A 144,179-nucleotide genomic window follows, 5' to 3' on the forward strand; every position below is an offset into this window, starting at 1 on the left:
GAAAATGGCAAGCCATTCCAGAATCTATGCCAAGAAAACCCCAAATGAGGTCACAAAGAATCAGACACAACTGAAAAAGACTGAACAACAACAAAAATGAAGTCTAATACATCCATTCTTCAAGAATTTGAACTCCTCAGGGTGCATCCTGACACCAAGAATTAGAAGCCATTATTCTCCATTAGTTAACACAGCCCATCTCTGGACCTTAAATTTTTCTAGCTTAAGTAGAGCTTGCCATATTTGAGTTCAGTCTTTAAAGACCTTGAATTTCCTTCTTGACACAATAATGCAGCAAAGTAGGACATTACTGGAGGCTCAAGTGTAAAATTTAATCTAATACAGCCTATATTTTCTTCCAAACACAGTAGAATCACTTTTAGTATTAAATCATTCCTAGTAACGAATCACAACTATATGAGCATTGTTTCTGATAGTAACTTCCCTATTTCGATTGAGGATGCTACTCTCCAGTCACCCAAGTTCACAATCTTACAATCATCCTGACCCTTCAGTCTCCTTCATACCACAGTCAGTTGCCAAATCTGGTCGTTTCAGCCTCCACACTATCTCTTGACTCCGTCCCCTTTTGGTCCCTTGACTCTATTTCAACCCTCTCCAATCATTCAGCCTCCACACACTTTTCAATGGTGATTTTTCTAAACTTCAAGGCTGACCCTGTCACTCTCCTACCCAATAAGCTTAAGTCTTCTCAATTTTCCCAGGATCACTATAAGCTCTCCTGTTTATCTCTGAAAGATCTTCACTACCTGACTCCAACCCACCTTTCCCAACCAATCACTCCCTTCCCATATTCTATGGCCCACTTAAATTGTTCTTGTTCTTAGTCAATACTCCATTCTCCATCTCTGCCCCTTTTCTCTATGGCATGCCTTGCCTTCAGTGCACTCCCAGATCACCCTGGCTTCTTGGGACCCTGTTTGCTTCAGAGCTTTTCTCAAAGCAATACCTTCTATAACAAAATTTCCGATCCCCTTCCCCCACCTGCTAGTACCCTTCCCTCAAAAACTTTATCCTAAGATTCCTTTTCCATTTCTATGCATGTATTTTTTTTTTAGGTTTTTGCAAGGCAAATGGGGTTAAGTGGCTTGCCCAAGACCACACAGCTAGGTCATTATTAAGTGTCTGAGACCGGATTTGAACCCAGGTACTCCTGACTCCAGGTCAGTGCTTTATCCACTGTGCCACCTAGCCAGCCCTATGTATGTATTTTTATATACTAATGCACGTAAATGTTGTCTCCCTTGATAGAACATAAACTCTTTGAGGGCAAGGATTATGTTATTTGTGCTCGAGTCTAGTCCAGTACTTGACACAATTGGTGTAGACTAAATGTTTATGGATTGTCAAACTATTAAAGACTTGCAAAATGCTTTATATCCATTATCTCATTTGATCTTCACAACCACCTTATGGAGCAGGTTGCTGCAAGTGTGGTCTCCATTTTACCAATGAGAAAACTGAGCCTCAAAGAAATGAATTTTCTCAGGATCATACAAATATCACAGGCAGAATCTAAATCCAGTCTAAATCCTTCCCAGGGTACTTTTCTATCATTTCTTAATAAGTGTAAACAGATATAAAGAGGTTTGTTCAACAAAACCTACAACTCACCATACCAGTCCGTCTAGTTTATGAAAGACTTATTTGAACATTTTGTTAAGGAGACACTGTATTAGGTTGGGTAGGGATGGGGGTGGAGGATGTCCTGGGAGAATAGTGGGGGGGGGGGGAGACTAGAAATAAATTTAAAGAACTGTACCTGTACTCAAAGAGCTTACAATCTAAAGAGAGATTAGGAGAACCAATGATCGTGTTAGCATATGGCAACCACACCTGGTAAGCATGATCATCTTGGCAACCCACAAATTGATTACTTGTAAAAGTGACAAATTAAATGAACTTCACTCCAACCTAGAACATGTTCTAACTATTGGCATCCTTGTCAGAGCAACTGTCCAACCCCATAGAAGCAGGTCCTCTTACATAGTCATCTCGTAGTAAGTGCATATGAGGAAATATGAACTAAACAGGTCAAGTCACAAGGGCTAGGGAGAATATAATTCTTTAGTCACATAAAATAGACACCACAAAACTACATATTAGAACCATGTCAAACCCTAAACAACAGAAAGAGGTCTGATAGTCTCTGATATATTGGGGGAAAGTTTTGGGCTGGTCAAGGTCCTCAGTTCTGGATAGGTACTTGTACCACTGAGTAGTCATGGGATTGCTTAGAAAAATCACTTTAGCTCTGGAGGTGGAAGGGGCAAAAACAAAACAGAGTTGGCTTAAATGATTTTGAAAGTCTTCTAACTGTAAATTTCCAGAGTATTCCCCTCTTGGAAGGGAACATCCGAGGGTATTTTAATTCCCCAAAGTCAAGACTACAAGAAGTTGAAAGGATTTGGTGATTGGAGACAAGAACCATCAGTTACGTGTCCTGTTTATATAGCATGACCTGAACACTGTGTAAACCATGGCAAGTGACCATTAGATAATGGTTTCTCCAAAGTCTCATCAGTTTGTGGAATAAAACCTTTCTGAGCATGGAAAACAATGGTGTAAAGTGATAAAAAGAGAGAAGAAAAATATGACAAATTATTTATTGACATAACTAAATTTTTCTACACATGGTCCAATGGTGTCAAATTCTGTGGGTATTGTGTAGATGAAAAACCAGTGTAGATGTCATTAAAATATGAATTATACAAGAGTTTGGTTATAGAGATGGGCTCAGTATATCAAATTTTTAAAAATATTTTTTATTAATGTCTTGTTTTTGTCCTTTACATGTCCCGATGTAACTTTTTCTCACCTAGAATACCATTCCTTATAATGAAGAGTAAGAAATTATTTAGCAAAACTACCAACATATTGAAAATGTCAACATTATATTGTGTCAGGGTGGCTAGGTGGCACAGTGGATAAAGCACTGGCCCTGGAGTCAGGAGTACCTGGGTTCAAATCCTATCTCAGACACTTAATAATTACCTAGCTGTGTGGCCTTGGGCAAGCCACAACTCCATTTGCCTTGCAAAAACCTAAAAAAAAAACAATGCATTACATTGTGTCCATGCACATGGTCCCACCCCCTACACACCCACAATCTTCCCACCTTATTTCACCTAATCAGACCTTTGAAAAGAAGCTGGGGGGGCGGGGATGGACTTTCTCAGATATCTCCTTTGGGAGACACTTGATCATTATAATTTCAAAGGATTAAGATGCCCTTATTATGTTGCTGTTCTTTCCTCTTAGTTTTTTTTTTCTGCTATCCATTATAGCAGATAGGTAGCACAGTGGAGTTTAAATTGGAATTTAAATCCAGCTAAAGATTCTTTCTTTGTTGTTATTCAGTCTTTTTTAGTGAGATCTAATTCTTTGTGACCACATTTGGGGTTTTCTTGGCAAAGATACCAGAGTGGTTTGTCATTTTCTTTTAGGCAGGGGTTAAAGTCATCTTGCCCAAAGTCACCCTGCTAGTAAGTCTCTGAGGTTAGATTTGAACTTGGATCTTTCTGAAACCAAACCCAGTGATCTATCTCCTCTGCCACTTAGCTGCCTAACCCTGGACAAGCTATTTAACTGCTCTGTGCCTCAGTCTCCTCATTTGTTAAAGGGGGTGTGAGAATAAAATGAGATATTCCTGAATGTTCTGTAAACCTTTAAACTCTAGATAAATGTTAATTATTATTACAGCTTAAATTCTCATCAGTTTACATAAGTCTTCACATACTTCCCTATATTCATCAGTCCAAAATTTCTGAAAGTTCAGTAATATTCCATTACATAATAGGCTTAGCCATTCCACATCTACTTTATTTCCAGTTCTTTGTACTTATGATGACCTCTTTTTTTGTCATTGACCTCTTTGGGGTACATACTCAATGTCTGGGTCAAAGAGTAAGGACATCCAACAAATTTAAAGATGAGGAAATGGGAATTTCCTGATAATATCTCCCTAAAGAAGCTCCCTGACATTTGAAGGTCTGCCTTAAATTCTTTGCATCTACCCTTCATTTTCCCACTATTTAGTGCCTGCCATTCATTAATTATGATATGAGCCAAAATTCTGGATGCATTTTATCTGCAATCTAAATTAAAGCTACAACCTCAAGGCTCTTCCCAGTCCAATCATCCTCTCCTAGGTTACCAAAATGCTAAAGCCTAACTCCACCAATGCCCTTTCCAGCAAACTCCACAAATTCTTTACTTCCTGGATCAAATATAAAATCCTCTGGCATTCAAAGCCCTTCACAACCTGACCCCTTCCCACTTTTTGCAGTAGTCTTATATTTTATCCCCTATGCCAACCCCCCAAACCATTTATTCTGGAAGCAGCTAGAGGCATTGTGTAGACAGAATGCTGGGCTAGGAGTTAGAAAGACCTGGGATCAAATCCTTCCTAAGACAGTCCTAGCTGGGTGAACCCAGGCAAGTCACTTCACTTCTGCCTCAATTTCCTCATCTGTAAAATGGTGATTAAAAATCTCATGTGAGGATCAAATAAGATAATATCTTCACATCATTTCTAGCATGTAGTAGGCGATATATAAATCCTCATTGCCTCCCTTTCCCTTTCTCCCTACTTCTTGATCCAGTGGCATTGACTTCTTTGTTGTTCCTTACAAAAGATACTTTTATCATCAACTCTGTGTCTTGTTACTGGCCATCCCCATGCCGCTAAAGCTCTCCTTCCCCATCTCTTCTTCCTAAAAATATACCATCTTCTACAAGAAGTCTTTACCCATGGCCCCTCAAGCTAGCTCTCTCCCTCTGAGACTATCCCCAAATTACCCTTTAAATTTCTAGATCACATATAATTGACTGTATGTTGTGCCCTCCCCCAATAGAATGTGATCTTTCTGAGAGCAGGGACATGTTTATAGCTTTCTTTATATTCTCAGCACTTAGCAAAATGAAAGTATGTTATAAATTTTTTTTTTGTCAACTAATACTCTGCAAATGAGGCAACATGGTCATTCTAGCTTCAATTCTGCTATTAACGAGTTTTCTCACTTTGACAAATCATACCCTTTCTGGGTCTCAGTTCCTTCCTCTTTAAAATGAGATTGACAGTCACATCCATTCCCAAAGGAAAAAAAATCTGTGTTTCTGTGTAAGTGGACTCTAAATGGCTATGGAGTATTATTGTTTGTGGAATCAGACCAAACCATTATCTATTTTGGTATGAACTTTAGTCCCTGAAGTAATGATTAGATCATACTTTAAACAAAAAGGATTCATATCTCTTTTTAAGGTTTCAAAACATTATAAAAATTTGAAAATTTTATGAAATTTTGTACATAGTAATGTAAAAATAAATGAACGTTATTGGGTAATTTAATTAGAAGTATTATTTTAAAATGTGAACTCATCTGCCTGAGTGTATAAATATGGTATAACTTAATCAAGCAAGAATGATAAACAGGGGCGGCTAGGTGGCGTAATGGATAAAGCACTGGCCTTGGAGTCAGGAGTACCTGGGTTCAAATCCGGTCTCAGACACTTAATAATTACCTAGCTGTGTGGCCTTGGGCAAGCCACTTAACCCCATTTGCCTTGCCAAAAACCTAAAAAAAAAAAAAGAATGATAAACAAAGCAATATAGGGTAGTAGAATAGACTGCTGATCTGAGAACCAGGAAGATATGGGTTCAAATCTTACTTCTGACATATACTAGCCTTATGCCTCATTTCTCTAGGCAAAACTCTAAGCTTAAAAGTCATTTATTAAGTTCAAGGCACTGTGTTAAAGTGTTTTACTATTTTAGATTATTTTGGTTTCACAAAAACTCTATAAGATAGGTATCATTTTTATCCTTATTTTATAGTTGAGAAAATTGTGGCACACAAGTTTTTGGGGTTTTTTGTTTTTGTGTTTTTTAGCAACTTGTCTATAGTCTTAGACTGGTTTTGAATTCAACCTTTCTTAACTCTAGACCCAACTCTATTCTCTAGGTCCCTCGTTTCTCCAACTGCCTACATATATACAAAGGAAATCACAGGCCTATTCCTTACACATCAGAATGACAAAAGATGTTTAAGTAAAAAATGAAACAATTACCCTTTTTATTAGAACTTGAAAAATTGAGGAGGGGCAGCTAGGTGGTACAGTGGATAGAGCATGGGCCCTTGAGTCAGGAGGACCTGAGTTCAAATCCGACCCCAGACACTTAATAATGACCTAGCTGTGTAGCCTTGGGCAAGCCACTTAACCCCATTTGCCTTGCAAAAACTAAAACTAATAATAATAATTATTATTATTATTATTAACTCAGTATTACTATAATAACACTAATTGCCATATGACTTTGGACAATGAATACATGAACTAATGAGCAATTATTAAATTCTTATTGTTTGCCAATGCAGATGTGAAAGTAAGATGCTCCCTGCCCTGGAGGAGTTTACAGTCTAATTGAGGAGATAGCTCCTAGTGGTCAGGAAAGGGTGTTTCAGTTTTGGGAAGTCACAGAGACAAGGAATACTAAATAGAATAGTTCAATGGACATCCCTCTGGAAAAGGTGTGGATAGCAATGGTGATTTAATTAGACTTCTGTGATAGCAACTGAAGGAGTGAGAAATGCACCTGCTGAAGCATGAGAAGAGGGACCTCAGGGCTAAGTAATTTAAGGGCTTGCAGTGGAAAGTGTTGAATCCTTTGAGCTGCCAGTTCATAGATCATCACCAAATGAGCAAGATGAAATGGAAGGTGTTTCTATTCTCTGTTACCTGATATGAACGCAATTTCAACAACATTTATTTAGCACAGATTATGGACAAGACCTCTATTAGATTCTGGAACTATAAAGACAAATAACAAAATAATCCCAGCTCTCAGGAAATTAGCCTTAGGATATGGTATTTACATATGTAGGTGAATACAAAGAATATTCAATATTTCCAAAATCTCAACAATTTAAATTCCATTTCAAGCAAAAGTGATTCAGATCACAACTTATGCTTAAATTCCTGTCCATATTCTTTAATTCAGGGATGGGATGGGGTGGTGGAGGGTGGTGCAAGTCCACTAAATGCTTTGGAAGCCTCTTAATTTCTTTGGATATCTGGGGATATCACCTAAATTCTCCAAATCTCTCTCTTGCTTGCTCCATGGCTAATCCATTTTCTTTTCCTATCATACATTTCTCTGATGATATCATTTATTCTTGCTTTTCCTCAAAATTCTTATTTGTTGCAGCCAGTTCACAACCACAATTGACTTTTATGTGATAGTCATTTTCAGTTCTTTGATATTTTTCCTATCTTGTAATGATAAGACAACTGTGGAATATTGACTTTAAAAGAAGAGCACTTTAGGGGGCAGCTAGGTGGTGCAGTGGATAGAGCACCAGCCCTGGAGTCAGGAGTCCCTGTGTTCAAATCTGACCTGACACTTAATAATTACCTAGCTGTGTGGCCTTGGGCAAGCCACTCAACCCCATTGCCTTGCAAAAACCTTAAAAAAAGAGAGAGGACTTTGTTTTGGGAAAAAAAATTGGGGGTCATTTAAAGGTAATCTAGTTTGTTCTCTTTAATTCTGGACCCAATTTATGCATTTGAACTACCCTATCCTAGGGATATATGATTACAGACACATTCTGTAGGTTTTCTGCCCAGTTGTTTGTCATTTTCTGAACAGATATGAGATAATTCTTCATCCACTTGATAATTCCTATGTGTATGGTCAAGCCAAAGAATCTCAAGTAGTTCCTTATCTATTCTAGTACATACTGTAGTAGGCCAGGGCCAAGTACAACCACCAGAATCTGTGAACAAGACCCAATCATTTACAGGGAATCTCCTTAACCTGAACTTTGTGCTGGACCTTCTCCATGGCAATGGTGAACATCTTTGACCAGCATCCATGTACCTGTTTTATGATTCCCTTGATATTTCTGATTCTCCAAATGAGTAGAGTTATTCCTATTAGTATGTCTTTCAAGAAATCTTGAATAATTTTATTTTAAGAATGGGAGATACCTGAGTACAGAGGAATTTCAAGGAGAGGTTAATTCCTGAGGGAATCAGGAAAACCCTTGAGGAGAGGATCACCCCTGATGTATTCTTTGAAGAAGAACAAATTATTTGACAAGCTGAGGTAATAAAGGAATTCATTCTATGTACCATAGAATGTAGCATTCTATGTAATTCAATCTATGTACCACTGGTACATAGGCAGAGAGGAGTGAGATGGAAGAGCATATAAAGAAGATAGCTAGCTATTTTCTTATTAACTGATTTAAAGTACAAATGTAATAGATTTTGGGACTGATAATCCATATATCATAAAAGACAAGTGAATGAATCTAGCTACTCAAAGATGCTTCTCCTCTATGATACAAGTTAGTTTGGTATGAGCAATATTTATTATTGTTCATCCTTGACCAATGACTTTTGATATTGGGGTCAAAGTACATGTGTCCAAATGTGAACAATCAATCCAATAGGAACTCAGAAGGTTCTAGCAATGACCATTTGAACATTTGATGGAGATGTCTCTGGATTTTCACAGGTCATGTATTCTTTGTGCTACTGCAATTTTGCTTTGCTCATAGAATACTGTGCCTTCTTTGATGTGGTACGTCATGGGGATGGTCCTGTGCCAAAATCTCCCATGTCTCAATCAATACTAAAATTCTTCAAAGAGACCTTGAGAGTGTCCTTGTACCATTTCCTCTGAGAGCTTGACTTGCTTTGTTCTAGTTTGTAAAATAGTTTTTTTTTAGGCAAACATGAGTTGGAATTTAAACAATGTGACCAGCCCATCAGATTTTACTCTCTGCAGTAGAGTCTGAATGCTTGGCAATTTAGTTTAGAGAAAGGACCTTAATGTCCTGTACCTTATCTTCCCAAGACAATTCAGATGGAAGCAGTTCAGCTTTCTGGTATGACTGGTAGTTATATAAATGAAAGAGAAAAGCAAGCCAGCCAGATAAAAAATGGTGCAGACTCCAAATTTGCATTTTGTTTAGAATGTCTCAGAGGTTTTTGTTTTTTTAAATCCATTTATCTCTTCTTTTGCTTATACAAATGTTGTAGTTATCTTTTCCTTTCTATATACATATGGTCAGGTTAAGCTCAAATATAACTGTTCTCATTATCAATAGAAAGAGAGTCAATTAAAAGCAGAAATTTGGCATCCCTAAGAAAAAATAGGGGCAGCTAGGTGGCACAGTGGATAGAGCACTAAAACTGGAGTTAGGAAGGTGGCCTGAGCACAAATCTAGCCTCAGATACTTACTGTTTGAACTTGGGCAAGTCACTTAATCTTTTTTGTCTCAGGTTCCTTATCTCCTGGAACTGGAGAAGGAAATGGGTGACCACTCTAATATTTCTGCTAAGAAAATCTCAAATGGGGTCATGAAGAGTCAGGCACAACAGGAAAGCGAGAAGAAAAAGGAGGAGAAGAAGGAAGAAGAGGAGGAAACTAAGGATGAGGAGGAAGGAGAGAATGATACTGGAGTGGTTTGTCATTTCCTTCTCAAACTCCAGGAAATGAGGAAATTGAGGCAGACAGGATGATGAGGAAGAAGAAAGAAGAGGGAGAACAATAACGAGATGGACAGCTACAACAATGATGACAATGACAGAAAAGTGGAATGAGTCTAGGATGGGCAACCAGAAAACTTGACAAAAACCTGCTTCAGCTTTGTGTCCTCCATTTCCTTTGACAAATATCAAGAATCCCAAGAGCATTGCAGTTGTGAGACTCGTACAAGAGAATAGAAGTCAAAGCCTTTGAGAAATCTAGAATGTTATATAAATGCAAGATATTGGTATCTAATCAATTATAAACTTAAGAGAGGCCTGGTCGTCTTTTTTGTAAACATTTGAAGTTCTGTCTCTGTAGCCAATCAAAAGGGGAGCAGATCAGAAACAATGACTGCACGTATTCTGAAATCCATGTTTGAGGGCTTCACCAGGCAGAGTCTGTTGAGCATATTCATTATTTAACCTACAGATTTGGCAAAAAATGAGAGACCTTTCATGGGTGACTTCCTCCTGATACAACGTACTGAGGCTGCTTGGAGTATGATCATGCTTGCAGAATGAATATATAAGAAGGTCTATAAGATGTACTGTTGTTAGATCAATAGACATGGCTAGAGCTGGCTATATATAGACCTTTGAGGTGATCTAGTAGAGACAAATGGGTTTTGAAATCAAATTTTCTGGCTAGATTTATCTCTTTTACCCCCCCCTGCAAATTTTTCTCTGGGTAAAAGAGAAACTGTCTTCAGGAAGCTCAAATATTTTATGATGGTGACAAAGAAAAGGGGATACACTGAGAGATGATTTGGAAAGAGATATCAGAGGCTTGCATTATATTTATGATTCTCTTTCCTTTTAAGTTTCAAGTTTGGGAGAATAAGTAGCCCTTAGGTCCTGTAACCAGTAAGTTCCATAGCTCTAATTTACTTCTCTTATATCTTTAGAGGGAGGTAGATTTAGGGACAATTCTGAACCTGAAAGTCACAAAAATGCAGAAGAAAAGACAAAGATAGCTAAAGGGTATAGTAGCAAGAGATTGCCTCTTGGTCTTCTCTATTTTCACTACATCTAACCTCACATGATTTAAACAGGTGCTGCAACCACTGCAAAACCTCCTATCAGATCTTTCCATTTTACCCTCTTAATCTATCCTCCATAGCACTGTCAGACTTGTCTTCCTTTTGCAAAGATCTAGTCATGTGCTTTTTTGTCTACTGAGTAATTTTTAGATCCCTGTGCCGGATATCCTAGGCCTGCACAGTCTAGTGCAACCCTCCCTACCTTTCTAGACTTATTTTTTTCCCTAGACTGATCTACTTTATGTCTTACTGACTTTTGCTTCCTAAGGTCAAATTATCAAGATCATCTATGTCCTGTTTTGTTCATCTTGCTGTTTGATATTTTTGCAGATTTTAATTCAGTTCATTTAAGTTTTCAATTTCCATTCAAGTTAAACAATATAATTTTGCCTTCAATGACCCCAGGCAATTCTCTATGATTATAACCTGCAGAGCAGGTGCTGATGTGTATTTATACAAGGAGTCTCGGGAATTCCCAAAGCTGATGAAATCATGGGTCCAATCCCCAGAAAATCCCCTTGCCCCAAGAACCATGTAAATATCTTTGTTCTCCAGTATGGATAAGAATCTTGGCCTTTACCAAGTACTTGTTTTGCATCTCTTTAATGAATTAACTTTATATTATTGCACATTATCTGTGAATGCACTTTCTCCTCTTATCTTCCTTCACTAAAGCCCCATGAGGGTGAAGATTTTATTTTATTTATTTGAGTGATAGCTTACCTGCTTAGGGATTTATTCTTACACGCAAATAGAAGCACTAAACATAAAAAGATCATAAAACATTGGCAGAATAAAGAGTATGAATTGGATTCAGTAACTTAATTAATTATGGTTAGTGTTGTCCAATAGACTAATTTTTTTTTAAGGTTTTTGCAAGGCAAATGGGGTTAAAGTGGCTTGCCCAGGATCACACAGCTAGGTCATTATTAAGTGTCTGAGATCGGATTTGAACTCAGGTACTCCTGACTCCAGGGCCGGTGCTCTATCCACTGCACCACTTAGCTGCCCCGGTATGTATTTTTTATTTCACCTCAGCTTAGCATTTTCTGGTCAAGGCTCAAGCTATCCTTCATGATGGCCACCCTCTCTGAGGTCTGCTGTTCCTTTGCCTCTTTCTCCAGCACCTTCCCCAACCAACTGTTCCTTTCATTTAATGCCAGCATCTTCAGACCATTTGAACTCATAATTCAACTATCTCAAGGTTAGCTGAGGTTAGTGAGGAAAAGGAATATTTGGGAACCTCAATCCAAGTTTGGGCTTCCTAGGCTCCTGGTCATATGGAATCTGGTTGGGAAAGTCTGGGTGGGACAACTGCTCTTTCCCCCATCACCTTTTGAGATCCTGTTGTAAACAATCCACCACCACAGTGGGTAGAACACCAAGCCCGGAGTCAGGAAGACCTGAGTCCAAATCTAACCTCAGACACTTTCCAGTTATGTGATCCTGGGCAAAGTCACTAAATCCTTGACTACCTCAGTCTCCTCAACTGTAAAATGGAGATAATAATAACACCTATCTCCCAGGATTACTTTGAAGTTCAATTGAGATAAATTGTAGTAGGTTCTTAATAAAGGTTTATTTCCCATCATGGTCCTCCTAGCCCTTGGGGCTGAGTAATCTATTGGAGAACTGTTTGCCTTCATCCATTGTAATCTCCTCAGATGAGTCATATTTGACTAAAATACCTCCCATTCCCACCTTCATCCCCACCCCCAAGCTTGTGTAGGAGATGGCACCAAGAAGGAAGACTGAGCATGCTCCTTGGGGGAGGGCAGGAAGGGAGGACCTTGCTACAATGGCATGATTAATGATGGTGGGAACAGAGATTTGGGAAGAGGTTTTGATCCCTTTGGAGAAATGGGAGGAACAGCTGTGTTTAGTATGGGCTGAGAGATGGGAGGAAAAGCACATACTGATCTCATATGGAAATCCCACATGTAAGAAAAATGTACTAATATCCTACCCCTGGACAAGTGCAAATGCCTAAGAAACAACAGAATCTATAGGCAGAAAGATGATTAATATATATATTCCCCTCAAGTAGGTGTTCTTAACACGGCATTACTGTATAGCTTTCAAGGAATCCATGATTATATTTTTCTTTACTCATTCATACAAGTTAATGTTTTCTTCAGTTATAACTATAGACAACAAAGCATTATTCTGAGCAGAGACTCATAGACTTCACCAGACTACCAAAGAGGTCCAGGACACCAGTAAAGATTAGGAAACTTTGCCCTAAACCTCACTGAGGTAAGCCCTTGAGGCAAGCATATGCTAGACTTGGGTAAAGCTAACCTCAGAGTGGGTGATGGCCTTCTAGGGAACTGGGGCTACCTTTCACACATCTTGTAGGTAGGGAACCCTGTGCTTGACTATGCATGGTCAGACTTGGTTTAGGACATCTTCCATTTGAAATAGTTACACTTAAAACTGGGGTGGCCAGGTGGCACAGTGGATAGAGCTAGCTCTGGAGTCAGGAGGACCTGAGTTCAAATCCAGCCTCAGGCACTTAATAATGACCTAGCTGTGTGGCCTTGGGCAAGTCACTTAACTCCATTTGCCTTGCAAAAACCTAAAAAAAAAACCCAAACAGAATGTAAGAATTAAAGTAAACAGATAGTTTTCCATTGCTGATTTCACAGGACTTCCTCCTGCCACACCCCAATTCCACACCCACTATGAATATTTTCCTGTTAGGAAAGACTTTCCAGAGGTGGTTGTTGTTCTTCTTCTTCTTCTCTTCTCTTTCACCTTCTCCTACTCTTTTCTTTTTCTTCTTCATCTTCATCATTTTCTTCTTCTTTGTCTTTTTTCCTCCTTTCTTCTCCTTGGCTGCTCCCCTTCTGTTTCTTCTTTCTCTCCCTCCTCTCCCATCACTCTTCTCCCCACCCCCTTCTGTCCTCAAAGAGCTTACAACATAATGAAGGGACAACATGGAAAGGAATTTCTATGCAGCAGGCTAAATAGGAATAAATAGCATAAATAAATAGGATAAATGGAAAATAACTGACAAGGAGAAGTTCTAGAATTAGGAGGAATTGGGCATGGCTGATGTGGAAATCTGTTCTGCATGACTTTCCATGTATAATTGATATTGTGTTGCTTGCCTTCTCAATGGGTTGGGGAGGGACTAGAGGAAGAGAGAGAATTTGTAACTCAAAAACTTTCTTAAATGAATGTTAAACATGATTGTACATGTAAAACTTTTACCAGATTGTTCACCACCTTGGGGATGGTAGTATTAAAATGTGGAACTCATAAACTTGCAAATGGATGGAATATTAAAAGCTACCTTTGCAAATAATTGAAAAAAAAAGTCATAAAATTTAAAGTTTAAAAAAATGAATATTTAAAATAGATTTTTTTTTTAAAAAAGAAGGACTAAAGAAAAACCTTGTGGAAGGTGGAATTTTAATTTTTAAAATTTGGGGCTTAAAGGAAGTGAGGGAGGTCAGTGGTTGGAGAGGGAGCAGAGTATGTTACAGGCTTGGAAAATGGAGCAGAGAAAATGCTTGGAGTTGAGAAATGGGGTGCCTTGCTCATGAAAAAGCCAGGAAATGAGTGTCACTGGATTGTAGAGAGTGTGTTGAACAGTAAGGTGTAAGAAGATCAGAAAAATAGGATGTGGTTACAGTATGAAGGGCCTTTGATGCCCAATGTGGTATTTTGTATTTGATTCTAGAAGTGACAGGAAGTTTATGAATGGGATGGGGGATGTAGTGGTGATGTGATCAGATCTGTGCTTTGGAAAAATCTTTTTGCAAGATAATGGACTGAAGTGAGGAGAGCTTGAGGCAGGTGGACCACCCAGCAGATATGAAGGGATGAAAACCTGTACTAGATTTTTGCTTTTTTTTGTTTGTTTTTTGTTTTTGCTCCATAGGGCAGCTAGGTGGCAGAGTGGACAAAACTCTAGACTTGGAGTCAGGAGGACCTGAGTTCTAATGTAATTTCAGATACTGGCTATGTGAACCTGGGGTAAGTTATTAAATCACTCTGCCTCAGTTTTCTCATTTGTAAAATGAAAATAATAACAATGGCAACTACTTCTTCCCAGGGTTGTTATGAGAATCAAATGAAATCATTGTGAAGTGCTTAGGAAGTGCCTAGATTATAATAGATTCTCTATAAGCGTTAGCTATTGTTAGCTATTATATCTTTTTTGTTAAATTTTTATTTATTTAAGGCAATGGGGTTAAGTGACTTGCCCAAGGTCACATGGCTAGGTAATTATCAAATGTCTGAAACCAGATTTGGACTCAGGTACTCCTGAGGAGTCCGGGATCAGTGCTCTATCCACTGTGTCACCTAACTGCCCCCTGTTATATTTTTCAAAGATAAATTCAACAGAAAATATCCACAGTTTCACTCTACATATTTATTATAAAGTTTCATTTCCAAGAATAGAGACATGCATGCATACCATATATGCTTCTTTGATGAAGGTTGCATTACGGAAGTGTGATTATGACATTGATAATAAAAACTGCTATTCATAGTTAAAGAACTTTATACATATAATTGTATTTCAGAAACTAATAAAGCTGATATTTCGGTTATGTGATAGCTTTAGGTCAAAGGTATGATCAGTTTAAGGACTTTTTCTCTCATAGTTCCAAATTGTTTGGACCAATTTATAGTTCGCTCAACCAGTCTTCTCACAGTCCATCCATGAATCACTTATTTTAAAGATGGGGAAACTGAGGACCAGGAAGTAAAGTAACTTGCCCCAAGATCCCATAGGTAGTAAGTAGCAGAGCCAGGATTTGAATCTAGTTCACTTGATTCCAGCTGATACCATTTCCATAATATCTGTTTCCTGTCTTGTATATGATAGTTCCAGTCCTGGTCAAAGTCTCTGTATAAGCACATTATAGGGAATTTCCATAATGATGATCATTCTCTCTCTCTCTCTCTCTCTCTCTCTCTCTCTCTCTCTCTCTCTCTCTCTCTTTCTCACTCTTTCTTTCTCTCTTGCTCTCTCTGCTTCCCCCCTCTCCTCCATCTCTCTCTGCCTCTCTGTTTTTCCTCTCTCTTGATTTAAAATGAATAAAAAGCTTTTATTTGTTTGCTTTTTATGCACCAACAGTGGCACCTGCTGGATTTATCATGTGCATATGAGGATATTAATAGCCTTGGTCAATAGCAATAACAACAGCAAAAATGTAGTTGGAAGTGACCTTGACTGGCTACTCAGGTCCCTAAGGAAACCTTCCTAGCCTTAACTGAGCCTCCACTCAAAACATTCCTGAAATACTTATTCCTTTAAGATCCCACATCCTTTTCCCTCAGAGCAAACACAGGGGCTCTTTGATTCTCATCAGAAAATTCTTCCTCATTTCTATCCTAAATGGACCCTTTGAAATTAAAGATCCTACCATGTTGTCCTTTACTCAGTAGAAACAGACACCAGCTGCCCAGCATCACTCACAGTTTATTCCTCTGCATATTTTAAAACATTTGCTATAGCCAAAGGGTCAAAGGTATATTGTCTCCACTTATTCCTAGAAGAGCAGTAGATTCCAGAATGGACAGGGTTTGGTTTTTTTTTTTTTCTACTTTTCTCTCTTTTTCTTTCATGGGGTCAGAAGGATGATTAGTCTTTATGGAAAGAGATAGAGGAAAAACCCATCTAATGTCTATTCTTAGTCCTGACATCTCTCAGATCACCTCTTCCTTTTTTGGAACATGTGTTTTTAGGAAAAATGAGGAGATTGTGATTTCATAGTTAGTCACCTTCAAGACCTGCTTTCAGTATGAAACGTGAATAGGAAATCCTTAGACCAAAGTTTTTTTTTTAAATGAAGTTAATTGTATTTAATATTTATGTATATTATATAAATAATAAATATAAATATGCTATATTTATATTACCTTGGAGCTAGGAGGAGTACTGAAATAGGATGAATGACACAATAGGATTACAGAAAATAATCAACAGAAAAAGAATAAATTTCTTAAAGATCCATTCTATTTAGTCCCTCAGATTTCTGCTATTACAATTTTGAAAGGAAATCTTTCCTGTTACATTTTTTAGCTAATTCTAACTCCTTCTAGTTCTGACCTTCTTGAAATTGTCATTAACATCCCCTTGCTTTGCCCCATTTCAATTACCAAGTTTCCACTGTGTCTTTGATAGCTATCTCTTTGTCTCTATCCCTGTGTCCATCATGCTGGTCCATGGGCCATCACTTCATATACTTCTTTGTATGCATGTTATTCCCCCACTTCACCCATACTCCGGAGTATTTTAAGCTTCTTGAGGGCAGAAAATTGTTCATTTTTCAATTTCATATCTTAAGCTCTTGTATTCCCTCTCAGAGAGAAGGCTCTTAATAACCATGTATTGAGATGAGAAATAATTCATGTATGTGCAGTACTTTAAAATAGCACTATTGACTGTGATCAGTCATTTGCCTTATCTATTCTGGACCCAGTCATGAGTTTTAGGTCAGCTTCAATCCTGGGGAATTTAGACCCTGTCACAGTGGGGCTAACCTCCCATTGCCTTGGGGATGAATTATTTTAAAATTTAGGTTTTGGAGTTTTTATCTATATCTCTCTAAAGGGAGGAGTAAAAGAGGAATCAATGAACAATATGGGACAGCTATTTTTCAGATACAAAAGAAATGTAAACAGACACAAATGACTCACAGAGCTCATTGGCAGAGAAACTTTAAACAGGATTCAGTAATTTGTTCATAACTACTGAGACTCCCAATTTTCTGGGAGGCTGATGAATAATTGATGATATTTTTGTCCTTTGTTCTCAAAGATGATCATGACATCAGGGAGGTGTTTGCCATGACATGCATGTGAATTGGATTTGAGGGGATGCTGTGCTAAGTCACCAGTCTCATTTTCTCCTCCAAAGCCATCTGGGTCTAGTAGTCAGATATGAATCAGGATGATTGGAGATGGCTCTGGCAGGGTCAAATGACTTGCCCAAGGTCATATGTTCTAAGACCAAATTTTAACTGAGATCCTCCTGACTCCAGGGCTGGTGTTCTATCCAGTGTACCACCTAACTGCCCCTAGGAGGTTGATCTCTCTTCTAACATAAAACATTTTGTGGGACTTCTGGTTAAACATTTGGCATTTCTTCTGGACTCTATATTGACTTTCTAGAAGCCCATGTCTTCAGATAAAATGAGTTAGATTGCACCACTCTTGTCACTGTCACTGGTCCTCTGGAGTTCAGCTCTGGCCCAGTAGGACCCAGGACCTGTAGAACTAGGAACCTGCAAGGAAACCTCCCAGCCTAGACAGATTCATCTCAAGATAGGTGCCTGTTCATCTGAGATCCGGAAATCCCCACCCCCACCAAGGTAGCCCAACCCCAAGTTCAGGCTTGCTTATTTGCATGGTAATCATTCTGGGAAATAAGATAACTCCACCCCTGCCACTCAGTCACCCTGCCTCTCAGAAAGCAACTCAATGCTGTCTCAACACAATTCATTGTAGGAAGAGAAGAGAATCTGAGTTTTTGTTTTAAATATCTACTGAGTCATCAGTTCTTTTTGTTCCAGGCCAATAAGAGGACTTGGGAGTCACCAGACTTAGTCCATCAGTGCTGAGTCACCCATCAGGCTCCAAAGCTCCCATGTGGTTGACTAGAATCACAAAGAGCAATATGAAGGTGTGTCAAGAGATGGCCCTCCTTACCTATACCTCATCTCACTTAAAATTATAATCTGTGAGATAGGTGCCACTTGTAATCAGATGAGGAAATTGAGGCCCGGGGGTGTTAAGTGACTAGTCTATGATGATTCAAGGTTCAAATCCAGGTCTTCCTGACTCCAAATACTACATATTACACCACATATTTCTATGTTAGGTTTTTGTTTCTCTGATAGATCAGGGCACCTTCTTTCTTTTTTCTTTAATTATTCAGTCTTTGCCTTCTACAAAAGAGGAACCACTTTGCTATTTTGGGAACTTAAGCAGAGCTAAGGTTCAATGGCAGTATCTATAACAACATTCATTTGTTTGAGGACACTAATTCCCTCTGTTTAGTCTTCATGGCCCTGGACATATTTGCCTACTGCTTTCTATCCAATTTATTTCTTAAAATTTGTATTGCTGACTTTAAAATACACACACACACACACACACACACACACACACACAATCTCATTTTTCAACTTTCAGTTCTTCATACTCCAGACTTTGTGCTTTATCTGCAGCAACTTTCTCACCATGGAGATGCTGCCACTTTGCATCCCTCATTTCTTGATTGGTTAGTCCACCATTTCATGGTGGTACCCAGATCTTTCTCATTTTATTCCCACTTCCACTCATTGTTCTTGGGACTTTCCACCTCCTCCTCTTCAGAAGAACTGCCCCTCTCCACTGCCCAACTCTCTAGTTTACTTTATACACTCTCTTCCTCAATTGGAATGCAAACTCTGTGAGATTATGCAATTTTTTTTTTAGGTTTTTGCAAGGCAAATGGAGTTAAGTGGCTTGCTCAAGGCCACACAGCTAAGCAATTATTAAGTGTCTGAGGCCACATTTGAACTCAAGTACTCCTGACTCCAGGGTGGTGCTTTATCCACTGTGCCACCTAGCTACCCCTATGCAATATTTTTTTTGTTTGAATTTTTATTTCTATCAGTTATCTTAGGCTGTCACATAACATGTGACAAAAGTTTTGCATCTTTTTATCTCTCCTTTCCATCTAGATAGATCTAGCTATAGACTTCTGTCTTATAACAAAGAAAAAACTTATAAGTAAAAAAGTAAAACCATCAACATAATTATTGTTTGACTGTATATATGATATTTTTTATCCCTAATTTTTTATCCCTATTTTTTTATCCACTACTAGGTCTATACCTCACAGAGATCAAAGAAAGAAGAAAAAGCTTGTATATACACAAAACTTCATAGCAGCTCTTTTTGTGGAGGTGAAGAATTGGAAACTGAGGGAATGCCCATCAATTGGGGAATGACTGAACAAGTTATGGTATATGAATGTGATGGAATATTATTGTACTACAAGAAATGATGAAGGGAAGGGATGATATGAAAAAAATCTTGGAAGATACATGAATCGAAGGGATATATATGATCACTCACTTCTCAGCCTCTTATAACTGGGTTTCCAATTTTAACATTTGACCAGAATTCCTCCCTTATTTCTTCCATTTTTTATAAAAAATTTTTTTGCAAGGCAATAGGGTTAAGTGACTTGCCTAAGGTCACACCGTTAGGTAATTATTAAGCATCTGATGCTGGATTTGAACTCAGGTTCTCCTGACTCCAGAGCTAGTACTCTATCTACTGTGCCACCTGGCTGCCCCCTCCCTTGCTATTTAACAATCTATTTTTAAAAAATTTAATGTTCTTTTATTTCAATTTGAAATTCTTACCCTTCCTCTCTCCTTCCACTTTTTGAGAGGGTAAGAAAAACAAAACCTATTGGGAATACTTATAGTAATATAAAACAAATGTCTTCATTAGCCAAGTCCAAAAAAAGAAAGAGAAGAAAAGATATGTCATTTTACAATGTGAATCCTTCATCTTTCTACCTAAAGGTTTCTTCATGAGTCCTTTGGAATTGTGTTTGGTCATTGTTTTGATCAGTTACTAAATCTTTGAAAATCAATTATCTTTTCAATAGTTATGTTATTTTATACATTATTCTCCTGGTTCTACTCACTTCTCTTTGTATTAGTTCCTACAAATCTCCCCAGGTTTTTCTGAAATTATCCCCTTCATCATTCCTTACAACATAAGATTATTCCATTATGTAACCAAAATTTGTTCAGTAATTTTCTAATTGATAGACATTCCCTCAGTTTGTAGTTCTTTTTCACTACAAAAAAATCAGCAATAAATATTTTTGTATCTATGGAACCATTTCCTCTTTCTTTGGTTTCTTTGGAGTATAGACCTAATAGAACAATTGATGGGTCAAGAGATATGTAGAATTTTATAGACCTTTGGACACAGAATTTTGTTCCCCAAAATTGTTAGACCAGTTCAAAGCTCCATCAACAATGCTTTAGTATACCTGTTCTCCCAAAGCCATTCTAGTAAGTTGTCATTAATTTTTCATCATTTTAGTCAATCTGATGAGCAGGAATAATATCTCACAGTTGTTTTAATTTCTCTAATTATTAGTAATTTAGGAAATTTTTTATATGACTAGTGATAGGATTTTTCCCTCTGAAAGCTGCCCTTTCATATTTTATGACCATTTTTCAAGTAGAGAATGATTCTTTTTTCCTGTAAAGTTGATTCAATATCTTATATATCTTTGAAATGAGACCTTACCAGAGAAAGTATAAAAATTTCCCCCCACCCCCACCCTCCCCAGTTTCTTTTCTTCTCATTTTAACTTCAAGGATTTTGATGTTGCAAAATCTTTTAATTTTATGTAATAAAAATTATCCATTTTACCTATTATGAACCTTTTTCTCATTTGTCATGTGCTCTTCTTCTTCCTTGTTCCTTGTTCCACTAATTTGCTTGTGATGTCCCCTTTTACATCCAAATCATGGGGGCAGCTAAGTTGGTATAGTGGATAGAGCACTAACCCAGGAGTGAGGAGGACCTGAGTTTGAATTCAGACTCAGACACTTAATAATTGCCTAGCTGTGTGACCTTAGGCAAGTCACTTAACCCCATTGCCTTAAATAAACAAAATTAATAAAAAATTTACAATACATCTAAATCCTCCTCCTCCTCCTCCTCCTCCTCCTCACTCCTGGGTTGGTGCTCTATCCATTGAACCACCTCCTTGCACCAGTCCTTACCCTTCTTGACTTATTTTCAATGTTTTCTATTGATAGCCACCCATTTCTCCTACATCTTATTCTTCTCTCTTAGATTTTCATGATGCTCTTCTCTCATGGTTCAATTTAACTGTCAGACTATGACTGCTATGACCTGCCTCCACATTATAGAAGCTTTTGCCTAATTTGTATTTATTCTGAACATATTTCATTTATACCTATATATGTTTATCTTTCTATATCTATCTATCTATCTATCTATCTATCTATCTATCTATCTATCTATCTATAGATAGTCTTTTACAATAGAATGCAAACTCACTGAGCATGGAGCTGTTTTTATATTTATATTTTGTCTTTGTTTCTTCAGTTACTAAACACCTGGTAGGTGTTTAATAAGTGCACATTGGATGGGGTGGCTAGGTGGTGCAGTGGATAAAGCACTGGCCCTGGAGTCAAATCCGGTCTCAGACACTTCATAATTACCTAGCTGTGTGGCCTTGGGCAAGCCACTTAACCCCATTGCTTTGCAAAAACCTAAAAAAAAAAAAAAGTGCACATTGGTCAACAATCATTTTTTAAGTGCTAACTTGGTTCCAGGCAGTGTGTCAAGTAAGCATTGAGGAAACAAAGAAAGACAAAGATAGGGTCCCTGCCAAAAAATTTTCTTATTTTATTGGAGAAAACACTCAAATTGCCTTGTATATACAAGATATACAGAGTAAATGGGAAGTAATTTCAGAGGGAAAAAGGGGAAATAGGGAAATGTCTCTTGCAGAGGGTGGGATTTGAGCTGAAGAAGATTTTGAGTTTTGAAGAAAGCTAGAGAAACCAAGAACTAGAGACAGGAGTGAGAGGATTCTAGACATGGGGCATGACCAGTGACATTGAATGGAGTCGAGTAACGGAATTTCTTCTATGGGAGATAGCAAAGAGACAGGGACTGAATTGCAGAGTGTGGGGAGGGGTATCAAGTCCTCCATATAAGAATATGGGACATTTAGGAAAGGTTCAGGTTGTGAAGGGGTTTTAAAAAGTCAAACTGAAGATTTTATATTTGATCCTGAAGGTAATAGGGAACCAGTGGAGTTTATTGAGTAGAATTTCAGAAAAATTGCTTTGGCAGCTAATGTAGAAGATGGATTGGTGTGGGGAGAGATTTGAGACAGGTAAACCAACTAGCAGACTAATACTGTAGTCAGGGTGTGATGGAAGAGGGCCTGAACCAGGGGATGGATGTGTAAGTGGAGAGATGAGAATGCATATGAGAGAAGCTGGAAGGTAGATTGGACAAGACTTGGCAAGAGATACTTGATTGATTGAATGAAGTATGAATTTCTACTTGTAAAAGTAAAGATAAGGGACGGAACTAGTCATTACTATTGTTACTTCTTCTTTTTAGGTTTTTTGCAAGGCAAATGGAGTTAAGTGGCTTGCCCAAGGCCACACAGCTAAGTAATTATTAAGTGTGTGAGGTGTGAGGCTGGATTTGAAGAACCCAGACACTCCTGACTCCAGGGCCGGTGCTTTATCCACTACGCCACCTAGCCATCCCAAGTTTTTTGTTTTTGTTTTTTTTTTTTTAGGTTTTTGTCCTTCCTTCTCAAAGAAGACAGAAGATATCCTGAAACTGAAAGTACATTTAGGAGCCTTTCTCTATAAAACAGAAACCTTAGTATTATGCTTTACTGCATTGTAATCCTTTTTACTTATATGTTGAATTAATGTTTTCTTATAAGCTGCTTATAACTTCACTGTTTGCATACAATTTTTTTTATCTTAACTTTTGCAAAACTTTTCACCTTCTAACTCTAAAATAATTATAGCTTTTGCCAAGGTCATTCTCAGGATAATTATTAGTATTTGAAATAGGCACACTGCCCACCCTGAAATAGCTACCTCCTAAGGTCATCAACTGTGTGCAATCTTTAGAATAACTCTAAGCACTTGCTCATTATAGGTTTTCTTTTAAATACCATCCACTTGCATTTAAGGTCACTGAGGGTTTTGAATATGTGCCAAGGATAACTCATCATGAATTTGGGGGAGAGGGAAACTTCACTAGCTAGGTCATGTGGGCCTTGGCAATTTGGTGCCTCTAAATCTTGAAGGCCAATAAAAAAAGCTGGACCTTGATGATAAGCAACATCAGAAGGGAGCTCTTCCTCTTTATTAGCAAAAAAATCCAGTTTCAAAACGCATTTCCACCTATATAAAGATGTTGATATTTTTACTGGCATGTCATGGCCTAGAAACCAGTCAGAAATCCTATAGTTTGACAGGAGCATATCCTTCATCTAGAAAGATTTGCTGAGATCCTGAAGGCTTTTTTTGCTCCTTGTATAAATTTTCCAAAATCTGAACAACTATTATGCATCCTACCCTAAACCCTGTTGGTTATGGATTGTGCTTTAGGATTTTCCTTCACCCTTCAGTGGAACAGGAGTGATGTTTACCACTTTGTCATCTATATAGCAGATCTTTGCTTTTAAATGTTGGGAAATAATAGAGAAAGCTTGATAACCTCTCCAACCCTTAGAGTTAATCCTATAAACCTGTGATATGTCCCTCAGTATGTTTTGCTATATCATCATTCACATCTTATCTAATTTTGCTTATAATCTACTGCTCTGTTCTGGTACCTCTCTAGTTTCATTTTTGGGGATTTCATCAGCTCCCTCTATGACTCTCAAATTTATATATGCAGCCCTCATTACTCTTCTGACCTCCAATCCATCATCATCATCATCATCATGACTAGCATTAATATAGATCTATTAGGTTTATAAAGCACTACTATCTCATTTGAATCTCACAGTTATAAAGTAGGTATTTACAAATAAGGAAATGGAGTCCAAGAAAGGTTAAATAATTTGCAATAGTCACATAGCTAATAAGTATCTGAGGCAAATTTTAAACTTGAGAATTTCCAACTCCAGGTGCAAAGGTCTATCCAGGCTGTCATTTATTGTTACCAAATTAATCTGGCTATTTTGTATAACCTGCTGGTTTGTTTTATTGCATGAATGTAAGTCATTCAACCAGGCTTTTTACTGATACCTTGAAAGGGTGACCTAAGATGCTAAAAACCCTGGAAGTTGAGAAAAGAGCTTGGCAGAAAAAGGTATCAGTCTCGGTATTGAAACTGGAGAACAGAGTTCCCCCACCCCCACCCCTTACAACAGGAGTTTAAATCTTCTAGAGAGATAATAATGATAATTATCATATTCAATTATATGATATTAAAATTATAAATAATATATAGACTCATAAACTAGAGATTGTTGCAGATAGTAAATATTAAAAGTTGGAGGGAGAGCATAAGAGTAGTGCTCTTCTGATGATCCAATTCACTTAAAACTAATTATTTTTGTTAATTGAGAGCACTTCTTCATTGAATTATACTAATCCAGTGTGAACAGGGTCTGTACACTTCTTCAAATCAATTAAAGCCATTTTATGAGACTTGATCACACCTTTAAGATTTTGTATAAATAGAGGGCACTGGGGCCACTAGGTGGCGCAGTGGATAGAGCACCGGCCCTGGAGTCAGGAGGACCTGAGTTCAAATCCGATCCCAGACGCTTAATGATTACCTAGCTGTGTGGCCTTGGGCACTTAAACCCCATTTGCCTTGCAAAATTCTAGTAAATAAATAAAGGGCACTAACTTTCTCTTGAGGGTCTGGGAGCAGAGAAGATGGTGCTAGAATACATCCCAACACACCTCAGAGCAATAAAAGTAGTAACAAGAGTTGTGGCAATGAAGGGATTTGCCAGAGAGGATCACTGGCTCTGCAGGCCTTTCAGAGTTGAAGACCTGGACTGAGGGAAGACCCCAGAAATGGTCAACTTTTTCCTAAACTTCCCTTCCCAGTTCCAGCCTATCAATAAATAATCTAATATAATTTGCTATTTCATTACTGAGATGTTTCCAGGAAATGGAATCTTGTCTCAACCACAAAATGAACTCAACTCCAATGAAATATCAGGAATTTTCTTAATTGGGGGTTTGGAGTGATTGTGACTAAATTTATAATTTTTTGACTAAACATAAATTTAGTCTACAATTAACTACCTACAGCTGAAGAGGAGGGATCATATTACCCCTTAGGCTTAAAATAAGATAATTATTATAATAGGTTGTTATATCACCTGCTAGATATCTCAAAATCACATGTTCAAAACAAAACTCATCTTCCCCCAGCCACCTTGCTTCCTTTCTAACTTCCTCATTTTGGAGTAAGGTAAGGGTCCTTTTGGTCAAATCTACCTGCTGCCTGTTTTTTGGGTTTTTTTTTTTTTAGATTTTTCAAGGCAATGGGGTTAAGTGGCTTGCCCAAGGTCACACAGCTAGGTAATCATTAAGCGTCTGAGACCGGATTTGAACCCAGGTATTCCTGACTCCAAGGCCGGTGCTCTATCTACTGCGCCACCTAGCCGCCCCCTGTTTTTATGCATTTTAAAATAAAATAATGTAAAAAATCCTTCTTAATTTTCAGGTGTTCAACAATAGGTGGCCTAATCTGAGCCCTGACACTATCTTAGTTATGAGATTCACAAGATTAGAGTCATTCCCAACTCTACACTCTTCCAAATCATTCCATTGATAATCAGTTACTGAGTCTTTTTGGTTCTACCAATACAAAACTCCTGCTTCACCTCTTCCTGTTGGGCATTCCTCTCTACTTTCGAGTCCCATTTTGAGGACCACCTCATACCTGAAATCTGTTCTGATGCTCCCCAGCACTAAGATCCCTCACTACCAAAAAGTTGACTATTTTTTCTGTGTTGGGTATATCTGGAATTTATTCATCTGTGTACAGGTTATACCTCTCTCCCTACCCCCAGTGGAATGCAGGCTCTTTCAGGGCAGGGATTAAGACGTTTTAAACTTTGACCAGCAGCCTGTACTATGTTTAAGAAATGTTTGTTGAGTTGACATTAATTAATAGGGGAGAAGTTTCACTCATTTTAACTAGTCATTCCTCACAATACTTCTGGTGGTATAGGGGTATTATTATTTAGTTGCATTTTATAAATCTACCAGGATGATTTGGGCACATATCTGTACAGACAAGAAGGTGGGTTCATCTGCTTCTGGTATACAACCAACCATATGATTAAATGTAAAAGGTCACTCTAACCAAGAGAATCCTGGGCTTGGAAGAAAAATCTGGGCCTAAATCCTGCCTTTGGAATATTCAAGTCATGTAAATGTGGGTAAGTTGCTTAATATAATAACTTTTATATAGTGCTTATTATGTTCCAGCACTTTACAGTGATTATTTCATTTGATGATCACAGTAACCTTGGGAAATAGGTTCCTTTATTTTCCTGTTTGATAGATGAGGATATTCTGAACCTCAGTTTCTTCGTCAACACAATGGAGCTCATAATACCTATAGTATCATAGGCTTGCCATGAGGCTCAAAAGTGAGAATAGATGTCAATTCCTTAGCTGACATTAAAGTGTTAAGTAAATTTTCATAAGAGTGCAGAGGATTTGCCAACCTATCCACGTTGTGTACATATTTATGATGTTAGTTATTAGTATCATCATCATATGTCTAGTATCACCCAGAATGAAAATTCACCCAGTAATAGGTGTGTATAGTAATAGGTATGTATAGAATATGATCTTACTAACCACTCATACTCTGTGCAAGCTTATGATGTCAATCATCATCATTATCAAAAGTATGTCTAGTATCACACAAAAGATAATGGAAAAGCTGCATATAATCTCACCATCAAAGTCTTGCTTTAACCTTCATCTAACAATTAATTTAATAATCTTTTAGTGAGTATCCTCCTTCCTCATCAATAGGGAAATAAATAAAAGTTAGTTACAGAGGAGGCAGCCAGGTGACACAGTGGATAGAGGACCAGCCTTGGGGTCAGGAGGACCTGAGTTCAAATCCAGTCTCAAATACTTAGTACTTACTTAGCTGTGTCACCTTGGACAAATCATTTAACCCTATTGTCTTGCAAAAAAAAATTAAAAAAAAGGAATGACAACTGATCCCCAGATATCTCAACTCAAAGGATTGAAGGAAATCCTCCAAATTCCCAGGATGGAATTCTTCCTGAGAAGCTGGCAAATAGAACAAGCTTTCCGCCCCTGTCAATATTCTGATTGTCAGAAACCTATATTTTCCCAGCTCCTTCTCCAGAGTAATAGTGGAAACCAAAATCACAATGGGCTCAGTGTTTCATCACACTTTATTATTTATCATCTGACCACCTCTGATGTCTCTTTCTCCATTGAAGAGCTTCGCCTGATTCACTTTGTATTCTTGCTATGAGCTGCTTATTCTCTCTAGTGTGTGCCCCACACTGACATGTTATTATAACTTCAACATCCAAGTTTCCATCCTGGCTACAGTTATCATCACTTGGTCCCTGTGAGTACTTTGTCCAGGTTTCATGTTTCCAGATCTCTTGGCACCTCTGCCCTGAGCAGTCCAGTCCTCACCTCTGGCCTCTCCTCTAAATCACTTTGGCATTCTAATTTAAGTACAATCTTATCAAACCTTTAGGCCTGCCTGTAGCTTTCTGAAGCTGATCTACCACATCTGCCTGCTTGCTGCATAGAGAAACATGCAAAATTGTATTTTTAAGTTGGGTATAGGGTGTGGTAAAGGAGAGGAAGAAAAAGAACCTTGTTAGAATAATTAGCAAATTAAACCTAACTTTTAGTTTACTCTGAGTAGTGGTCCCCATTGGAATTTTCCCTTAGGGCTCTGTCTCAGGGTGACAATTGTTTTTGTTTGGATTTGGCATCCAGAGTTTTAGGAATTTACATTTGGTCAAGAGGAAATACATATATCTAAAAGAAAAAATACAAAATTGGGGATGGGCTGGGGATATTGTACTAGAAAACAGGTGATCTGGCAAAGATCGTGTAGGAGAAAGGACTTCAGGTGAACTTCAAAGGAAGCCAGGGATTCTAGGAGGGAGTGCATTCCATCCCTAACCTTGAAGTCTTTCTGAGTTATGCTTTGGCCTGAGAGTACTGTACCTACCCCTTTCACTATAGCCAGACACATAATTTGTATTGCCTCTAATGAGAGGAATCAGGCTCACTTTTGTTAGAGTGAGTGCCCAGGAATAAGTTGATTTTTAACACATATTTAAGGCTTACTTAAAAAGGGAGGCATAAATGAATCAGGTATGGAATGGGCAATTTATTCCTACACACAAACAGGAATGACAGGCATAGGGTATTCACAAACATTCATTAAGCATAGGATTCAATAAGTTAACTTAAGACTACCTATATAATTTCCTGGGAGCCTGATCTGAAACTTTATTAGAACATAAAGCAATTTGCAGAATGGTTAGTTAATTAGGTGTTTTACATTTCACCTTTGCTCAGAACTGTCCAAACAATTTCTCTGTTAGTGAAATAGCTAGGTTTGCAGGCAATTGGTGGTTATCTCCACTGCAGAAGCTTTTCCTAAAAAAAAAAAAATGTCCTGGGGTGGCTAGGTGAGCAGTGGATAGAGCACCGGCCCTGCAGTCAGGAATCCCCTGAGTTCAAATTCAGCCTCAGATACTTAATAATGACTTAGCTGTGTGGTCTTGGGCAAGCCACTTAACCCCATTGCCTTGCAAAAAAACTAAAAAAAATGTCCTAATAACTCCTCTTGTTTGTCTTCTTGAATTCACATGATTGCCTCTAAGACTGGTCATTTCCATCTTGAGACCATGTTTGATCCACCTACTCGGGAAATGAAAGATAAAGTAGAGAAGCAGAAATCGGCTCGTATAGCTCAGTTCATGAATCATGAAAGAGCAGTGTCAGTTTGAGCAGATTTGGCCCATCCTGATTGTGCTCAGGAAAGTCAAAGTATTTATGTCTTGCCAAATGAAAGAGTTGTGGCTAAACTGGATGCTATCTGTTTTTTTAGCTTACATAACTCCCTTGTGATTATCACAAACAGGAAGATGACAAAGGGACCATTCAGGATTTTCATGTCATGTTAAAATTATCCACATTCATGGAAGTAATCTCCAAAGCACAGGACTGACTTTAACAAGGAAAGGTAACTCCAAGCATTCTTGATGAGTAAAGAAAAATGGACCTTGATCCACTGCTCCAGTTGTACAAAGACATGGAGATGCAAACTAGAAGGTTGCAGAAAGTTGGATTGGAATTTAGAGCACATGAAAGACTCATCAGAAACATAGGTGGGGGCAGCTGGTGGTGCAATGGATAGAGCACTTGCCCTGTAGTCAAGAGGACCTGAGTTCAAATGTGACCTCAGACACTTGACACACAGGCACTTCCTGGGAAAGTCACTGAACCCCAATTGCCTCAGAAAAGAAAAAAGACATAGGTGCAATAAGCCTGAAAAGACACATCTTGTGAAGTCCTGTAGATACTAAGCATAGGAGTTTATGATATATCCTCAAGGGACTTGTTGAAGCCTTATACTTTGAGTAAAAAAAGTATTGGGTACAATACTTTGCTTGGTGAATAAAAGAATGATTTCCTTTGCTATATAACTATGCATCTTCCAAGAAAGTCTCATTCTTGTGCCTTATTATTGGATGGATGAAGGCAAACCTGGACTCTCAAAGGCTAGATCAGCAAAATGTAATCTCTGCCAAGTAGATCTAAGTTGAAAAGACTTCTTGATTCACATGGAAGCCATTTCCCCTAGCACCTTCCATGTGGAAAGATGCCTTGTGGACCAATATTGTGATGTGTACATGTACTAGAACCCCCCCCCCCCAATAAAATAATATTCTAGAACTATCTGATCAGAAAAGTTGGATAACCTGAGCACCGTACTAGTAGCTGTCAAAAGGAAAAAACCTCCAGTTCCAGAGGGAGATGCTCAGTGGAGGATTTATGGGAGAGAGAGTGGGTGACCGGAGAACTGGCTTGAAGTCAGAAAGATTGGGTGTTAATACCATTTCTGACACCTACTGGCTTTGTGACTTTTAGCAAGTCACTTTACCGGGGCAGTTAGGTGATGTGATTGATAGTGTACTGAGGTCCAGAAGACCTGATTTCAAATCTGCCCTCAGAAAAGCACTAACCAGGCAAATTCCTAAATGACTCTTTCTCACTTTCCTCACTTGTAAAATGGCATCCATCTCCCAAGCTTATTGTGAGAATGAAATGAGATAATAATTGTTAAGAGACTGGCACATAGTAGGCATTATGATGCCTATTATGATGATGACTGAATGTCTCTGGGCTTCTATATTTCAGATCCAAACTGACAGAAGGAATCTCCTTACTGATGACATCAGTTAGGAAAAAAGGAGAAAAAAATGGTGCAAAAATGGCACAAAGTGAAAAGGTGTGAATGATTTCTTTGTTCTCTATTGTATAAGAAAGGACATACATCAATGAAATCAAAAATCCTCTGGAATAAAAGACAAAAAAACAAAAATGAGTATTTCACAAGAACCATCACAAAAGACGTTACTAGTTACCATACAATTTGCCCCTACTTCTCCGTCAAGTCTTCCATAGATCCCTTAAGCTTCCAGGATCTCTAACAGGTCAGAGTTTCCTTTTCTGAAAAGTTTGCTCAAGGATTCCAGAATTTAAGAATAATATCACACACACGCACACACACACACACACACACGTGTGTGTGTGTGTGTGTGTGTGTGTGTGTTCAAATATACACATTTTTTTTCTGCTTAAAGACACATCATGCCTGGTTCATTCTTCCTTTCCCACTTGAAAAGGAATAGGGAAAATTGAATAGCAACCAAAAAAACAAAGGATTTTTGTCTTTATTCTATGAGTGTCATGCTACAATGGAAGTACTGTATTTGTACAGAGATCCTGAATTCAAATCTCTGACTTCCTCATTAATTAACCATTATAACAGGAAGTGGGGAACCTTTTTCCCTGCCAAAACTTAAACATAAAAATTAGCCTGTTGTATCTGGTCAAACATTGAATTAATTCACCCCTAAAAAGCATCTAGATTTATTGAATTTTGAATCCCATCTGCAGTTGCCTTGGCAGCACTAGACCAAATGATTTCATCGGCAGTGTATGACCAGTGGGCTGAACATTTCCTCATCCTTACATTCTTTTTTTTTTTTTAGGTTTTTTTTTTCAAGGCAATGGGGATTAAGTGGCTTGCCCAAGGCCACACAGCTGGGTAATTATTAAGTGTCTGAGGTCAGATTTGAACTCAGGTACTCCTGACTCCAGGGCCAGTGCTCTATCTACTGCGCCACCTAGCTGCCCCTTCACTCTTACATTCTGACCTTGATCAAATTACTTACTTTTTTGAGCCTCTAGGTGGCATAGTAGATAAAGTGCTAGATCTGGGATCAAGAAGATGCATCTTCTTATGTTCAAATCTGATATCACCCTGGGCAATTCATGTAACCCTGTTTGCTTCAGTTTCCTCCTCTGTAAAATGAGAAAGAAATGGCAAACCACTCCAATATCTTTGACAAGAAAACCCCAAATGGGGTCATGAAGACACACACACACACACACACACACACACAACTGAAACAATTTAACAACAAAAAAATGAGAAGTCTAGATGATCCCTTTCTAGCTCTAAAGCCATGGCCAAGTCGAGCTAACAAATATTTATTAATTTATGTTAAGTGCTGGGAATATAAAGAAAGGTAAAAGTGGTGCCTGCCCTCCAGGAGGTTTCAATCTAGTGAAGGAGACAACATTCAAGCAACTATGTTCAAACAGCATAAAGACAGGATAAATTGAAGGTCAATGGCATTAAAGGGGACTGGGAAAGGTTTCTTGTAGAGAGAGGAATTTTAGCTAAGATTTGAAGGAAGTTCGGGATGTTGAGAGGTAAGGAGAGAGAATTGTAAACATGAGGAAATCAGTGAAAATATTTGGAATTTAGAAGAGGGAGCTTCTTGGGTGGGGAAGCATATGGAGGTCAATGTCATTGGATTGGAGAGTACATGGCAAGGAGTAAGGAAGACTGGACAGGTCGGAAGAGGGGACTCAATTAGGAAAATCAAATTTATGTTTGATCTTGGAGGTGATAGGGAGTCAGTGGAGTTTAGTCTCTGTGTGTGTGTGTGTGTGTGTGTGTGTGTGTGTGCGCGTTGGAGGAGAAGGTTGTGGTGACATGATTGGACCTGTGCTTTGGGGAGATCTCTGGTGGCTGAATGAAGGAAGGATTGAATCAGGAAGAGATATGAGACAGAAACAGCAATTAGAAAACTATGTCATGAGTTCTCAGGGTGGTGACAGTGTCAGAAGAAAGAAGGTTTAGAGGAAACATGCGGAGAAGGTAGAATTGACAACTGATTGGGACCCCATGGATGACAGAGAGTGAGGAGTCAAGGATGACACTGAGGTGATGGGGAGGATGGTTGTGTCTTTGCCAATAATGAATGGAAGGAAAAACCTGGTGATGAAGAATGGACAGGACCTGGGTCTTCTATGAGACAAATGGCTCCATCTCCTGAGCCAGAAAATAGGGAAGGATTGTCCCCAAAAGTCATGAAGATAATAGAAGTGACTCATTGGTGGGACAGAGCTGAGGTCACTTGCTGGAAGTTCAAGATGCTAAGCTGAGGGACAAGAGGCAGAAGAGCGTATGTATGGTTTGTGGGGGAATTGGACCGAAGGGTTCAGCAAGCAGAGAAGGTCTGGCTCAGCCCCTTCCACAACAGAGTTCAGGGAATTGGCTCTCAGCTTCCTGTGGTTTTCGTTTCTGCTTTGGGGCCTGACTGAAAGAGGCCCACTTTGTCTTTTCACTTCCCTTCACAAATGTCAGCAGGTTGTTCCCTACCCCCAGCACCATCATTATGGCAGAAATGACTGTTTTTAAGTGTGTAGGAGGCAGGGTGGTGAAGGCAGGCAGGAGATTAGGAGAGGAAGGGATGATAAAGACAAAAGGGGAAAATGATGTCCAGAATGATATGGCAATTTAAAAATGGACAGAAAAGAAGTAGGAAAATTTAAGAAATAGATATAAATTGGAGAAAATAGAACAAAAATGTTTTGAGAAACCAGAACACACCTCCTACTTCCCCCCACTTTCTCAAGGAAGTGCAGAAATACCCCCCACCAGACATTGGCACTAGGACCTCAGCTCAGAACCAGGTAAGCTGCCAGACCTCTGAGGCCTCTAGCAGCACCAACCACCCCTCACCCCATCCTGTAAGAGCCACACCAGATGGAGGTCCCCCTGTGGACCTCAGGAAAGCATTGGTGTAGAAACAAGTAAACAGCCAAGGTCTATAGCCCTGGCACAAGAAGTCTAAGACAGGGCCCCTTCTACCTATTGAACCTATTACAGTGGAGGGAAAGATGAGAAAGTGGATGATGAGCATCACTTGATCTTGACTTTCATCAATATTGACTCAAACAGGGAATAATATACATAATCCGTTGAATATAGAAATCTATCTTACTGGACAGAAAAGTAGGAGTGGAGGGATTGCCTATAAATTGGCTGAACAAACTATGGTATACAAATGTAAGGGAAAATTATTGTGCAATAAGAAATGATGATCAGACAGATTTCAGAAAAACTGAGGAAGATGTCTAAGAACTGATACAAAGTGAAATGAGCAGAACCAGCAAAATGCTATACATAGTGTCAGCAATATTATGTGAGGATCAACAATGCATGTCTCAACTCTTCTCAGCTAACAATGATCTAAAACAAGAATAAACCAATCACAAAGGAAAATGCTATTCATATCCAGATAAAGAACTTCTGAATTCTGAATGCAAATTCAAGCATACTTTTTTTCACTTAATTTATTCTTTTTGAGTGTTTTTCCCCTTTGATCTGTTTCTTTTTTCACAGCTCTGACTAATATGGAAATATGTTTTACATGTTAGCATATATATATATAAACTGTATCAAATTACCTACCATTTTAAGAAGAGAGAGGAGAGGGAGGAAGAAAATTTTGGAACTCAAAATCCTGTAAAAATGAATGCTAAAAATTATCTTGCCATATAATTAGGGAAGAAATTACTTTTTTTTTATGCTTTTGCAAGGCAATGGGGTTAAGTGGCTTGCCCAAGGCCACACAGCTAGGTAATTATGAAGTGTCTGAAGCCAGATTTGAACTCAGGTCCTCCTGACTCCAGGGCTGGTGCTCTATCCACTGCACCACCTAGCCGCCCCAAGAAATTACTCTTTTAAAAAAGAATTTTGAGTTTAAAAAATAGACAGAAAAGAGATGAATCACAAGGTAAAGAAGCAAAAAAAAAATAGATATAGACTTAGAAAAATAGAACATAAGAATTTTGAGTTTTTTAGGCCATTCTAAAAGCAGTGTGGTTTAAATCCTGCTTCTGACACTTGCTGTAATTTCCCTTTTGCAGTTTCCTCATCTGCAAAATGGGAATTAAAATATCTTCCCTCCAGGGGACCTGTGCTTTTTTTCCAAAGGCAAGTGCAACTTTGAAGAATCTATCAGCTGAGCCCTTGGGAGTAGGATCACTTAGGGGCACTTGGCCCTTTTGATCCTGTATTAAACATGCTCTTCGGACTCCATCTAGTCCTGGGGGGTCTGCCTCTATTGAAAGGGAGCTCCCTTTTCTCACAATTATTGGTTGATTAAGTCTCCCATCCTGGTTACTGCAGATGATTTTAATTTTAGTAAATTAGATTGTGGCTCACAAGTCTAATGATTCATCAAAAGGTGATAAGAAAGTTAAAAGGATACTAAATGAACAATATATATCAGGATTCAGTACAAGTAATTTATTCCCATATGCAAAGGAATGCTAAGAATAGAAGAATGACAGCTTGGAAGAACAGAAAGGTTAGAATGAGATGCAAAAACTCAACATGCCTACTAATATTGAGACTTCATCAGAATAGATATCAATTCACAGAACTGCTAATTAAGCATATTAAATTTCACCTCAGTTAAGCATTGTCCGAATATCTTTCAGTATTTATCTGCTGTCTTAGTCCAATTTTCTTGTTAGTGACTATCCTGGCTAGGACAGAAGCTTCTCTGTCAACAGGCAGCTCCAATCTGGGACCTCTGTCAAATGTACAAGGTGGCCTTCTTTGGTCTACTCTTGAATACTTGTTTGTTGAACAAACACAAAAGGAGTAAAGTAAAAAAATCCAAAATGAGTGAAGGCATCCAGGATCCCTTGGTTCAAGTCCATTTGAGTCACGGGGGGCAATGGGGGGGGTCACAGTGATCTTGGATAAAAAAGGATGTCCTTTTTCATGCTTCTGTAGAGTCACATGACATCACCTGCCATTTTTGCATCCTCAAAAGGCTGAGACAGAAACCCTTCCTGTTTTTAATAAAAGTTGCAGTACTCCCTTCACTGCTCAGACAGGGGATGACCCAGAGACCCTTCAGGATTTACCACTTTTTCTAAAATGCCATATCCTTTAAATGTTGAGTCACCAAATGATCAGAGCAACCAGAAGTTCATCATCCCCCAAAAGCCCAAGCATTGAGTCACTGTGCCCTTGGAATCCCCAGGAGTTTCCAGAAGAGCTCTGAGTACTTGGCATGGTTCCATGAAAGCCCATTTAACTTGTGATGCACCTCATACAAAACTTTAGCTTTTTAACCTGTATATTTCACTTCCAAGTTGAAACTACTTTAAAAGGTTAAAAAAAAAAAGTAAGGATCCAAGCAAGAACAGCCCATCAGTTCCCCCTTTTGTCATGAAGAGAACAAAAATAGTGCAGGGTGATGATCTGGAGAAGGGGGTAATAGAGTGGGTTGACCTTTGGCCCCACTAAAGAGATTTAGGAACTAAAAAAAAAAATCTTAAACCCCCCTCTTTCAGTGATTAGGTTTTATTCTGAGCCTCCATTTCCAAATCAGGGGGGGATAGAAGAGCAAAGTCACAGAATCAACCTTTGCTAATTATAAGTGTAAATTATTTCATCCTCTCGAGGTGAATCACTCTGCACATAAAATACAAATTAGTAAGATGACCTCAACTGTAACTGGGACTTTGCCTCTGCAGCGTCTTCTGTCCATTAAGGGACTTGTCTTCTGACTTCCCACCACCAGGTGGAGACCAAAGAAAGCTAATTCAAGCACTAGCCATCCTTTTCAATTCAAGCTAGCTTGGGAGAATGCCCACATCCTTAATCAGGGTTGCAGAATTTTTGCCACTAAACCACAGGATGAAAAAAAAAGTGTACATTGAGGACCACACACAAACAGAGAGCAACTAGAATTATTTATTTTTTCCATTTAGAGATCTTTAAATATTAAGAATCAAGAACACAAAACTTTGAAATAAAATACATCTAAGAATACATAGGACTTGGTCACCTAAGAGAGGGAGGATAGAGGAGGTAGGGGAAGAAAGGGCAAATAAAATGGTGTTGAACATGAAGAGAGACCAGGAAACAGAGAATGAGCATCTCTGCAGAAGAAGATACAAAAATATAGACACAGACAGGCATAGTATGAAAAAAAGGAGTCAAGAGAAAAGAAAGCCAGAGAGGGAGAGAGAAGTCAATCAATCATTCTATTAGCATTTTAAAATGCTCTTTAGATACCAAAGAGATGTGATAGACTCTGGTCATACAAAGACAAAAAAAAAACCAGTTCCTGCTTTCAAGGAGCTTTTGTCCTATCAAGGGGGAGAGAGTATGTACCTAAACAAGTCTAGAAAAAAAGAAATACATTATAGTGGGGTGGGAGGGGTGGGAGGCACTGGACCAGGGAACCAGAAAAATTTTCATATAGAAGATAGTCTTTGAGCTTAGTTTTTAAGAAACAAGGGCTTCTAAAGAAAGTTGCTGAGGAGAGACTGCAAAGGCAAGAAAAATTATCAGGAACATCTAGATTCAAATCTGGTCTCAGACACTAACCAGCTAACTTTTTTTATTTTATTTTATTTTATTTTTTTAAAGCTTTGTAACATATCAATCATTCAACATCCATTTTTCAACTTGAATCATTCACTGTTTTTTATTTATTTTTTTAGGTTTTTGTAAGGCAAACGGGGTTAAGTGGCTTGCCCAAGGCCACACAGCTAGGTAATTATTAAGTCTCTGAGACTGGATTTGAACCCAGGTACTCCTGACTCCAAGGCTGGTGCTTTATCCACTATGCCACCTAGCCGCCCCCGACCAGCTAACTTTTGCCCATGGCAAATCACTATGTCTCCAGGCCTCAGTTTCCTTAACTGTACATAGATACTCAATTGAATTTGTGATATCCCTAATTTTTTGTATTTCTTTTAATCACATAGATCACAACCATCTATGATTGTGCATACAGTAAGACACTTGTGCACATCTTCCCTTAGGTCACAAAAGATCTGCCCAATATGCTGGTGTCATCTTTGATTACTCTTGAGATTGGGAAGATGCCAATGGGGCACATGGCTGCCCATTGGTTAACTCTGGATTTTTTGCCACATCACAAACCCATCTTTTTCTCAGTAAAACATTTATTGATGTCATCTCTTTTTTCTTCTGATGTGATTAAAAATTATGACCTTCATAATTTTTTATTTGTAATGTTTTAGAAGCTATTCACATCCACCATACATCTCTATTATCCCATGGGTGATCATCAGTTTCAATTATTGGGCTACTACAGTGTTTCTTGGCCAACCACCCTATAAAATGATTGAACAAAGGATAAATATTATTATGAAAAAGACAGAACTTGTTTTTCTCATCTGTAAAATGAAGAAATAATATTACCTATCTCATAGGATTTTGAGGGTCAAATGAAATGATTTATGTAAAGCACCCTGCAAAACTTAAGGCTCTATATAAATGAGCTGTTATTATCAAAACTATCAAAACAATCAAAAACAACTTTGAATTGTGCACATTATTCCCACTTTTGACCATTTATCATTTATCTTTAAAATGCTTTCCAATATCCCCTTTATGAAATCAAAAGTAATTTTTCTATTTTTTAACCCTTAAACATTATTTTTGAAATAAAGTTTCATTTCCAACCAACTATAGAACTCTAAAGATTTTATTCAAGGAATGAACAAAATGAATGGATGATATGAGTTTTTAGATAAATGTGTTTGTGTGTGTGTGTGTGTGTGTGTGTGTGTGTGTGGCTCTACCCAGTGGATAGAGCACTGAACCTGTCTCCAGGAAGACCTGAGTTCTAATTCATCTCAATCACTTACCAGCTATGTGACCCTGGGCAAGTCACTCAATCTTTTTCACTTCAGTTTGCTCATTAATAAAATGAGCTGGGGAAGGAAATGGCCAAGTACCCAGTATCTTATCCAAGAAAACCACAAAAATGGAGTCACCAAGAATCAGACAAGACATAAATGATTGATAACAAGAATTATGACTAGAGAGGATGGAGGAGGGCCTGGGTTTGAATCCTGTCTCTTGACATATATTATCTGGATGACCTTGGGTAAGTCATTTATCTTTTCCATAAAAAGGAGTTGGCAATATCTGTAGCACTTACCTCACAGGGTTAGTCGAGGGGCTTAAAGGAAATAATGTGTGGAACGTGACTTGTCAACTTAAAGTGCTAGATTAATATCAGTTATTATTATTATTATTATCATCAGTTATTATTAGTTATTGTTAGAGGTTTGCTTCGGAACCCAAGCAAAAGTCAAGAATTCCCTGACATTTCAAACCCTTCAAATTGTCCTTTCTTTATTGAGGAATTAGGGTTTCTCATTCCTTAGTCCTTAAAAGCGATAAGGTTATTATAGGGTTACAGTTAAATAGGTTTTCAAATCAAACTGACTTGTGGGAAGGGGCCAGTTGGTGGCAGCAATAAGGAAGCAGTATAGTATTAACAGGTCACAAGTCAGGAGACCTAGGATTGACTCCAGGCTCCAAACTTTCCCTCCTTGTTACTATGGCCAAGTGCCAAATATTCTAAGCCTCCCTTTCCTCACCTGTAAAATGAAGGTAATAATACTTTCACAACTTACTTCAAAATATACTTTTGAGGAATGCTTCATAAGACTTAAAGGATACTCAAAATGCCAACTGTTAAGTATATTTGAAACTAAACCAAAAATAATTCTTAGGGAAAGAATCCCACAGTCTTTCAGGAATCAACAGCAATGATCTTCAAGGTCCTTTTCGATCCCAACAATCTGCAACTTAATTGATAATAATGTTTGCCAAGGTTTCTCATTGGAAATAGTCAATTTAGAGAATATAGAAGGATTAAGGATTAAGGAGTGGAACTTGAAGTAGACTCAAGAAGCATAGGGAGAAGGTTGTTGGCAAGACAAGGCAAAACCAAATAAGAAAAAGTAAGTTGAACAATTAAAAGGTAAAGCAAATTGATGGAAAGGATTGATGGGTCAAATAATAAAACAGGAAGTTAAAGAGGATGTGGTGTTGACTGTGGAATTATTGAGTTTGATGAAAGGAAATTGTGTGGGAGTTTTAAGTTAAGAGGTAAAAACTGGCTGTAAAATTTTACCACTGGGCTTACAACTGAGTTGTAAACCCACAAGTAATTCAACAAAGCAGGGTTGAAAATCTTAATTTTTATAGCTGAGGAAACAGTACTGACTTGCATAAGTATGCTATGTTTATGCTTTCCCATTAAGCACCTGCTCTAATCTAGGTACTGTGCTAAGTACTGGGAACACAAGTACAAAAAGAATTTCTCCTCTCAAGGAGGTCACAGTCTAATAGGATGGACCATAGGCAAGCTACTATGTGTAAATGAGCTATATACAGGATAAATAGAAATTATTAAGAGAGCGAAAGAGCTAAAATTAAGAGGGGTTGGCAAAAGTTTCCTGTAGAAGTTTTTTTTTTAAATCAAATTTGTAGTTCAATTGGGGATGGCTTACACATTGACTGACAGAATTAGAATCCAAAAGGAAACGAATAAGTTTGAGCATTTGGGGAACCATAAATTAAAATTCAAAAAGAATAAATGTAAAAACCTGAACTTGAGTTGATCTTCATTATCTCAAATTTAAAAAAAATTACTTTTCAGGCATACAATAGGTGAGGTATGAATTGAATGAAATTAAAAAGATTTGGGAGTTTTAGTGGACTAAGCATCACCATGAGGCAGGATCCATAAATTACTGTGATCTTGGGCAGAGCTGCCAGGAATAATGAACAGAGAGTTCTGTTCTACTTAGTCTTTTCTCCAAATCTCAGTTCTGTAACCTCTCCCTTTCTTTAAGGACAATGACTATCTGGAGAGTACCCATAGGGCATAAGCTATCAACTATCCTTACATAGTCTATGGGGGGAAAGCCACAAATAACAGATAATTATAGTGTTGAAGTCCCTAAATGGTATGAATTGTCTCAGAATGCCAGAGTGAACTCACAAGAGCATCGAGGGATATTTGAAATTTTTGAGCAAAACACAGAGGATAATAAACGGGAGGGTGGATTAAGGGAGAACATGGTTAGACCCATAGCAGACTTTTGAGGAGGAACAGGATGAAAAGAGAAAAAGATAAAAAAGAAAATGGAATGAAGGGAAATAGTAATAATCAAAATCACAATAAACCTATAAAATGGAAACAACAAAATGGATTATAAACCAGAATTCAACAATATGTTATTTAAAAGAGACACATGAAATTGAAAGACACACACAGAATTAAAATAAGCTGGAGTAGAATCTGATATACTGCAGCTAAGGTTTTTTAAAAAAAGGCAGGCATTGCAATCACAATCTCAGACAAAGAAAAAAGAAAAAAATAGACCTTATCATAGCAACTACATTTTGCTAAAGATACCAAAGGAAGGTACCAAATGCAATAATATGAAAAAAGTTAACAGCAATTTTCTATGATAAAGGTCTCAAGTGTCTGGGGAACCGAGTCAAATTTATTAAAAAATGGGACATTTCCCAATTGATAAATGGTTAAAGGATATTGAACAAGCAGTTTCTTTTTTTTTTAAGGTTTGTTTTTTTTTTTTTGCAAGGCAAACAGGGTTAGGTTAAGTGGCTTGCCCAAGGCCACACAGCTAGGTAATTATTAAGTGTCTGAGACCGGATTTGAACCCAGGTACTCCTGACTCCAGGGGCTGGTGCTTTATCCACTACACCACCTAACCACCCCAAACAAGCAGTTTCTAAAAAATGCTCTATAGCACTATGGATTGTAGAAATGCAGATTAAAAGAATTCTCATACCTATCAAAAGTGACATATGTTAAAGGAGATGAAGAAAAACAAGTGTTTACGAAATAAGAATACATAATTAAGGTTAGTGGAATAATGAACTGGTCTAACATAATTTGGAATTATAAAATTCCGCATAACCTTTTTTTTGGGATTTATTTATTTATTTTTTTAAAAGAATATGTAGAAAGGTTTTATTTATTTTGAGTTTTACAATTTTCCCCCCAATCTTACTTCCTTCCCCCTCCCCCGCAGAAGGCAGTTTGCTAGTCTTTACATCATTCCCATAGTATGAATTGATCTAAGTGGAATGTGATGACAGAGGAAATCATATCCTTAGGGAAGAAACATATAGTATGAGATATAACAGAATTACCAGTAAGACATTTTTTTTTTAAAATTAAAGTTGGGAGCAGCCTGGAGTCAGGAGTACCTGATTTCAAATCTGGCCTCAGACACTTAATAATTATCTAGCTGTGTGGCTTTGGGCAAGCCCCTTAACCCCATTGCCTTGCAAAAACCTAAAAAAAAAATAAAGGTAATAGTCCTTGGTCTTTATTCAAACTCCACAATTCTTTCTCAGGATACAGATAGCATTCTCCATCACAGACACTCCAAAATTGTACCTGCTTGCTGCCCTGTTGATATGAGCAAGTCCATTAATGTTGATCATTACTACCATGTTGCTATTAGGGTATACAATATTTTTCTGGTTCTTCTCATCTCACTCAGCATCAGTTCATGCAAATCCCTCCAGGCTTCCCTGAATTCCCATCTCTCCTGGTTTCTAATAGAACAATAGTGTTCCATGACATACATATACGATAGTTTGTTAAGCCATACTCCAGTTGATGGACTTTCCCTCAGTTTCCATTTCTTTGCCACCACAAACAGAGCTGCTATGAACATTTTTGTACAGGTGATGTTTTTACCCTTTTTGATAATGTCTTCAAGGTATAGACCTTGTGGTATTGCTGGATCAAATGCACATTTTCATTGCCCTTTGGGCATAATTCCAAATTGCTTTCCAGAAAGGCTAGATGAGTTCACAGCTCCACCAACAATGTATTAGTGTCCCAGATTTCCCACTTCTTTTCCAACATTGATCTTTGTATCTAGTCATATTGACCAATCTGAGGTATGACGTGGTACCTAAGAGATGTTTTAATTTGTATGTCTCTAATAATTAGTGATCTAGGGCAATTTTTCATATGATTATGGATTGCTTTGATTTCCTCATCTGTAAATTTCCTTTGCATATCCTTTGACCATTTGTCTATTGGGGAATGTATTGTCTTTTTTTTTTTTTTAAATTTGACTTAGTTTTCTGTACATTTTAGAGATGAGTCCTTTGTCAGAAACACTAGGCATAAAAATTGTTTCCCAATTTACTACATTTCTTTTGATCTTGGTTACAGTGGTTTTGTCTGTGCAAAAGCTTTTTAATTTCATGTAATCAAAATTATCTAGTTTGTTTTTAATGATGTTCTCCATCACTTCCTTGGTCATAAATTGCTTTCCTTTCCATAGATCTTACAGGTAAACTAGTCCTTGATCTTCTAGTTTGCTTATAATATTGTTTTTTTATGTCTAGATCCTGTATCCATTTTGATCTTATTCTGCATAACCTTTCACATTACCAGAGATGAAAGAAATAGTGGCTCTTTTTGTGGTTGTAAAGAATAGAAATTGAGGGCATATTCATCAATTGGAGAATGACTGAACAAACTGAGGCACATGATTGTGATGGAATACTATTGTGCTATACGAAATGATGAAGGGTATGGTTTCAGGAAAACATAGCAAGACCTCTATGAACTGAGGCAAAACAAAATGAGAAGAATCAGAAGATCATTGTGCATAGAAACAGCAATGTTGTAACGATGATTACCTATGAAAGACTTAGCTATTCTGATCAATGCAATGATCAGAGACAATTCCAAAAGACTAATGATTAAAAAAATGCTATCCACCTGCAGAGAGAGAACTGATGAACTCTAAATGCAAATCAAAGTATAATTTTCTTTATTTCCTTTGTTTTATGAACTATCTATTGTAGAAATAGGTTTTGCAGGATTTCATATGAATAATTGGCATTTTTGCCTTTTCAGTGAGTGGAAGGAGGGATAGAATCAGGAACTCACAATTTTAAAATAAAAGCATGCTGAAAATAAAGAAATAATTTTTAAAAAGTGAAAACCCAACAAATTCATATTTTTGAAAACTTGGGTTTTGGAGGTAATGCTCTGATAAACAGCAAAGATTAGGTGAAAATCATCATGGAACCAAAAAATATGGGTGATAAGGTCTGATCTGATTTCAGTGTTTGAGGAATTATGCTGTTTACTTGGCACGTACATAACATTAATAAATAATTTGTGATTATTTAGGAATAAAATGAAAAAACCATTTTCTTTCAATTTATATACATTATTGTTTCACAAAATCATTGTTATTGGGACATAAGTTGTTCTGACTCAACTACTTAATAAACAGAACCACTAGATATTTCTGACCTAGGAGCACTGTGAAAAAATTACTGAGACATTAAGGGTATAGTGAACCCTATGACATTCATATATGTCATCTCATTTGGTCTTCACAAAAATCTTTTGGGATGAGTACCCAATTTTACAAATAAGGAAACTGAGATTGAGAAAGGTTAAGTAACATAACCAGAGTCCCACAGGGGATTTGAACTCAGGGTTAGTTTCCTTTGTTAAAAAAAAAAAAAGATCAATATATTCTCTTCTATGTAGCGCATAAAGAAAGGAAAGTAGCAAAACTTGCATTGATTTCTGGGAAGACTGTTTTTTGACTCAAAAAAAAGGGCAAGAATTTTCTAATAATTGTCTAAAAATGAGTTGAACTGTCTGTGGAAATCTTCAGTTCTCTGTCTATATTTTGTTAAAGATACCAAAGGAAGGTACCAAATAAAATAATATGAAAACATTTACCACAATTTTCTATGATAAAGATCTCAAGTGTCTGGGGAACTGAGTCAAATTTATAAAAAAATTGGGACATTTCCCAATTGATAAATAGTTAAAGGATATTGAATAAGCAGTTATTAAAAAATGCTCTAAACCACTATGGTGGTATTTGCTGAGAGCCTAGAGGACAACTTAGGGGAGCTAGATATCTCAGTGGGTAGAACACTGGACCTGAGGTTAGGAAGACTTTAGTTCAAATCTGGTCTCAGAGATGTATGAGCTGTGTGACCTTGGGCGAGTCACTTAACCCTTATTGTCTTCCATCCAGGCCATTTCCAGTTGACTGATTCACATCTGACTACTGGACCCAGATGACTCTGGAGGAGAAAGTGAGGCTGGTGACTTAGCACAACCACCCACCTCCCTGCCCCCCACTCAAATACCATTCATGTGCTTGTCATGATGGCATCACCTCCCTGATGTCATGGTCTTTTTTGAGAATGAAGTATAAACATCATCATTATAATCATCAGAGGGTCACTCAAGGATGTTATTGTAGGAAACAGGTGAGATTTGATCAAAGGCCTCTCTCAACCATAAAATTCTAAAATCCTAGATTAAGTAATATGTTGCTAGTCCAAAAGGGATCAAGATGGCGACCCAGATTTCTTGTTGATGTTCAGTTGTTTCAGTCATTGTCCAATTCTCATAATCCCATCTGGGATTTTCATTGTCAAAAAATAATGAGCAATTTGGGGTTTCCTTTTCCTGTTCATTTTTAGAGTTGAGGAAAGTGAGGCAAACAAGGATAAATGACTTGCCTAGAGTCACACAGCTAGTCAGTGTCTGAGGCCAGATTTGAACACATAAAGATTAATCTTTCTGACTCCAAGCCCCAGTGCCCTATCTACTTGATCACCTAGGCTGCCCACCCAGATTAAATTCATTTAAAAAAATGGCAGGTGACAGTAAAGCATTCTGGAATGGAATGATGTACAAACAAACAAACAAAACCCATACTTTAGTTTGATGTAGATTCTTGGGTCCAGGGCTAGAAAGAAGTCAGGGTATGAACATCATGGAGATTAGGTCTTAAAATTTCAAGTTGTTAAATATGGTTTCCGTTTAATTTTCTTCAGGATATTTTTTCAGGGATTTGATTCCAAGGTTCTTTGCAGATCTTTAGTGATACAAACAAGAGTCTGTGTGTAAAGTCTGGGTATGTGTGACTGGGGCCAAGGCAGAGTTTTTAGGTCAAATGTTTTTTTTGGAAATCATTTTCACAACTAGATGAGAACACACATTGCAAAATAGTCGTTCAAAATTTAAAATTATAAATTGTCTTTGGGGACAAACTGGATATAACTTCTGTCCAACTTGTTAAAAAAACAAACAAGCCTGCTTTGCAAGATTTTCTTGCTCAGAAACCAAATTCAAAGCTATCCACTTCTCCACTTGAAGATTTTGAATGTAAATTTGGGCAATAAACATGTGACCCATCATTTCTTACCAAGGAGCAGTGAAGTGCCTGCTTTAGGACCTCAGAGTTCTAAAATTAGAATTCTCCCTCTGCTACTTACTCCTTGCCCATAAGACCTTATGCAAATCATAAGGTAATACATAGATTTGGATTTGGTTGGAATCTTAAAAGTCCTAAGAGATCACTAGTCCATCCCCTTTCTTCTCCAAATGGAAAAACTGGGGCCCACAGAGATGAAGTGATTTGTTCAACCTTATTATGCATCATTCCCCTTCCCTTACTCCATTGTCTAGATGGACTTAGTATTCTTATTGTGCACCATGCAACCATACTCCATCTCTCCCATCTCTAGCCCTCTGCTCTGGATGTCCTCTGAATCCCAAATGCACTCTCACCCAAATTTTTGTCTCTCAGAAGCCCTTGATTCTTTCAAAACTTTGCTCAAATACTACTTTCTACATGAAGATTTTCCTCAGCTACTATTGACCTTCTCTCTTCCCTATGTATTTTGTATTAATTTTGTGTGTCTTAATCTATGTGCTTAATGTCTTCTACAATTCAAAGGAAACTCTGTGAAGCCTTCCTACCTATCTACCCTCCTTCCTCTTCTCTCTGTCTCTGTCTCTCTCTCTCTCTCTGTCTCTTCCTTCCCTCTTTCTCTCTTCTTTTCCTCTCTCTATACTCTTCCCTTCCTTCCTTCCTTCTTCCTTCCCTCCCTCCCTTCTTCCTTCCTTCCTTCCTTCCTTCCTTCCTTCCTTCCTTCCTTCCTTCCTTCCTTCCTTCTTCCCTCCCTCCCTCCCTCCCTCCCTTCCTTCCTCCCTCCCTCCCTCCCTCCCTCCCTTCCTTCCTTCCTTCCTTCCTTCCTTCCTTCCTTCCTTTCCTTTCTTTCTTTCTTTCTTTCTTTCTTTCTTTCTTTCTTTCTTTCTTTCTTTCTTTCTTTCTTTCTTTCTTTCTTGGTAGCCTTCTAGCCTAGAACCAAGACCAAGAACACAATTCTGTCAGCAGCACCACTGGACCTGGTGTCCCTTCTCAGCAGAGGTACCCTCTTTTCTGCTCTGAAACCCATTCCCTACACTATCCAAGAGGTGAGAATTTCTGTGACTAAGGAGGAGGATGCCTCCCCACCTGGCCACCCCTTAGATGAGCCTCTGGCTGTTTCAGGGAGCTAACCTCAAGGTGTTTACACTTCACTGAATCTCAGAGGACCACTGGTCTATCCCAACTCCTCTTTTTTTTGTGGTTCTACATTCACCCTGAGATACATTTTTGGTTTGGTTTTGGAGCAAAACTGGAGAGCTTGGAATTTTCTGATCTAGTCTACTAACTTCCCACAATCCTCCTCAGTTACTTATTAGGTAACACTAAGTTCAATATTGCCTAAGTTTGAGAGTTCAAGCCCTGGACCTATTAGAGTGGGGGATTCTCCTAAAGGAACTGTGGGAAATTTTCTAAGAACTATGAACCCAAATGGAGAAAAAAATTACATTTCTATTTTTACTAAGTTCTTATTGATTTTTTAAAAAACTAGCACTATTTTAAAAAGGAGTCCATCCCTAAGCTTTATCAGATTGCCCAAAGGATCCATGATCACAAAAAAATTAAGTAGAGAGAAGTTTTTCATGAAGTGACAAATTCTTGAGGAAAGAAGAAAATAATTCTTCCACAGTGTCCCATTGAGATAACCAAGCTACGGAATTAGTAGAAAATACAGGTTTGATGGGAAGGGGACTATTGATTCAGTAGTCCCCAAATTGTTTTTTATAGGGCTAGTATGAACCACAGGGGGGCGTCATGGGTCTGAAAGGGGAGTGCATGGCCCTTTGGGTGAAGGATAGACTGTTAACCTGATAGCAAGTCCTACTCCATTTTTCATCTTGGAGGAGAGGATATAAACTATTTGGATGCTATATATATAGCCATCTTCTTGAAAGTATTTTTATTTATTTCATTTTTAATTTATGGAATAAAACAAGTATTACCATAACATTAGTATAATAAAAAAGCTGTTTTCACATGAAACTGCAAATTTTTTATGTACAATTTGGCATTCTTTTAAAATATATAATAAAGTTTTATGTGAATTTCTTTTTGTCTTTTTTGCAGCTCTTGAATTTTTTTTGGTAAGATACACATTCATCTTGTGCCTGCAGACATTTCCACTGACTAACCCCAAGGCCTGGAATGTGAAATTTCCCTCCTCCACTTTGACTACTGACCTCCTAACTAAAATCTCACCTTCTACAGGCAGGGGCAGGGAACTTTTTTCCTGCCAAGGGCCATTTGAATATTTATAACATCATTTGCCTGCTATATTTGACCAAACATTTAATTAATTCATCCATTAAAAGCTCCTAGATTTATTGGTTACTTTGGCATTATCAGATCAATATGGCCCAAAGCCTTGATTCCCAATTCTGTGCTACAGGAAGCTTTCCCCAACCCCTCTCAATTCCAGTTTCTTCCCTCTGTTAATTATTTCCTATTTATCCGGTGTCTAGCTTGCTTTGTATGTAATTACTGGCATATTTTCTCCATTCATAAGATTGTAAGCTCCTTGAAGGCAGGCAGTTTTTTTTTGCCCTACCCTTTTATTTGTATCCCCCAGACACAGTGCAGTGTCTGGAATATAGTGCCTTGTACCTAATAAAATTATATTGATTACATATAATTACATTTATTAAGCATATATATGTGTATATATAATGGTGTTTGTCCTTCACTTTTTTTTTGTTTTTGCAAGGTGATGAGAATGAGTGACTTATCCAAGGCCACACAGCTAGGTAATTTATTAAATGTCTGAGGTCAGATTTGAACTCAGGTCCTCCTGACCCCAGGGCCACTGCTCTATTCACTATGTTACCTAGCTGCCCCTGTCCTTCACCTTTCAAAGAAGACCACCACATCAGGGAGGTGATACCATGACAAGCACAAGAATTGGATTTGAGTGAGGGGATGTTGCTAAGTCACCAGTCTCACTATCTCCTCCAGAGCCATCTGGGTCCAATGGGTAGATTTGAATCAAATTGACTGGAGATGGCCCGGGATGCAAGGCATTCAGAGGTTGAGTGACTTGCCCGAGGTCACACAGCTAGTAAGAATCTGAGGTTGGATTTGAACTCTGGGATTGCACCATTTAGCTGCCCATGTATACATATAATACACATAGATAGTGCTAGTAGATTTTCTTGAACCAATTCTAAGTAGAGACAACAAACCAAAAAGGATAAATGACCCAGCTGGAGACAGATACACCAGCCCAGATTAGGTGTGGTGATTCAAGAATGTTTGGAGTGGACTGGGTGGGTTGGAATGGGGGTGGAGTGGGGTGAGGTGGGGTAGGGTGGATATTACTAAGCCATAGATTTCCCTAATTCGCTCCTATCAATTTTTCCTTGGCAATATACAGTAGATAGAATACTAGTCCTGGAGTCAGGAGGACCTGAATTTAATCCAACCTCAGATACTAACTCTATGACCTTAGAGAGGCTTAGGCGAGCCACTTAATTACCTCCCATCCTGGGCCATCTCCAGTCATCCTGATCCATATCTGGCCACTGGTCCCAGATGACTCTGGAGAAGAGAGGGAGGCTGGTGACTTAACACAGACCCCCTCCCCCTCACTCAAATCCAATTCATGTGCTTGTCATGGTATCACCTCCCTGATGTCAGATTCTTCTTTGAGAATGAAGGACAAACCTCCTCCTCCTCATCCTTTGCATGTGATTTCTGCTCCTCTCATTAACTCTTCTTATTTTTTTCAAGATAAGCTTCCTTTCTCAAATGGAACCTTTTTTTTTTTTAATCCTAGAAGGGACCCAGAGATTTTCTTCTGCCTCCTAGTTCCAAGCAGGCTGATCTACATCACTGTCTCCTGAATGTGCTTTGCATATCTTCTTTTCCTTGCTTTTACTCATACTCTTTCTCCAGGCAGAAATGTTCTGTTTCCTGCTCTTCATCTTCTCCAAGCCCCACTCACACTTTCAAACTTTCCATGCCTGCCACTTCCCCCAGTTCAATCCATCATGATCTCCTTTCTCTGAAGTCATCTAGTTTTTACTGTTGAGATCACCCCTCTAGCACTTACAGACTTTGTTAGGAAAGCAGGTGAATATTTCAGTGACCATGATGAGGTGATTTTTGTTGTTTTTGTGTACCTTAAGAAAAATTAAATTCAGATTAAATCATAGGCTCAAAGAATCTAAGAACTGGAAAGTACCTCACAGACCATGTGCAGATTTCTTCTTGGAATAAGACTTTTAAAAATGCACAAAATAAAACCCACAGAATTAGAAAAGAAACCACTTCTACTAGAATATAACTATCAAATCTTTGCTCAAAGATTACCAATGAGGTATATAACTCATTGACTTGAGAGGCAATCCATCACACTTTTGGGCAATTCTCATTCATAGGAAGATTTTCTAGCCTGAAACATGCCTCTTGTAACTTCCAACCGTTACTTCATTTCTATCTTCTGGGACCAAATATTGCACATCTAATTCCTTTCCCATTGTGCCCTTCAAATACTTAAAAACAACTATGATGCCCTCTTCACCTTTCAAACAGTCTTTCCTTCTCTAGGTCAAATATTCTCTAATTTCATCAACTGATTTGCCTGTGTCACAATTTCTGGTTTTCTCTCCATTTCATTTTCCCTCTTATGGAAACACCATAAACTATGGAGGCCAGGACATGTAATTTCATTCATGGTTAGACCAGGCAGATTGTGACCTCTCCAGACCTTCGCATTATGCCTTCCTTAAAGCAGCCTAAGATAATTATAAGGTGCAGGTGGGGCAGTCGCCCCTCTCCCAGATCTAGCAAACTTTTCTCATTCTCCAAGAACTTTGAAAGATCACTAAACTAGAACCTGCTATTTTTTGCAACATACATGTCCCTTGCACAGAGAGAATGAGACAAGGAGGAATTCTGATGGAAATAATGTCTTGTTGGAACAGCTAGGTGGTGCAGTGGATAGAGCACCAGCCCTGGAGTCAGGAGCAGCTGAGTTCAAATGCTACCTCAGACACTTACTAATTACCTAGCCGTGTGACCTTGGGCAAGTCACTTAACCCCATTGTTTTGCAAAAAACTAAAAAAATTTCAAAAAAATAATAATGTCTTGTTTATAGTTGTTTCAGTCATGTCCAAATCTCTGTGATCCCTTTTGGGGTTTTCTTGGCACAGATACTGGAGGGCTTTGCCATTTCCTTCTTTGTTGAGTCCCTTTACCAGGCATCATATGTTGGGTCCCTTTCTGGACTCCCTCAATCTTTGCCCAGGAGAGTGTTGAAGGGGCTGGAGACAAGGAAGACAAGTTCTCCCTTTGTACACCAAGGTCTCCATTTATTCACCAAAACACAAGTGCTTAAATATCCCTCCCAGTCTCTAATCCACTCCCACTCCCATGGCACTTAGTAAAACAAGGCTCTGGTGCTCAAGGGCATCAGGTGATGAAGGTTCACAGCACTCCCACACAGTCTCTGACACTTCTCCAGTTCATTTTACAGTTGAGGAAACTGAGGCAAAAAGAGCTAAGGGATTTACCCAGGATCATACAGTTAGTAAATGTCTGAGGCCAGATTTGATTTCAGAAGAAGAGTCTTCCTGACTCCAAGCTCAGCAATCAATCCACTGTGCCACCTGTCTTGTTCTTTCTCAGTAATTGGAGGATGATAAAATAGTGGCATTTCAGGCAAAGAAAATTGCCAAGATATATACTATAAGAAAGCAGTAGTTGTATTTTTTAAGTTGAGTTTAATGGAAACATTTGTTCTAGTCTCCATACTAACTTCTTGTTTAAAATCTTGTTTTGACTCCTTTGTTCCCACTTCCGTTTCAGTCCATTGAATTATATACTTTTGAAAAACTCTGGATTCTGACCAAGCTTGATCTTTAGTTTACAATTTGATTAAATTCAATTTAACAAACTTTTATTAAGTTTTTACTGTATACAAAATTTTTTCCAATTCTTAGATTCTGTGAATCTATGATTTATTCTGAATTTAGTTTTTGTTAAGTTAATCAATACAAACAAAAATTACCCTATAAAGATCAGTGAAATATACATCTTTTTTTAAAAAATTTTTCAAGGCAATGGGGTTAAGTGGCTTGCCCAAGGCCACATGGCTAAGTAATTATTAAGTGTCTGAGGTCAGATTTGAACCCAGGTACTCCTGACTCCAAGGCCGGTGCTCTATCCACTGCGCCACCTAGCCACCCTATACATCTGTTTCTTAACAAAGTCTATAAAATTCTCTCTCCTTCCCTTCCTTTCCTTATCTATTAAAAAAGCAAGGAAGTTGAATATAATATATATAAATGAATTTGTATATGTATATATATGAAGTCACATATATGTGTATATACATTTTTATATGAAGTCATGCAAAACATATTTCCACACTAACCATGTTGTACAAAAAAAAAGCAAGAAAATAAGAAAGTGAAAAATGCTTCAACCTTACATTAAAGTTTATCAGTTCTGTTTCTAGAGATGGAAAGTATTTCTTATCATGAGTCCTTTGGAAATATTGTGTATCATGGCATTGATCTAAGTAGATTAGTCTTTCTCAGTTGATTACTGTTACAATATTTCTGTTACTGTGTACAACATTCTTCTGATTTTTGCTCATTTTTGCAATGCTCATAAGGCTTCCCAATAGTATTCCATCAAAATCATATAACAAGGTGGTGTTTTATGAGTTAGGCATACAAAAAAGAAAACAAAACAATTCTTGCCTTCAAGGAGCTTATATTCTACTGGATATATCTCTAGCATGTATAAGAGAAATATGAGAGAAAGGGAAGAGAAAGGGAAGAAAAGAACAATCAAAGTGCTCCAAGAATATTTGAAGAGAGAACCACTGACAAGTGGGAAAGATTAGAAAAGCTTTCACAAATCATGAGTTGAACTTTGAAAGAATATAAGGGATCCAAAAGGAGATGATAAGGAAGGAGCTCACTATGGCCATGGACAACAACTTTGCAAATGTTGAAATAAAGGAGATAAGAGATAAATTTCATATTTAGGAAACAATTACATACAATACCACCTGATTGGAATGAATTATATTTAAAGGGAAGTAATGTGGAAATAAGACAGAAAAAGTAGGGTCAATTTGGATTGTGGAGGGTCATAAATGTCAGACTTTTAAGAGTTTACAATTTATATTAGAGGCAAAAGGAAAGGCAGAAGGTTTCTGAGCATCACAATGAATTGATCAGTCTTGGGCATTAATATTAATTTGGCTGCTGTGTAAAGGAGACCCAGTAGAAGACCCATCAATAGTCTAGATGAAAGGTTATAAGGGTCTTCCTTGAATTGGAGAAGAGGTCAAGCAAATCAAGAGAAGAGGAAATGTGGTAGAATGTGTTAGAGGTAGAATCAACAGGGCCTTGGCAATTGATTGGATATGAAGGAAGAGGGAAGATCAAAGATGACCCCAAGGGTATAAACATCGATGACTACACAGATTGCTGATAACTTCAGGAGAGGGGAACTCAGACTAAAACAAAGTATAGGGAGAAAGAGGATAAGTTCTCTGTTGAATATATTAGTTTTGAGATGGTAATGAAACATTTAACTGGAAATGCCTAGCAGGCAGTTGGAGTTCAGGGGAAAAAAAAAGGACTTGGTATGAATTTCTGAATCATTAGAAGAGTAATGATAGTTGAATGGTCAGCAGTGAGATCATTCAGGAAAGAGTGACTGGAATAATACTTGTGCTTAGTGGGTGAGATAGTATAGCATATATTCCCTTCTCAAGGGGCTTACAATCTAATAGGGAGAACAACATATTAAAAAAAAACTAAAGAATAATTGAAAGTAATAAATACAAAGAAGTTTAGGCGAAATTTGAACTTAAGAAAAAAGATTAAGAAAGGAAATAAAGACAACATTAAAACATTCAAAATTTAAAATACATAGAATAAAAACTTTCAGAAGATGATACAAAAATGACAATTTTCTTATCACTGTAAAATTTAATATATATATATATATATATACTTAACCCCCTACTTTATATAATAGATGTTCCAAATTTCACATGAAATCCTATAATTCTTGTTGTTGCTTTTGAGTTTATTGATGACTATAAACAAAGTTCGTAATTTTAAAATATGAAAGAGAAAAAAAGTGACCCCCTCTTCTTGAGATGACTTCACAGGAGAGCTGTTTTCTGAACTGTATCTGGGAGAAACCCTACCAGACAGGAGTAGAGTACATTCAAGGCATGGAAAATGGTTTGGATTCCAGAGGGGACAGCATGAGCTTGGGGCTAGGGTGGATGCAGATGATGATCCAGTTGGACTAAAGCACAGAGCATCTATATATAAATGTGTGTGTGTAAATATGTGTGTGCTTGTGTGTAAAAAGAAATTGAATGTTATTGTTATTTTATTCAATATTTTTATATTGATATTCATTAGGGATACTAAGTTACAGGTTTCTCTTATGTGTTCTCTTCTTGGCTTAGGTATTGGCCATAATTATCTCAAAGAAAGATTTTGGTATGAAATAATTTTTTAATTGTTCTTTCAATTTTTTTCTCATATCCCTTTATAGTTCGCTCAATTTCTATTTCTGGGATTAATTTTCTATTTCCTATTCTACTATTTTTAAAAATTATTCATACATTTCATTCAAATTAAAAGTTTTATTGATAAATATATTTGAACAAATTGGTTTCTGATCATTTCTTTCATTTTCCCTTTATTTGTTATTAATTTAAGAAAAAATATATTGCTAATTTCATTTTCCTGTCATATTAGCTAATAGTTTATCTATTTAATTTATTTTTAAAAAATTTCTAATTTTATTTATCAATTCAATTTAAAAAAAGAATTCATTTTCAAATGATCTATCAAGTTTTTGGAAAGGGGGGTTTTCTTTCTTAACTTTTTTTTTACTTGAATGACCAATTCATTTATTTGTTCTTTCTTTTTGTTGAAGAAAATGTTTAGAGATGGAAATTTTCTTCCAGGTGTATCCCAAATTTTCAGCATGCTTCCTCTTTGTTTTAATTGTTTTCAATAAAATGATCAGTTATTTTGATGATTTCTTCTTTGGCCTACCAAATTTTTAAGGATTCAATTGTTTAGTCTTCATTTAAGTTTGAACCTTTTCTTTAAAGGTCCTTTATTGATTATAATTTTTATAATTTTTTTTGCAAAAGATATTTTTTTCTGCAATTTATAAAGTCTTGGTGTCCTTAGGGATGGTCAGTTTTTGCAGAGATGCCATTGGAAACATATATATATATATATATATATATATTCCTATCCATTCCTGTTCAGTAGTCACCAGAGATTTATCATATTTAACTTTTCTAAAATTCTAATCAAGTCTTTAATCACTTCTTTATTTGACATTTTGTTAATTTTGTCCAGATCCAAAAGAGTCACATTAAGATCCCAATTATAGTATCTATGGTATCTATTTGTCCCTGGAATTTAATTAATTTTTTCTTCATTAATTTAGATGCTAATACACTTGGTATATAGATACATACACACATGTGTACATATATTGTATATGAATCTAATGAACATGCATATTTTTGTTTTGTTACACACATATTTTTTTTAGGTTTTTTTTTTGCAAGGCAGTAGGGTTAAATGACTTGCCCAAGGCCACACAGCTAGGTAATTATTAAATGTCTGAGGTCGGATTTGAACTCAGGTACTCCTGACTCCAGGGCCAGTGCTCAATACACTGTGTCACCTGGCCACCCCGACACATATTTTTGTATGTATATGTATAAATATGCTACATTATACATAAAATACAATTTCATTATCTGTGGTACCTTTAAGCATAATATATTTTCCCACTTATCTTTCTTAACCATGTTTTTTCATGATTTCATTCTCTGATCTCAGGATTGCTAACTTTGTTTTTTTAAAAATTTGCCTGGGGGCAGCCAGGTGGCACAGTGGATAGAGCACCGGCCCTGGAGTCAGGAGTACCTGAGTTCAAATCCAGCCTCAGACACTTAATAATTGCCTAGCTGTGTGGTCTTGAGCAAGTCACTTAACTCCAATGCCTTAAATAAATAAAAGATTTAAAAAAAATTTGCCTGAAGCATATAAATTCGGCTCAGGCCTCTCATTTTTACTGTGAATATCATGAAGAACTTATTATTGGATTCTGCTTTCCAATCCACTTTTGCTCCTTCTCTTCCTCCTCCCCTAAAGAGTTTAGTGTATCTCCCCATGTATAAAATGCTCCCATATATAAGATGCATCTTAATTTGGAGGCCCAAAATTTGAAAAAAAATGTATTACAAAAAGTTATTGAACTCAAATTTTAATCCATTGAAATTCAAGGCCCTTCTGCTCCTAGCTTTTAGGCATCTTTTGGGCAAGTCTAGTGTGTGGACACACACTTAGTCCATTCCATTTCATGAACCTGAAGCACTCATTTTGTCCTCCTTGGAAACCAGTCACTTCTTTTTCATCAGCAATTCTTCTGGCCTTCTGCTGAACCATCTTGGTGGACACAGGAATTCCACTTGCCCTTTGTTCTTCCATCCATCTCTTCCATTCCCTCTCTGATTCAGGCCATTTGGCTGACTTGCCTCTCTTGGTCTTCTTCCGTGGCATTTTAAGTAGGGTTTCTTCTTCCCATAGCAAGCCTTGAGTTGTTTTCTCAGTTGGAGGAGGACCAAACCAATGTTCAGCAGAACGATTTTCATTCATTTTGGCAAACCAGATAACTTTGAACTTGAATTCAGCACTGGACAAAAATCTTTTCTGGACCATTTCTGGGTAGAACATGGCAAAGTGTCACCTAATATACCAGTAACAAATGTGAAACAATGAGTGAAAAGACAATTGTGAAAAAAATGGAAAATGCAAGTAAAAATAAAAATCTACAACCACTGCAGAAGAAGCTCCCAGTTTTTAGACCCCAAATTTTTCAAAAAAAGTGTGTGTCATATATGGGGAAATATGGTATGTTTGAGTTCATTCCACTCATGTTCACTGGTAGAATTGTTAATTATGTATTTTCTTTTATCACAGTCTGATACATTTCCCTTCTTTTTTTATCTTCTTCTTTACAAGGAATGGGATGAAAAAATGATGATGATGATGATGATGATGTTTATCCTTCTTTCTCAAAGAAGACCATGATGGCGGTGATGCCATGAGAAGCAAGTGAAATTTGAATGAGGGGGTGCTGTGCTAAGTCACCAGCCTCACTTTCTCCTCCAGTCATCTGGGTCCATGTGGTTGGATATGAATCAAGACAACTGAAGATGACCCTGGATGTGAGGCAGTCAGGATTAAATGACTTGCCCAAGGTCATATGGCTAGTAAGTATTTATTGTTGGAACTTGGATTTGAACTCAAGTCCTCCAGACTTCAGGGCTTGGTGCTCTACTCACTGTGAAGAAGAAATCAGATGAATGCATGCCATATCAAATTGGTTTGCTGTTCTCCTTTACCCTCCTCTCTTCAACAAGTCCTAACTCCATCCTCTAGTTCTTATACTTTATCTTATCAGTCAACATAGTGAGGCACCTTGAGAGAAGGGCAAAATCCTTATATTAGATTACAATGGAGACACTCCAGAATTCTGAACCTAAGACCTGAAAATATAAGTATCCATTAAATCAATGCTTCCCAAGTTTTTCAGAACCTTTTAACACTCTTGAAAATTAATGAAGATTGCCCTGCTCTTTTGCTGTCAAATTTTGTGTGATCCTGACTGTAGTTCCTTGGTACTTGATGATTTTATTTTGGCTACTTGAGGTATTTTTTTCATTGACCTGGCCTTTTATCATGACGTTTCTATGTGTTTTCAGTTTGGGGTCTCTTTCAGGAGATTAGTGGTGAATTTTTCTGAGGCTATTTGGTCCTCTAATTCTAATAGATTGAACTAGTTTGTTGTTTTTGCTTAATGATTTCTCAAAATTTGTTTGCTCATTGTTTTCATAAAGTTCAATGATTCTTTTTTTTAACCTATTTTTGAGACATCTTCAGGGTGGGGTACACCAATAGAGGATGTTTTACATTTTGATTTCACTCTAATACCCCTATTTTCCAGAATTATTGAGTTTTCTTTGTCATTCTAATTTTAATAGCATTTACTTTTTGGATAATATTTTCTATTTTTTGTCCTAAGTTATTTATTATCCCACCAGTTCTTTCTTTTTCACGTGAAATTTTATTTTAAAAAAATCTCTTGCTTCAATTATTCCAGCTATTTTTATTTTTTATTTATTTACATTTTTTTAGGTTTTTGCAAGGCAAATGGGGTTAAGTGGCTTGCCCAAGGCCACACAGCTAGGTAATTATTAAGTGTCCGAGACAGGATTTGAACCCAGGTACTCCTGACTCCAGAGCTGGTGCTTTATCCACTGTGCCACCCAGCCACCCCTATTCCAGCTATTTTTAGAGTCTGTGTGAAAATGACATCTTCCCAAACTATGCCCCAACCCAGCCCAAGACTGATTGACTTGTGGAATTACTATTTTTATGTTAGTTTGTTGGGTGTCTTTTGGTTTCCGTTTTGAAATGTATCTTCAGTATTTCCTTCAGTTTACTCAGATTTCTAGCTTCAGTTTCTTATTTGGGGTGTGGTCCTGGGTTTCTGCTGCTGGTTTCTATGTCCCCTAAAGAAGCTACATGGTTTCCCAGTCTTTCTATGGCCTTCCCAATCAGAGTACTACTACTATTACTACTACTAATGTCTTCAAGCCCAAAGAACTGATTTTCCTGGAAGTCCTCTTCTTAGACCTCACAGATACTGACCATCCTAGGTTGCAGAGTCCTTTTGTAGCAACTGAGCTACAAAAGGTTCTATTACCTTATTTTTAAAAAAATTATATATTTTGTTTGTTTTTTTAATTACATATAATAGTAGTTTCTACCAAAAATCATTTTTACATTTTTATTAATTTATACATTACTAAAATAGTCTTGTTTTAAAGTAAACATAATTCTCTTCCCCCAACAAATAAAAAACCTCAAAAGAATAAAGTGGGGGGGATTCTTTTAGAGACTGACTAGGATTCTTTTAAGAAATAAAGTGGGGGTGGCTAGGTGGTGCAATGGATAAAGCACCAGTCCTGGAGTCAGGAGTACCTGAGTTCAAATCCGGTCTCAGACACTTAATATTTACCTAGCTGTGTGGCCTTGGGCAAGCCACTTAACCCCATTTGCCTTGCAAAAACTTAAAAAAAAAAATAAAGTGAAAGAGAAAAAAATATGCTTCAGTCTTGGTTCAAATGCCATCAGTTCTGTTTCTGGGGTGGATCACATTTTTTTTTTTATCCTAAGTCCATCAGAGAAGTTACTTCCATATTTTTCCATAGTTAGTACTGTTGATTGTTAATTCCTCCCATCCATTCCTCCCCACTCTCATTTATTATATTTTCTCTCTCCTTTCACTCTGTCCCTATTCAAAAGTGTGCTTTGGGGCAGCAGAGCAGCACAGTGGACAGAGCACTGACCCTGGAGCCAGGAGACCCTGAACACACCTCCCACCACAGACACCCAGCAACCACCCAGTGTTGTATCTGACTGTCATCTCCCATGATCTACCCTCTCCTCTATCACCTACACTTCCCTCCCCTCCCCTTCCCCTGTTTCTTTTCTCCCATCTCCTTCCTCTCCTTTTTTCTCTAAGGGAAAAGATTTCTATACCCTATTAAGTGTGTATATTATTTCCTTCATGAGCCATTTCCAATAAGAATGAAGGCTCACTCACTCCCCCTCACTTTCCACCTTCCACTTTATTGCAAAAGTTTTTTTTTGACTCTTTTATATAAAATAACTTACCCCATTCTACCTCTCTTTTCCCTTTCTCCCAGTACATTTCCTTTTCACCCATTGACTCCATTTTTATAATATATTATACCTCCATATTCACTCCCTCCTGTGCCTTGTCTACATATGTTCCTTCTAACTACTCTAATAAATGAGAATGAATGAATAGAGTATTATCAGCACCTTCTTCCCTTAAAGGAATACATGCAGTTCAGCATCATGAAATCCCTCATAATTTACCCTTTTGTCCACCTTTTCTATGCTTCACCTGAGTCCTGTACTTGGAGTCCTGAACTTTCTGTTCAGCTCTGGTTGTTTCAACAGGAACATGTGAAATTCCCGTTTCATTGAAAGTTCATCTTTTCCCCTGGACGAGGACATTCGGTTTTGCTGGGGTAGTTGATTCTTGGTTGCATTCCAAACTTTTTTGCCTTCCAGAATATTATATTCCAAGTCCTATAAGCCCCTAATGTGGACGCTGCTAAGTCCTGTATGATCCTGACTGTGGGTCCATGATATTTGAATTGTTTCCTTCTGGCTATTTGTAATATTTTATCTTTGACTTGGGAGTTCTGGAACTTGACTATAATATTCCTGGGGATTGTCTTTTTTTTGGGGGGGGAGGAATCTCTTTCAGGAGGAGATTGGTGAATTCCCTCAATTTCTATTTTGGCCTTTGCTTCTAGTATGTCAGGGCAATTTTCCTGTAGAAATTCTTTAAAAATTAAGTCAAGGATCTTTTACTGACCATGACTTTCAGGTGGCCCAATAATTTTTAAATTGTCTCTTCTGGATCTGTCTTCCAGATCAGTTGTTTTTCCAATGAGATGTTTCATGTTTCCTTCTAGTTTTTCATTCTTTTGTTATTGTTTTATTGTTTCTTGATTCCTCACAAAGTCATCAGCTTCCTTTAGCTCCATTCTACATTTGGTAGAGTTGTTTTCTTCCGAGAGCTTTCTTATCTCCTTTTCCATCTGGCCAATTCTGCTTTTTTAGGGTATTCTTCTCCTCATTGGTTTTTTGGATTATTTTATCATTTGACCCAAACTGTTTTTAACACGTTGTTTCCTTTGGCATTTTTTGCATCTCCTTAATTAAGTTGCTAACTTGGTTTTCATTTTTTTTCCTGCATCTCTCTCATTTCTCTTCCCAATTTTTCCTCTACCTTCCTTACTTGATTTTCAAAATCTTTTTTGAGCTCTGCCATAGCTTGAGACCTCTATTTCTAATTTTCTTGGAGGCTTTAGATACAGAAGCTTGGACTTTGTCATCTTCTGAATGTGCATTTTGATCCTCCATGGGACCAAAATAATTACCTATAGTCCTTTTTTCTGTTTACTCATTTCCCCAGCCTGTGCCCTGGTTTTGAGGTACTTCCTAAGCTTTTCTATGTTATTGGGACACCCCACCTGCTACAACTGCATGGAACAGAACCTTCCCACAATCTTCCAGGTTACCTAGGGCTGGAGAATTGCCTAACTGGATCATTCTGTAGGTTCTGTCTCTTAAATTTTAGTTAGAGTCATAATTTTAAGGTTTTTGGAGTATTTTCGAAGAAAGCTTCTGGGAAATCCAGCCCTCACACCACCATCTTAGTTCCACCCCTTCTATTAACTTCTTAGCCAGAATTTGCAATTGCTCCCCACCCCCTTGTTTCATCCCCCATTTGTAAAGTTGGTAACTTTTAACATAAGAGTAGAAATCTAGACTTAGCTCCATCAAATTTCATGGCATTATTTTAGCTTGTTAAGATCTTGGATTCTGGTATTCAGTATGTTAGCTATCCCATAACTTTGTGTTAACTGCAAATTAGAGAAGCATACCTTCTGAGGTTTCCTCTGTCATTGATAAAAGTTCTGAACAGCTCATGACCATAGAAAGATCTAGACTTTTCCACCATAGAATTCTTCCAAGTGTTCATTGATTCATTTATGGCTCCTTTTCAGATTTTCCCCATTTTTTTTTAGGTTTCTGCAAGGCAAATGGGGTTAAGTGGCTTGCCCAAGGCCACACAGCTAGATAATTATTAAGTGTCTGAGGTTGGATTTGAACCCAGGTACTCCTGACTCCAGGGCTGGTGCTTTATCCACTGCGCCACCTAGCTGCTCCCCCCATCTTTTTTTTTTCATGGGTGGATCTCATTCTTTATGATAAGTCCATCACAAAAGTTACTTCCATATTTTTCCACTGTTGCCATTGCTGATCGCAACTCCCTCCTTTCTTATTTCTCCACTACCATGTACTCTATTTTCTCTCTCCTTTCACTCTGACTCTGCTGTAGGGTCATTGACTGGCTCAGCAGACAGATACCTGGTCCTGGGGCCAAGAAGCCCTGAGCCCCCATACCACCCCTTAGGCCCAGAATCCACCTGGCCCCATGGTCCTGGGCAGGCCTTCCAATACCAGCCCCTTGCAAGAAGAAAGAAAATGTGTTACATCTGACCACTCTCCCCCCATTGGTCCATCCTCTCCTCCTTTATTCACATCCCCACCCCTTCCCCCTGCTCCTCCCTCCTTCTTACTCCAGATGTCTATACCCCATTGAGTATATTTGCTGTTTCCTCTCCTAGCCACCTCTGATGAGAGCAAAAGTTCCCTCATTCCCCCTTGCCTTCCCCCTTCCATATCATTGCAATAGCTCATTGTAATAAAAAAAAAATCTTATGTGAAATATCTTGGACTATTCCCCCTCTCCTTTTTCTTTCTCCCATTCCATTTCCCTTTTCTTCTATTGACTCCATTTTTACACCATATTTTATCTTCGAATTCAGCTTTCTCCTGTGCTTCAACTGTAAAAGCTCTCTCTACCTGCTCTATTAACTGCGAAGGTTCATATGAATATTATCAGTGTCATTTTTCTATGCAGGAATACATGCAGTTCATCCTCATTAAGCCCCTCATATTTCCCCCCTCTCCTCCAATCTCCATGCTTCACCTGAGTCCTGTATCTGAAGATCAAACCTTCTGTTCAGCTCTGGTCATTCCAAAAGGAACATTTGAAATTCCCCTGGTTCATTGAAAGTCCATCTTTCTCCCTGGAAGAGGACATTCAGCCTTGCTGGGTAGTTCATTCTTGGCTGCATTCTAAGCTCTTTTGCCTTCCGGTATATTGTATTCCAAGCCCTACGAGCTTCCAATGTAGTTGCTGCTAAGTCCTGTGTGATCCTGACTGCAGCTCCACGATATTTGAACTGTGTCCTTCTGGCTGCTTGTAATATTTTCTCTTTGACTTGGGAGTTCTGGAACTTGGCTATAATATTCCTAGGGGTTGGTTTTTTGGGATCTCTTTCTTGGGGGGATCGGTGGATTCTCTCCATTTCTATTTTGCCCTCTGCTTCTAGAATATCAGGGCAATTTTCCTGTAGTAATTCTTTGAAAATGATGTCAAGGCTCTTTTCCTGATCATGATTTTCAGGTATTCCAATAATTTTTAAATTATCTTTCCTAAGTCTGTTTTCCATATCAGTTGTTTTTTCAATGAGATATTTCACATTTTCTTCTAATTTTTCATTTTTTTGTTTCGAAGTATTGATTCCTGATTTCTGGTAAATTCATCAATCTCCTTGAATTCTATTCTTTGAAGGATTTGTTCTCCTCAGAGAGTTTTCTTATCTCTTTTTCCATCTGGCCAATTTTGCTTTTTAAAGCATTCTTCTCAACTTTTTGAACTGTTTTATCCATTTGACCTAAGCTAGTTTTTAGCATGCTATTTTCTTCAGCATTTTTTTGGATTTCCTTGACTAAGCTGCTGACTTCATTTTCATGTTTTTCCTGCATCTCTCTCCTTTCTTTTCCCAGTTTTTCTTCTAACTCCCTCATTTGATTTTCAAAGTCTTTTTTGAGCTCTGTCATAGCCTGAGCCCAATTTCTGTTTTTCTTGGAGTCTTTAGATGTAGGAGCTTGTGCTTCCTCATCTTCAGACTGAGTATTTTGATCCTTCTTGGTCTCATTTGCAAAATATTTCTCCATGATCTTCCTTTTATTTCTCTGCTTGCTCATTTTCCCAGCCTGGGCCTGGTTTTGGGGGTGCTTCCTGAGCTTTTGGGACACCCCCACAAGGGTCTCAGTGTGTGAGGCTCTGTCCTCCCTCCTGGTCTGTGAATGACCATAAGCACCCCTCTCTGCCACGGGGCTGATGTGGGGGGGTCCTGCTGTTCTATGGGGGGGCCTAGACTGGGATCAGGATCTGAATGTGGTCAGAGCCCTAGAGTCCTGTTCCAGGGGCAGAGGACAGAGCTCTGCAATCTCTCTCTCTTCACTCCCCTCCCTCAGCTCAATGGGCTCATGCCCTGGGGACTCCTGCTTACTGTCTCTGCCTGCTTCTGTTTCCGGCTCTGGGCTGCAGAAAGACCAAGCTGCTCCCTGTGTGCCCGGAGGGCTGGGCTCCATGTGCTCGCTTTGGCAGAGGTCCCCCACTGTTCCCCCACTTTCTGTCCAGTGCTCCTCAGGGTGCAGCTCTGGAGACTCCCCCACTGCTGTGAGCCAGGGTTCCCAGCGCCCTGGGGCTGGCTCCAGGAGGCTGAAGTTCTTTCGCTCTGGTGGTCCACCCCTCTGGCGGGCTGCCCCTCCGACCCAGGGGAGCAGAGCCTTTATGCTCTTTTCCAGGTTACCTTGAGTAGGAGAACTGCCTCACTGGGTCCCTTTGTGGGTTCTGTCTCTCGAAAGTTTAGTTAGAGTCCTTAGCTTATGAGTTTTATCGGAGAGCTCCTAAGACTGGATCCCTTCTTGTCGCCATCTTGGCTCTGTCCCTTCCCCCCCCCCCCATCTTTTTCTTAATGATGGCATGAAAGCCACTAGTTTAGATACACTAATAGTCTTCTAATTTACAGTTTCATTCACTCTTGTTACCTCTCCTCCTCTTCCACTTATTTTATTTGTTAATTAATTTTTTTTTCCTGTGCCTTGTCTACAAAGAATTTCCATCATTCTCTTCATTATCATTCCTTTCTTTCTATTCCAGATTTTTATTCTTTGACTCAGGGTCCTTATGCTTAATCTTTCTTTATTCTCTGTATTCTTCACAGAATTAAAAATTACATACTGATATTGGGTTTCCTCTTTATCTGTTATTGCCTTAGAAACTTTGCATTCTGGCAAAAGTTTTCCGTTGGACCTTCCATAGGAGGCTGTGAATTCCTCATCTAGAGATCCAGATATGATATACCAAATCTCCTGCATGAGATAGAGAAATTATAACTCCATGGTAGGAATCTTCCTAATGCCTTTATTATGCAATACATTGATGATCTTTTGCCTCCCCCATGCTCAATCTTCCCTGGGTCAATAAATACCCTCTTATCATTTTTGGTATAAATTGCCTTGAGTTCTAATTTTCCTGAACCTGAGCCAGAACTCTAAGCACCGAATCTCTGCAGATAATAATCCATTGCTAAGATCTCATCTTTTTTTATAGACATCTTTTTTCTCTCATAGGAACATTGATGAGTGGAACCTTCTTCTACAAATGAAAAAAATATTTCACTCTTTATTTTCCTCATTGTTTCCTTTCCCTTTTTTTTTTGCGTGTGTGGGAACGATCATACAGCTAGGAAATTATTAAGTGTCTGAGGCCAGATTTGAACTTAGATCCTCCTGATTCCAGGGCTGGTGCTCCATCTATTGTGTCACCCAGCTGCTCCTTCACTGCCCTGTCAATCCTTCTCTCTGCCTCCTCATTCATCCTCCTATAGGTTGTCTTCTTCATTGGACATTTTAGGAGTTGTTTCCCCTTTCATTCTTAGCCTGAGTTAAATCATCCAGACTTTAATATATTCTCCCATTCTGTAATTTAGTCCCCACTCAACTCTCCAACCCCCCCCCCCCATATATTTTAGGTGAATTATGAGGTTTCATGTATGTTTTTTTAACCATCACTTCTGTTGGACTTCTGTTTTCACTTTTGTCTCATTTATGTTTAGAGAGAAACTTATTGGTCTATGTGTTATTATTTCATGATTGTCCTTGGTTGCTGTACTTGTTTTACACATTTGTATTCCTGTTGGAGTCTGAGAAAGAAATAATCTTTTAAGGTGTTTTTCTTCCTAGGAATGCTTTGAATGTCTGTTTCTTAATACTAAATATTCAGCTTTTTTCTTTTATGGTGAGGCTTGGATTTGCAGAGTATGTCTTCATGGGCTACCTTTATTCTTTGGCACATGTTAATTCAAGTTGGGGGGGGGATAATCTTGTGTTATTCGAATTCTCTTTCCTTTATATTTAAAAAGTTCTTTCTCCCAGGTGTTTGTAGAGTTAATTGGCAGTAGAACTGTTAAACTTAATTACAAAATATCTTAGAATTTGTGGCATTTTTTCCCTTCATCCTATAATCTACATTCATAGAACTCTCAATTGAATCTTTGACTTGATTTAAAGGCAATGTTTCTTTTTGTATTGATATCTTCCCTATTGGTGTATCATATACTCAAGGTTTAAGCTTAAGCAATTTTCTTCCTATTTGAGATCTCTAGTAAATTTAGTCTTTTTTTCCCCTTTCCTTAGTTTCTCCTATTGTCCCTTCCCTTTAATCATCATTTCCCTGGATTGTAGACCTTACAAGAGTCTCAACCTCCTCCCATTCTAGGCCTTCATGATTCATCAGCCTTGGTCCCTGCCCCAAATGATTTCTAGGGAAGGGGATAGAACTGGTGCTAGGTGGCCATGGGATGTTTTCCCTCAGGTTTAGTCCCCCCACATATCACCATCCCCTTAACTCCTCAGTTCTCTGGACAAGTGGAACATAGTGGTCTCACATAGAGTTGGAGAAAATATTGCCCTTTGAAGCTTGCATCTTGGAGGTCTTGGGATGAAGTGGGAGGTTTAGTTGAGTCCTCTTGCCCAGGCAGACCCACATCCTGCCCCTGCCCCTTTATTCCTCCATTCTCGGGAAGCCCAACCAAAGTTCCATGCTATCACAGTCTGACCAAATTTTTGGCCTTTGGATCCGGGATGAGGGGGGTGGGGTGGGGTATAGAGTTGAGTTCTGAGTGCATGGATCCCCTTATGTAGCCTGGTGTTCAGGCACAGGGTGGATAGTAGGGGAGGAGGTATTGCATGTGTCTGTTGGTGGGGTGGGGGTTAGAAAATATGGACCTTATCTACTGTTCACATTTTGACCTTATATTTGACCTCCTGGTGGGCCTGGTGGTGAAGACTGCTAAAATTGGCTTTGTTTTTGGTGTATGCTTTCTATTTTGGGGAGGATCAGGAATGCCTCATCCTATACCTTGTAGGCCACGTGACCTCACATTCACGATTTAATGCTTTGTTCTAGAACTTGGCAGGAACACAGGTCAAGTTCACTGGTCAGGTCCGTTTCAGACTATCTCCTTGCCTTTTTTGGGTTTGTTTTTAACTGGAACAACTCTTGACCTTTCCCTGTACCAAGACACCTCTTATATTCTCCAGAACTTCCTATGATCAACAACAGCAGTTGAGTGATCACATTTGCCAGTCCTTTCATGGCAGACATTACCCCAAACATAATTCAATTGAAGCAAGGAAGCTAAGTGAGGACAGGGGGAGTTAGGGGGTGGGCATAAGAAAAAATCAGGTCTCACCCTCTAGGAACTTAACACCCCATGGGGGAAGGCAGTGCATCAAAGGAAGCTGGAAAGGTGAGGGGGGAACCACAAATGGGAAGATTAATTTTAGTGAAGTTAGAACCAAGAAGGACCACTAATGGAAAGTGGAGAGTAGATAGACAAGAACCTTGCAATCCAGTTTGTAGTCCATCCATGTCTGCCCAACCTGGCTTCTTGTCTATCTACTCTAAAATACCTATTACTGGCAACTTTGCTTGCTGGTAGATTAGCTAGTTCAATAACCTCAGAACTGAACTAAGTATAGTAGGGAAGATGAAACATGAGCCAGAGTACTGTTTCTTGAAAATCTTCAGGAATGTTTTTTTTTTGTCTATTCCTGTTCTGAAGCTATATGCTAATTGAGTTGTTCCAAAGTATATGGCAACCTTAGGAAGCACTGAGTTTCCCCATCAAGAGGTCTCCATCCAAGTCTCCCTGAACGATCATTTGATGGGATACACTGGGCTAGATCTCCACTCGGATCTCTGTGGTCCATGAGATTCTGAATTTAGCACCTTTCACCAAAACTTACTCCTGACTTCTTACCAATGGCACCATCATCTTCTTATCCTCAAGGTTATCTGATCTTCCCTCTCTTTCATTGTATGTATTCACACACATTTAAGTATGTGAGCATTGAATTTTGTCTCATGAAATGTTTCCTTTTCTTTCTTCTACTCTCTATCAGAGCATGAGACCTCATTCTTATCTCCCTGGACTGTTTCAGGAACTGCCTAACAAGTCTTTCCATTTTTACTCTTTCCCCTCCAATTCATCCTTTCTATACACCTATGAAATAGAACTTCCTCTTGGTAATACCATACCCATCCAGTTGCCAAATCTTGTTTCTACCTACACCTTTCCACATGACCCCCCTTCTCTCATCACCATTGTTCAGATCCTCACCTCTGGTTTGGATTATTGACATATACTCTGAGTCTTTGTTGAAGTCTTTCCTCATTTCAAGCCATCCTTGGTGACTTTGTTTCACCACACTTCTTTACTCAATTGCAATAGCTTTGAATTACTTTTAGGAACAATGACAAGCTCCTATAACTTGGGAACATTTTACAATCCAATCCAAATGGCCTTTTATAGTCTTTATTAATAACCTCCATTATCCTTTATCTCCGCCTTCACAATAGCTGTCTTGAGGCCTGAAATGCACAACTTCCATATTTATGCCTCTCGGGATCCATTTTTACTCTTAAGATTTAGTTCAATTACCACCATTTCCATGAAGGCTTTAAATATAGCAAAAATCTTCAGGGATTATTTTATCATCTGCAAAACAGATCAAACATCTTGGTCTTACATTCAAGTCTCAGAATCTAAGGGGTTGGGAGGATGGTCGTTTCCCTTAACTAGTTTAGCTTTGAATATATTTTAAGATGTCTATAGGATGTTATCTGGCAAAAAGGGGAAGATGCAAGACTGCATAGGTAGTTTGAAGAGTCAGTATAGATATAATGGTATCTACAGGAAGTGGTAAGACCACCAAGTGAAATAAGACTTAGTAACTGATTGAGGGACAGACCAGTCTAACTGGAATATAAAACAAGAGTAGAGACAGGCTATAGTTATCATAGTATAATGCATACATACATTTATCTGCAGATGTATGTATATAATGTTCATTTCTGGCTTCCCTTCAAATCCCAACTAAAAACACAGTTTTGTAAAGGAAGTTCTTCCTAATGCCTCTGGTGGACTATTCCCCATTTACCGGGTGGAGAGCTTGTTGAGTTTTGGCCTGTCATGTCATACCCATTAGATTGTGACGGCTGGCACTGTCCTTTGCCTGTGTTGCCAGGACTCAGCAGACAATGTTGGAATCCCCTACCCATCTGTTCTAGCCTTAAACATTTTCCCTTTCCAAACCATTCTTCATACAGCTGTTACGTAGTCCAAACTGAAAACATTGTGGAAAAGGAGCTGAGGAAAAGACCCCAACCTGTAAGTATGGGGGGGGAGAGGGGGTTGGGATTGGGCACAACAGGAGAGGCTTGCTTGTGGCTGTGGAGAGACATTCTGCCACACAAGCCTTAGGAATCCCTTAGGAAGGCAGGCTTAACCATCAAAGTGCTCTCTTGAGCTTAGGGGCAGACTTCTATGTGTTAATGGCTTGTCCTTACAGGAAAAATGGTATACTGGCCCATGTTGGATTCTCCCTCCCCAGTTCCCTCAATCTCAAAAAACAAAAATAAATTGGCCCTTGTAGCAAAATTACATAGATCATCTGTGACCAGAATAGTGATGAGAGGACATTCCCAGTCCAGTCCACCCCACCCCTTCATGGTGGGGAGGAGGGGTATTTTATTGCATGTATTTTGAGATTTTTTCAATGTATTAAATAGTTATGCTCCCTTTTAAACTTCTTTAAAATATCTTATAAGGGATGGTTCTCTGAGAAGGGGAGAGGCAGAGATAATAGGAAAAATTTTGGTGATAAAAATTTGTAATAAAACTTCACTCCAACTAAAGTTATTTTTATTGTAGTATAATATACCATTTTTGACAGATAGCAAAAGTCCTGAATGCCAGTTTTATACTCAAGTATTTTTGGTCACATTTTAATTGACCTAATTTCACCTAAACAGAATTAACTTAATATTGTTGATTTGAGAGGCTGTCAATTTCTTAATCCCTTAGGATAAATTAACTTCCGATTTGAAGATAAAAAAGGCATGAAGATTATTGTTCAGTCTCTTAAAAGTATTTAGATAGCACCTTCTTAGAATGTAAAAATCAATATATTCCAGTACTAGTGATGAGAGGCATTACCAACTACTAAGAATTCAGATGCAAAGGAAAAAAAGGCCTGATCAAATGATGTGGTTGTGGATGATAAACCGAATAGCTGGTTTTTATATAACATTTCTTTAATTCATAGACAACATTTTTTAAAGAAATATTTTCACTGGGTGTTCTGTTCTGCGTAGTCTGGAGTAGATCAGTTGAACAATCCTTCCCCTTCATTAGTCGAATTTTCAGATCAAGGAGGGAGCGAAGGACTGCATCCCCACCAGGGGACTTTTGCACACTCAAGCAGAAATTACCTGAAACCACAGAAGGCAAAGATTTTCCATTCAAGTCTAATATTCGGGTAAGCTCCTTTGTGGTAGGGAATTTTGATTGTATCCCCAGAACCTAGTGCAATGTCAAACGATGGAGATTTAGTAAATGTTTTCTTGTATAAAGTTGGACTGAATAATTCAGAATATCTGAAATTCAGTGTAATTTCACTCATAAAAATTCTATCTATCAAGCTAACTTTTTTTTTTTTTTTAACAATGTTAATCAGCTTAAATGCTCCAATTTCCTAGGCAGGGTTTCTGCAAAGTCTCTGCTGTAACAGGGGAGCCATTGCCCTACTCACTCCACAGACTTTCCACAGGCTGGAAGTCAGGATCCTGTTTAACCTTACTTTTTTTTTTTTTTTTTTTTTACTGTTTATTTCAGAGAAATCCTCTGTGAATCCTCGAATGTCAACATTTCCTTTTGTTCTTAACAGGGAGACAATTTTCTTGTCCTTAGACATTCTAAATGGTGAGCAGCTCTTGTCTTTAATTCTCTGTAATTTCTTATGAAAATTTACAGGGACCTGCAACATAGAGATTAATCATGCCAGCACATGTATACAAGGTTCAAGTCATTTTCCAAGAAGACAAGTTGACAACCAATGTGAGATCTACTGGCTTTTTTCCCTCTATTTTTCTTAAAACAAAACACATTGCTAAATAGTTCAGTGATATGCCATAGTTCAAGTAATAATTCAATCTGGTGGGTAGAAAGTACCTTTTCACTAATCTCCATTCATATCCTCACCAGGTCTTTGACAGATTCATAGCAATTTTGTTCTTTTAATCTTTCCAAAAGAATTCTTTTGTTCTGCTTATTATTTATGAACCCTCTTAACACATCCACAAACAGGGCATCATTAATACATGAAACAGGCTGTGTTGGACAGACAATTAAATAATCATCTATCCAACACAACCTAACTTTAAAGTAACAAGTATTAAATAAAATTTCAAGGGTTGTCTTTTATATAGAATAAACACAATGCTCCTCTTCTAGTCTACTACTCAAATCTTCTTAGCCTAAGATAAGGCTAGGAATGACCTCTAATTTTATACCAATCTCTGGGAAGTAATAGTCATAAATGCAATAATTACAGGGGAGATTATACTCCTGTATGTCACTGGGCAAGTTTAACCTTTCCATGCCTCGGGTTCCTCAAATATAAAAGGAAGTGGTCGAGCTGCAAGAATGACCTTCCAACATCTTCACCTATGATCCTAATGAAAGTCTCATTACTAACTTCCCAGGTTAATGGATAAAACTTATGTCCTAGCTTTATTAACTACACGCAATCCTGCTGTAGCCATCCTCTTCACTTTTATAGGTGACTGATCTTCCCACAATCAAGAAGGATATAAAATCAAAGCAGACAAGGATTTTCCAATCAAATGTGATCAAAGTTAATATTAAAAGGCAGATTAAATATTTTTCAGTCCTTGAAATAATCTGAATGATTTTATACCTTAAAAAGGTTTTAAAATCGCCATTAAATCCATTTTTACTGTCTCATTAGGGAGCAGTTTGCATTTTGTAATATGCAAGTCCAATTAAACCTTGAACACATGTAGAGTCAAATATTTCAACAAAACTGCAGTTTAATTTCAGAAAAGGTGTTAAAATATATATATATTTATACATCAATTTCTGACATACACTTAATGTGTTAGTATACACAAAATGATGCTTTCTCTTGAAACTGTATTTATGAAATGTACATTTTTAATTTAAATACTCAGTATACACTGCACTTAATCTGCATGTTGCATTTATTAAATACATTAAAATCTGCAATGTAACAAAACGTATTCTGCATACGAAATTCAAAACACCATTTTAAATGAACAAAAGATGGCTCACTTCATTTTCTCCTAGTGCATAGTACACTAGCTCAGCTCCACCCACACCAGCTGTTCGTTCTTTTTATTTGACATTGTTCACAGACTAATACATATTACAATAAGAGTGCTGGATAAAAACATGAGGTACGAAAGTGGTTCAAAGATTACAGGTCATGCAGATCATGCTAGACAGCAAAGAAAATTGTGAATGAGAAAACACTAAATAAAAATACATAAAGAATGTGCATTATAAAAAAAAACTCCATTACACAGCTTTGCTTCTTTGGTTACAAAGTAGGTTGAACAATTTCACAGCTTTTTATTCCCACCCAAAAAAAAAAAGGAAAAGAAAAAGGAAAATAAGTAATTCGAAATGTTGAAAAGCAGAGGAATCATGGCAATTTCTCTATAGAAAGTAGAAACAGAAATGAGCAAAGTTTTCTTCATCAAAATAGCCCATCAATTATTTATTATATCACAATAACTGGTGACTACCTGTACAGATGCACTATGGTCTTCATACTTACACTATACAAAATTTACATTCAAGCTGGGTCTTTACTACTGAAAATAAATACCAAAGGTAAATTGCCATTAGTGTTAGAAATATGCCAGGATTCTTTTGTTCAATTATTGCCTAAACGTTTTATCTAGTAAATGCAATCCCGTCTATTAATTCCTTTACTGATACTTACATTTATTTTTTAAAAAAATTAAGAAAAAGTTCTGTGACATTGTTCATGTACATTATGAAAATAGCAGCCCTGTAATAAATAAAACACAAAGAAATGAAAACTAATGTAGGCAAATGTTACTTATATTGAAAGAATGGTGGCTCTTTAGATGAATGGTTACTTCTAACAAGATAGGAAGGCTCAAGGTGATCCAGGAGCCACCAAAGCTCTTAAAGACCCGCCCGCTCATGCGCACCAGATCCCAGGTAGACTTTCTTGGCTGGAAGAGCCCTTGTCTATGACTTTCCTTGGGTCCTGATGACAAGTGGACATCAACTGTGCGGCATGACATCTCAAAGTGAGGACTAGCTCTTGGAGAATGATTGTCTAATACTGAAAAGGCCAAACACACACCTGAAGCGTGGCTACTTGCTTTCATATAAAGTGGAAAGAACACCAGTGGCACACAAGGACAGACTGCTTTCAGGTTTGTCTTAATGAGGCAAGAAAGCTTTACGCTGAGGACACATTCGGCTGCTGAGGAGGTTGCGTTGGCTGCGGAGGCTGTGCTATCACTGTCTGCTGTTGAGAAGTGCTACTAGGATTGGCCTGTTGGGTTGAGAGTTGGGATAATTGATCATTGTTTGAAAGAGATTTTAACAGTGCATTCTCTCGTTCAAGTAAAGAGTTTCTTTCAACTAATTCTTTTATTTGTTCCTTCAGAACTTCCACTTCTTCTCTTACTGCATACATCAAATGGCTTTTCACCAGATCCTGTAAACAGAATTAGCAATGTCAAAGACAAATCAATTCATATGAAATAAAATTAAGCAAATAAATTCTTGAGAAAAAAATCATTAAAAAAGAAAAAACTGACTCCTGCACCCTTGGGCTTTCAATCTGTTTTCTAGTGTACACACAAGACCATATACATAAAATCTATTTTGATGTATAGAAGACAACCACACTGAAATTTCAAATTGCAAGCATGTGTATTTCACATAGCTGCATACAAAAGCTGGTAATATTAATAATTTAATCTTAAGAATACACAGAAACCCAAAGCTCCATTGATAAGACTTAGGGTTCCTTGGAAGTGGCGCAGTAAAATGGCATCCTTATTTCAAAATAGTTTCCTTTCTGACATTCTCAGAAAGGGTCCACAGGCACTGCCCTTTCCTAAAGCAGTTACAAACTAAAGCTGAAGGGTTCAATGAAAGAGTCTAAATGGAGTATTTTATTTAACATTACTTTTTAATGATGTCCCCTGTCACCCCAAAACAAAACAAATCAAAACCCATAAGCCCCTTTGGTAAAATTATATTTAAAAGAATGTCTCATTGAATTGAAAAGGGTCAGTTCTGCAAGTAGAAATGATCTGGGGGCAGAATTTGCTACAGATACTTATGTTACAGTCAGTTTTCTATTTATATGATCCTGTGACTGAAAAGTTGAAAACATGAAACCATTAGTTTAGGTGTTGTTTCATTCATAACCAACTTTTGGTGACTCCATCTGAGGTTTTCCTAACAAAGTCGAGACTTAGGGGTTTGAAGAAACTGAGGCAAATGGTTAAGTGACCTGCTCTAGGTCACACAGCTATTAAGTGACTGAGGTCAGACTTGAACTCAGAAAGAAGATGAGACTTTGTGTTCTCTCTGCAAAGGGATATATATATGCAAAAGGATGAATTTTAATGAGAAATTAACCAAAAAAAATTTGGACAAAGAAATGCTTGCTTACCAAATAAAATCATACATTTTGGGAAATGTTTAACATTCAAATTTTATAAAATTCTACTTACCATTGCCTGCTCTATTTTGTTGTCTATGGCTACGACGCTTGCCCCAGATGCACTGGAAGAAAAGAAAATAAACGTTTTATCAAATGACAAATGAATTTGACATTTTTAAATGCCATATATATATATATGTATATATATATATATATATATGGCAGTTAATTTAGCCCTCCCTTTTCTAGCTTCTAAAACAATAGGACTTTTACAGAGTTTACCTAAAACATTTTTGCTAATTATTTGAAATGATCACATTATCACATTTAATCCATTTTGGGGAATTTTTGTAAGTGTAGTATTAAGTTTCCTCATCTGTAAGATAAAAAGAACTTGATTAGACATTGTACAATTCCCTATCTGTTCTATCCTATGAAGTAATTCCCAGTTTCAAAGACAATCATCCTTTCCTCCATCTCTACTAGCTGCACCAACTCTAGAGCAGCCCAGATGCTAAGACCTTTAAGAAAAGAGGTTATTCTTCATGCTTTTTAATGAAGAAATACCAATTATCACTTAACAGTATGGGGGGGGAATCACACCATAAAGTTCTCTTATTTTAAAATCTGCTTCTCAAGCATCAGAATGATTCAGAAAATTATAGAGCAAGCCACCTAAGCAAGAGATTAGTGTTCCGGAGCCTTATAAATAAAGGTTTTTGAGTTATTCTCTGATCAAAATGCCTATCAAGGATCCTGTTTGGTAAATTTTTTCCCTGAAATATTTTAATAAAAACACTTAGCACAAACCACCTCCCACTGCTGGAAATTAAAATGTCAAAAGTGCAAAACGTTACTTCTAGCTGCTTATAGAGAGGAAAAACTCTTCTTTCTGTCTAAATGGATCCCCGTTCATTGCATGATCAGCTCTGAGGAGCTGACAAGGGCTGCCCTTGTCATATAGAAAAGGGTTGGGTTTATTTTTTTTGGAAAAGCCATTGTACAAAACAGTAAGTTAATGACATACTTTAGTTGAGATTCACTACTAGTTACTGTCACAAAAATTTCTAATAGTATTAATGAAAAGGCCCTGGGCCATATTTTATCAGATTCCAATGGCAGAACTAGAGAAAGGGAAAAACAGTCCCACCTGAAGAAGCCAGGGGTTGAGAAGGGAGATGAGGCTGCCTGGATGCCCTGAGGTTGAGAGGGCTGGTCCAGGAGAAGATGCAGGGGTGACTGACCCAGACTAGCCCTGATTCTCTGCTTCAATAGTCCCAGGGGTGTCCCTGAAGAAGCCCGCCACAGGGCTAGATTCTGGGCTTTACCATCCCCAAGAAAGGAAGATCATGTGACTCCAGTGCCAAACAGAACCCATGACCAGCAGGTCCCTGATTACCAGTGCACCTCCTGCTGCTCAACCCCTGGCCCTCCCATCCCAGCAGCATCTGGCTACAGAACAGCCCCAAAGAACAGTAATGACAGTAACGTATTTTCCAGAAAGCAACATTCAACATTTGATCAGCTAGCTTTCACATTCAAGCAAAATTTATCTCCTCTGTAATTTCAAGGATTACTTTTAAAAAGATGACTCCCTAATTTACTGAAAGGCAAAATGATTTGTTGACAGTAGAACTTATTTAACGAAGGTGCTTACTCTTAGGTCTGCCATATGCTTTGACCTGCATTCCTATCAATAGATTCATATATCTGTCTAATTTAGGAATAGAATTCAAACTCATGAGTTGCATATCTCATTATAAAACCATGCAGAACTGATAAATATATCTGAAGAAAGCAGAGCTTCATACAAACTCTCCCTTTCTAATCAAATTATATACATATAGTCAACAATTTCAGGTTCAAAACTTCAAAAGTTAGTTTAGTGCTATTATAGCTTGAAAACTGCACTTGTGCAAGCCTCACAAGAGAGGGAACTTGAATTTACCATGAAAATAAGCTAAAAATTCTCCTTTCCAATTCTCCTGGCTGCTGCCAGATTTATCACCCCCATCTCTCACCTCCATATATACAATATTCTAGTATCTGTAGCTCTTGATCACTGCTCGCTTTCAGTGGTCCCCCTTCCCCCAAAACATTCAGGGCAGAAACTGTTTACCAATATCTTGTCACTAGCACAGTGTCTTGCTCATAGCATGTGCTCAATATTTGCTAAAAAGGTGAGAATATGACAGGGTAAAAATTTTAAAATCTCTTTTATTAAGCTCAGTTTCATAGTAAAAAAAGGCACAAAAATAGTTTAAAAAAAACTTTACTAAATTCAAAATAAAATTTTAGATTTTGAACAAAATGTGATAAGGCTATGTCTTCTATCAGGAAAACTTCAGGAAAAAATATTCAAGAACAATTGTATAACTCCTTCCTAAAAAGTTAGAAGCAGTCTCTAGTTTTATAGACTTTATTTCCTACTAGGTTACAAATAAACCACCTCCAATCAATAATTAGAAAGAAGATCTGCTGAGGAATGAAGAGCGATACAATTATTTTACCTTTTGGAGGTGGGATTTATCTGTCCAAGTATAACTGGTCCCATGACAACTACTACTCGCTATGCTCCTAGCTTAGTATTACCATCCAATCAAAGCTCATAGTTAATGTCCAAACCATTATACTTGATTCAAAGTCTTCAGTTTTGAATACAGTCCTCCAAATATATAATATAAAGCAAAACACCTTAACTAGTTTAATTGGTATCCTTGGGAACTAGGCAATTCTGGTTAACTGAATTAATCAGAAAAAGCTGGGTTCAATGGCCATTTTCTAGAGAATGAATTTGGACAACATAGTTAATCCTTCTGGACTTCAGTTTCCTCTTTGGTAAAATGAGGATAAATAATTGGCTTTTCAAAGCTGTTTTGAGGCTACAATGAAATGACTATGAAAAATACTCAAAATAATTGGCAAAGGTTACAGACAATTAATGACTGTCTTCTACTTGTCCAGTATTGTGCCAGTCAGTGAAGACCAAAAGACCAAAAACCAACCTGTTACAAGTTGGAGGAATGTATTGGGAAGTGTGGTGTAGACCAGGAAAAAAAGTCAGAGAGCTGAACAAGTCATAATAGTGAAGCTACTGGGATTCAAGCCCACAAGACAAAAATGAAGTAAGGTCTGGGGTCTGGCCCTGTGATTTCATCGGTCAAGAGTTTTCTCAGTGTGGAGAAGAATTTCCCTTGTAGAAGTAGCTTGGAGGCAAGGAGAAAAGTGTGTGTGGGGGGTGTTTTACCCATCTGACACAACGACTCAAAGTCAACACCTGAACCAGGTCTTCTTGACTCAACCTGTTCTTTTTGGGATGGGTGGGTAGGGAGAGGGAAGATTATCATACTGGATTGTATTCGTTTGTAAGGGCTGCAAAACTTTTTTTTCTCTTTATACAATTTCATAGATGAAGACACCAAATCCCATACAGGTTAAAGAAGGTCTTGTGGAGGGGCACCCAGATAAAAAAAGTCTTAGACCTTGAAAACAAAGAAATTCACCTAGTCCACCATCTAGATAAAGCAGATACCAATAGTAGACCTAGAACACAAATTCTTCTCATTATTCTGATTCCAAATCCAACCATTCTTGCTCAAGGATGACCATTTATTTTATAATCTTAGTTCTCTTAAAGTGAGGGACATATCAGGATGTGAAGATGCTGTGGACTCCCTCCAAGTCTATCTAGTTGATCTGTCCTTATCTATTCTTAAAACCCCGGGCTTCATCTTGCCATCTCTTCAAGCTCATATCCTGAAATTCTTTTTCCCTCGGCACTATCTACATAAGTGGCCTCCCTCTTGCAGTCTGGCTTCTGACCCTATTTCTCTTCTGAAATCACTGTGTCATCAATGATGCCTGAAAAACCAATTTAAATGGTTTCTTTTCAGTTCAAGTTGTCTGAAACATCTGAAATTTGTGACCAATTCAACATCAATGGCAACTTCCTCCTCCAAATATTTTCATATTCTTTCACAATGAATTCATTATTCACCTTTATTTTCCATCCTTTTTATGAATCTGTTTATAAATATAGATAAATAAATGCCTTCTCCCTTACACCATCATTAATTCCCTCTTACCTCTAAATCAGGTGACTCCCACAGACTCCCAGTTACATACTACACAGCTCTTACTTTTCTCTTAAGCTCTATTTTTACTACCTCTATGTCCTATCAGCCACTCACATTCCAAAGATAATCTTTCCCATTTCTAAACTTCATTTTCTTTATAATCTTCACACATGAAAACAATGAGAAAGCATGTCTGATTTCTCTCCTTCAAACAATATCAACTCAGATGTTAATTATCAGCAATTCTATTTTCAATCAGCCCAAGACGAACACTCATTATTCCTTACATAGGCTACTATAATCACTTCTGACTAGTCTCCCTGTTTGTCTCTACCTACTCCGAGCTGCCAAAATAATCTTTCCAGGCATGGATGTGTCTAAAATCTTTTATAGCTTTCTACTGTCTATAGGACAAAATACAAATGTTTTAGCCTTGCATTTAAGACAGTTCATGATCTAGCTTTAGCTAACCTTGACACTTATTTCACACCATTGTGTCCTTCAAGTCTTCTAAGTTTCAGACAAACTAAACTACCCTTTTTCACCAATCTTGTCTTTTACTCAAGCGATTAGTGATAAAGGCCATTCCCTATGTCTTCTCATCTCTGTCAACATTTTGCTCTTCCAGCAAAACCCAACCTAACAGATTCCTCCTCAAGGCCTATCATTTTAAGTGATTCCCCCCCTTTCCCAAATTTCCTCCCAACTCCTTCAGCATCTTTATTTGCTATGTTGTTTTTCCCCCACAGTTTTTTTCTCCTACTGATCAAAAATATGGAATTTGGGGGCAGCTACGTGGCATAGTGGATAGAGTGCTGGCCCTAGAGTCAGGAGTACCCGAGTTCAAATTCAGCCTCAGACATTTAATAATTGCCTAATTGTGTGGACCTGGGCAAGCCATTTAACCCCATTGCCTTGCCAAAAAAAAAAAAAAATGGAATTTGGCTGTTGGTTCTGGATCAAGTATTTTTAAATTTTATACCAGAATCTTATCTTTGCGGCATCATCTTCCTTTTACTCAGTTACAGAGAGTCAAAGAGGGACAGAAGACTCTACTGACTGCTTGATCAGGGTTCTTCCAAATACACCCCACTGCCTCCTTGATCATCAGCACATTCAAAGGACAGCTCAGTTAAAGTTAAATCTTTTATCCATCAAAACTTTAATAAAGATGCCTTCCTCTACTGCAAATGATAAAGAACAATTAGGAAGAGCGTTATCAAAAAGTATAAGTGATCCAGAATGAAACAATTCCAGAATAATCAAGGATTTATAGTAGTTAGCAAGAATACTTTGTCATATCCAATTAAGCACTATGCACTAGTGGCTGCACAAGTGCATGGATTCAAATACATGTAACTAAAGTTTTTTCTTGTCACTTATCTTATCTCTTACATTCCCAGAAGGCTCAGCTCTGAGAAGAAGGGAGGCCACTTCCTGGAAGGGCTTTCTACTCAATGATCTTTATGTAGCCAGTAAAAATGTTAACCTCTCTAACAGATTATTAGAAAGCTGAGAGCAAATTATTTTTTAAAAATAGTAATTTACATCTAGAATTCTTTTTTTTTTTTGCAAGGCAAATGGGGTTAAGTGGCTTGCCCAAGGCCACACAGCTACGTAATTATTAAGTGTCTGAGACTGGATTTGAACCCAGGTACTCCTGACTCCAGGGCCAGTGCTTTATCCACTACGCCACCTAGCTGCCCCTAGAATTCTATAAAGTAATTATTTTACCATGCCTCATACAAATCTGGGTTGTGGCAGCTGAGACATAGGGTCACTTGCTGACTGAATTACAACTCTGTGGGCACTAAGTTTTCTCATTTTACTGAGTCTGGACAAAGATGATTTCCAAGATCCTTTCTGGCTCTTAAAGTTCTAAGGCTTACCAAACTAACTCAAAATTAAAGGAGTTGACAAAAAACAAAACAAAACATTTGAGAAAGACAACTATAGAGAAGGATTTGCAAAGTATTATCATTTATTCAATATGCCTTGTAAAAAATTCAGTAATGCCAACTATTTGATTCAACTTACAGTATTGTTAGTAATTTCCCTGCCTTGCCCCCCCCCAATTTGGACAACTTTATCTGAATGAGAAAGAATTATTCACTACATCCCTATGTGGTTAGTATTAGGTCCCACAATTTCAAAAAGTACTACAAAACACTGCAGAGCAAGAGTGTTAAAGTTTGGCCAATCATAACTATGTATAACTGGGAAGATATCCATTCTCAAGTGAACTGTATCAACATATAAATAAAAACTCTTGCATATATATCTTCGAACTCCTCTCTAGAGATGTTTTACAGCACCCTTGTAAAATAAGTATAAAAAAATTAAGTCCTTTGATTGATGTCATTTACAGTATATACAGTATATTTTATAGTGGTTAATAAAAGAATATAATACCACATAGATGTTAGTCTGTGTATTGCTTGTAACAATTTAACCCCACTGTACTACATAGATCTTCCTCCTGATACCATCCCCCATTTATCATTAAGACCCAGAAAGCAAGAGTCAAATACAAATTATATTCAACATCTCACAAAGATAATTTAAAAATAACATAAGAAAAGATTATCCCTCATAAATCAACATAAACATATGTCAGGAACTCAAATCTTAAAATAGATTATCTAAATGGAAAACAAATTAATTCCAGAAATTAAGATGACAATATTCAATATGTAGGCCAAGGTTCTCAAGACATACCTCTGTGCCTCTTTGCCCTCATTTGAATAAAAACTGTAATAAAAAAGAATCTTTTAAAAAAAGGACTAACAAAATGGATTTAATTTTTCTGTTTCCACTTAAGTTCAAAGAGGGAAAAAAAATCCCTCCTATATTGAAATCAACAAATTTTACTACCCAAGCACAGCCATTTCACACTGAAAGGTAATTTTCTTCAAGTAATTCTATGTAATTAGGCAGCATAATATTGTTAGAGTCCTGCCTGTATTTGGAGTGAAAAGACCAGGGTTTGAAACCCAGTGCTGTCAAAACGATATCTCAACCTTGACTTCAATTTAACTCATCTGTAAAACATGGGAACTGAACTAGATTATCTTTACCAGCCAAACTTAGTTTCATTCCATATGCAATTCTGAACACAAAAACATTATACTGAACTAGTCAGTATCAACAGAAGGTAACAGATTAAGAGGAAAAAGTAAAATCAGTAAGCTATGAAAGTGTCTATATTGTAAATGACTGTGATAAAGTCAACTCATTTCTTCCTAACAATCATCTAACGAGATAAATATTACAAGCAAAGTTGGGTAACCTGCACGGGCTCTTCTAGGAAGTAGGGGAAGGGAGGGAGGATCCTTCAAAGGAAGGCTCTGCCTGCTCCAGAACTTCGCTTTCACTATTAGCCAACTATCTTAAACTTCCTAAGTGATGATTATTTTGATATTACTGTACTTGGCAAATATTTTTATAATCATTTTATGCTGGGAAGAAAATAAGAAAATTTGACACAGCAACTTAGTATCCAGAAGAAAAAAATTCTATTGATGGAAAATTAAGTATGGCTTTAGGAAATTAGAAAAATAATGGTACTGAACAGTGAAATAAGCATAATGGCAACATTCTATTATTAAAACCAAAATCTGTATCATCAATTACAATCTTTTCTGCTGTTCGAGTTAGGAAAAATCTGCTTTTAGGAATGTAATGCAAGGAAACTAATGTGTCTATTATATCAAATGAATCAGTTTAAGCTTACAATTTGTCAGTTGTTTTTTGAGAATGTTGGTAACCTAAGAGAATGAGCTTTGACAGGATGAATAGATATTTCCTTCCTCTGAGTCAGAATGAAACATTTAAGTAGAGTGTGAGAAAGGGGTAGGAGGAAAGCATTTTTTTATTTCTAATATCAAATTTTTACAAATTTACTAGTATTTTATATTTAAATGGTATTCACAATAGCAATATTTATATATAGCATCTTTATTTCATTTTTTTTTTACAGATTAAGTGCTAGCCCCAAAATCAATAAAAACTTCCTCTGAATTCAAATTGGGTGTCAAACATTTACTACTAGCTATGTGACCCTGGGCTGGTCATTTAACCCTGTTTGCCTCATCTGTGAAATGAGCTGGAAAAGGATTTGGTAAACCACTCCAGTATCTTTAACAAGAAAGTGAACAAGCAACAAAATCATAAATAGCATTAATTCTCTAGGTGTTCTCTACAAATTTAATGACATTTGGTGGCTCACTTTTGTGTAACTCTTCCTGAAGAAGGGTTTATGTTCTTTCCTACATACTACATGATATACTGATACATAACTCAGTCTTTCTATTCCTGTTCATACCAGTAATCAAGAGACATGCCATTTTGGTGGCAGATTTCCAGCTCAAAGTGCTATAAAATTCTGCTTAAGATTCTAATCCTGAAATATTAGCTATATCCATGGATCCGTTTTTATTTTTTAGTTTGCGTTCTGAGTCTGTTTTGATGTTGTGATAAGCCAGCTAGGAATTATTCAGACCAATCTGGAAAAACAGCAAGATGGTCTGTAAAGAAGCCTAGATTGGCACCCATCTCAAAGGATTTTCTCTAGACATGGGCAAGCATGGATCTGGTGAAGGCACTTGCCCTTCACTAATCCAGGAGTCACACCCCTCTACCACAAGGTGGGAGCTCTGATAATCAGGCCAGGACACCTTAGGGACTGAGGCTCACTACTACCTCCCCCCAGGCAATCTCCACGACTGTAAGGCAGTGAGGGTTTTTAGAGCACCCCTAAAACAGTCCTGCCTCAGGAAGCAAGATCCATTTTTGGGTATGTGATTTCTGAGCCTTCATTAATGGAAGGGATGCTTTTTAACACAAAAGCCAGGTGGTTGGTTTGAACACAGCTAGGGTAGGAAAAAAAAATTTTTTTTTTTTGCAAGGCAATGGGGTTAAGTGAATTGCCCAAGATCACACAGGTAATCATTAAGTGTCTGAGGTTGGATTTGAACTCAGGTCCTCTCAACTCCAGGGCCCATGCTCTATCCACTATTGCCATCTAGCTGCCCCAAAAAGAAAAATTCTTTTTGTTTTTTAGGTTTTTGCAAGGCAAATGGCGTTAAGGGGCTTGCCCAAACCACACAGCTAGGTAATTATTAAGTGTCTGAGACCGGATTTGAACCCGGGTAACTCCTGACTCCAGGGCTGGTGCTTTATCCACTGCGCCACCTAGCCGCCCCAAAAAGAAAAATTCTTAATGGTTCCCCTAAGGGGGAAAAACAACAGAGGGCTTGGATACTTTCTCTTAATGCTATCAAGTCTTAAGTCAAATTCGGTTTCCATTTCCTAATCTGAAAAGCTAGAAAATACTTGCACCCTTTGTCTAGGTGGGAGGCTTGTGAGTCCATAGGGAGGAATATAGCAGATAAAGGTTATGTAGAACCTGACCTGACACGAACATTTATTGACAACTACTACTATTAAATTACCTAAAATTCTTCCAGTTACTAACAACAGGAATTGTCAGAGCATATAGTGATTTGGGAATGTGGCTTCTGTAACCAAGGCATTAGTGAGTGCAAATTACTTCAGTAAGAACAGGGTAGTGATTTAAAAACATTTAAAGGTTCTTGAGGAAATTTCCTTCCCAAGGTCTATGCAGAATTAATCTTATACACCATAGTTTTAATTTATTAAAATACCTCTAGAAAATTAATGAATCAAGAATACAAAAATTAAAAAAAAACTACAACATATCTTTTGCTAGGGTAAAAATAAAAGACAGTGAGATTTTGCCCAGAACAACTATATGCGCATATGTAAAAGGCCCTAAGAACAATTTCTTTTCTTTCTTTCTTTCTTTTTTTTTTTAGGTTTTTGGCAAGGCAAATGAGGTTAAGTGGCTTGCCCAAGGCCACACAGCTAGGCAACTACTAAGTGTCTGAGACCGGATTTGAACCCAGGTACTCCTGACTCTAGGGCCGGTGCTTCATCCACTGTGCCACCTAGCCGCCCCGCTAAGAACAATTTCAAATGAATCAAATCATCCTATGACTTTAAATTACACAGCACTCATGTTTCTTCAAAATACAGATAAAGTTAAAAGAATCACAGAATATGATAAACAGAAGGAACCAGTAACTGGTCCATCTGTCCATTTCTGACATGAAAGGAATTCACATATCATATGAGAAAAGGGGCCTTTTCTTGAAAGACCCCCTAAGGGAGGGGAATACATTTTTTGAGCAAAGTTATTCCATCTCTTACAGTTTTCCCCTCCTTAATATCAAACCTATTTGCCTTTTTGCAACAGCCACCCAGCAATCCTGGTGAACAGAACATACAAGGAAGGAATAATTCTCGGGTGTGAGGGCTTGCTGAGCCCTTTTCAGGGTCACTCTATTCCCTTTGTGTCTCAGTCCTTACCTGTGACTCCAAGAAATGGTTGCATGTGCAACAGTCACCCCATGAGGCCTCACACCTGTAGGGAGTTAGGAGGGGTGTCTACTCCAAGCATGTAAAGACTTCACCTACTGCAATGTATGGATGAGACTTAATTTGTTCCAACAACCAAGAAGGTGGCTGAAGCAGGTGCTGTGGAGTGCTAAGGGTTAGTCAAACAATGAAGTAGCCAATGTCATCCATCATTGCATCCTGGGCCATCACTAGTTGGACTGACTTGCCTTGCCACTGGACTTCAGATTCTCGAAGACAGTGAGGCTTTGTGCAACTCTGCCTCACTTAAATCCAATTCATGCACAAACCAATGCCATTGATTCTCTTCGAAAACAAAGACCACCACAAAGAACAAAAGGTGACCAAGTTGCTCCTCTTCTCCATATCCATTTCCTCCAACTAATCTTCATTGCAAGGTGAAAGTGTCCCCCCTCTCCTCTGGATGCTTTCTAGATTTTATGCCAGATGAGAGCACAGTACTATATATTATTTATACCTCTAGGTCAAGAGGGGCACAGTGGAAAGGACACTGTGATAAGCAAATTTCATCCTATTTGCCTCAGTTTTCTCATCTGTAAAATTAGTTGGAAAAGGTAAACCATTTTATTTTTACCAAAAAAACCCCAAAAGTGGCCACAAAGAGTTGAACATGACTCAAAACAACAATTAGACCAAGACCACATGTTTTTTTTTTGCTCCTAAATCTCACTGTTGATTTAGTTTCCACTAACACTGATTGTTTTCTAAGAAAATACTACCTAATGTCAGACTTGTGAAGCTAATGTTTGAGAAACAATTTTAAGACTTACATTCCTGTACCAAACTAAACTGAATTTCAATTCAATTCAAATCAATACTGATGCAGCTCAATCAGTTCTCTATTCTATCAAGATCCTTGCTGTCATCCAATGTATGAAGCTATCCATTTCAGAAAATCTGGAGAAAATCTGGATGACAAAATGTTAAATAGTTAAGTCAAGGCCAGAGTTTTTCTTGAAGAAGCCATCTTGAAGTAGAGCTTCAGCTTCACCAATTTTCCTTTCCAAAAGTTCATGGAATTTAGAAGTTTCCCCGGAACTGAAATCAAGCTCACCTGCCTACTATCTGAAAACTGGGCCAAATGTCCTCCTCCAATTTTGAGACACATTCCCATTTTCTATGATCTTCCAATAATCAACACTTTTATGCGAGCAGAACCACATATTCTAGTTCCTTCCTTGTTCAAACCAACCAACCAACCACCTGCTATTTGTGTCAAAGGATGTAGCTTATCTGGACTAGCTGACTTCAATTCATTAAGAGCAACCAGTTGACTTTTATTTGTCTGGTGTTTTATTAAGGGTGCAGAGAAAAACAGGAGGCAAGTAAGCATTGGTCAGTGACACTCTCACAATTGGGAGCATACTGAATCCTCAGAGAAGTAACCATGCTTCCTGGGGTATCTTCTTGTTTAGTTCTTCAGAGCTTCTCTTCATCCAGTGCCATCAGACTAGGCTTCATGTTGTCTTTCAAAATTCTCAAAGGGGTTCACTCTTCCTTGTGGATCATGAAGACTTCATCATTTCCACCCCAGGTTCAAGGAGAGAGGATACTCCCTAAATGAGGAAGTGATGAAACTGCTTTTTGAAGAGAGTAGGTACAGTAGTAGAAAACTGCATAACTTGTGACTGACCCACAATTACTAAATCTTCCTCTGTTAGGCTTGAGAACATCTGACATAACGTAGTCTCTATTTTCTTTCTGTCGAGGGGTTTGAACAGGACACTGCAATTCCCATTTCTTCCTTCAATGGTTTCCACCATGACTTTAGTCCCTAAATTTCTTCACATAAGCATACCTTCTTGATGTAAGAGTCACCTCTCTACACAACTTTACCTCTCTTGTTGCTTTTGATTAGGTATATCCCATACTTTGCCTATATTACAGTCACGGGTTTCATCTGATCAAGTGACATCTAATGAAATCAAATTTGCCTCTGTGTTACAATCTCTGATTCCATTTAAACTGGTGGGCTTGATCACTATTTAAAATTCTGTTCAGAATATTTCTTATTAGTTTCCACAAAAGAATTACACAGCTCTAATCTGAATGTCTTTCTGGATTTTTCTTTTTAAAAGCTTGGAAATAGGGGAGTGTGATTTTCTATGTTCAGAGCTGGGGGTGGTGGTGCACGTGCTAATTATTTGAGTTCATTCTACTCCTTTGGGGGGTTGCCTCATAAAACCTGCTGGCAAAGACTGGCTTATGAATAGGTCGAGGCCTAGTCCTGGTCCTAGCTGATGTTATCTCAAAGGTAGCTTCAGCAAGCTTGAGGTTCAAATTCCACCTCTGTGGGACCATGTACAAGTCATTTAACCTGTTTCCTCAAATGTAAAATGATGGTTAAAAATACTTATGTGATGCTCTAAAAAGATAATGTATAGAAAATGCTGAGACACCATGGTATAAGGGAAAGCACCACAGAGAAGAAGGGTCTCTGCCCTTCAGCAAACTTTTGAGGTCCCTGCTATAGAAACCACAGCTATGACTGGAGAATTCCACAACTACGGGTTTTATAATGTGCTTTACGCTTTTCAGAGACGTGCATTAAAAATATATCTAGTACTCACACAGCAAACAATATTTACTGTAGTAACTTGGCTCTCTTATGTCTTTTTATGTAGACTTTTGAGAACAGCAATAACCCTAATTCCTGGTTAAGTCATTTTAACAGATAAGAACATAAAAATCATTAAAACATGATGGTTAATCTAAAATCACAATTGGCTTAAGGAATGTGTCTTTGTACTTATGCATCTAATGAAGGGAAGTAAACTATAACGTTCAAATAAGATAATAGATGCAGAGTACAATTATAAATTGCTCTTCAAATACTTTAAATTGCTTCATATCTGAAGTCATACCAAAGATCTGGAAAGTTGTCTAAGCTGCCCTTTTGGTTTTATCCCATTCAACTTCTGATTCTCATTTCATACTAAATGCACACAACAAAATATCTTAGTCCTATCTGAGGTAAGAAACATTCTTTCTTAATGCCTTCCTGCTTGTTTTCTAATTCAAAATTAAATGATTTTAAAGCAATACTCTGAATGTTAATAAAATAAAAATGGTGATGATAAAATTAATCAAAATTGCCTATGACTAATGTTTATTAAATTGCTTTTATTTTCTTCTCTTATTATAGTTAGGCTATAAAATCAATTGATTTCTTGGATTCCATTTTCTAATATGAATTCTAATATGAATTATATATTAAGATCGACACATTTCTCATGAGAATACAAATACATACATACTATACATGCTAACAAAAAGTAAAACAGAAAATACAATGACTAATCCTATGGAGCTCTAAGAAGATTTTGAATTTTCAGTATGAAGTCTGTATCCTTTAACAACAGTTCAGCAAGGCAAGTTCAATAAAAACCTGTTAGAAAAATTAGAGTTCAACAAAGTAATCTTAGGTACTTCACAAAAAGTTTTAATGGGGCTCTGAACAATGGAAAGGGGGGAAAAAGCTAATATATTAATAATACTATCAATAGTTGTTTCTATCCTAGTTCTTCTCAGTAGGAACATTCAAAAGAAAGTTTACTTCAGGAACAATTACAGTTGAGAAACTTCTGCTACATCTAACAATGAAAAAACATTTAAGTTAGAGGCAGCCAGGTGCCTCAGACATTCCCTAGCTGTTCACCTTACACTCCTCTGAAAAATGGAGGGGATCATAGCTGCTAGTTCTTGGGGTTGCTGTAAGGATTAAATGACAGGCTTGCAGAGTGCTTTGCAAATCTTAAAATGCTAGTTGCTATTATTATTCACAATAATAATAGCTATTATTATTATTATTATTATTATTATTATTATTATTATAATTATTATATTCCAATTCTTTGAGTATTCCTCAAGGAGATGGCTCTAGGATTTCGGGTGTCTACAAAGCCAGTTCAAAATATTGATACCTGGCTTAAATTATGATCTTATTTTTGTAGGACTCATCAGTCTAGACCCTGGAGGAATCTGCCTGTATTAAGAGCTGTCCTGGATGTTTGAAGTTGAAATAAAGCTATCAGAAAATACAGATGGGAACCAATCTGCTATTTGCAAACCCCTTCTCACCTGAGAAATTTTGTCTTTGAACTAGCATGAGCAGTTTTCAAAAAGTTCTATGTGGTTGTGATCAATTTTTTTTTACTGTAGCTTTCTTCTTTAAGCTCAATGACACCACACAATCAATACAAGCTAGTATCCTAAAAGAATGATACATCTTAGGGTATAGTTAGTTTTAAGAGTCTTGGGTCCATAAATTTGGTTAAAAATACACAACAGACACACAAATAAGTTATTAAAAAATGTTAAATGGGCATCATTTTAGGTTTTTTTTTTTGCAAGGCAAATGGGGTTAAGTGGCTTGCCCAAGGCCACACAGCTAGGTAATTATTAAGTGTCTGAGACCGGATTTGAACCCAGGTACTCCTGATTCCAGGGCCAGTGCTTTATCACTGCGCCACCTAGCCACCTCAATGGGCATCATTTTAGAGAAGACCATGGAACCTTTTTAAAAAAATGAGCTGTGTGTCAAAGTGGGGAAATATTTGACTATATAGCTAGTGAAGAGGAGGCCCGAGAGATCTTCCAACTTGTTCTAGGCTTCAAAATTACTTATTCGCTATTGTTTCTACTTTGTAGCTAAATATATTTAACTAAATTATATACACCACCTCATAAAGGACTAAATTTCATGATGGCTATACTCAAATGCAAGTGTATATGAAAAAGAAAATTATTAGAATTAAAAAACAATGAAATATTTCTTCCATTCAAAATTCTAGTTTACATTTATATAGTACTTCAGCTTTCAAAAGTAGATTTCTTCAAAAACAACCAACTGTCAGAAGGCCTTACCTTTCTTGTTTTTTTAAGATTTACAACATTATTTTAGAGTACACTGTAGAGGTAAGAGCTTAACAATCACATGTCTGATATGTGAGAAAGTGTGTATGTTTTAGAAGTACAATAGAAATTTAGGGCTCTGTTCATTTTTTAAGTTAAAAATTTTAATGCTAGGAGCATGCCCACATACAATGTAAAGGGACCACCCTGTATACATCACCAGGTTTATGAATGATGGTAGACAAGAGATTTGTTAAACTTGACTTATCCCTGTCAACTACATTTTATGGGGGGGGGGGGGGGAGGGTCTCTAAAAGTCCTAATTGAAAATGTTCAAATATTTTGTTGGTAACCTTGAGTTTTTCATTTTTCAAACACTAAGGAAGATAGGAAAAGTAAAAATAAACTTAAAAATAGTTACAAGAAGATTAAATGCTCTTTAATTATAGAAGGTGAGGGCACTTTTAATTCCAGTAAAAATTGTGTTACAACTTAAGGAAACCCATTAAAATTTGCCTGTAGAAAATACAAAGCCATGGAATAATATGAAGAGAATATAGATTGCTCAAAAGGCAGAAGAAAGGCAGCTTCCTCAGCTAAAAACACTTGACTTTATTAATTTAATTGCTACTAAATGATTAAATGTTTATTGAAAAAGCATCTCATCCTTCTGACATTTTTCTCCCTAAAGATTACTAATGGAGAACCCATATCATTCCCCTCATGTCTAAAGTATTCCAAATTTCAAAGGACTATTTTTTTGTATTCTAGGGTATAAATTCTGTAGTTCTGAGTTTCACTACAAAATACAAGCAAGATGGAACACTATTTTTATAACACTATTTTTATAAGGTTATCTTTTGGGGGGGAAAAAAGGAAAAACAAAATTTCTTATTTTTTTGGGGGGAGGATTTCTAAATTTATTTCCAAAGCACTGTATAAAAGATTTCATAAACCAGGCAAGAGAACACGTAAATAAGATTCTTTTTAAGTTTCTTATGAAGCACTGTCATTCCAAATTAATGAAGAGAAATATGAAGCACCTCAGGTGTGCTTAATTTAAGGAAATCCAGTGGACCATCTTCATTTCAGAATAGAAATAACTACCCATTGGAAGGAAAAAAAATCCCACTGAGATCACATAGAAATCAAGAAACTTAAAGTAGACCTAAATGAGGAAAATGAAGTCATATACAAAGTGCTTTTTAAAAAGCTCTGCTTTAAAAAAAATATTTTTTGGTTTCCTAAACGAAGCCAATTAATTATCCAGGGATGTTTCACTATATTAAGTATTATCTAACACTGTATCTAGAGTGAATGTGGTGATATTTTAAAAACCAGTTGCCAATACAGGGTTTCAATTATTTTTACTTCTTTGATGCATATTAGCATAACTCTCCAAACAAAAATACTGTTTTCAGTCCCATAAAACAAAGGATCACATACCCCAAATATTTAAATTATTTTCCAAAAGTTTTTATTAATTTAAATCTAATACTATATTCTTAGTTATACCGTAGGTTCAGTTTGTTCATAAAAAGTCATCTCAATACAATAACATCAGGTATAATACATAAAATCTAATCCGTTATGTCTTACCAATTTTATGACCTGATGAGACACTCTTGTGGACAACATTCAGTCCTTAGAAGCTAGAATAACCCTCCAACCATGTGAGGGCATCACAACTTTTAAACTTTCGGCTTTCGATCATTATTATGTCACATTCCTCCTCCGATGCTGAACTCTAAAAAAAATTCTAGCAAAGAGTTTAAGTAAATAAATGTTTTAATCAAATAGCTTTAAAATATTTTATATAGCAATGGTTTTATGGTTTTTAACATGGTTACACAACTGACATTTTTAAACTTATTTTTAAAAATGTAAAATAGTTTCATATTTGATCTGGAAACAATTCAGAATTTCAACATGGATCTAGAACACTAATTAGTAGATATGCAAGTAGAAACTGAACTGTTCCAAAAGTTCTAGGTTCATTAATTCCATTATTATTTATTGGATGCAATGCTGTTAAATGGCTAAAGCCAGCTCTTACAGTCCAGTAAAAAAGTCATGAGTTATATTAATGGATGAACTGGACTACAGCACAAATGACTTCTATTTCATTCACACTAATCATTAAGATGGGCAAAATGAACCTTAGATTATTACAGCCCATTGAATGGACACCACAGCTGGCTATTTTAAAAAGAAAGCTTCATGGTGAGACAAGGAAAATAGATCTATTTGATTTCACTGATGTAGGCACACACCACTAATGCAACTTCACAAGCTTTCTTTGCTTTAAACAGACTTGAAGCATGTGTTGGCTAAACACAGTATCTATCACCTTGTGGCCAACTGTTGGTAATAAGCTTGAATAAAATTAGGAAGGCTGTTCTATGTTCAGGCCAGACCTCTGATGGACTTGAACCTGATACCATTCTCTAGCTTGGTAGGAGCCTGCTCTCAGAGCTTGTACCCTTCCATTAGCATTGCCTTGAAGATTGCAGTCACCTCCATGCTACCATGAATTACAGGAGGTCTTTAGGAGAGGGGTCTTTATAAGAGGAATTTAAAAAAACCCCCATTAAATGCTTTAATGCATATCTTCATCATTTACATAATTTAAAATTTTGTGGCTACAGACACATGTTTACACTGAGTATTAGGTAGTGTCATTACCAAGTGAGGTGTTTTAGAGATACTTTAATGAAGGGAATTAATTTAGGTGAAACATCTTAATTTTTAAAAGTTATTTAATAAAAACATCTTATCTTTAATCAGGGCATTTTCTTCACAATCCTTGAAGGATCCATTAATAAGTTTCCCATCAAGTCACATTCAAGTTTGGTTGCAAATAATCCATGTGTATAGAAAATCCATTAAAATTTGCAGGCTTTTATAATCTAGGTTGAAAAAGATGGCGTCAGTGATACTAAAATTCAAATCTAGTAATAGACCAAAGTGCACTGACATTGGGGGAGAGGGACAAAGGGTAGGGGTGGGGAAAAGGGAAAGTACTTTTAAAGGATAATACAAGAATTTCTGAATTTGGGTATAAATCAATAACCACTTAATGACTATTATAAAAAGAGTCTTTGTAGTCATCTCAGAGATCTCATATATTAAAAGTGATCAGGGCTTGTATTATATAGATTTTAACTTGTGACATGATTCTTCTATTACATATCTGTCCTCAGAGATAGCTTTAACAAGGAGAAATTTCTCAGAACAAGATTTAGGAGTCTATTTATTTTACAACCTAAAAATAGCTTTTCTGATTGTAATCTCATAACACATCTGAGTTCAATGAATAAATTTATAAGTATACAACTTTACTCTGCCCTCTAACAAAGCAAAGTCAAATAGTGTGGTCACCTGGTGAAGGCAAAAATCCAAAACCTGATAAGGATATAATTTTCTAAGTTGTGGTCAGTGTTGTGGTACCAACATTCTCCCATGTGCCTGAAAAGAGACTGGTTCAAAGTCTGTTTGCTACAAACCAAAATTATATCCTAGAGGAAAAAAAAACTTATTTTAATCTATTCCTATGTGGAACAAGTCCCATGAGGTACAAAATCCAGTCATATTCAGAAAGGTGAACTCTACAGACTGAAATATATTTAATGTTGTCAGCAGGGCTTTGATGAACTGGTCATTTAAAAAAGGGCAGACTGGCTGACCCTCTGCTAAAAGGTCTCTAGGACAAAGAAAAGCATTGTTTTAGTAAATGCTTAGAAGCTTTTGGAAGGCAAACAGAACAGAATAGGCTTGTAAAAGCAAAATCAGTGATTCTATGTATTGGAGGGAAAAACCTAGTACACCAGTCCAATGGGCCTTGCATATGTCTAGATTAATTTAAAGTTACATTTCTTTATGTTATTCGTACATAAACGTTATTTGAAAATCTTTTCCCAGTGTGTACCCTGAAAGTAGTTTCTCTGTGTATCATAGTTAAGGTTTTTTTTGACAACAATTTTAAACATTTTTACCATATAGGATCCCATTAACTTTGGAAGCTGAGGAAAACTAAACGCTTGAGAATGGAGCTTTATAGTTATAGTTAACTGAAAAAATTACTAAGAACCCTTTTTAGTTCAACTCTTACAGTTTAGAAAAATTTTCACTAAGAATAGCTTTCTGACTTAGTAAATATAAATACTAAGATCAGGATAAAGCAGTTTTACAAAGTTATTATCAGAACATACACTGGAAATTTTTACCTATGTATCAATTCATATTGACCATAAAAGATACGTAAAATGAATACTATATTAATATGTATCACAGTTAAATCCATTTACATGGGCACACCCATAGCTAGTTTAAAAAAAAAGTAAGCTTAATGGCGCTATAAAGTAAATAGATTTATTTGGTTCTGGTATTTGTTTTATATTTCAAGTTATGATTTCACTTATTGTATTAAAAAATGGGGTCTTCTCAAAAGTCTAGGTAGGGTAGATGAGTTAATTTCTTCATTGTTATATTTACTGTTTGTTCAAGTAGGGGTCCTATTAAACCAAGTCTTCACAATGTAGAGGGGCTGAGCTTTACCTTTCCCTTGGCTAACTGGGGGACAGGAAGGTAAATGGGGTTAAGTGATTTGCCAAGATCACACAAGCTAGGTAATTATTAAGTGTCTGAGGCCAAATTTGAACTCAGGTCCTCCTGACTCCAGGGCTGATGCTCTATCCACTGTGCAACCAAGCTGCCCCAGTTAACTTCTTCATCATTAATAAAAACAGTGATCAATATAAACTAACAGAAGGACCACTTCAGGAAAAGATTTTAAATTGGTAGATGAAAATTTTAACTACCATTAAAATGTAACAATAGATATTACAAATTGTTTAAAAACATAGTTTTTCAGTTGTGTCTTGACTCCATCATGTGCAACTCTCTGATTGTAATCTCATAACCCATCTCTCTGTGACCCCAACTGAGGGTTTTCTTGGCAAAGACATTTCCTTCTAAGAAGGAAATTTTCTTAGATGAGACAACTGAAAAAAAAAAAAACAGGATTAAGTGACTTGCCCAGGGTCACACAGCTAATAAATGTCTGAGACCAGATTTGAACTCAAAAGGTAAGTGCCCTGGCATTCTATCCAATGAGCCACCTTAGTTGCTCCCTCCATCACCATAACAAATCTCACCTATTCAAATTCTTGCTTCTTAGAGAATCTAATAATTTATGATCAAATACAAGTGTTTTAAAATTTTTTTATAATTTAAATTTTTCTATAGAAATCCCATAATTTAACCTGTCTTTTATTCTATTAGTCTGAAATGGTGAGGTTTCCAGTACTGTAGGTCAGGGAAAGTACTGCCACTTTCTTCCTCCTCTTCATATGATTACCCGTAATGATTTTCAATATGCAGATATTTTAAAATGAGAAAGAATTTCTAAGCTCTCAAACAAGCTTTTGATAATAAACTGACTTTTCAGACGGATCACTGTAAAAATTTCAAATCTTAAGTGTGAGAAATGTAAAAACTTCTCCAGATCAAATACATAAAGTATATTAATTGGGGTAAACAATTAAAAGAAATGCACCTACACACAGAGATGCATACATGAAAATCTTTGATTAATTTTAAGATGCCAGGCAGATAGGATGAGGTAGATGTTTACCTCCTAATTATCATTAGCACCTGGCTGGAGTACTATGAATTGTACTGACAGTGTGACCTTTATAAGTACTTACAGAAAAGGTAAATATAAGTGTTGCTTGACTAAAAAGTCTAACATAATACACAATGAGACTTAATTTTTAAAAGTATAAAGTCTATCATGATTCTAGAAATACTTATCAGTATTTTCAAACTATTGAGTAGAAATGGTTATTGTAAAAGGAAATACTTAACTGGTGGGTTCTGGATAGATTTCATGCTCCAGATGGTTTGAAGCCCTGTCCATTAACATAGATATTAAGACTGAAGAAAAATTATACTGTGGCTTTACCAGGTCAATTCTCCCCACCAATTGTGAATAGGGCAGAAATCACTGAATAATTGACTCATATCCTTCAATATCTTTCCATGGACTTTGAATAACTATTTACCTGTGCCAAAAATAAAAAAGAAACCTATTCTTGCCACAGATAGATAACTTAATACCCAATTAATTACAAAAAATCTTGTAATTGTTAAAAACCTTTTAAGTAGCTGAAAAATTAAGCTAGTGTGATATAAACACAGCTTGTTTCTTGAGGTTATGTAAATTCCACAATCACTGATTTCGGTTTACCTGCACTAAGCATTTAAAATGTTAGACAATTGAAATTTAATGTCTTCTATGGTTATCAATTTTCAGTAATAGTGGTCTTTGACCGAAAGCAGCAAAAGCAGTGTGATCTTTAAATTATAGGACTGGAACACAAAGGTGAGAATTTGAGGTTTAAACTTATTCTGGCAAGTTTTAGAAAATATAAGTTTGGCCCCAGTCTCGCACTTTTGTTTTAGGTTCATTATTTAGACCCCCCCCCCCCAGATTAAAATATTAAAAAAAACCTGAACATAAGATTTAGCTCAGTTCCAATACTAGTTTTAAAAATTGAAATTTTTTTTGGTTGAAATTAAGACTAGCACAGGGGCAGCATAGTTTGTATTCTCTTTCTAGTTCACAGCCTTGGTCAATTTCTGCTTTAGGACTATTTGCAACTGGTCCACATCTTTTCAGCTGAACTCAACTCTTGAGGAAGAATGCTAATTATTATCATTGGAGAAATTATTGCTCATCAAAAAACACAATGGATTGGCTAGAGCACACCTGCCAGCCCTCACCCATTTTATTTAATGGGTAGCTCCTGTTTCCAAGTCTTAGATGCTTGGAATGGAACAATCAAAGGACTCGAATCCCTCTCAATACAAGTCTGCAGCATTCTCTGTCTCAGTCTTTTAGAGCTAGACTCACAATAGCTAGGTCTTCCTGGCTCTCTGTCCACTCTTTAAGTGTGAATTGTCACTAGTCATTACAATGCAAACTCTAAAGACAGAAAGGGGGAGAAGAATAAGCCCTACACTACAAGCACTGTACCAATAATCTCATGTGCTGTGTTACAACAGTGAGTTATTGGTGATATTATCCTTATTTTATGGTTGAGGAAACTGACGCAAACAGGTTAAGTGATCTGCTCAAGGTCACACAGCTTGTAAAAATGAACAAGAATAGATCTGAACCCAAGTTTTTCTTGACTTTAGCCCAGAGATTTATTCACTGTGTTGCCTGACTACTGAACTCTGTAGGCTTAATAGGAAGATGTCAGAAAGCTTAACTTCAGAGTGGTATGGCTATTTATGAAACTTTAGGATCCTAAAAGCAAAAGAATTTTAAAGCAAAGCAAATCTACTAAGAGCCATCCATAAATCTTTAGTCACAATCAGACAGTAATCACGCAATGAAGCACACTGAAATACAAGAATACTCTGCTTAACATTACTAGTTCCACAAAAAATGTTAGGAGCCATAATAGGGATGTTTTGCTGATATTATGGAATTATATAGAGGCATAGTGGCTCAAGGTAGTGAACAAGGCAGCGTAGAAAGGTGATGGGCTCACCAAACAATTGCAAAGGGAATAAGCATGTCTTAACAAGGCTCCAAGGAAAGTGAAGATTAAATTGACAGGGGTCTGAATTAGGAAAGCAGTCATTTCAAAAGGAGATGAAGGTAATATTGTTACGTTAGCTGCTCTATCCTAAACTCATCCCTTCCACCAAATGCCACTTAACAGTGTTCTCTATTTACAACTGCCAGGTACCTCAAAGACCATCAAAATCCAAGATCCTTAATTCACAGACAAAAAAGGCAAAAGGGTGAGGTTAGTAAGCGATTGGAACCAGAGTTCTCTGGTTTTATTTTGTTTTCCCCTCTTCCATGATGCTTAATCTACACCAAGTCTTTCCAGTCATAAATTCCCTTGCCATGACTTTTAGAAACAACCAAATACAGAGGATGGTATGGGTCAATCCTAGTGGACACACCCTTTTTGTTACAGGTTCCTTTTGCTACTTCAATGATTGTGTTAACCTCAAGAGTGCTTTTTGGTGCAGCCGTGAACTGGTCCAGTCATTCTAAAAAATCAATTTAGAACTATCCCCACCCCACCTCCCAAAATCCCTACAATATTAGCCATATCCTTTGAGCCAGCAATACTACCACTAGGTCTATAACCCAGAGATCAAAGGAAGAGGAAAAGGACCCCATGTGTACATGTGTATATTTATAGCAGCTCTTTCTGTGATGGCAAAGAATAAACTAAGAGGGAGGGATGCCCATCAACTGGGTAATAGTTTATGATTATGAAAGAAGAAACAATGAATGGGATGGTTTCAGACAAACCTGAGAAGACTTATATGAACTGATATAGAATGAAAAATAAACAGAACCAGGAGAAAAATAACAGTAATATTTTAAAATTTAATTGTAAAAGTCTTTAACAATTTTGATTAATTAAATGATCAAATTTCAAATATACAATGAAACATGCTACCACCTACTGACAAAAAAAATAGAAAATTGGGGGAGGTTTGTGGGAGAGTGCAGAGTGGGGATGGTACCCCCTAGGTTATTAAAACAGAAATCTGTTTTGCATGAGGATGCATATTACTTTCTAGTTTCATAGGTAGGGAGGACAAGGAAAAAAATTCAGAACTGAAAAGAAAACTAATTAAAAAATCCGTGAGAACTTGTTTCATTAAAAATTTTCAATTGTTCTACAGTAAAAGTTTTTATTTTGAATTATCAATTCTCAGTGACCTTTCTCAGCTTGTTTGGAGCTTCAGACAGAAGTGGGTAAAGTTATAGTTAGTGAATTTCTTTATAAATTAATTACAATGGTAGCATGATCTTTTAGATTTAAAAAAAATTCTGAAAGGTTTCTTTAAAGTGATTTCTTCCATCAAAAAAAAAAAAGGATTTTAAGCAATTGTGAATTTTTTTCCTGGCAATCAGAGTCTTTCACAAAACCTCCCCGTCCTACCTCAACATATGCTACTACATATATTACTAATATATTGTCACAATTTCTTGGGGTCTCATTTTCACATTTGTGAACCAAATGTGCTGGATTAGATGAATTTTAAGGTCCAACAGTTATGATCTACACTCTGGCTAAAATACAATTGTTCCCCTCAAATATTCTTCCTTTGTTCCAGTTGTTTCCTATCTCTGCCCCCATTTTGGGGATGAATTTGTACTCTTCCTTTAAAATCCAGCTCCAATCTCCATATTCAAGAAAAAACAAACCAAAAAAAACAAAAACAAAAGAGATGTATGTATGTAACAACTTTTGCCCAGACCTCCAAGACTGCCATTCTTAATGCACTTCAGCTTGTGTTTACCACTTTCTACTAGGATGCAAGCTCCCCAGAGATCAGGGATTCTTCTTCATGCTTCTTCTCTAGGTGAGCACTCTTGAACTAAAAATACACAAGTGAGTAAATTATGAATTTTTTTTTCAAATTCAATTGTTTTTAAGGCATTTCTTAAAAAGAGATCCCCTGCCAATATCAAGCCAACATCCTATTAAGAAAAACCACATTCTTCCTGTAATGGGCTCATCCACATCCCAGCAGATGTCTGATGTCCTCAACATTGAGGAGTCCTTTGATAAGAGGTGGTCACATCTTATACAGAATTCTTTTCTCAACTAACATGGATTTAAATTTTCAACAATATAACTTTTTCATCCTTGACTTCAACATGAGTGAGTGAGTGAGTGAGTGAGTGTGTGTGTGTGTGTGTGTGTCTGTGTTCAAACTGTCTTCAAGGTCCTGGAGAAAATGAGAGTATCATCATTCCTTTGAAAATTACTCATTTTATATATGAAAACAGTTGTAAGGAAATAAAGCTAACTGCAAAGCAGCACATGGCTATGTAGACAACTTGATCAATCTGCAAATGCAGTTATGGATCACAGCAATTAAATCAGAACATTAACCTCGAACAGGAAATGTTTTCACACTATAATTACCTTTAAAAAGATACAAACTGAATGTACCTTTGGCTGTTAAAAATACCAAGTGTAAAGCAATGTTTTGCTGTCTAAGTCAAACAACAGCACCACCTCCAGGTCCCAGGAGGTGTTCATGTCACCACAACTCCCACCAATAATATTATCTTTAGACTATTGAGCCAATGTTCTCAAACTTGATATCCTAAATGACTGGCCTGGTAAATGGCTTAAGGCAGACCATTATCATTCCTCTCCCTTTGTCAACAATGGCAAAAATGATGGGACTGGGCCTTTGGAGTGCAAGGTGCTGAACCACTGTAGGTAAAATCTCTAAGCCTCAAGACTCCTGCCTCAAGGAACTGACAACCTAACTGGGGACAAGAACTATTTTGAAAAATTAGAAAAATAATACTTTGTTATCACTCAAGGTCTAGTTTTCACTTTTACTCAAAACTTTCTTAAATCTTGGCCTCTTCAAACACTGCCAACAGTCTTCATTAACAGTAACATTTTTTTTAATAGAAATTTCTTTTAGGCTCACCTGGGATATGATGTACATACATATGGACAGCATATGACCAGCCCCTGGAATCCTGCCCCAGTGGGTTTTTAATATGTGCTAGAGGCCAGTTCAAGCAGCTGGCACGCATAACACAAACTGCCTATCCCTGCTTGATGGCAAAGAATAAGGTATTCTAACATATGGAGAATAACCAGCAGATTATTTCATGGCTAATGGTGAAAGAATACTCTAATATTTAGTAACATTTTTCAATTTACCTAGCATACGTTTATGTAAAATCATCTAAAGTAATAAATAGAAATGAACCAAGACCCATAATTAACATTGTGATGGATCCCATTAATTGAATTTCATAAAATTGTTTTCCAAAAGATTTTTTAATTCAAAATTTGTAATTCCAAGTCTTATTTTGAGGCTTCATCTTGGTATATCATTTATATTAGTTGACAAAAAAAATCTTTAAAAAGTGATAAATTTTTCAGACACAACAAATCACTATAGACAAAGTCAGTAAGTCACTATCTTGTCAGTAAGGAAGTACAGTAGAACTACATGTACAAATCCTCAAGTTTAAAGGATACTACTGTCACTATCTGCTTATCTTTAAATTAAATATTCGTGCTATTCTCAAGAATAGATACAAAGGAATGGTGAATCAAGCAAACTATTTACCTCTTATTCCTGAATTTCACTGAGGAATATTCCTCCAAGAAGCATCAATAACTCTTTGTTAATGAGGCTAAAAGCAAGGCTAAAATTGTATCTTCACTTAAGGGCAGACATAGAAAATCAAATACAATAAAATATTGTTAAGAAATCAATAGGCTAGATTATCATTGTTGAAATTTGCCTTTTTAAAGGGCACTAATCTTCATTTAGGAGGCAACCTTAGTAGTTATTCACTTTTAACAGATGACTTTTATGAATAGAGATAATGCTTCTTAATGAAGAATCATTTTAATATAAAAAGTCCCAGACCTGGAGTCACAGAAGATTCATCCTTCTGAATTCAATTCTGGCGTCAGGCACTTTACTAGTTGTGTGACCTCAGGCAAGTCAGACCATTTGCCTCAGTTTCCTCATCTTTAAAAAGGAGCAAACCACTCCAGTACTTTAGCCAAGAAAAGCCCAACTGAGGTCACCAAGAGTTGGACAGGACTGAGAAATGACTGAACAACAAAAAATTATTTAATAGTTTTTGTTTAACTAAAAAAGCTAACCTCATCTAGTCTTTAAGATGAAGGACCTTCTCAAGCATTTGAATTGAGAAAGAACAGGTTTAACGGATGAAAATGAGAGGCTCTGTAGAAACAAAAAAAGATACAAAGTTACAATGATGAATGAAAGCACAATTCTGGAAGAGCAGAAGATAGATCCAGGAGGGAGCTGACAGGAACAGACCACAAGAAGGTTTCTCCCCTTGGAGATTCTAGATATGCTTTCAATATAAAAGAACTATAGGAAGTCAATATCAAAAAGGTGGGTGGGAGAGGAAGGGAGAAGAGTTAATTTTGGTAACTCATCTTCTGAGCTATTAAAAAGGGTGAAATGCCACAGAGAAAAGGTTTTTAAAAAAAAAAGGCACTCCCGTCCACACAGCCTGAGCAGGGTTTGAATGCTTAGACATAATAATGAATAAAGTCATTTTTAAAAGATAATAGTCCCATCCCAATGTCAATATAAAAATCTGATAGAAAACAATCTGAGAAGAAATTCATTTCTCAAAATTTTTTCCAGGGCAGTATTTCTTCCACTACAGAATTTCTGCTGTAATTTTGTATTTATGTGGATAACACATTTTAAAAGTTTATCGAAGATTTCAAATATTAAATGTAATAAAAAGTAGTTCGAGCCGTTTAAAAATATTCTTTAATGAAGTTTGACTGTGGGCTCTATCAAAATAAGGATCCTTTTACCTAAGCTTGAATCTTGCCTCCTTAGCTAACACACAGGCACTGATTGGGTGTTAAACGGAATAAAAATTGGGGTACAATGAGATAAAAGAAAAGAAGTCTTTTTGTTATTAGTCCCAAAAGATTTTAAAAAATGAGACTCAAAACATCTAAGGAGTGGAATTTATCAAAAAATCAGTTCCCTATGATTTTTACCAGTAATATTGATATTACTAATTAATTCAAATCTAGAGCAGGATGGAACCTCTTTCATTATCAAGTTGAGGAAACTGAGGTTTCCAACTAACTTGTCCAAGGTCACAGAGCCAATAAGTGAAGAGAAACAAAAGGTTTATTCATGTTATGACTATTTCTCTGAAGCATTACATGTCTACTTCAAAAAAGTAATAAGAATGAAAATTTTAATGTAAAACCTTTAAAGATTAGTAATAATCGCCCCCTACCAAAATTTGATCCACATTTAATATTTTATTAAATTTAAGTCTTAAAAAGATGAAAAGGCTGGCAAAAAGTACAGTATTATCATTTAAATGGAGAACTCCTTCCTAATTTATATTTCACAGATACATGCTTTAAGAATAAATCACTAAAGCAAAGGATTATATATATATATATATATATATATATATATATATATATATATCTCGCTAGACATAAGAAGAATCTCCAAAATAATATTCTTTCCTAACATTTAATTTATGGGTTTTACATACAAACAAAAAAGCAAAACACGAGAAACACAAACATAAGCAAATCAAGCCAAATAACAGAAACCAAAGCGACAAATGTTATCATCATATTTTCTAGGCAGCATATAACATATCTTAATGTGATGGGTACACAGTTTTCTGGGGTTCTCTCTGATGAAAGAGATGGTTGCTGAATCCAAATTACACCAGAATTCACACAAATATGCTCGTTGCCAGGCACATTTTAAAGAATTCATTAAAGCTTTGTGCAAGTTTTGAAAAGATCATTTGCCCTCAACCTCTTATAATTAAACACAAGATCGATGTAAAGCTAATCAATATACAGCAACACAGCAACCCCCCCCCCAAGTGTGTTAAAGCAGAGATATGAAAATAAGCACCTTTTTGCCATAAAATGAATTCATGGTTTCATTCCACATAAAAAAAAAAGAAAAAGAAAACCCAAACCTATCACACTCCTATGAGAAAGCGGCTGGCTGCTGTTTACGAATTAGTAATGCGTTTCTAGTGATTTTCAGCAATCACACTGGATAATGTTAAGAGTTTCTCGCCATAAATAGTTCTTATTACTTTGATTCCCTTGTCTTGTTGCCATCTCAAATTTCTCAATTTGAAATGTTTTACAGTAAACCATCTTATGACAAGACTTGAGTGTAATATACTGATACAAAAGAGAAACAAACTGTATATTTGGTATTGGATACTTTTATGAAAAAGTATTAAATTAAAATGTGTCAGTTTCCCCATGTCAATTTTCAAGATGTGAATTAATAGATTAATTTGCAAATTCAATTTAATGCAGAAGAGAAAACTAAGCATAAATTGGATTTACATTGTATATAATTTGATGGTTAAAAAACCCACAAATTTTTATTTAGATGCTCTCTATGCCATTCTAACCACCAGCTCTCCCCCCATTCAAATAAATTACATAATTAAGACCACGTGTAATGACGAGAAACTAGCAGAGTGCAAAGCAGTTCATGCATACAATATTGCATGTATGCATTACATACTTAAGCATTCATACCTATCCCAGAGGGTCTTTGATTCCTGTAACTTGTTCAAATGGAACGCTTGGTAGAAAGCAGTTGAAGGATTCCTGTGAGATCCAAGAATCAAATGTAAATAATGTTGAGAATGTATACAAATCATTTTAAAACAAGATGAAGGATTTTAAGCATGTAATGGCTTTCATTTTTTTTAAAAAACAAAAATTTGCTTGCTTAATAACACAGGTGTGAAATTTGAAATAAAAACTAGCTAACCTTAACCTGGCTTTTGGCTCTTCAACAGTACCACTTGGGCAAGATCATTACTTCACCAATTAACAAGTGTTAGAAAATTCTGACTGAATAGTATTGCTATCATTTAGTTCTACAGTCTGCACTACCTTTGCTGGTTTGAACAAGACATAAATAACTAGGTATTACCCAAATCCATAACCATCTAACAATCTGACAAATGTGTCCTAATACAGTCTAGATTAGATACCTAGGCCTATAATGTTAAACATTCTAAGTAAAATCTGATATATTTCAAAATCTTAATTTAGTTTTTCAGGTCTTATTTCTTTTCTTTGTTCAAAGTATTCTCTCTTAATATGCAAGCTGGTTATTATAAGAACATTCCTATTTTCAGAATCCATCCAAGACCTGGATGCACTCTAGTGTTTGTCTATCACTGTCACCTTCCTCACCCCCCCTTCTACCCTAATCTCACTTTCAACACTGAATCCCTAAGATTCACCCTTAAATACACTCAAGTGATACACACACACACACACACACACACACACACACACTCACACACACACACATATCCCCTCCTCCAAAGCATTATCATGAAAATTTTGACTAATTTTGAGCAGTAATATTACAATGCATACAGAATAAAGTGCTACTGTACATAAAAATACTTTCAAAAATATTACAATTTATCACGGCATGCTTCTCTGAGCACTAAAAACAATTCCTAGTTATTTTTAAATTTTTCATTTGTTTTTATACAATGGTACTTCTACACAAAGGAGGAAGAGTCTGTTCTTACAGCAGCTAGGTGGTGCAGTGGGTTGAGAACCAGTCCTGGAGTCAGGAGGATCCATGTTCAAATTCAGTCTCAAGGCACTTGATACCTACTTAGCTGTGTGACCATGGACAAGTAATTTAACTTCAATGCCCCACAAAAAACAAGCAAAAAAAAAGGAAGAGTATGTTCTTTCTCTACCATTCAGCCCTAAGGGTTAAGAATCAGACAGGAATTGATTCCTATAGACAGAACAGTTGTACCAATGTATGGTGCAGAGTGGAGGGTAGGGAGTAGGAATAGATGAATGGGTAGTTATCTATTCTTGAACCCTTTTTGGTCTAATTCTACAGATATGGGTGTGGAGTTTTCCATTCTAATCCCTGCTCCCTGGGAATACTGTTATCTTTCCCTCCAGGTGGGGAATAAAATGAAGAGCTAATATTTCAAAAAAATCTGCTGCCCCCCCCAGCATATGCATAAATATATATATATATATATATTTAGATTTATTTAAATTTGGTTTAGACTCAATATACTAATGATTTTTTTTTGGAGGGGAGGGGGGTTTCCTCCACTGATATAGGGAATAGTTGATGAGGAAATCCCTTGGATATTGTAGATGGAAACTGATCTATCTGGGCAAAGACAAGATAACTGGCATGGCCCAAGATCACACACCCAGAACATGAACTTCATTAAAAAACAATTCTTTCATGGCCTCCTGTACCCACCCCTATCCTGATATATATCAAGTCATTTTATAAAACTTGCTGCCCTTCCCATCAGGTTAGCTGACTTCTAAAAGATTCAGAGTCTCCTTATCACTAGCACTGAGGCATTGTGAGTCAAGTGATGGGGTCTTGGAGGCTGAAGGCTTGTATTCAAACCCTGCCTCGTCTTAGCCATTTCCTAGCTTCAATCTATCACTGACACACTCTTCTCAGAGTCAGACCTGGCCAGGGTCCTAACCTGAAGAAGGGCCCCTTCTCCTGAGTCTTGGTTCTTAGAAGCCCAGAGAAAAGAAGCAACTTAACTCTGATTGAAGACCAAGATGGGAAATAGAGCCAATGATTTGTCAAATGTAACATTGGCAGCTACTCATGGTATTAAAAATCTAGTCTAGGCTTCTCAGTGAATTTTCTAGCTCTGTAACAGAAAAATAACTGCTAGGAAGGAAAAGTCTATTTTGCTTTAAGGAACATGGAGTTCCTATACCTCTCAGACTCATAGAAGGGTCAGTTTCCTACCTTAAAGGCTCTTTGGAAGAATTAGATCTATAATGCCTAAGGTTTTCAAGAAAAATGATAAAAATACAAAAAAACTATAAATCATCCTGGAAGTTATTAAATCTGAAAGTCAAAATTCACAATAACAGAGTGAGAAATAATGTATATGAAAAATAGGATGTGATCTCCTTGAAGGTAAGAACTTGTTTGTTTCATTTCTAACATCTCTTTGTTTCAATTTTTTTTTTTGCAAGGCAAACAGGGTTAAGTGGCTTGCCCAAGGCCACACAGCTAGGTAATTAATTAAGTGTCTGAGACCGGATTTGAACCCAGGTACTCCTGACTCCAGGGCCGGTGCTTTATCCACTAGGCCACCTAGCCGCTCCTGTTTCACTTCTAACATCTCCCCCAAATACCATTCTTTCTTAGAGAAATTTAAAAATTTGACTTCATAGAAATGAAATCATGTTGCTTTTATATCACGACATTTCAAAAACTCCATTTTTGCACATATGGATTTCTATATAGTTCAAAATGTTCTAAATTAAAATTACTTAGAAGTGCAGTTAAGCACCTGAGACACTGAATACTATACATAGATAATAAAGACTTCAAAAGAAAAGCACATTCCAAAGTTTGGGGAAATGTTATGGCCACACTGAAGAAAACCAAACTATAATGCTGGCTATGTGGGTGTGAATCTTCAATGTGGTACAGCAGATTAAACAGGAAAAAAGGGGAAAAAAGTATCATAAAGGTGAAATCAGTCTTATTGTGACACAAGCAGAAATCTATAAGTGTGTTCTTTTTTTGAACCTTCAATAACGCATAAGTTGAAGGGCTGACATTCTTTATAGGATAAGAATAGCAACAATTGTCTCAAAAATTGATTTATATAAAGAGATTAAAGAAGCTATCTCTGTGAAGCCTAGCTAAACAAGAATTTCAGGGAGAAAGGAGAGAAATGATATTTATAAATGCTGAAAGGTCTGAACATCAAAGACTTTTGTTTCAGAGTGACAAAGTTTAAAAAAATTTAAAAAGGGGGAAAATGGCATTACCAGCAAGCATTTCAAGGTTATAAACAGCCTACTAAAGACAGATAAAGTCACTAACAGGTGACCTGTTGAGAAAACAAACTATTAGAAAGGAATTTTGGATTTGGGGCAGCTTTGTTCAAATTCCCTTCCTCTCCTGAGGGAAGAGGGTTTTGAAACCAGTTTTGCAACAACCCCTATCAGCCTTTACCATCAAAGCTTCTGGTCAATTTTCTTCAAAGTGTCAATAAAGGCTGTTAATTAAAATATACAGTAAAAAAAAATAGCCTCTAGAAAAACCAAAGCTGTTTATTGTTATTATCTACATTTAATTGTCATCTCTATCAAAAATGGTTAGTTTCCTAGAGATCATTGCAGATGTATTTTTAAAATCAGTCTGTCCACCAGTTATCTGTAGCAGTTTCCTACTCTCTGCACCTATGCCAAAGATTGGCTTCAAGCCATTTCCAGGCCCCTGAAAGTGGCACAGCAGGAAGTGACTCAAAGCCCAGATAACATATCCACCTTTTCTTTAGCAAGAGGATCTTTGTTAGAAAAATAGCTATGACACAGGGAGAAAAAGAAAACCTCCACTGTATAAAAGGAAGAAAAAACAAACTCTGGAAACTTAAAGGGAGATAAAGGAACCATGAATCAAAGAGATTGGAAGACGAGTCACAATTTCTTACTCAAAAGTTTAAGTCTATGTCTCTCTTAAAGTTTCCCCCAGATTGCAAACTAGGGAAATAATAAGCCCTGAAAATAAATGTATTTTTCTGAAGACTACTACTACCAACATGGGCCTGATTAATTTCTTCAAACTGCCTCCTTCCAAAAGAGATGGTCCCTATAACCTAAAAAGAAGTTGATGACTTCACTTTTTCTTTCTTCCATTTCCCCAAAGCAGCTCACATGGGATGGCACTAGTAAGGGGGAAATTTTACCCACCAATTAAGTTTATTTCTATTTTTAATTTCAGGATACAGCAGAAAATCCCAGAGGGTTAACATCAACAGGCTATGGAAACTCAACCACACGTTAACAAACCCAAATGGGGTCATGAGTGCAGTGAATAGTTTTCCCATTCTAGAAGAAGGGGGGTGGGGTGGGGGTGGGGGCAGGGAGAGAAGTCTCAGACTGAGCTGTGAAAAAAAAAAATAGCAGGACACTAAAGACAGACCAGACATAGACATCCCTGGTCTCTCCCTGCAATCCCCAAGTGAACAAGAGTCCAACACTACCAAAAAAGTCCAAAGTCAGGAAGGAGGCTGAAAAAACAACAAAAAGCAAAACAAAAAGAACCCACCACAATCCCCCCCCCCAACAGGAGAGGATCAAGTCTATAGTGACTAAAACACTGTAACAAACTTTGTCATTACTTTTAACCTTGTTTTAAAGAAACATGAATTCTGAATTCTCCTAGAATAAAAATGCGTTGTTTCTATATAATTATTTCCCTGAAATCATAGAAGTTATGTGCACACATTCTGAAACAGAAGAAATCAGTTGCCTATTGTAAATTCTTTTGTATGGCAAAGAGTAACTCATTCTCTGCCACGCCCCCAATGACTTTTATCACAGATTTGTTCAGAGCAAGGTACTCTTGTACTTTAATCGATACTAACAATCTAGTCTTGTATGAGTCTAAAAAAAGAAATCAGATTTTTTTTGTTCTGATTCCAGGAAGACTCAACTCTTACTTACCTCAATTTGTCCATGAGGTTGTCAATTAAATTATTACTGGAAAAGGTCTATAAAAATTACAAGGTACTGTATAAGTTCTAAAAGCTCCAAGAAGCATTTTAATTGTACCCACAGAAGAAAAACTCATTGTTTCCAAGAATTTAACAAGTATCTACAATGCATCTCCAGTTAAGTGTAGCCTCGAATATTTGTAAACCAGTTTTCATTCAACTGCAGTCACTGAAATGGTCTAGAGAAAAGTCAAAGGGAGAACAGTCAATTTTTCCACAAAACTTCTGTAGCCCAAATCATACTCTATTTCATGGCTCCAGATAAAAACTGTACAACCCAGTCTGACTTTTGCTTTTTCTTGTATTGTTCTCTAATTGCTTCATGTATCTTGTTTGAATAAAATAAGCTTCAAGTGGGCAGGAATAGTGTCACATACTTTTGTATTCTAGGGAGTACTAACACAAAACAAGTATTTCATAATTAGTGGGGGAACTGAAAAAAAAAAGATAATTAAAAAGTCAACCCTAAGATCAACAGGAGCTAAAATAACTATCAACAATACCCCTTTCAGGGCGGCTGGGTAGCACAGTGGAAGAGCACGGACCCTGGAGTCAGGAGTACCTGAGCTCAACTCTGGCCTCAGACACTTAATAATTACCTAGCTGTGTGGCCCTGGGCAAGCCACTTAACCCCATTGGCCTTGCAAAAACTAAAACAAAACAACAACAACAACAACAAAAAAACTAAAACCAAAAAAACCCCTCCAATATCCTTTTCAAAATAAAAGGTTCTTTAACCTCTTCATTAGTTATCAATCTTTTTTTTATCAGTCTGGTTATAGACCATTTCTTAGAAAGTTTTTCAACGCAAAGCAATCATATTGAAATAATTATCAAAATCTCTTAAAAATAACAAATGTTAAGAGAGTCAACTTTAACCATGTATTTCAAAAAGAAGTTGGGCCTTCTGTAGGTGTTTTGGTAAGTTAATTAATATGTCCAACTCGGGAAGTTGTTTAATCTTTGCTTAGGAAATGAAATTCTTTTCTTCACAAGAATACATATGAAGTATAATGTTTGTCCTTCATTTTTCAAAGAAGACCAGGACATGGGGGAGGTGATGCCATGACAACAAGCACGTGAATTGGATTTGAGTGAGGGGGCCTGTGCTAAGTCATCACTCTCACTTTCTCCTCCAAAGCCATCTGGATCCAGTGGCCAGATATGAAACAGGACTGGAGATGGCCCTGGATGCAAGGCAATCGGGGTTAAGTGACTTGCCCAAGGTCACAGGACTAGTTAAGTGGCAAGTGTCTGAGGCTGGATTCAAATTCTCATTCTCCTGAATCCAGGGACAGTGTTCTATCTACCACACCTCCTAAGCTGCCCTTACATATAAAGTTTAAGACTTGGAGGAATGTCTAAAAATGCTTTTAAGATAAATTACAAATAATCTTCCCCATGCATAAAGGGAGATGGTCCACTAAAGTTTTACTTTTTTTGTACACATTTGAGATTGATGAAAATTTTTTTCTAAAATAAGCTAATTAAAATAATCTCATTGTTTATTGATGATTTAAGATTTTTATTAACCAGAAGGCAGAAAGAAATATAGTTCCTAAGACTTGGTTTCAAATTTTACAAACGAAGCAATATGCAAATATTTTTAACCTAATCCTGCTTAAGACCACAAGTTTCCATTTGGGAATCAGGGATTGTTCAGTTGGACTTGAGTCATGAGAAGCCTGGACTATCCATTCTGCTTCTGCCAACTGTCTAGCTGTTCCCTAGGGCAGATTATGTGCCCTCTCTTAAGCCTCTAGCTTTATCTGTAAGAGGACTACTACCACCACCTCTTCATAGGAGTTCTCAGGGTGGTTGGGAGGCTCTCACAACTTTACATTGATACAGAAATATAATCACTACTTAAAGCTATGGCAGAGAAATGGTGACTGCAAAACTTAAATCCATCAGGCAGCGTAGCTGTAAATACTAATTCTCCCCAAAACCAGGAAAAAAACCAAGAACGTACCTACCCGGAGAGGAGAAACATTAAAGTGGCCTCCAATAGTAAGTGGCAAGTTAAAAAGTTCAGGCATGCTCTTTGAGAAACTTAAAAAATAGTACCAACCAGACAAAAGAGAGGCAGGATTTTAACCTGAGGACAGCTGGGGAGCTCAGCCACCCAAGAAGCAGTTTTGAAGAAAATGACTTTGGTGAGCAGTTGTCCTGATGTGGACAAAGTATCTGATATTACCTGAGGAATCTTTACAAATCTTTAGTGTGTACAAGTTAAAGCCCACCATGAAAAGTCTTAAAAAAGCAACAGAAGCTGTATGCTGGGAACTTTTACCTCAGGCAAGGCTAGAAACATCAAGTTGTCCAATTCAAGGAATAGTAAGTAACTATTATGTGCAACTTACTCAATTTATTATAACCTTATTAATGAGGCAATGTAAAGATTTAAATTATTAATCGGATTGGTCTTGTCTGAATTATAGAAAAAAAATGTGAAGACATGCAAATTGGGCAGGTTTTGCTAGGTAGATTTGCCCTTGCCCACAATTTTGAAAACATTATCCATTATTCAAGATTCACAGGAGCTAGACAAAAGCTGTCATTTTCATATAGGTTCGTAAAGTAAAAAATTTGCTCTTCCAACAAATCATTTTTTAAAAAGGTAGCAACAAAAGAAGTACGGAGTCAACATTATTCAGAAGTTCATCAACTGATAGATACCCAGACCAGGGAAATGCAGCCGGTGACCAGCATCAGCAGAAAGCCCATGGTTAAACTAAAACTACCAGGTTGCTATATTGCATTAGAAGTAGTAGATGCTCCTTATGGGACTGACTACAAACCCTACTTTTTAATTCAATCTTTTCTTCTGCATCACTTTTAGGAACATAAGAGTCAAGATTTATTAACCATTTCCCTTGTAAGGAAAATAATTCATCTTGGCCTCCATTCCTATCTGGTCTTTTGGTTACTGAACACAGACATAAAGCAGTCATTTGCTATGGATCAGAGCAGGCTGCCTAGTTACTTCTAATCTTCTGGTTCAGCAAAAAGCAGGCTAGCCTTCATTCCAAAGGAACAAGTTCCAGATTCACTAAGCCTACTCCTATTTAGTATCATTATTTTCAGATGATCCTTACCCACTTGAGGAACACTTGAGGAAGAATTAATATCCCCTTTAATCTCAGGACAGTCTATGCAAATAGTTTGCTACCAGGACTTATTCAATTCAACCAACTCTCCTTTACAAAGAACCTGGAGTTAAAAATACATGGTTTATCTCTTCCTTTTGAATAAAGAGATACATACCTACTTTCCCCCCCTTAGTGTTCTAATCATTTAGGCCCTAAGTCCCACTGAATTTAGAATCTATTAAGCAAAAGGGGTGTTGCCACTCACTGCCCCCTGGAAAAGCCATGATCTTTGATTTCATTTAGTGCTGGCAGAATGCCCAACAAATAGGGTGAGTTGTTTTTTTTTGGGGGGGGGGGCAGATCACTAAACATCTGAAATTCTATGCATGCTGAATCTTGGCTAATTATTCATGAGCAGTAACATGCATTCTCTCTAAGAACTCAGAAGAGGGTGGAGATATCTTTAGTGCTTGATAGTGATCAGCCATATAATTTAGGGTCAAAGTTCTATGTGAGCTAATATAAACAAGTATGGATGAGCAATGCTCCCACATAATACAAGAAATCTTAACATGCAGTTTCTCTTTTTTTCTCCTTTCAAAGGAGTAGTAACTCCACTAAAATTTCTGTTTACTTCAGATATAGAAATTCCGGTAGACCTCAAAGCAAAGAAGAAGACAGACAATCTCAATTCTACTTCATGACAAACAGTTGCTGAATCTTTTTAAAATGTGGCACTAAGCAATGGAGATCTAAATCAAAATATTAACCTCTCCAAGTACAATGAAGTCAATCTTCCGAGTGCCAAGATCTAACAGCCCAGGCTTATAGAATTGAGGGATATGTGCCATGAAGGGATCCTTACAATCAGGTTTTCAACAGTCTTACTTCTGCAGTTGACAGTTCACAATTGCTGCCATTCATTAGAGTTCCTGGAATGTAGCTTGAAGAGCTCACATTGGTCAGCTATCTCTGGAAAAAGATCTGTGCTCTGTTCCTTTTCCAATAGGTCAGTTTAAGATTTTGCATCTTCCCAACCCCCCTTACAAAAAAAAAAGGAGTCTTTCAAACATTAAGAAACTCGCTAGCAATAACCATCCAACTCTGTTCCCAAATTCTGATAAGACCTACTTCAAGCTGGCATCATATAGCATTCTACAATTCAAGTTTTTAAAAAAGAGACTCCTTACATTTTAGACAGATCGTAACTAATTGTGCTGTCTTACCAAAACTGCCCCAACCATCTAAATTGCAGTATACATATACTGTGTCTACTACATCATTAGCAAAAAAAAAAAAAAAAAAAAAAAAAAAAAAAAAAAGCTAAATGTAATGAACTATAACAGACCTCCTAGGACATACTAGAATACACTGTTTTATTATCTTGTATCTGGCTAGGTGTCAATAGTTTAGTCACTCAGGTTCCTCTGAGGTAGTGTGGTCTAGAGAATAAAAAAGGTCAGGCCTCAGACTCTGGACAACCTAGATTAGCTATGTGACCACTGGCAAATCACAGTAACCTCTCAATGCCCACAGGCAATTCTCCAAGACTAAGGAAATTGTACTGAGTTATCAAATTGCAACAGAAGAGGAAGTTCCACACCAGGAGTACCTCACAACTGTAAGGAAAGATAGTAAAACTTGTTTAATGCAAACATGCTGTGGTAGGACTTGCTATAAAGTTTGGTTTAGGTAAAGATTATCAGCCCCCAATTATTTTATCTATTTCTCCTCCCTTAAAATCCTTACTATTTTCAAACAAATGTTTCCCATAGGCCCTCAAGGTTTTAGGTAGCTTACAGAAACCACAAAAAAATTAAGATGCTAACCCTACCTACGGTAAATATCTACTGAAATTTTTACAAAGGCATAATTATTCACTTCTCCCTATATCTATCCATTTTTGATATAGAAGTGACAAATTACAGTCCATGAAATTTTAAAATTATACATTCCACATATGGAAGTCATAAAATTTTCTCAAAAACATTATGCCAAAAATTAAACTCGAAAACACTCCTCCTACTTTATATTTTACAAACCACCCCCAACTCCTGTCAGTTCTAACCTACTAAATGGATTTATTCCTTCACCAGGGTACGTGTTGGTACAATAATATATTCAAATGTGTTAGATTACAAACTTTACTAAAATTTTTAACATTGAATTTAAAATTCAGAGACTAAAATAATGGCTGAAATTTGGAATGCACATAATTCCTAGTTGTTCCAAGAATCACTAAATGAAAATCCAATTAGTGGGGGGGGGGGGGGAAAGAGCAAAGTGTCAGCTATATTTTAAAATACACATGTAGCAAAATTACAGGGCCTTCCTGTCTATAAATTAGAAACACTTATGTTGGTTTAAATGATAGTGAGTGGCACTAATATAGTTTCTGAAATACAATCCAGATAAACAAAGAGTTTATTTTTGCAACACTTCAGAGTTTTAAGTATTCAGTTTATCTTTATGCTTGATGAGAATTTTTTTAAAATGTCTGATAAAAGATATTTTAAGAGGAGGGAAGGAAGGATAGGTGAAATAAACTCAGACCACATAGTATATACTAAAGAATAAATTCTCGAGTTGCCTTACTCATGTGTGGATCTTTGACTCATCATTCATAAAACTAAATTTGAGGGATATCATTATAAAGCCTGCTATATCAAAAGAGGGAGTGAGGCAGAGCAAAATAAAGGGTTTTTTTTGCCTCAGTTATGTGCTAAAAAAAATGGTTTAATCCACCTGTCTCCTCTTAGGCTGATCAGTGGGATGTGAGCAGAAGCAAACAGGTGCCAAAATGATCAAGCATCTCTCACAAAGAAATGACTGATTGGTAGCAACCCACAAGGAATGATGGTAACCAGTTGTTACCAGGAAACTGAGTCCCTAAACCTGGCATTTCTGGTCTGTGAGACTATCAAAAGTAGTCATGTTACTGTTGGTTTAATCCACCAGTGCCGCTACTTTGTGTTCAGACTTTCCTAAGGACGAAACTGAGGATTTTGGAATACTTGTACTTGGAATATAAATAAAGCTGATCTTAGAAATGAATTTCTGCCTCTTCATACTTTATGAGACTGGGCTATGTTAGTTAGCAAGGAAATCGAAGACGCTATAACTGCATAGAGGCAAATGGAGAGAAGAATGGGAAAGGGCTAAGAGGAAACACGGGGAAGAGAAAGCTTAAAAAAAAATCGCAAAATCTGTGTTCCTCCACACACCGCAATATCCTAGAGAAATCCTCTGGAAGTGACTCAAGCGTCTGACAGAGTCCTATCTTTTCTGGTCCTCAAGTTCCTGCGAACTGACAGTTTGTAACCGTCATCCAGTCTTTAAAAAATGTCACTTGTAAAGCAGCCTGCGCTTTTCATTTTCGCTCGGAAGAAGGCTGCTTCCTGCGCCGGCGGCGGCCGCCAGCCCCGGCCGCGGTCAGCGGGGCGCCCCCCGGGCCCCTCCGACGCGGCCCCCCGCCCCCCCCCGGGGCCGGGCGCCTCCTGCAGGCCGCGGCCCCCCGCGCCCCCCGCCCGGCCGCCGGGCCCCGCGCGCGTACCTGTCCTCCTCGCCATCCACGGGAATGGCGATGCCGAACACGGAGCTGGCCAGGCTGTTCATGGGCGTGGAGGCCAGCGGGTCCTGGCCGTCGGCGAGCAGGGCGAGCGGCGGCTGAGGTAGGGGTTCCGACTTTCTGCGCGTCTCGTCGGCCGGCGCGTGGCCGGCGGCGGCCTGGGGCAGGCTGGCCGGGGCCGGCGGCGCGCCGGGCTCCGCGGCCCGCGGCGCCGGGTAGTCGGCCGGGCCCGGGCGGCCCGCGGCGTAGGCGCCGAAGGGCGGCGGCGGGGTCCCGGGCGGGGGCTGGGCCGGGCCGCCGTCGCCGCCCGGGTCGGGGCCCTGCGCGGCCTGCGCCGAGGAGCCGCCGGTGGCGCCCAGGCCGCTGTCGCGCTCGGGGCCGGGCTCCGGGGCGGCGCCGTGGCGGATGCAGTCCCCGGTGCGGCTCAGCGCGGCGCCGTCCGCGTCGTAGTACTCGGTGCACGTCCAGCGGCCGCGCCGGTAGGGCTCGCCCGAGCCGTGGTCCAGCTTGATGACCCGAAAGCGCGAGCCGCAGGCGGCGGCGGCGGCCGAGGAGGCCGAGGAGGAGGCGGCGGCGGCGGCGGCCGCGGGGGCCGAGGCCGAGCCGTGCGGGGGCCCCGCCGCGCCCCGGCCGCCCCCCGCCGCCGCCCCCGCCCCCGCCGCCGGCCGGCCGTCCGGGAGCGGGTTGGGCGACGCGGCGCCGGGCGTGTCGGCCTCGCCGGCCGCGCTCAGGGTCTCCTCCGAGGAGCTGCGCTCGCAGGCGCCCTCCGGCCCGTAGTCCGTGGCCCGCGACGCGTCCAAGATGTCGGACGACACGTCCTCGGTGCGCGACTCGTCGGGGTCGTCCAGGCTCTCCGTGTCCTCCGCGGCGCCGCTGGCCACCTGCGCCGAGGTCACGCTGGTGATCTGGAAGCAGCTCTTCTTCTTGGCCGGCATCTTGGACATGGCGGGGCCGCGGGCGCGTCAGGGGCAGGGCCGGGCCGGGCCGGGCGGCGGGCGCATCCCCTCGCGGGCCGCGGCTGCTGCGGGGCGCTGCGCCCCTCCCCCCGGCGGCGCGGCGGCGGCTCTAGCCGGAGCCCCGCAGGGCCATGCCGGCCCGCGGGCCTGCAGCCGAGGCGGGCGCTCGGGGCGGCCGGAACTGCCGGGGCTCAAACCGCTGCGGCCGCGGCCCCGGCGGCGGCTCCCTGCGCTCGGCCAAGATGGGGCCGGGGCGGCCGCGCCAGGGATGCTGGGAGGAGCGGCGGCGCCGCCGGGGCCGGGCCCGTGCGCGGCCGCGTCGTCGTGGTCGCCGCCGCCTGCGAGGGGCCGCCGCCGGGGAAGGAGGCGGAGGAGGAGGACGAGGACAGGAGAGCGGGAGAAGAGCCGCCGCCGCCGCCGCCGCCCGAGCCGCCGCTGACACCGCCGCCGCCGCCGCCGCCGCGCCTCGGCCGCCGCTGCCCCGTGACGCGCCGGCGTCGTGACGTCAGCGCCCCGCCCCCGCCGGCCGGCTTCCTGCGGCGCCCACCGAGGCTTCGCGTGGAGCGGGCGGGGCCGGGGCGGGGGCGGGGCCGGAGGGGGCGGGGCCGGGCCGGAGGGGGCGGGGCCGGGCCGGCCGGGCCGCCGCCCCGCCCCCCCGCATCTCCGCGCCGGGCACGGAGCCGGGCACGGAGCCCCAGCCTCCTGGGCCGCGTGGCGTGGCGTGACCCGGGAGGGAGGCCCTTCCGGCCCCGACCGCAAACGGCGGGGGGCGTCGGCCGCGCGCGTGGCTGCACCCCCCCCCCCCGCCGGACACGCGCACACCCACCTCGCAGACCCCTCCCAAACGGCCCCGTTACAGGCCGGACACACGCTGCCGCTGCGCGCCCCCACAGCGCGGGCGCACACACGCGCGCACACACGCGCACAGACACACGCGCGCACACACACGCACACGCACACAATGCACACACACAGACACAGAAGCGCACACAGACACACATGCACACACGGGCACACATAGACACATGCACACACAGACACACACGCACACACAGACACACACATGCACACACACAGACACAGACACACGCGCACACACATGCACACACATGGGCACACACAGACACATGAACACACAGACACACATGCGCACACACAGACACAGACACACGTGCACGCACACACAGACACACACATGTGCACACAGACACACCGACACAAATGCACACGCACACAGACACAGACACACAGACACACGCACACACACACAGACACAGACACACACGCACAGACATACACAGACACAGACAGACACACAGACACAGACATACACACACAGACACACACAGTCTTACCTACACACAGACACACACATAGATACACACACATTCACACAGACACAGACATACACACACAAGGCACACAGGGACACATACACACAGACACACACACACTTACAGAGACATGCACACAGAAACACAGACGTACACAGAAACACTTACACAGACACACACTCTTAGACACACACAATCTTACATACACACAGACACAAAGATAGACACACAAACAGACACACATATACTCACACAGACACACAGACATACAGAGACACACACTAACACAGACACACAGACACACACTTACACAGACACACACATACAGACAGACACACAGACACACACACTCTTACACAGACATACACACATACACTCACACAGACACACACAGACACACACTAACACACAGACACACATTTACACAGACACACACAGACATACACACAGACATACACACACTTACACAGACATACACACTCACACAGACATACAAGCACACACAGACACACACACTCTTACACACACACACACACACACACACACACACACAGTCTTGGCCCGTTTTTCCCTTGTGGGCTCTTCACTGCCTCTTGACAGCCTGGCAGACACCCGGCAAGCCCGGGGTCTCTGGCTCCCACGGCCCCTGCATGATACCACAGGACAGTCTCAGGCTGCTCAGTCTCCCACTGCTCGAGGGAGGGTCCTCACAATCCAGAAGCAGACCCAACAGCTTTTAAAAACCACCCCCAAACCTTTGTGGAGTCCAATGCTTCTTTTTCAGAGGTAGAAAAGGGAGCATTATCTTGTGCATTTTAGATATTTTCAAAGTCTCTTTGAAACTGTTTTCCTTCCAAATCTCCTGAGAACCGTGCACCGAAGCTTAGTTGGACCTGGCCGTCCTCTTCTGTAGACTTGAAGCCTCTGGACCATTTCAATTCAGATTCCAGCTCTGTCTGACCCCTGTAGGCCTCAGTTCCCTGTACTATACAAAGAAAGGCTTGGGCCTGTTGTCATGAATGGTCCTGACTCTAGATGCTCCTAGGCACTCAAGCTGGCTAGGTGGCCATGGGCCAGGGCTCCAACCTCTCAGGGCCCCCGGCGATTCTCTAATACCAGTGAATTAAATCATTTTGGGGGTCTGGTGCCTAGGGATTATTTGAAGGTGAGGTATCTGGTAAAAGGAAGGAGCAAAATGTCTCTAGGAGACAGTGACTTTAAAATAAACTTTTGTTAAGAGCCTATTGAGAGGCAGCTAGGTGGTGCAGTGGCTAGAGCACTGGCCCTGGAGTCAAGAGTACCTGAGTTCAAATCCAACCTCAGACACTTAATAATGACCTAGCTGTGTGGCCTTGGGCAAGCCACTTAACCCCACTGCCTTGCAAAAATCTTACTAAAAGAAGAACCTATTGAATGTCTTTGGATACAAAAAAGTCACAAAAGACAGTCCCTTTTCTTAAGAAGCACTCAGTTCAAACTAAGAGCTAACATTTATATAATAAGAATAATTATTATAGAATATTTGATATAAAGTACCATAATCATAGCTAACTTTATATAGTATAAATAGTAGCTAATATATAGTATATACTACATGTGATGATTATAGCTGACATCATATCACCTAATATATACCAGAATACTACGTATTTTACAATTATTACCTCATTTAATCCAGACAACAATCCTGCTATTAGTAATCACATTTTACAGAGGAGGAAATTAAGGTGAAGTGACTTGCCCAGGGGTCACACAGTTACTTAGTAGCTGAGACCAAATTGGAACTCAGGTCTTCTATCTTCCAGACCCAATACTCTATCTGTCCAACCACCTAGCGTTTTTATACCTCAAATTGAATGAAGCAACAACAAAAATAACAACCATATATATCAAGTCCACCTGAAATTCAACCCCTGTGGGTTTACTAATGTCCTTCCTTCTCACAGAAGAGCACGGGAACAGGGAGGTGATGCTATGACAAGCACTTGAATTGCATTTGAGTGATGCAGATTGTGCTAAGTCACCAGCCTCACTTTCTCCTCCAGAGCCATTTGGGTTCAGTGACCAGATGGGAATGAGGATGACAGAGATAGCCCTGAATGTGAGGCAATCAGGGTTAAGTGACTTGACCAGGATCACACAGCTAGTAAGAGTCAAGTGTCTGAGGCCGGATCTGAACTCCTATCCTCCTGACTCCAAGGCTCTCTCCAGTGTACCACCTACCTTCCTCTTGTGGGTTTACTAATTGCTTTAGTTAACAAAGCCAAGCTACTGCAGAGCTCTTACTAATTTGGCAAATGAAATATATTGTCTATTTAAATAAACAACTTTTAAAAGTAAGGTTGGAAAGCCCTGATTTATAATAGTACAGTTAAGGGGCAGCTAAGTGGCTCAGTGAATAGAGCACTGACCCTAGGGTCAGTCAGGAGGACCTCAGTTCAAATCTGGCCTCAGACACTTAATAATTAACCTAGCTGTGTGACCTTGGGCAAGTCACTTAACCCTGTTTCCTCAAATAAAAAATTAAAATATATAGTACAATTATCTCATTTGATGATACTTCAAAACTTTTTGAAAACATCAGCTGTTTGTATTCTTTAAAACCTCTCAATACTCAGAATATTTCAATAACAATATTTCAAATAGAATTTTTAACCCCTTTGTGCATTTATCATATTATGCTATTTTAGGTCAGAGAGAAGAAAGGGAATTTAGAACTCGAATGTGTCAAATTCCATTTAGTAAGCATTTTAAAGCAGGCTTGAATATGTAGGTCTGTGTGTCTTTGTATTGTGTGTTAGTTATAGTGATCCAAAGATTAAAAAGAAAAACACTGCTTTGGAGGAGTTTACACTCTCCTGGTACATCAGAATAAACAGATTAATTCACTATGATTTGAGGTCCCAGGGCCGACAACCAGGGAGTGGGGAAAAGATTTCAGTGGGGGCTGGCACATTGAACTGAGATTACCATTCTATGTGGGAGAGGGGAATGGGAGCATTCAGGGAGGTCCACCAAGGCTCAGGAAGAGGAAAAGGAATGTTTGGAGTAATAGGAAGTCAATGAGCATGTATTAAGTACCTGTTGTATGCTAGGCTTTATGTTAAAAAGTAATGATCCAAAGGACAACTAGTTGGTGCAGTAAAGAGACTTCCTGGAGTTAGGAAGACCTGAGTTCAAATTTGACCTCAGTCACTTAGACTTTGACTATCTGTGTGACCTTGAGCAAGTCACTAAACCCCTAATGCCTTGCCTCCAGGGCCATTTCCAGTGGTCCATCTCCATATGAGAAAGTGTCCCCTTCACCCAAATCCAATCCACATGCTTGTCAAGACATCACCTCCCTGATGTCACGGTCTTCTTTGAGAACAAAAGAAAAACAACAATGGTATAAAAAGTAAAAAAAAAAATTGTCCCAGTCTTGAAGGAACTCTGTCTCTTGGCTTTAATTTGAGCGTAAAAGAAAAGGTGAAATTCAAATCAAAAACATTCGCTGAACCTGGAGTTTTGATCAGAAAGAGTATTTAAACATTGAAGATAGAGACCAAAAAAAAACCAGACATTGCCTGCCCTCAAGGTACTTACATTCTCCTGGCAGAAAATAACGTGGATATAGGTCAGTGTAAATAAAGTGTAGAGAGTGGTTTGTGGCAGCATGGTTCAATGGAAAGGGACCTACTTTTGTATCCCAGAGCTACCATTTCTACCTGTGTGCCCATGGGCAAGTCCTTTATTCTGTCTTTTTTTTTTTAAGGTTTTTGCAAGGCAAACGGGATTAAGTGGCTTGCCCAAGACCACACAGCTAGGTAATTATGAAGTGTCTGAGACTGGATTTGAACTCAGGTACTCCTGACTCCAGGGCCGGTGCTTTATCCACTGCGCCACCTAGCTGCCCCTAAGTCCTTTATTCTCTCTGGGTCTTAATTACTCTGTAAAATAAGAGGTTTTTACAAGATGATTTCTCAGGTTTCTTCCAACTTTAAATCTAAACTACAAACTTGTGAAAGATGGTGGGGTGGAGAAAGCACTAAGACCTTTGGGGGTGGGAGGAATGGGGTAAAAAATCAGAAGAGATCTCCTTAGGAGGTATGTTATAAAAGAATCTAGGGAGTTTTGCTAGTTGAAAATGGGAAGGAAGGGCATTCCAGACTTGGGACACAACCTGGGCATGAGTACTAAAACCAGAGATGAATCCCCCTTAGAATAAACCAGTTCAAGTGACTTGTTTCTAACCTTGATCAGAAGGGAGGAGTGAGGAAACAGATCTGCCACTGGAAGAGAATCTTTAGTATTCATTCTTGGGTTTGATTGGGGCCATTCAATAGTGTTGAATATTCATCAAGTTGTCCCTATGGGCAGGTCATCCTGAACCCTAATTCTCTGCAATCATGCCCTAATCATTTCATAATTCTCTAGAGAGAGGCTTTAGTAGCTGTGCATGTACTAGCCCAAACTCAACAAAATTTCTTAATATTTTCCCATTGCCTGAATGAAAGAGGGCATTTAATCCTTGGAACCTTTCCTTTGTTTTATGGGCAAACTTATGAAAACTACACAGGATGGGCAGCCATGGATAGGTTGTGATCTGCATTGTCCGAGGGAACTTCCAACTGAATGAGATCACAAATCCACTTAAGTCCCCTTTCCTTGGTTGATCCTAAAATAGTTACTATTGTCTTCTGACTATGCCTCCCCAAACAATCCTTTCAAAGGAGTTATATACCCTCAGAAAACAGCTCTTAAATATCTCCTCTGATTTCGTCTTCCAATAGCATAGTTCCTTGGTATATGGTATCATCTAATCAATGCTTATAAAAATGTGACAGGGCAGCCTACTTACTTCTAAGACCCAACTACCATAGCCCAGGATTAGATGATCCTTTGGCTACATCTTTCAGGTTTTCTGTCTTCTGTCTTCAAATCTCTTTCTTGGTGTGATCCATGAGTCTAGTAAGAAGGTAGTGATGATGAAGATTCCTGTCCTTCTAGTCTTCATTGGATATAATGTTAAAGGAAAGGGAATTAATTATACACAGGCCTAGAATATTTTACTGGCTCCTGTGCAAGGGGAGGGAGGGGGTTAGAGAGGGGAGTACTCTGTATTCTTTTCCCCTCTCCCCAAAAAAGAGGTCATCTTTGTATGAATCCTTACTCTCATTTCTTACCCTTTTGGCCTCAAGCATTCATTTAACTTTTCCGAGTTTTAATTTCTTCTTCTTCTGTAAAATTAGAGTTGAATTAAAAATTCCTTCCATCTCTAAGTCATTGAATTCAAGGATAGAAAAGTGGTCTGTAGCCAGAATTTGAAAATGCACACTGAAAAGTTTGAATTTTAACCTAGAGACAATTGGGAGCCTCTTAAAATTCTTGAGGTGGGGTGACATTAGCTCTGTGCCCAAGAAAAATCTTCACGGATCTTAAAAGTGTGGGCAAAAAGTCAAATTGACATGAGAGGTGAGGGATGAGGAATTTTAAAAATCATCTAGTTTTAAAATACTTAACTTGCACATGAGGAAACAATACTCGGGACTACTATGGAATCAGGAAATCATTTAAACAGATCTGCTCAGGACATCTCATTTCTCCCCTGGCAGACCTACTTTGGGATTTCTCTGATTGACCATGCCCCAGGAGGCTCGTTATTGGAAAATCCTCATCAAAACTGTCAAATCTCATCAGCCTACTCATCCCCTTTTGTGCTCCTGAAAATAAAGGGCATAACCAGAAGCAACTTGGTTCAGAACAACTTAAAACTTGGCTGTTTTGAGAGTTATCTGAATTTTCCACCTGCACTATTGCTCTTTTGTCCACCCACTTTTCAGCTTCTCATTAGATTGTAAGCTTCTTGAGGGTCCTCACAGTCTTTTTAAAAATTTTTTCATTAAAGATATTATTTGAGTTTTATAATTTTACCCCCAATTTTACTTTCCTCCCACCCCCACAGAAAGCACTGTCAGTCTTTATTTCCATGTTGTACATTGATCCAAATTGAATGTGATGAGAGAGAAATCATATCCTTAAGGAAGAGACAAAAAATATAAGAGATAACAAGATCAGACAATAAGATATCTGATTTTTTCCCCTAAATTAAAGGGAATAGTCCTTGAACTTTGTTCAAACTCTGCTCTTTATCTGGATGCAGATGGTATTCTCCATTGCAGACAGCCCAAAATTGTTCCCAATTGTTGCACTGATGGAATAAGCAAGTCCTTCAAGGTAGATCATCACCCCCATGTTACTGTTAGGGTGTACAGTGTTCTTCTGGTTCTGCTCATCTCACTCAGCATCAGTTCATGCAAATCCCTCCAGGCTTCCCTGAAATCCCGTCGCTCCTGGTTTCTAATAGAACAATAGTGTTCCATGACATACATATACCACAGTTTGCTAAGCCATTCCCCAATTGAAGGACATTTACTTGATTTCCAGTTCTTTGTCACCACAAACAGGGCTGCTATGAATATTTTTGTACAAGTGATGTTTTTAACCCTTTTCCCTCATCTCTTCAGGGTATAGACCCAGTAGTGGTATTGCTGGGTCAAAGGGTATGCTCATTTTTGTTGCCCTTTGGGCACAGTTCCAAATTTCTCTCCAGAAAGGTTGGATGAGTTCACAGCTCCACCAACAATGTAATAGTGTCCCAGATTTCCTACAACCCTTCCAACAATGATCATTATCCTTTCTGGTCATATTGGCCAGTCTGAGAGGTGTGAGGTGGTACCTCAGAGAAGCTTTAATTTGCATTTCTCTAATAAGTAATGATTTAGAGCAACTTTTCATATGGCTATGGATTGCTTTGATCTCCCCATCTGTAAATTGTCTTTGTATATCCTTTGACCATTTGTCAATTGGGGAATGGTTTTTTGTTTTAAAAATATGATTCAGTTTTCTGTATATTTTAGAAATGAATCCTTTGTCAGAATCATTAGTTGTAAAGATTGTTTCCCAATTTACTACATTTCTTTTGATCTTGGTTACAGTGGTTTTATCTGGGCAAAAGCTTTTTAATTTAATGTAATCAAAATCATCTAGTTGGTTTTTGGTGATGTTCTCCAATTCTTCCTTAGTCATAAATTGCTCCCCTTTCCATAGATCTGACAGGTAAACTAGTCCTTGATCTTCTAATTGCTTATAGTATTTTTTTTAATATCTAAATCCTCTAACCATTTGGATCTTATCTTGGTAAAAGGTGTTAGGTGTTGGTCTAAACTAAGTTTCTTCCATACTAACTTCCAATTTTTCCCAGCAGTTTTTTTTTTATCAAAGAGAGTTTTTATCCCAATAGCTGGACTCTTTGGGTTTATCCAAATGCAGATTACTATAATTGTTTCCTGGTATTGTACCTAGTCTATTCCACTAGTCCACCACTCTATTTCTTAGCCAATACCAAACAGTTTTGATGACTTATGCTTTATAATATAATTTTAGATCAGGTAGGGCTAAGCCCCCTTCTTTTACACTTTTTTTCATTAAGTTCCTGGAAATTCTTGACTTTTTATTTCTCCATATGAATTTACTTACAATGTTTTCTAATTTATTAAAGTAATTTTTTGGAATTTTGATTGGTAGGGCACTAAACAGGTAGTTTAGTTTTGGTAGAATTGTCATTTTTATTATATTAGCTCTACCTATCCATGAACAGTTGATATTTGTCCAGTTATTTAAATCTGATTTAATTTGTGTGAGAAAGTATTTTATAATTGTTTTCAAAAAGTTTCTGAGTCTGTCTGGGCAGATAGACTCCCAGGTATTTTATATTGTCTGAGGTTAATTTGAATGGGATTTCTCTTTCTAGCTCTTCCTGCTGTATCTTGCAAGACATATATAGAAAAGTTGAGGATTTATGAGGGTTTATTTCATAACCTGCAACTTTGCTAAAATTGCTAATTGTTTCCAGTAGTTTTTTGGATGATTTTTTTTTTTAGGTTTCTGTAAATCAAATGGGGTTAAGTGGCTTGCCCAAGGCCACAAATCTAGGTAATTATTAAGTGTCTGAGACAGGATTTGAACCCAAGTACTCCTGACTCCAGGGCCGGTGCTTTATCCACTGCGCCACCTAGCCGCCCCTGGATGATTTCTTGGGATTCTCCAGGTAGACCTCACACAGTCTTAGTAGACAGTAAATGTTGATTGATTGATTGAGTTAGGCCAATATATAATTTGGGTGAAAAGGAGTAATAGAAGGTTGAAAACTATGAAGATTTTAATATTGCTGCACTTAAGAGAAGGCAGAAACTGATACAAAGTGAAGTAGGACCAAAAAAAAAGTGTATTGTAACAGTGTAAATGTAAAGAACAACAAAAAAGTGAAAAATGTATGTAACTCTAATGACCAGCCTTGGTCCTGAAGGATACATTGGAGAATGCACCACCTCTATTCTGTGCAGATGGGTAGAAAGCATTCTATAAAATAGACTTAGACAATGTGTTAATTAATTTTGGTGGACTTTGAAAAGACACGTTTCTTATTTTTTTGTTATTGGAGATGGGCTCTCTTGTAGGGGAATACTTCAGAAATGCTGGCAGCATATAAATAAAAGTTTTCAAAATTTTTTTTCAAAGGCAAGATTGTAAATTGAAGAGAACCCTAAGTGGGCCCTAAAGGCCAGGCTAAAGAGTTCAGACTGATTGGATTCTAAAGGCAATGAAGAGTTTTGAACAAAGGATTAAGGTGAGCAGATCTGTGTTTAGGAAAGCTTAGCCAATCTAGTAGGATATGTAAAGGAGGACCTGGAAGGAGAAAGATTGCAGAAAGCTGTTTAAAGGAGGGAGTAGAGGAATCTGAACAAATGGTATGTATTAGGGTAGGGGTAGTAGAAAGAGAACAACCACAAAGACCACATTAGGGTGAAAATGTTAAAAGAATCAATTGAATCTACTATATATCAGACTCTGTTTCAAACATAAGAGTATTCAAAAAAGAAGCAAAAGCTAACTCTTGCCTTCAAGGAGCTTCCAATGTAATCCAAACAAATAGATACAGGATAATAGGAAATAATTGCCAAAGGAAGGCACTAGAATCCAGGAGATGAGAAAGAATTCCTGTAAGAGATGAGATTTTATTTAGGACTTAATGAAGTGAGCTATGATTTAATTTGGAATAGAAGAAACATTGTACTGAGTTAATCTGTCCAGTTCAATATCCAAACTCAAAGTGGTACCAAATGACATTGTAGTGTCATTTGATTTCTCAAGGTGGCATACTTGGTTACCACTTCCTAAAATCTTCAAAGGTTCTGCTACATCTCTTAAGTCCTTTCAATAATCTATTATGAATTGTCATCTTCTTGAGGCTACTTAAGTGGGCAGCATGAGTTACCTTATGAATTCCATAAACTCAGAATTTCATAGAACTTTCTTTTTTTTTGCCCCCCCCCCAACTCAGTAGTTTGCCTTCTGTAGATTCAACCACTAACTCCCCCATTAGACTGTGAGCTCCTCATTAAGTGATACACTAAAGGAGTACTGATTTTCAAAAGTCTGGGGTTGAACCAGTCTTTTCCCAGCATCATAATTATGATGGGAAAATGATACTGTCCATTATCAAGGTAGAGAAGTGAAAGTATTCAGAGTGACTGAGACCCTGCCTTCCAGGCACCTGTATTGCCTATTGATAATTTTTATTACATGTTTGTTTGAAGTGTGGAAAAACAACCATACATTTAAGGAGTAGAAGCCTAAGTGAGTTGCTGGAGGGGGGAGGGAATGAATCACTTGAGAAGAGCATCAGAGCATAAGAGCATCAAAGTACAATGAAACTCAGGGATAGATTTGAAGTCAGATTTAAATTCCAACTTCAAATCCTAGTATGACTTTAGTCAGATTATTTAGTCTCTTTAAACCTCAGTTTCCTCATCTGAAAAATGGGCTGGAGAAAGAAATGTCAAATCACTCAATTATCTTTGCCAAGAAAATGGAGTCGTGATATTGGCTCATGGAGAATAGACACCACTGGAACAATTCAACAAGACCAAACTAGCACAGTGCCTAACAGATAATAGTATAGTAATTAAAAAAATATATATATATTTATTTCCTTCCTATCTTAGGGGATGGAATAAATAACAATTAATGAATGGTGACAAGAATTCATTCTTTCATTTCTGGGAACTCCTCAATTAGTTGATTCTTTATAACTATAAGGCACAGTGGACTTGAGTTTTTACATCTGATTGAAATTTAGTCGTCTGCTAAAGTGTTCCAAATTAGATGGAAAAATTAGATAAGAATGAAAATGACTTAGGTCAGTGACTTTGGGAAAGTCACTTCACTGCAGAATTTGGACAAGATCATCTCAGAGATTTCTACTAGCTCACCAAACAATTATTATCCATCAAGAAAAAGAGATTTTTTAAAAAAGAATTTAGACTTTACTTTCTTCTCTCATTTTTCTACCTCCTGAAATTATTAGGCATTGCTTTGTACATACATTGTATTCAGTTGTGTGCTACCATTAATTCTACTATACAATAGATTATTTTTATTTTTATTTTGATGCTTTACTTTTCCAAATACATGTTGTGAAAGGTTTTTTTTTACATTCATCCATATGCCTATTTATATTTCTAAGTTACAAAATTTCCTTCCAACCTCCCTTCCCACCCTACTCCCCTCAGTGGTGAACAGTTAGGTTAATATTATATTTACACATTTGTGCTAAGCATATTTATAGGTTAACCATTTTTGGAATGAGGAATTAGGATTAAAGGAAAGAATCACATATATTAACATCAACATTGTGAGATGATCAATCCTGCTGGATGCTGCTACCTTCAGCAGTTCAGAGAACTAGAACAACCCTATTAGACTGGCTATGGACAATGCTATCCCTATTCAGAGGTAAAAACCAAAGCAAACAAAACAAAAAGTCCTACAGAATATGAAAAACACTATATTCACATTTTAAAAAAGTATCTCTTATGTAATTCTTTCCCTTATTCAATAGATTATAAACTCCTTGAAGACAGGGATCTTTATCTTTGTGTTCTTGCCTTTAGTGCCTAGTATAACTCCTAGAACATTATAGTCTTTACTAAATGTTTGGTGAATTTGATCCAAATCTCTCCTAAACACTAAAGTAATCAAAGATTTGAATTGTAGTCTTGATAATTCCCTAGTTATGTAATTGTAAGGTTTTTAAACCTCTCAAAAACATCAATTTCTTTATCTGTGGAGATATATTTCAGTGTTGTTTTTGAGCACCAAGTGATAATAATCCATTTCAAGTTTTTTGAATTTAAAGTCCCATATAAATGTCAGCTATTTTTATTGGAAAATTGTTTTTGTTCTTGTCGAACTATTTCAGTAATGTTGAACTTTTTGATACTTCATTTACATAAATTTCTATTTACTGCCTCTGTGTCTTTGTCCAATTTATCCCTAATATCTGAAGTACTCTTCCTTGACCTCTTCTTCTTGAGTTCTCATTATTTCTTGATTCCTCCAGTTGTTAGTATCTTCCCATCAAAAAATCAATTTGTGTCGTGTGTGTGTGGGTGTGTGTGTGTGTGTATGTGTATGTGTATGTATAAAATCGTACTTGTGAACAGAATTGACTTCATTTTGTATATATAATCCTTATATATTATTTCATTTATCTTGGACTGGTTTGTAAGGACATACACTGAATATTGTTTATCTTGCCAATTCAGTTAAATGTAATTAATAAATATAGTTGCTTGTTTCTTAATAGGAAAGTTTTCAATATTATTGTGATCACATGGTTATTTTGGTGAAAAACTTTTTCTAAAAGTAATAGAAAGTAAGACTTCTGGTAATAACACTGGATTTCACATTAAGGAAAACAAGGATTTTTAGTTGATGTAAAGATGAAGCTAATTCCAAAAACAGGCAACCTAGAAATGATCCAGAAGAATGATAGAATCACAGTTTTAGGGTTGGAGAGGACCTCAGTAACACTCTCGTGTCCTTTATTATTCCCAACAAGTAGTCATCTCTCTGTGTGAAGACTTCCAAAGAAGGGGACCCTATTCCCTCTGGGAATAATGTCCACTTTGGGAGAATTCTAATTGTTAGGAAATATTTGCTGACATAGACCTGAAGTTTGTCTCTTCGTAGCTTCTCCACATTGCTCCTACTTCTGTTCTTGAAGGCCAAACAGAATAAATTCAATCTCTTTTCCATATGCCAGATCTTCATAAACTTGCAGAGGACTATCCTGTTCCCCCTGAGTCTTCTCTGGGCTAAAGAAATGGTGTTTCTGTTAAAGATCAAATGAAAGATATTTTGGAGAGTATTTTAGAAAAGGGAAAAATCAAATGAAAGTAACCTGGATGTAACTTGGAATGCTACAGGATTTGGGGTTGGAGGTGGGGGTGGTATCCATTTGTCTTTAAAAAAAAGAAAAGAAAGAAAAGAAAAAGAAAAGTGGTCTACATGAAAGTTATATTTTTTATCTTTTAAAAGTCCTAACTTTCTTTGTAAATTTTCCCTTAAAAAACAGTACATTGAAAATTTTTAGATTCAATGAGGAGGTGTAAAACTTATATCCTTTGTGTGTTCAGAGTTGAAGGAGAATTACCATCCATCAAGAAGCAGTTCTTAGGCACTTAATGTAAGATAGGCAATGGGTGATACAATAATCTACAATTATATCTCCAAGTCACTGGGTATCCTATGGGAGCTCTTTAGTTGTTCTAGAAGCACCAGTTCACCAGGGTTTTAACTCTAATCTAGCTTCAGGATAGATCTCAGATCCAAACCTACCTACATTGAGAAACACTAGGTGGTTGAGAATGATTAATTCCAACTTCCAGAACCCTAAGCTGGCCTGTATTTTGAAGACTCTGCAACAACCTCACTGTCTGTAATTTAAGTAATTCCAATATGGAGACTAAGTAGAGAGAAGGAAAGGAAAAAAAAAAGCACGTGGCAACTCAGGACTATTCCCAGTGATGGAAAAAACTGTTGAATCATCATCCATTCATCATTCTGAGGCATTCTATCCCTAAATTCTGTTAGTTTATTATCAGTAGCATCAGTACCATATGGCAGATAGCTCCACATTCCTGAGATCCTGGAATGTGATCTGCAGAGACCCACAGGGAAAAAAGCACACTTAAAAAATTTCTTTTTGCATTTTTTAAAATGAGGGTAATAACTAATTGGAAGACAGGGTGACCAGAGTAAAAGAAAGTGAAAGCATATTTTCAAGATTTAGTATCATTTCAAAATATGAGACCTGGAGAAATTCATCCCTAGAGAAAAATAAACTTGAAGAACTAAGGCTTTTAGGCAACCCTCCACATCCTGGGAGCACACACTCTGTGTAGGAAGTACTGAATTGGGCATCGGATAGTCTGTGCGTTTTTCCTGGCAATCCCTAAATAGCTGCTGTTTATTTTCTGTGTGAGTATCACACACAGTTATAACAAGATAAAATGGAGAATAATTGTAGGGTGCCAGAAGGCATTTGACAGAAATAAATATCAGTTGTCTAAACAATTATAAATGGATTTATGACTATGGTTTTCTGGGCTTTTCCATTTTTGAACTAGAATTACACGGAGTATCTTTTTTATCGTGAGAAGACCATCTTGTGAATTTTCTAACCTAAAAAAAAATTGAAGGTTATAAACCCCAAGACTAAAGAAAATCCACACATTCTATCTCAAGAAGAATATATCTCAAAAATTAATAATTCATACTTGAACTTTGAGGTTATTGCATTTGACCCTTACAGCAATCATTTGAAGCCAATGCTATTATTATCTTCACTTTACAGATTAAGAACCAGGTTAGAGAGTAGTTAAATGATTTACATATTCATGGCTGGAATATGAGGCAGAATTTGAACCCAAATCTTATTCCAAATTTAGCACCCTATGATAGTACAACACTTTCTTCTTATCTCTCAGATTCTAGGACATGGTTTACTAAAAATTTCTACTGATAAAAAAAAGTTTTAGTTTCAACCTGTGATTTTACAAGTGTAGGGTGCATTTAGTGAGGAAACACCATATATTAATAAAGAGGATCTGTTCTGAATTTTATAGTTTTATGATATACCTAAGGAAGCTAAGAGGTTAAGTGACTTTCTTACAATCCCTTAACTAAACATGTATTGGAGGTGAGATCTGAAGCCAAGTCTTTCTGACTTTAAGACTGGCATGCTATCTACCAAGCTTTGCGCCTCTCCTTTGGAGTAGGTATATAGATTTCAGAATCATTTGTTGTGATAACTGAACCTATGGGAGTTGAAGCAATCACCAAGCATAGAAGAAAAAAGCAAGAAGGTCAGAGCCATGGCCAAGAATAGGATTGTTGGGGGCAGCTAGGTGGTGCAGTGAATAGAGCACTGGCCCTGGAGTCAGGAGTTACCTGAGTTTGAATCCAACCTCAGACACTTAATAATTACCTAGCTGTGTGGCCTTGGGCAAGCCACTTAACCCCATTTGCCTTGCAAAAACCTAAAAAGAAAGAATAGGACTGTTTAGGGGGTGGTAAATGAATCAGCAAAGGAGAAATAGTGTTCAGATAGGTAGGAAAAAGATCTGGAAATGGCTATGCAGTTGAGTTCTGAGTTTATTGACAGGAAAAGTCTAATATTCATGGACTCATGTACCTCAGTTGGGTTCCTTTGGAGAATGTTGCTAATTATAATAATAGATTTAGGGTTTGAAGCCTATAGGATTTCCCAGAAGGGGAGAAAGCAAAAAAAGGTAACAATTATACAATAAGAATTGGGTATAGGTCAGGTCCTATATTCTCACACACAAAAACAATAATAAATTATGAAAATCCTATTATTAACTGAATGATTTGAATAGCATTCACTGTCTTATTTACTATTGTAAAAGGCTTACAATCACCAAAGAAGTTAATATTTAATACAAAAACAATTTTTGCACAACAGATAATTAACTGTGTTCCATTTCACATTCTTTTTGGCAGCTGATATTTGATTTAATAGCCAATTTTCATCTTTCTTTTGGTGTCTCTGAAGCCAACTCTTCCTTTGGTACTAACCCACTCCTGTCATTGTTTAGACCCTCTTCCCACATCTGCTCTGGTGCTGGGGAAAAGGAAGATACCATTTATTCAGGCTTTTTAATGTTCACCAAGATTATTACTAAAGGAAAGAGACACAAAAGAGGCAACTGGGGGACAAGCTCCATGAGAAAGTTCTATGTTTCCAGAGGGAAGCAGAGGTCAACTGCTGCTTTTGTCAGGTTAGTAATCGTCCACCCCATTCTAAATCACATCTTGTCACCTGAAGAGCTGGATCCAAGAAGGCTGCCAGCTGGGAGTGACCCCTTTTTCTTGCCGGGGTGATGCCATGAGTCATCAGTTTTTTTTTCTCAGCAGCCAATTAGCAGATTCTCAGTCAAATGTGGCCCCAATAGAGCTCTCACATGGTCCACCAGAAACAGGCAAAAATTTGTTTGAAGTTGTGTAGAAAGGAGGGCCCCATTACATTAATATCCTTTGCAATCTGCTATGTAACTTATGGTTCTCTCTACTTTCACTACCCCAGCCACTTGAACGTTATTTTGTAAAATTACCTTCCTTCTACTCTATCTATGATATCTATACCTATTTATTTATCTAGTGTCTCTCTCATCCTCTGTAAACTCCTTGAGGGCAGGTTTTTTTTTTTTTTTAATAATCCCAGGACTTAACACAGTTCCTGTATCACTATAAAGTTGATTGATAGATGGATTATCAAGAATGAAGAAAAGGAAGAGTTTTTTGAAGAATGACCAATGCTCTCTCTCTCCCAGTCCCTCTTTTTTGACATGATGTTTCCGATAGTAACCTGCCCATAAACTTATCATGTATTATTTTAGGTTGTGTACACTAATGTGTCATGGTCTCCTTCTTGTCCATTCTTTGGTGAATTTCTTACCTGGCCGTCATCACTGAATGGGTATGGCCTCAGTCAGACCAAGACCTATTAAAGACCTTAGCTTGAAAAGTATAAGATCTCTCATCTGCCATCTCCAGTTTATCTGTTCTATATCTGGTCACTGAATCCAGATGACTCCAGAGGAAGAAGTGAGGCTGGTGACTTAGGATGGTCCTCCCTCACTTAAATCCAATTCACTTGCATGTCACAGAGCATCTTCCTGCTGTTGTTGGTCCTCCTCTATAAAGAAGAACAAATAACTTGTTCAGAAGGTCCATGCAAGCAAGAATCATGCTTTCTCACACTTAATGTTTCCTTCATTTCACAGTAGAGTTCAGTTAAATTAGATTTCTATTAAAAAAGATATACAGTTTAGAACAAGATGAGAAACTGTTTCTTGCAAAAGTCAGAAAGAGAAAAACAAATGATATAACCCCTACTCTCAAAGAACCTAATTTAATTAAATTAATGAGAATAAGAATATTTTAATTTAATAATTAATAAGAATAAGAATAATTTAATTATTGTTCCCTTTTTAGAAGCTTTAAGGTTTATGAAGCTCTTTCTTCTCAATAACACTATATAGTAATTGTTGCAAGCGATAGATAAAAAAACATTGTCTCTTGAGTTTGAAGATCTGGGTTCAAACCCTGATTCTGATAGATACAACTTGTATGACCTTGAGCAAATCACTTAACTTCTCTTCACTCCAGGTTCCCCATCTGAACAGTAAGTGGGTCAGACAAAGTGACATCTAAGGTCATTTCTGGTTCTAAATTTAGCACAGGTGATCTAAACATATATCTTTAAATTTCAAGAAACAGTTTCTCATGAGGGTGCATGCAACCTTTCTATAATCCCTCTTGCAACTTAGTAGATAATATTCAGAAACTTCTGTGGCCAAAAAGTAATCACATATTAGTAAATCTCAAGAAGTATATGGATTTTTATTCCTATTTTATAGATGAGAAGATTGAGGTTTAATGAGGGGAAAATCATTTACATCTAGTCATATAGTTAAAAGGCAGGAGGGTGGTACAGTGGATATAGTACTGGACTGGTGTCAGGGAGATTCATCTTCTTGAGTTCAAATCTGACCTCTGATACTTCCTAGCTGGGCAAGTCACTTAACTCTGTTTGCCTCAGTTTTCTCATCTGTAATTGATTAGAAAAGGAAATGGCAAATTATTCCAATATCTTTGCCAAGAAAACCCCAAATGAGGTTATGAAAATAAATGAACAAAAACAATTAATTTTAAAAGGTACAAGCCAAGATTTGAACATTCTAATTCTGAGTATTTTCTCTTTTCTTGGAACAAGTAGGCAATAAATTTTTTTTTAAGTAAACTAAATTTGTTGAATTGACAATCTTCCTACAATCAAAATCAACACAAAAAATTGATTTGAGTAGGAATGTGACAACCCTGTTAGGAATTGTTTTGGAATCAAGTAATGAAAGACACTAGAAGTTTATAGACAATTCAGAAACCTCACACCTGTCTTCAAGACAAAGAGTCAGGAGGTGTTACGTAACTTCCTAAGAGATCAAATTGACTACATCTTAAGAGGAAATGACTGGTTACAGATATAAATTACTTGAGAATCAGCTGTTAGTATGCATTCACATCATTGTGGTGTCAGCAGAGGGGGAGGTATATTCTCAATTAGAAGAAATGATAAAAATCACAGAATAAGATCCTAGTATTTAGAGTTGGAAGGAACCTTAGATTAGAAATCATTTAAGACATCTGCCAAGATGCTGGTCAAATAGCAGAGCTAAGATTGGAATGTAGCCCTGAGTCCATATCCAAGACATTTTCCTTTGCAACATGCTTCTTCCTCTCCCTCCACTCCCAACATAGTATCTCAGAATTGAAATAGATATTAGGCATCATTTTTGCCAACCTCTCAGAATAAGAAATCTGCTCCTTCCATTCAATATCTCTGGTATTATTCCCATCCAGCTGCCTGTTAAAGACTGAAAGTTAATGGAGGGGTGGCTGGGTGGTGCAGTGGAAAGAACACTGGCCCTGAAGTCAGGAGTACCTGAGTTCAAATCCAGCCTTAGACACTTAATAATTACCTAGCTGTGTGGCCTTGGGCAAGCCACTTAACCTCATTGCCTTGCAAAAACCTAAAAAAGAAAAAAAAAAGAAAGAAAGTTAATGGAAATCCACAAGTTCCAAGGTAGTCCATTCCATTTGGGGGCAACTATGAAGGTTTTCCTTCTATTAAACCAATACTTATCCTTCTACAACTTATTGTTTCTACCTCTGATGATTGGAGCCAAGAAAAAGAAATCTAAAATGTTTTCTCCATTTGCAACATTTCAAAAACTTGAAGACAGTCTTCACATCTACCCCAAATCTGGTCTTGTCCAGACTAAATATTCTAAATTCCTTCACCAATACTCATATGATCATACACTCTAACTCTTTGGATGGCCCTTTTCTATATGTAATACCTTTTGGTAATACCCTGATGGGAACAGAAAGAATACGGAACTATGCATTAGAGTGCTTCAATCTGGTTTCCAATTTTTCTTCTTACTGACTCTCTAACCTACACAAATCACAAGGTTACTCTGAATTTTATGATTTTATGATCCTATTAATGTAGGTTAAAATGTGTTAAATTTAGAGACTTCCTTGTTACATTGTTGACTGTTGATATATCTAGTATATCTAGCTATAATCTAATAAAAATCCCATTCATTCAGACCTTAGAAGCATAGCTCTATTTCTCTGCCCCATAATATCGTTTGCTTTTTGAAATCAAATATAGTAATTACAATTTATCCTTAATAATTTCTTATTATCTATTTATGTCTACATCTTATTATCTATCATTATGGCTTATTCAGATCTTTTTGAATCCTGACTATGCTGTTCAATGTATTAGCTATCCTCATCAAGTTTTATGTCAGCTGGAAGTTTGATAAACAAGCTACCTATATATTCTTCCAACTCACAAATAAAAATTGGAGACAAGGTAACATACTGATTTTTCTTCAGTTTGACACTGGTACTTTCATTATTATTCCTTGTATTGCAGGCCTTCAATCAATTGAGTTCAACTAACTGCATTTTTATTTAGCCAATATCTCATGGAAAGTATGTGATACTCAGCCGATCTCTTGTGAAGTCCACGTATATTATGTCTGTAGCATTTATTCCCCAGATCCATGAAACCCTGTTTCTAATAACCCTGTCAAAGAGGGTAGTTTGGCATGATCTGTTACTGAAGTACTCATGTTAGTTCTTTTTGAATACTGTTTTTCTTTCAACTACTCAGAAAGCCATCACTTTACAGATAGAGGTCTAGGGTTTTCCAGGAACAGAAATCAAGTTCATCAGTCTATAGTTTTAAAAAAATAGTTTCTAGTTTAAAAAAAATTCATCCTCCTCTCTTTTTTAAAAATTGGGTTAAAATTTGCATTTTTCTCATTTTGCAGGTTGTCAAATGAGAAAACATAGCTTATGAGTTCAGAAGTTCCAAACCAACTAGTTTAAGCAAACTGCCAACTCTAAAAAATGGCAAATTGGCAAAATAACTAAGACATCTAATTTCCAATAGAAATTTATCTAATGCAAAATAGTTACTACCAGAAGGAAGCTGAGAAAAAGCCTAGAAACAATTATGGGTAAATAAATCCTTGATCTTTTTGCCAAGAGGAGCACAATGACTATCAAGGGCAAGACTATTTTGGAATACAAAGTCATTTTAAGTACATTTTGGACAAAGATGATGCAAGAGTATGAGTAGTATTCCTTAACAAAAGATTGAAAGACAGTTAAGGAGAAAATAGTTTACAGGATTTAGCATGAGGTCTACCTAAACCAAATCTTCCCAAGAGTATTTGCAGATGAAACTGGGAGAACAACAGATACAATTGAAATAGATATGCCAGTATTTTTTATGCTACTATATATTTACAACTTTTGTATACAACCACCTCAGTATCAGATTTCCAATTTGAGAAAGTTGCAATGGTACTTAAAAAGATGAATTTGGGACTAGTGTCCCTGACCAGGTCTTCATAAAAAGGAAATTAATATTGGAGATAATACAGTTTTAACACATTCAGGAATTAATTTTTAAGGATATCTTAAATATGGAAAAATTCCAAAAGAATGAAGGTCAAAGATGGTGCTGAAAAAAAAAGCAATTTGGGATATATCAGCAACTACCAAGCTATTAGGACTACATTCTTGTCTCTGTTAAAACTTTATTCACATTGTGGTTTATAAAGAGCCTTTTCCCCTAACAGTCCTGGAAGTAAACATTTTGTGATCTTCATTTTACAGACTGGAAATGGTAACTCAGAGAAATTGAATGAATTGTGCATGGTTACTTTAGTTTAAGAATCAATCTTGGGCGGCTAGGTGGAGCAGTGGATAAAGCACCGGCCCTGGAGTCAGGAGTACCTGGGTTCAAATCTGGTGTCAGACACTTACTAATTACCTAGCTGAGTGGCTTTGGGCAAGCCACTTAACCCCGTTTGCCTTGCAAAAAAAAAACCCTAAAAAAAAAGAATCAATTTTAAGGGGGTGGCTAGGTGGCATAGTGGATAAAGCACCAGCCCTGGAGTCAGGAGTACCTAGGTTCAAATCCGGTCTGAGACACTTAATAATTACCTAGCTGTGTGGCCTTGGGCAAGACACTTAACCCTGTTTGCCTTGCAAAAACCTAAAAAAAAAGAATCAAACTTAAGTTTAAGAGTTAAAACTCATACTGAGTCAAAAGTCCAATACCACTGATCTCTTAAACCATCATATTGGTCTTATACGTGATGAAAGCATAAGATGTGAACAGATAGGTTTTTACAAGTAATATTTTCAAAGAGAACACATTTTCTGTGTCCAAGGAATTGTCTGAGTGGCATAAAGAAGATCCTAGGAAAAAAAAAAGATCCTAGAATGTTTATTGTTTCTTGACCTTTATTGTAATTAACTCCATAGGATGAAATGCAGCCCTTTAACACTTCCCCTGCCTAGTTAAAAAGGATTAAGATAAATACAATTTTAAAAATAATTTTGGACAATGATCCACTGAGCACAGACATCAAAAAAGGTACAAAATAAGGGGGCTGGATGTCATAGAAGATGTACCCTGAAGAGTACAAACAAAATAGTATTCCTTATAGATGGGGAGATTTTCCAAATTTTCCTCTTTTCACTAGTAACACTGAGCCTTCAAACACTGCAAAATCCCTCCTTAAGAAATTTCTTAGCAATCTCAGTCTCTGTCTAGCCATCTACATAAGAAAAAAAAATGACTATGATAATCGTCTATTGGTTAGGCAATGAAATGCAATGGGCCAGTCTATTCCACTAGATTATTGGTAACTGTGTCTTGTATAGACCCTGCAAATATACAATGAGCTGGGCCCAATATTAAGGAATAAGAGGAAGTCAAATTGCATTGAAGGGATTGTTCAGTACTTTTGATGTTCCTAAAGCTGCTACTGACTGCAAAAATCCATTCTTTCAGCACCAATATTCTCCTGATGATGGTATATGACTGCAAATCACAGAATGCTGTGATCTCAAAAAGGAATAATACTTATGAGTGACCTGAAGAGCAAAAATCTCAAGGTGTAAGTTGACTGCCATATATTTATTTTTTTATTTGATATTTTGTTTTATTTTTGCAATTACATGCTATGGTAGTTTTTCAACATTCATCCAACCCCCTTCCCTCCCCCCTCCTCTTCATGGCAAATAATCTGCTTTAAGTTGTACATATACATTTGTATTTAACATATTCACATTTAAGTAATTTTGTGTAAAAGGAATTAGGATTTTCCCTTAGGAAAAGGGAAAAAACCATGAGATAGGCAGGAAAAACATAAGAAAAGTTTTTAAAAACTGAACATAATATACATTCAGATTCCATGGTGTTTTCTTGTTTTGTTTTTTCCTCCAGATGTGGATGTGCCTTATATTTCTAATGATGACTTGCTCACAAGAAAATAATGTAGAAGAAATATTTTTATAATCAAATACTACTCTTACGTTCTTTCCAAAATTATCAGTGATCTCTCAAATGTAAGAAGAAATGTTTTTTCTGTCTCCAGTCTCCTTCATTTTCCCAAATTGATTGACATGATTGGTTATTCTTTATTTCTTATTATTCTCTCTTTCATTCATTCCTTCTTTTCTTCCTGATTCCTAAGTAGAAGTGTCTCTGAAAGATCTGCCTATGGTATTCTTTTCCCTCACTAGGTTTTCTCCCTTGACAATTCCATCTACTCCACCATTCTCTGTTATCATTTTAATGCAGATAAGTACTGAATTCTTCTATGTAGACCTTCAGTATCCACTACCAAGGGAACCTGGTGGTGCAATGGATAGAACACTGGGCCTGGAGTCAAGAAGACCTGAGTTCAAATCCAGTCTCAAACACTTACTGGCTGTGTCATCCTAGGCAAGTCATTCACCCTGTTGTCTCAGTTTCCTCATCTTTAAAATGAACTGGAGGGGTGGCTAGGTAGCACAGTGGATAGAGCACCAGCCTTAGAGTCAGGAGTACCTGAGTTCAAATCCAACCTCAGACACTTAATGATTACCTAGCTGTGTGGCCCTGGGCAAGGCATTTAACCCCATTTGCCTTGAAAAAAAAAAAACTAAAGAAAAAAATGAACTGGAGAAGAAAATGATGGAACCACTGCAATATCTTTGCTATGAAATAGAGTCTCAAAGAGTTGGATACAAACTGAAATGTCCAAATAACAACAGCAGTTCCATTACCAATTGTTTGCTGCTTATCTTATCCTGGATGTCCTATGAAAATATCAAACTGAAAACTTCCATAACTGAACAATGACTTCCCTACCAAATGTGCCTCTCTCACTTTCCCTTTCTCTGTGGATGGCATTATTATACTCCAAAGTCATCCATACTCAAAAAGAAGTCTTTTTTGATTCTTTATTATCGCTATCTAAAGATAATCAGTTCCCAAATTCTATTGATTATACTGATATAATATCTCTAAAATCTATACTCCTCTCAAGTCACATTATAATTCAAGCCTTCATAACTTTTTACCTAGATAATTCTTAATAAGTCATACAATTCTTTCCTCCTTTTCTTCTTTGAAGTTCCTTTAATGGGTATATATTGCAACCTGCTTATGCCTTTCCCTTACTCTCTCTGGGATGCTTATCTTTGGTTCTTTAGGAGTAGATCTTACTGCCATGCTTCAATCCTGGCAAAATGTTTGTCCAAAAAAAAGATGAACCTTTGCATTCCCAAAAGCAATTCAACTCAATCTCCTCGTCTTTCAAAATTCCAGGACCAGCTCTAGTCTACTAAAAAGACACTGTTGTTCAAACTCCAAAGGGTGTCTATTTGGCTTTATGCATTCTTCATCCATTTGATCTTTCCTGAGTCAATGGAAAGGCCAAACTCATTTTAGTGCATACAAACCCTTCTTCACGAGGCTCTGCAACATTTTGATGTTATCAACCTGATATCTTCCCCTACTGTCCTACTCAATATTTCTCACATGTAAGAGTCTATTTCCCATCTCTGTGTCTTTGCACTGGTAGTGCTTCATGTGTAATATGTTCCCCCCCCCCATTTCTGTCTTTGAAAATCCATGCTTCCTTTAAGACTTAGTTCAGGTTTTAACTTCTTGTAGGTAGCCTTTCCCAGTCCCTCCAACTTGGAGTGCCTTTTCCTCAAAGGTTACCTCCTCTTTTGTATGTATCTTGAATATATATGTAGAAGTATGTGTTATTCCATTATCTTATTATGTAATTTTGCTATCTCTTATACTTTATGTTTCTTCCTTAAGGAGATGATTTCTCTCTCATCACATTCAATTTGTATCGATGTATACCACAGTAACAATGTATAGCCTGGCAAATTGCCTTCTGTGGGGGGTGGGGGAAGGGAAGCAAGATTAGGGGGAAAATTGTAAAACTCAAAATAAATAAAATCTTTGAAAAAAAAAAGTATGTATTATCTTCCCATTAATGTCTTTGAAGCTAAACTGTTTTGCCTTTTTCTTTGAATGCCCATTGTTTAGCACAATGATTGGCAAGGACTTAATAAACATTTGTTGATTCAGTTATCAATTAATTTAGCCAGTCTGAATCATAGCAACAAATCCACTGAATTACTTTATTGTCATATTTTGTTTTTTGGCAAGAAAAAAATGGGATCGCTCAACTTGATCACCCACCTAATTCATTATATTTGATTTCAAATAACTTGCAGATGTTTCAAAAAAATTAAAACCAGCCTTGGAGGATGAAGATCAAAGATTTAGGAACTAAAGTTTGAAGGGACCTTCAAAGTCATTTATCCAAACACATCATTTTACAGATGAGAAAATCGAGCTCCAAACAAGGAAGGTGAATGATGTGAGCTTATACAAGAAGTAAAAATGGAAGAGGTGGAATTTGAACCCTTTGCATCTGAATCCAAACCCAGGAACTTTTCACTGTGCCATATTACCTCTCATTTCCATGGTGAATACTAAAAAAAAAAAAGTAGGACTTAGGCCCTAAAGACAACTCTATCTTCAGCAGTGGTGATACCTTCCATGGGGCCTATTTTGAAGGGGACATGGTTCATTTGGTTGTTCAAACTCTAGTATATATGTATGCAGGTGCACATACATATATATCATGCACACACATGTATAGACACATACCTCAGAACATGGGTTGCATGCACACTATATACATTTACATATTTCATACATTATGTTATATACATGCCACCATCACATTTGTACAATTTTGCCCAAGTCATTTAATCTCTTTGAAACTTTGAGATTGACAAGAAACAATATGGTACAGTGGTTAGAGAGCCAGCCCAAAACCTGCTCATACTTGACTTTTTTTTTTTTTTTTTTTTTTTTTTTTTTTTTTTAGTATTTTGCAAGGCAAATGGAATTAAGTGGCTTGCCCAAGGCCACACAGCTAGGTAATTATTAAGTGTCTGAGGTCAGATTTATACTCAGGTCCTCCTGACTCCAGGGCCAGTGCTCTATCCACTGCACCAACTAGCCACCCCATATTTGACTTTTTCTAATCAGTAAAATTAAAAGAAAACCTATCTTCTCCCCCTTTCATTGAGAAAGAAGGAAAAACAAAATACCTATATAAACTCCTCCAATCAAGTAAAACAAATTTCCAATTAATCATATTTCAAAAAAAAGTCTCATTCTACACTCTGTATCCATTTCTCTGTTGGGAGAGGAGAAGCATGTTTCATTTTGTGTTCTCTAAAGTCATGTTTGATTATTGTACTGATAAGACTTCCCAAGTCTTTCAAAGTTGTTTGTCTTTACAGTATTGTCATTGTACAAATTGTTCTCTTGGCTCTGCTCACTTCAATCTGCCTCAGCTCATACATGTCTTCTCAGGTTTCATTGAAATCATCTTTTCCATCATTTTTAAATAACACAATAGTATTCCATCACATTCATATACTAAAACTTGTTCAACTATACTTCAATTTGATGAGCATCCCTGAGTTACCAATTCTTTGATGCTACAGCAAGAAATGCTAGAAATATTTCTATATATCCTTAGAGTTTGTTTTGTTTGGGAATAGTTTTACTTAATCTACCCTTCCTCTTATTAACGCATCTCTCATTTCCCTCCTATTTCCCTCAAAAAGTACAAAGTATTTCTGTCTCTACCCAACCTTATAAGAAATTTAATCTAATTAGGAGAAACCCATTGTTTTCTGCTCAGACTTGGGTAGGGTATATATTCTTTGAATTGATAGCATAAATCTATGAGTGGTATGTTACAGAGATACTTACATAATCAAAAAGTAGCTCTTCATTTTAATATAGCCAGCTTCCAATCATATTAACTAATTGGATTTGATAGTTGTTTTGATGCTTACTGTTTTGAGGGGTATGTAAATTGTGAGTCTGTTGCCATGTCTGTATTTGATCTAAAAGAGATGGTCAAATGGCCATCCTTTTATTAATAACCTATTAACTTTATTAAATGTATTAAAAATATTTCTGTGCTCATCTCTGTATTTCTTTGTGATCTTCCTTTGACAAGTTCAGATGAGAGTGAGACTCAATTGTTAGTGATTCTCTCATCTTTCTTTTTGTTTGTCAAGAAGTCTGGTTATACACACTGATAATTTTGTGAGATAATTTTCCTTCCTCTTTCTTTTCTCTCCATCCCATTCCCCAACTTGTGTATACTTCTTCCTCTCCCTTTCCATGCTTCTTTAAGGATCATCAAGACATAACTCCACCTCTTCTAAGCCTTGTCTAATTAGACCCTCTTTGTCACTCCTGATGATGATAAAGTTCAGATGGGACACATGTATCAT

General features: G+C 37.7%; 1 protein-coding gene and 1 long non-coding RNA gene across 9 annotated transcripts; one reads left to right on the top strand and one right to left on the bottom strand.

The window, feature by feature from the left end:
- The first annotated feature begins 25,784 nt into the window (after nt 1-25,784).
- Nucleotides 25,785-74,677, top strand: LOC141490798 (uncharacterized). Of its 3 annotated transcripts, none has more exons than XR_012469349.1 (4): nt 25,785-26,571; nt 56,888-57,138; nt 69,072-70,282; nt 70,639-74,676. It is a non-coding gene; the product is annotated as an uncharacterized LOC141490798 (long non-coding RNA). The 3 variants fall into 3 exon arrangements; XR_012469348.1 differs by having other exon boundaries at nt 69,072-69,132; nt 70,639-74,673; XR_012469347.1 differs by having other exon boundaries at nt 69,072-74,677.
- Nucleotides 65,517-116,743, bottom strand: TSC22D2 (TSC22 domain family member 2). 6 transcript variants are annotated; one of them, XR_012469345.1, is made up of 6 exons: nt 115,691-116,743; nt 104,031-104,102; nt 101,598-101,679; nt 91,495-92,804; nt 74,577-74,628; nt 73,510-73,546 (listed from the first exon to the last, which is right to left on the bottom strand). XR_012469345.1 is itself a non-coding variant. In XM_074191078.1 (4 exons), exons 1-4 carry the CDS (start codon nt 116,647-116,649, stop codon nt 73,286-73,288), a joined length of 1,344 nt encoding a protein of 447 aa, XP_074047179.1. In that variant the 5' UTR covers nt 116,650-116,736; the 3' UTR covers nt 65,517-73,285. The 6 variants fall into 6 exon arrangements, 4 of the variants coding, with proteins under 4 accessions (XP_074047179.1, XP_074047180.1, XP_074047182.1 ...); XM_074191078.1 differs by lacking the exons at nt 91,495-92,804; nt 101,598-101,679 and having other exon boundaries at nt 65,517-73,546; nt 115,691-116,736; XR_012469346.1 differs by lacking the exons at nt 101,598-101,679; nt 104,031-104,102; nt 115,691-116,743 and adding an exon at nt 115,362-115,553.
- Between the last annotated feature and the right edge of the window lie 27,436 nt (nt 116,744-144,179).

This window comes from Macrotis lagotis, chromosome 6, assembly GCF_037893015.1.
Source record: "Macrotis lagotis isolate mMagLag1 chromosome 6, bilby.v1.9.chrom.fasta, whole genome shotgun sequence".
Taxonomy (NCBI): domain Eukaryota; kingdom Metazoa; phylum Chordata; class Mammalia; order Peramelemorphia; family Peramelidae; genus Macrotis; species Macrotis lagotis.

Bases quoted from the DNA above. Each gene is read 5' to 3' on its own strand.
- TSC22D2 (XM_074191078.1), bottom strand. From the start codon at position 116,649: ATGTCCAAGATGCCGGCCAAGAAGAAGAGCTGCTTCCAGATCACCAGC. The intron at 104,103-115,690 runs GTACGCGCGCGG...TGGATCTCACAG, and splicing joins GTGGATGGCGAGGAGGACAG to GAATCCTTCAACTGCTTTCT. The intron at 73,547-74,576 runs GTAAGTAGAATT...TTCTGTTTACAG, and splicing joins ACAAAATAGAGCAGGCAATG to GATCTGGTGAAAAGCCATTT.